Source organism: Nesoenas mayeri (assembly GCF_963082525.1).
Source record: "Nesoenas mayeri genome assembly, chromosome: 5".
Taxonomy (NCBI): Eukaryota; Metazoa; Chordata; class Aves; order Columbiformes; family Columbidae; genus Nesoenas; species Nesoenas mayeri.
Window position 1 is genome coordinate 45,684,448 of NC_137548.1, and position 144,179 is coordinate 45,828,626.

Here is a 144,179-nt window from a genome sequence, read left to right on the forward strand (position 1 = left end):
AAAATACAGTAATATAGGTAGACAGTCCACTCATTAAGATGGAGGGCTGGCCAAACAAATCTATTGCACGGAATTAAAGAAAATGTCAGTAGCAAAGGTGTGAGTTCATAGCTTACTCTACAACAGCATCACTAAATTGTTTTCTTTCTATCCATTTTGAGCTTTCTTCTATCTTCCATTTTCTAGTGAGCAGGAACTGTGTCACACATAATCAAGTTACATTTTGTGGCTGAGTGCCAAACATACTTTTTCTCCTAAAACTAGTGCAAAATAAGTTAAGTCTTAAATATAATTATATTAATATAAAAGCTTTTCATTCTCTTTAAGGTTTACTCCTCATTTTTCACATGTCACAACAATTGATTTGTATCTTGTTCATCTGAAATAATTAATCTGTGATTGAAAAGAATAATAAAAAATAGTAGCATAAACAATATATTCTTTAACAGGTTTACTATTACAAGATATTTGTCTCAATGGGCTTCAATGTATTATTGATTTTCTATCATTGCATTTTCTAAAAATACAATTATTATTTCTTTCATTTTTATCGTCATCTTATGTCTAAAAGTGAGAGTGCATTATACTGTGGATCTCTACAATTTCTTATATTGCTGTGCTACCATACAGCTTTCCTCTGCAGCTCGGACTCCTAACTTGTCTTTTACTGAGCTGTATAAAATTGTTACATGGGTTGGCAGAGCCAAGTGGAAGATCCAGATCAGCTAGGTGGAGATTGACAGAAGCTAAGATGGAATAACAAAAAATAGGTGGTGGGAGATGACAAATATAAAGACTGAAGAAACATAACATCACCATGTACTAGTGACAGCTAGGGATTCAGAGTCCTGCAATTTCTTATTCTACCATTGATTTGCTGTGTGAATTTGTCAAATTCCAACTGAGTGCTGGCGGAAAACATTCCCAGATTTTTGGTTTGCACATCTCCCTTTCAGTTCAGACTGGGGTGGGGGATGGGGGACTGAAGGGAGATGACAAAAATCCATGACCCAAGTAATGGGTATGTTAGCATAGCTTTGCCTGTCTTGCAATTTATTTTGAAGAAAGATCCAAATTAAACTTGATATCCAAGAAGGTTGAAAACATTAATTCCTCAAATGGTGTTGAATATATTGGTCCTACTTTAGTAATTAAGCACAATCGGTCACTACATCATCTGTACTTAATAGATAGTTTCTAGTAATAAAATTGTAGAAAACATTTACATCTAATGACACCTACAGAAGTTTTCTTAGATACCATAAGCCAAGTTGCACATAATTATTTCTTTTTTTTTTTTCATTCTATGCATGTAAGTCTTCTTTGACTTTTCACCATCGTCTTAGCTTTTTAGATTTATCTCCAAATGAGATCCTACTGTCATGCAAACTCAGTCAGTAATCTGGAAAAAGCCTCAAATGAGATTTATAATTGTCACAATCAACCTTCTAAATAAACATCTGATAGGGAGAAGGTTAGCCAAAAGAAGACTCGAAAGTGAGGAATGAAAAAGTTCCTGTTCAGGCAGCGGATGGACACATTAATCAGTCCCTTTGTGTACTTTTCCTGAGGTCTAATGCATATCACCATCTAGTGGCTCTGAATATAATGTAGAAAATGACACCTAACTTTAATATAATTTGTTTTGATGTTTGAAACTGAAAATCCTCAAATAAACCTTTATAGAAACCATTATCAGTAATGTAACTTTTCCTGCAGTGTTACAATCCATCACTATTACGTGTGAGACTGCAAACCATCTTAGCCTTGACTAATATAGAAGTGCCCTGCCAGAATACAAGGCAATGGTGGCAGAAGAGAAATACTCTTTAATCCAGTTCTTCTCTCTTCTTGGCACAGAGAAACACTGAAACAGAATATATAATACCAAACTACAGAGGTGGAGAAGGTCTGCCTTTAATAAATAGGATTGCAAACACATTTGAAATTAGCTCTAATATTGTGTGAGTTGTGTAGTCAATTAGAAAAAAAATGACTTTGCATCTACCTCAGAAGAATCCTTTTTTTATAAGCATTCCTGTGATATCTAATAGCAGATCTTTCTGCTGTAGTATAAGGCAGTAGGTGAAATCAGTTATAATCAGTGGGGTCTGCAATCAGGGACCTCAAGACCTGAGGCAAATGGCAATTCTTTGGAGCCAGGTTCACTGAAAATGCGTAACTGAGCATTATTTAAAGTGTATGAGCTGTGTAGATCCTGAAATTCTTCCATGATCAGTACCATTTTACATAGCAGTAATAGAAGTTTCCCTATTTAGAGGCTCTTATTCAACGTCTGATCTTGAATTCAACAATGCAAAAATAATCCTGTTAGACCAGATGCTGAATTGTACATATGGAAGTCATGGGATAGAAGATGGTGACAATGAAAGACTCAGAGACTAGGTGCTCCATTTTTGTTCTACCAGTCAAGTGACAAATTATAATTTCTTGTTAGGTCAGCCTATATTGGATACCAGGAAAGTCTCATTCAAGAGACCTGGCTAGAAGAATAATAGGAGGCATTGTTCCACCATTCAGTTAAACTTTCCTTGCAGTTCAGAGACAGGAGTTGGTTTGGCAGGTGAAATTCTCAAACGTATTGATAGATAACCCCTGACCATGAAGGTGGGTACAACTCTTGTACTGATTTAGCCCTGGACAGCAACTAGGACCACATAATCACTTGCTCCATCCTTCCACCCCCCACCCTGGTGGGATCAGGAGGAGAATCAGGAAAAAAAAGGTAAAACTTGTGGGCTGGGATAAAAGCAGAAAAACTATGCCAAGTCCAGTCCCAAGCAGTGATTGTGAACCCCAATTTCATACAACCAGTCCCAGAAGATCAGAGACCCAGATCACAGAGCTGGTCCCAGAAAAAATGGAGACCCACACAGCAGCAATTCCCCAGGTAATGAGTCCCTCCCCTAGCCATCTACCCCAATTTTATACTGAGCATGATGTCATATGGTATCAAATATCCCTTTGGCTAGCTTGAGTTGGCTGTCCTGTCTGTGTCCCCTCTCAGTCTCCTGTGAAATTAACTGTCTCAGTTGAACTGGCACAACTCTGAACAACAACTAGGGAGCAGAAGCAATGAAAAAGGAAGATATGAGGAAAATAAAATAAAATAAAATGAAGGTGAGATGGCCTCTGTCCCATCTATGTGCATATATGTCAACCAACTACTAGGTTGTTCATAAAGCTTCCAAAAAGCTCAGGCTCTTTTCCGTAGTACAGTGAAGTTACACAAGCTTATTCTGAGACAGATTTGTTAATGAATTTGCTCAAACAAATGAAAAAAAAAAAAAAAAAAACCAAAAAAAAACCACAACGCCCTCTCCTAGCAGTCTGTATATATTTTGTTTTGTGGATGCTATCAACAACTCTTACCTACAACTGCTTGCCTGTGGGAATCATAAGCAGTGGCTGGATATACCAGCCTTCATTTCCATTAGTAGCCAATACTCCCTGTGATGATAATGGAATGAAAAAAAAAAAAAAAGCAGTCAGATGCTCGTGTATGCTTTATTGGTCAGCTTTTCAGAAAGCCATTTTGGAGACAATATTCCTATCAGCATCACATGTAGATTTGTGAAACCAGGATATTTTCCAGCAAAACCGCTGTTCTGCATAACATTTATCTCATTTTTTGCAGCTTCCAGAGTAGAAACTTCAAAAAGATGTTTTGAGCAGTGCCAGATCTCCTGCTGGTTACTCATAAAAAGCACAGTTAAGGAAAAGTGTTATTATGGCATTTTAGCTAATGTTCTCTCTCTCTCTCTCAAGTTATTTTTGATCATTTTCAGCTCACTCAAAAGACTTTAATATATGATGGAGTTTGTGACAATAGGTTTAGTACCCAAAACTGTTTATATTAGTAGTGTCCGAAATGAGCAATTTGTACTTGCTTGAACTATTGGAAGTTTCTTATTGTAAGCCTATTGCACAAAAGGAAAATATAAACTGTGGATATGTAAGAAAAATTAATTACTAGAAAAAAAAGATTTATTTTACTACTGTGCTTGTCACTCATTAAAGTAATATTAAATATACTTTTTAATTGTTTGTTTGTTTGTTTGTTTTATTTGTTTTTTAAGAGAGACAAAGTTGGGAAGAGTGAGGAAAGTACAGAACTTGAAGACTGAATAGAATATGTAGAAAGTAGAAGAGCTCATTAGTTTATCTAATTAGGGAAAAAAATGACAGGTGATTTATGAAGAATCTCCATCCCCTGACGGATACGGAGGGAAACATAGTAACAGAAGATGAGGGAAAGGCTGAGGTAATTATGCCTTCTTTGCTTCAGTCTTTAATATTCAGAACAGTTGTGCTCCAGGTATCCAGCCCCCTGAGCCAGAAGACAGGGACTGGGGAGCAGAATGAAGCCCCAATAATCCAAGGGGAAATGTTTAGCAACCTGCTACACCACTTGGACACCCACAAGTCTATGAGGCCAGATGGGATACACCCAAGGATGCTGAAGGAGCTGGCTGAGGTGATCACCGGGCCACTTTCCATTATCTGCCAGCAATCTTGGCTAACTGGGGAGGTCCCAGTTGACTGGAAGTTGGCAGACGTGACACCATTGTAGAAGAAGGTCCAGAAGGAGGATCTGGGGAACTACAGACCTGTCAGTCTAACCTTGTTGCCAGGCAAGGTCATGGAGCAGGTGATCTTGGGTAACAGCACTTACAAGAGAACCATATACGACAACCTTGAAGCGCTCTCTCCGTCCTTGGCAGAACAGAGGGCTACGTTATATCTTAAACATCCAGTTTTTGTTACTTTGGGAGAAAAAGATAGATGACACCTCGTCTTACATTCCCAAGGTTTTATGGCCATGGAGGCAGACACCTTGTAAGATAAACGCAATTAACAGTGTTGCTGTGAAAGGTCTCATGGCCAAATTGAGATAATAGAGACGAACTGTCTGTCCGACAGCCAACTACCCGAAGAACCACGAACCAACAGCTACCCATGACAGGCAAAATAACTCACTTCTTGTCAGTATTGTGAACTTTCCCCTAGTTTGAAGACCCCAGACCCATATCCAGAAGAGTCTTCCTAATTACCATGAAGAGCCAAACAGAGGGAAGAGACGAACCGCTCTCTTCTATCTCGCATGTAAATGAACTGGGTTATAAAATGACCTCACATGTGATATGAGGTGGCAGCGTGTCAATCTTCAATGCATCCCCCTCTCCAGAGGACTGATGTACCTGTGAACTTGTGATATCTTACTATGTTTCTCTCTCTCTTTCTCTTTCTTGAACATATAAAAGTATTATCATTGTAGTTCTGCTGCTAAAGTCTTGTTAAGTTTTGCATTATAGTTACTAATTGTTGCCAATCCACCATTTTTAGGAGGGCTTTTGCTGTCAATGTATTGATAAGTTTTGTAATATTATAACATACTTTTGCCAAGTCACTAATCACTGTAATTTGTATTCCACCACGTGCTTTCAGTAAATTCATAATTGAATTGGACCCCCAGAGTGATTGTCTGTCATTCACTTCGCATAGCCACACAGAAATACCCAGAGTTAACTCACAGCTGATCTCACCTGTTGAGTCAGGGTGTGTGTCATGTTCAGAGTTAACTCATCCCTCAACCCATCTGTTGGGATGGGACACCATATGATAAGGCCCAGTCAACATGGGTTTATGAAAGTCATGCCCTGTTTGACCAACCTGATCTCCTACAACAAGGTGACCCACTTCATCGATGAGGGAAAGGCTGTGGATTTTGTGTACTTAGACTTCAGCAAGGTCATATTCCACAGCATTCTCCTGGAGAATCTGGCAGGTCATGGCCTGGATAGGTGTACTCTGCAATGAATGAAGAACTGGCTGGAGGGACAGGCCCAAAGAGTTATGGTGAACGGAGGCAAATCCAGTTGGCCACCCGTGACAAGTGGTGTTCCCCAGGCCTGAGTATTGGGTAATTGAGTAAAGTTTAATCTCTTTATCAATGATCTGGATGAGGGGATTGAGTGTACCCTTAGTAAGTTTGCAGATGACACCAAATCTGTTGGGAGTGTTGATCTGCTGGAGGGTAGGAAGGCCATACAGAGGGATCTGGACCATTTGGATCATTGAGCTGAGGCCAATTGTATGAGATTTAACAAGGTCCAGTGCAATGTCCTGCACCTGGGTCATAACAACCTCAGGCAGTGCTACAGGCTTGGGGAAGAGTGGCTGGAAAACTGCCTGACGGAAAAGGATCTGGGGGTGTTGATTGACAGCCAGCTGAACATGAGCCAGTGGTGTGCCCAGGTGGCCAAAAAGGCCAACAGCATCCTGGCTTATATTAGGAATAGTGTGGCCAGCAGGACTAGGAAAGTGATTGTGCCACTGTACTTAGCACTGGTGAGGCCCCTCCTTGAATACTGTGTTCAGTTTTGGGCCCCTCATCATAAGAAAGACATTGAGGTACTAGAGAGAGTGCAGACGAGGGCAACAAAGCTGGTGAGGGGCCTGGAGCACAATTCTTATGGCAAGCGGCTGAGGGAACTGGGGCTGCTTAGCCTGGAGAAAAGGAGGCTGAGGGGAGACTTTATTGCTGTCTACAACTACCTGAAAGGAGGTTGTAGCATGGAGAGTGTCGGTCTCTTCTCTCAAGTAGCAAGTGATAGGACAAGAGGAAATGGCCTCAAGTTGCACCAGGGGAGGTTTAGATTGGATAATAGGACAAAATTCTTCATGGAGAGGGTGGTGAAGCAGTGGAACAGGCTGCCCAGGGAAATGATAGTGTCACCATCCCTGGAGGTGTTCAAAAGGTATTTAGACGAGGTTACTAGGGACATGGTTTAGTGCTAGAGTTAGGTTATGGTTGGATTTGATGATCCTGAGGGTGTCTTCCAACTGAAATGATTCTATGATTCTATGATCATAAAGTATCTTCCCTGACAGGAAAATACTAGATATTGAAGAAGGTCTACAGTATAGTACAGATATATGCAAGAATAAATTATGTCTATAATTTTAAAAATTAAAATTGGAGATATGGCCTGTATCTTTAGATATGAGGTTAATCTAACATTCCAAAACATTACTTAGGAAAACTATCCGTTCTTCACCTCTTCAATGAAAGCACAAATGCAGTGGTCTATTAGACAAGAGGTCCAATTCAGATGATAAAATTATTTTTTATTAACCTTAATATCAATAAACTATTTGCATTTTTAAGCCTTAAGTATCATAAAGAAATCTAATCATGGAAATGTGGTTTGACTTGTGAATCTTCCTACTGAGAAAAAGTGTCAGAATAATGTAGTGCAAAAGGAACATTCCCTTCTGCTTCTTCTCTCCATATGGTCACAACTCTGGGGCTTGTCATCATAGCCATTTCTTCATTACATAGAACAGTTCTGAATTTGTCCTGAAAATAATTATTTACAGTCAAACCTAATGCACTGGAATTAAGTGCAGTGTTTCCAGTTACTAGATCCACAATTTGTGGGCATTATTTATTAGTTCACAGCTATACCCTGCAAGATGGGGGAGGGGTAAGACTAGGGGAGGGCTAAAGTGCTGAGTACTTCACGTGTGCAACCCTCGTATTTACTTCTGATAACAGTGCTTCAGTCTGCTTCATCCCATAAAGCATATGGAATTGTGGGTCATTTTCATGCCAGCAGCAAAGCAATTGCTGTCTGCTACTAACCCATGGACAGAGTACTGATCTATTAGGTAACTCTATTTACAATACAAAAGGACTCTGTATAAGTGGATATCAACTATCTCCTCCCCCTTCTTTTTGCATGGCTGCTTTAGCAACAGCATAACAAATTACACATGATGACACAAGCTGGGGGTGCTGCATATGGCTCCAAATGTATGATTGCTTCTCCTTAAGCCCCACAGAAATATATCTGTGATGCTCATAAATAGTTATAGGGGAGAAAAAGGCATTCCTAATTTCATTCCTCAGGAGAGGGGGAGACGACTTATAAAGATAATCTAATAGAGAAGGATCAGCCGATATTATTCAGCATGCTGAATAATAACACAGAGATTGACCAAAGATATTTAAACACTTCAACACACGCTGGAAAAGAAAATCCATTTTTCTGATAGCAGTTATTGAAGTTGAGCTATTGCAAAACATAGTTTACAGAATGAATGAGTGACTACAGCACAAGCATGAAAAATAACTTAGTATACAATCCATAATGGTCAGATGCCCTTTTGGGGCAGATCCTGTTACCCAGCAGTTCAATGGGTATTTGTAATACTAGTCTTAATCATGGAAGTCAAATCTGTTGCCAACCTATTTGTTGTGATAGCCAATTAGTTATTCTTCAGTGTCTTCTATTGTAAACTGTTTTGCTCTATTCTAGGCATGAAAAATGTTTGGTAAGATCACATTATTCACAGTCTGCTGTATGGGTGCTTCGTACAAATCTATATCTATTGTCTTTTATTCACATTAAGTAAATTCTTCTTGTTTAGACTTAGTTTACCACACCCAAATCAAATGAACTAGGTCAATTGAGGGAGCACTTTTTACTGTGTTTTGGGGATTTTTTTTTTGGTTTTTTTTTGGCTGGTTGGTTGGGGTTTTTTGGTTTTGTTTTTGTGTGTGTATGGGGGGGTGTGGTTTTTTTGGTTGGTTGGTTCGTTTTTGTTTGGTTGGTTGTTGTTTTTTGTTTGGTTGGTTTTTATTTATTTCCCCCCACCCCTAACCTCTGATAGTTACACTAACTCTGTGGAATAGACAAATGTGTCGGGAATTGATTATCCTTAAAAAAGCCCCACAGAAATGTTAGACATGAAATAACTTGAACCTCCCACTGACAGTTGCACTACTCTCTTAAGCATTCATCCACTTTAAAAACAAGATACACGGCTAGTTTTGAATTTGAGCAGTACCTTCCTTGCTTTTAGCCTCAAATACATCCCACAAAGTGAGTCAACCAACAAATTTAAATAAAGAAAATTTTACTCTAGCTGCAAAAAGTTGTTCTGGCAAATACGGTGGCAGTAAAAATATCTTTAGTCAGGGCAACGAGGCAACAATTACTTTGCAGCCACCAAAGACTAAATGTCCCTTGAGTTTAACAACTGATTTCTAGTTGTCAAGACTATAAGAATCTTGTCAGTTTATGTCTGCAATCGAGTCATTATGAATATCACAAAATATCCCTGAAATTCCTAGCTTTTGATAAGCTAAAACTCACCTCATGAATAGCCTATTTGATATAATACACTAGAATTATATGAATCATCCAGATACAGACCAGTTTTTCAATTGCACGAAATCCCTGGCTAATCATAAATGATCTATGTGTTTGAATTAAATTTTTTCCCTGCATTTATCAGCAGGTTTTGTCAATCCCCACATGGAAATGCCATCACAAGGACTGCCATTTAAGGCACACTTCTGTGTGAGCTATTGATGTTTAATTTGGGGAAAAGGAATAATGTCCTTGTGGCCATTTATAAATACCTTAGGATTGAAGAGAGATGTGGAGGCCCATCACCTCACTGTTTCTTGGTCTTGAGCCACACACAGTTACATGGGACAAGTTTTACATTGTTTTTCTGCTGCCTGCCTCTTTTTTCTCCTACTCATTTTCTTTGGTCTTGGCTCTGATTTTGCAAGGTCATTTTCAGTTAGTGGCAGTTAAGATTTTTTCAGCTTTCTAGACCTTTATTGACAAATTAATAGCTTTATGATGTCTTGGTACATTTTGGAATTTTACCACAGATATTTAAAGAGACCTCAAGTTAGTTTTATATAAAACATAATGATTCATACAGAGTATGAATCTGTATATAAAAAGCTGTGTGTATAAAAATCGGTGATTAAGTGATTAACAGAACTTTTGGAACAACATGGTTTTGTTAGTGTGATCTTTTGTTGTTCTGGTTCTTGTCTGTCTGGTTACATCTACAAGAACAAGAATAACCTGGCCTTGTCAGGAGTTTAATTGTTTTCTCATCCATACTTGGTTTTGAAGCTTACTGAAGCAAAGTATTGTGGGCAGTGCAGCTGTCACGGTTATTGCTGTAACTCTGAATACAGTATTCCTGATTCTCATTGTAATCCAATTAATCTTCTGCTTTGCACTAATGGATGAACAACCATATTTACTGCAGCATAAAATCCTAATTATTTCCTGAACAAATGCATTAAAAATACCCAAATTAATGTCAAATGACAAACGTGATAAATGTTGATAACATCTTTAAATACTAACATTCTACATTGCAGACATTTTTTCAATACTCACAGTTTCTAAACCTCTACAGGATGTGTTTTCCACATATAAGGAAGCTGTCTCACAGACAGATGTTTCAGGCACTGGTAGCTCCCCCTGAGGACACCCTGTTTGGAAGACATGACTGAGTTGTGCTGCATTCACCAAGGTTGCAGTCCCTGTTTCTCCAGTAAAGCATTTGGAGTTCTCCTTTCATCCCAGTGTCATTGCATTATAGTCATGCAGTATTTCCCATCAAAAACTCATGAGTGAGGTCTTCATCCTTCTCTCAATAAAGTGCCTTAAAAATTTGTATGTTACATACAAATAAAATACATTTGGGCTTGTTTAAAAAATTGTTTACAAAGTAAGATTGCTAGAAGACCATATGCAGTGGTCATACTACCAGTGTGAACTTTAATAATGTAGTACCTAATATTTGCCTAGAAAAATCATCTGCAAGGCTTTTAAAGACCATCGCTACATGACATACAATTCTGTCTCATTCAGAGCACAGGTATATTCCAGGATCTGGACACAGAGAAAATGTCTTATGGTTCTCCACATCCATCAAGGTCTGACTTGACAAAGCACCTCTTGTTTGTATGTCATGTAGGTTCTGAATTATTTTCAGGTCAAAAAAATCTATTTATTCACTACTTTATTTTAGCAAAACAGGCAAAAGTTGGTAATGAATGCATCTTGCAAGCTGTATCCGTTGAAAAAACAAGGGTAGTATCTGGTCTGTGCAGCTGTACTAATGTTCTCATAAAAATAATAATTTTTTTGTGAGACTAAAAGCTTTCATTTTTTTCATATTGTACCCATTCAGATTTCTTTTTGGTTATTCCCATCTTCTTTCAATCCATTTAAGGTAGCCTTTGAGATACCTGTAACCCCAGAACATCATATAGGTTTCATTTTTTTCCCAGTATGCATTAATTTTTTTCCTCACTCTCTTAACTCCCCTTATCCTCTTGCATTTCCATATCATCTTTGTCGTTTCCCAGTTCTTCTGTCTGGCCACATTACTGCTTCATCTTGCCAGCTGCTGTTATCAGCTCCTGACAACGCCTTTCTCAAGTGTGTATTAGATTTAGTTATCAGTATAATGATACAGCGGGGACTCCAAGAGTGCTGCAAATTAAATTTGAAGGAATTTATTAAAATGAGCTTGCTCTTTCTCTCCATACCAAGGGGGATACTGGGAGAAACTAGGACAACTAAATGTTTACCGCTCTCTGGAAATAAATGGTACAGGCAGCAGAACAAAAAAATATGAAGGAAAACAGTGTAGTGTACGAGTAGAATTAATTAAGATAAAAAACCCCTATGTTTCAATCAGAATATATTTAATTATCACAGAACCTTGTTAGAGGCATTCAGGCTGCTACCTGTTGGCATTTAACTTCTGCCCTTGTGTATGAAGGTTCATATACCAGTACATTTTTATCATGTCTAAGTTCTCATTATCCATGTAAATGTATAATTCCTTATTAATTTCATTTAAGCTCTTAACCTCAATTATATCCTGTGGCAGCAAGTTCCACGGGTTAATTATGTATCATGTTTAAAAAAATTTCTTCTTTCATCAACATTATATTTATCTCTTAACAATCCTTTCTGACCCTATTACAATTTACCTAATTTCCTAGAAATTGCCTTTCTTGTACTCCAGCTCTGAGTTTTTTTGTTGTTTTGGTTTGAGTTTTTTTAATATATATATTTTTTATCAAAAGCAGAGAAATTTGAGAGCTTATCTTTTTTATTATTTTAAACAAAGCAGATCTATAGTAATTAAAGTATGTGAGAACAATGTCAAAATTTTTCTTTGCCTTCAGAGTCACCTGTCAGAACAACTTCCAATGTTTTATTTGAGAAACAGAAGTAATCCAGAATTTTATCATGCAATAAAATGTGATTTCTGAAACAGGCACTTTGTGTAGAGGAAATACCTCTTCACTCAAACTATTGTGCTTGTTAGCAAACTTGAAATTGTGTCAATTTTTTTTTTTTCCTAGCTGAAATGCAAATAATGAGTAAAATAACAATAAAATCACCTTGTTTTTCAAAAGCCTAATCAAACAAAAAGACCATGAATGTTACTAGCAGAGAACTGGACTGCTACAAACATTTAGTCATTATTTCTCAGGTTATATTTTCCAAATTTAGCCACACTTAATAAACAAAGATAAAATCTGGGACAAAAGTCTTCATGGAAGTAGTGTCTTTTATAGCTTTTTAAATGTAGCCATATATATAACCTGCTGTTTTTTACAGAGCCGTTGATTGATATACTCAATCTATTGGAAATGTATGTTCTAGGTATGAGAAATCAATGTTAGCAAAATACAATTATCTTTTCAGTCCTCTGTTTCCTAATCCCCTTCTTCAGAAAAGCTTATCAAAGGAAATATTCTGACATATTTAATGATTTAATACACTTTTGCCTGATTTATGCATTCATTTTTTTTCCCCCAGTATTTCCATATTATTTCTTCTATGCTATAGATGCTGAAACATTGTGATGGAGCAAGCACAAGACTGGCAAAAAAAACGCCACATTGTCTACAACAGGGTTGTTCCTTGTGTTTCTTCACGCCGATATGTAATTCCAAGAGACACAAAGTTTTTAATATTTATTAGACATGGAGATCTAATACAGCTGTGCAAGAGATGTTAAGCTCTTCTTTGCATTGTTTATCCTGAGCAGAAAATGAAAGTTCCATTTTGTTTGACTGAGTTCCTTTCTAGAACAAAGCTTTCTAAAAAGGCTGGTGGGATTTCACTTCTCTAAGGAAAACAACCAGATTTGCGGAATGATTTGGAGTGTGTCATCAGTATAACACTTTTCTCTGTCAAGCCCACTAAGTGTCTTTAGGGTATACTGTAAACTTGGAGAGGTAAAGAGAGAGAAGCAAGGAGAGGTAGCTCTTGTGGCCTTCATCTTCTACATACATAAAGGAATAACTCTTCTTGACTTCTTAACTGGTCTGGAACTGTGGGAAGAGTCAGCCTGGAAGCTCACTGGCCCACCACTTCTATGACTGACACATCAAAGAAGAGTTGCAGTTCAGTTCTTCTGCCTTGTCAATTCTACTTTTACACGTAGAAAAGTAAATCCTAAAGAGACCTGAGACCCACATTTCATGAAACCATTTTTCTGGCACAAGTTCAATGGACTGAGTTTTATGAAAACTGCAAGAAGAATGAAAATGGATCGGAAGGCAGACTCAGTAGAATTTAAGGCTGGCATCTGTATAAAGTAAAAATATTTCTTAGAAGCAGAGTAATATCCATACGTCTGTGTTGCATTTGTAGAACTGTAGGCACAAGGAAGTCATCTGTCCTCCCTATAGTCAGGCTCAGAGATGATTACAGACCTGGGAACAGAGCCAAGTTTTCTCATGTGTGATCCCTGTAACAATATCGCCTGCTTTCCTTGCATGTTCTATAGTGTTCTCAGGCTTTTGGTGTTCAAGGAATGGTAGGTGAGACCTTTCAAACTGCAATTATACTTAGAAAACAGTGCTGAAAAAATGTGATATCATTATTTTCTCTCTTGGTAATCTGTCTGATTTTAATTAGTAAGTACAATTGTAATTAGCAATTTCAGTTACTAATTTTAAGGAACAATGCTGTACAGGAATAAAAATTTCAATTTGAAAGAAATTTGTCATGATAAAGTTTGTTTTCTTTTTACTTATATTAATAGAAGCTTTAAAATGATAGGTCATTTTCATATTAAAAAAAAAAAAGAAAAAAAAAAAAAGATAAATATCCTGTTCCAAAAAGATTAGAATGAAGTAATTTCCCTTATGAAGACTTTTTTACTTTTCCTTCAGAAAATGCCAGTCAGTTCAACATATTCATTTTAAAGGTTTTATTTTTTAACAAAAACGTATTTTCTGGAAGAAAACGAAAACAGTTTTGCCAGTTCTAATAAAGATTTTGTGTTTGAGACTTGGACAGAAAATTCAATAATTCATGAGGTCAAATAAGATCTAGTTAATTCTAGCTTAATGATTGTGCCCTTCATATCTATTGGGAGGAAACTTGTTCAGTCATGAAGTCAGAAAACAATTCAAAGGTACTCTGGCAAGTATGTACACATATAAGGAGCAGTTGCTTTGTACAGGTTTATTTTCTGACCATAAACATATTAATACTTCAAAAATACTCCCCAGTATACTGCAGTTATCAGTTACAGCACTCTTATCAGTTACAGCAGTCTTATCAGTTACAGCTGAACATGAAAGGTTGCTATAGAATGAAACTGTCAGAATAATCTCATTTCAGATGATTTTTACACAATTCTCAGATTGTGCTACATGACACTCCATAGCATGATAAAAAGGAAAAAATGTAAAGTATTCATTACTTGTTATAACTGAGTGGAAGTGACAAGTTACGGATAGACCATATTGTCACACACAAAATCTTAACTGTAAGTGATTATTTGCCATGGTCCATTATGGAACCACCTGCACCGAGGGACATCTGTGTATTGTGGCATAGTCATAGTGCTAGGCTTTTGGTCATCCACAGCAGGAGCTATTGGTCCTGGCTTAAGCATGGAATGACATTTTTTCTTGCCTAAATGCAAAATCCTTTCCTTTGGGAGTAGAGGAGGGCCTGTACTAGTGCCAGTGTGGATTTTGGACTTGGTGATTCTGCAGTGCAGCTTTGGGAGAACAGAAGGATGGGCAAGTGCAAAGTTCCATTGGTGTAGATATAGCCAAGCACCACACTGTCCTACTCCAGTACCTCATGGGTAACTTTATAGGCCTCAGGGTAATCAATACAGGAAAAAACCTTGTTCAGGGTCATTTTTGATGGCAGTCTTGCTTCAGGCAATTTTAGAACTTGTAAAATGTTACTGTGAATTACTCTTTTGGGAACCAGAAGGACTGCAACTAGTCCAAAAGCTGCAGAAGAAACCTAGCAGCTCGAATTTTCTCTCAGGCTGGTCAGCTGACCATCACTTTTCATGGCTCCTGGTGTCTGCCTTTTTCTAATAACTGTGAATATAAGAGAAGGATTTCATAACTGAAGACATCACTGAAAGAGAGAGGCTGTAAGACCAATAGTATCTTGTGAAACAAATCTTTCTCAGAGACAGATGGTAGAACTTTTATGTACTGGGTGTCCAATAGCAGTCTTAATTGTCTTTTGTTTTCATCTGCCCTATGATGACAGCTAAGAAAAGAAGTCATTCATGTAAAAAGATGAAGGCACTTGACAAGCAAAATCTGTAGCTCATTAATAATTAAAAAATATGTCCATGTTCTGTTACTGATGGAATATTTAATCATTTGTTCAGTCAATACCAATGTCTCATTTATTATTCATTAAAGATAAATACTCTGCAGTGCTTCTAGATTGAAATGTGTTACACCAAGATTATTAAGAGCACCCAGAGTTGATTTATTATTTAGAAATCGATTAAACTTTTGTACAGAATTTAATGACTTAAATAACCCTCCAGATTTGTAAAGTTAACAATAAGTTTTATTTAAAGACTGGTTATGTGAACACAAGCAGTTCTGGTGAAAAAAGAAGCTCTCAGATGCAAGTTTAACAATTAAACTCACATACTTTTAGAGAGAAACACATCACTAACATCAGGCCTGCCTCACACATCAGTACATGCTGTGCTGTCACCATAACCTTGCCACTGCTTAGCTCAGTCACCTCAGGAATCAACAGCACTGTGCTCCATTCCCTCAGTTTTTACCCCTTTCATATTGGTATTCTAGAGTTTTTTGAAGGCACTCATGTATGATTTACAGAGGTTGTGCTGTACCACTTCTTAGTCTGTATCTTGAATAAAGCCAAAGATCAGGAAAGGAGAGATTCATTTCTTCACATCCTGTCAGTGGTAACTTACCACCTGAGGAGTATAAGGAGACAAGATTCTTCTTTTTTCTCTGCAAGTGGACAGTCAACCTAGCAGCAAAAGGTCTGCCATTTCTCTCTTTCAAAGTGTTTCTAACTTGACTGGTAATGACTAACTACTAAGTGAAACCAGTATTGAAAATGAAAAGTCTTTGATTTTTATAGCTTCCTAATTGCAGGGGCAAACCTGAAGGCTGCAGCCCAGGTCACGGAATTTAATTTACTTGAGGAGACTAAGAAGAGAATAAACAATTACCTGAGTGGATCAGGCAACAACTGTGGTATCTATTGTTTATAATTTCAGATTAGAAATCTCTGGCTGGGATATATTATGAATTTTTTAAAGTATTAGTTTTTAATAAACAGACAAAAAAGAACTTGAGGTATTAAAAGAAAAAGTGAAGATTTTTCTGTACTGTTTCATTTTCAAGATTATTATACAAGGTTTGGAACCCTTTTCCCTTTCTTCAAAAAATGCAAGACATCTCAACCTCACTAAAAGAAATTTTTTTGGTCATTCTTTTCTCAAACATGGAAAAAAGCTTGGAAGAGTTCAACTATCCAAAAATACATATTGTGAGGACTTACAGGCTCTAAGGGTAATTCAAGTGAGTGTCATATGCTTTCATTCTGCCTCCCACAAATGGCAATTCCTGAAGTACCTTTGTTTACCCATACTTCTCAGTTAAGCACATGCAGATATTGGTATTGGACAAGACACCAGAGCTGAGAACCTTAATAGATCATAGATGTCCCCTTCACCCCCCTCAGAGGAAGTATAAGAGTGCAGAGGATAAAGTATTTATTAAAATTTAGAGATATTCTCTCCCCTTCTGGTTCATTCAGACTCAAGAGGAACAGGGAGCACCTATGCATCTCCTGGCTACATTTCCTCCTCCCAAAAGCAGACCTTCCTTTTTTTCCTTGAATACACATTGCTGAGATATGCATTTTCCATGCATGTACTTTTGGCAGAAGGGAAACATTAAACAACAATTTATTCCATGAGTAGTGCTTGTAAATGTCAAACTGGACAGTCATGCAAGGTTTTGGAGTAATCATCGAAAAAGGAGGCCCCAAGTTGTTTGTGAAACAATGCAAGGGGTCCCTTGTATCCAGTGCAGAGGTAGTTGTAGCAGAGCAGCAGGGCTGGCAGGAGTGATGGAGTCTACTTCATTAAGGACTTAGTGGAGAAGGGAGGCTTGAGGAAAAGGAAATTTTCTTTTAGAAAAAATATGTAGCCTTCAGCTGCATCCTAACAAACTAGACGATTAACAGTGGGTGCCCTGCCATGGGAAGGAGTAACACCTTCTCATCTGTCATACCAGAGACAAGCGAAAATAACTCTTACTCTGTAGGTGTCCACAAAGGCTTGTCACAGGCTTTACCCTGGGAGCATTTTCTCATTAAAAGTGAAGGGTAGAGACAGAGTGTAAATATCACCACTTTTCTGTAGTTCTACCTGATGTTGGCTTTATTAAATAAGAGCCTTGCTTTTCTTGAAATTCAGATCTCTGGAAAGGGAGGGTTTCTGGGCTGAGAAATGCTGCTTGGCACTGCTGAGAGGCAGTGTGGGACTAGATAGAGCAGGGTAAAATTCAGTAAGAAATGTGATTCAGTGGTGTGCAGAGGATGAAAGTGCTGGCCTGAGGAGGTCTTCAATGAAGATAAATTTGCAAATCGTCATAAATGCAAACTATCTATCAGCATATTTCTAAGCACATTGTAATGAAGATTACATCACATATGCCAATCTCTATAATTAATTTCTTAATGTTACACTTAGAGAAACTAGAAGAAAATTGAGTGATTATAGTATCATTAACGTAAGCAATCACATTAGAATGACACTCTTGAATTTTTCAGAGCCAAATCTTGGGTTTAAGTAACCATTTTTTGACTATTTTTAATTGCTAATAAAACCTTGAATTGTGTTAACTCCTTAATGACAAAATTATTTCTGTGTCTCAAAACAATCTGAAGTGTTCCCGATGTGCTGTTGGTACAGTATATCAGAAAGAAATAGTTACTAAAAAGACAGAATTTTGACATTTTAAAGCATGACTTTTAGGTAAGTTTAGGGAAAATGGTGTAACCAGTTGGGAAGAAGGTATAACCTGCTAGGAAAAAGAGGAAAAAAAAGAATTTAAAAAAAAAAAAAAAAAAATCTTTGGAAATGTGGAGTGGATTGTATGCTGTAGAAAATTCCAGTAACTTGAAAGCTTTGCACTTTCAGAGACCCACCTTAAAAATTAATCACATCAAGAGAAACACTTTCATCTGAAAATGACTTTGCTGGGTCTATTTATGATGACAGACTTCATGGATCAAAATCATTGAAAATATAGTTAAAGAGATTTTCAGTGGAACCCAGAGCCAGTATGGAATCTGAAACTTATTTGAAATATTTTACATGTTACAGTTGGAATAATTATTTCCATGTTGTTTTAAAGAGAAATGTGCTTTATATCAGTTTATAACTAATCAGACAACTATCAAGGAAACAGAGGTTAGGGTTTTGTATTATTTGGCATTTATTTTACCTTTACATATATTGTGAGCAGCATAATTCCATTAATAGCAAAAAAAGGATTTAAAAATGCATTTATTACATTCTTAGAAACAAGAAAATAAAGCAATGAAGACATCCTTCTCTTAATATGATGAACTGTTCAAATGCTGTTTTCAGTTTGTGAGTACAGCAGGACCTAACATATTATGGTTTGCATGTGTATCTCAAAGTTGTTCAGAATTCATGATGTGACTAATTGAGTATTGATTTCAGACATTTCTTGCAACTTCACCCAGACCTGTAAACTGCTAGTTCTGAGCACAGTGCTTACACTCCTCGCTTGGTCCTACTGTCTCTGGGAAATATTTTTGGTGGGTTGGAATCTTTATTTTATTTATTTGTCTGCAAAGTTAACAGTTTGTTAAAAATATTTTTTAATAATTTGCATTATCTCTTTAAATTTTACACTTTGTTACAGAATGCAGAAAATTGTTAAAACAGTTTAAAAACCATAGTATGGGAATGTATGTGATAAAAGAGAGTTTCATCCCTGTCTTTATTTTAGTTGTAGCAAGTATCTTCTATTAACTATGTGGGATTTCCAGTTGGGAGACTGATCATTTTTCTTGCTTCTAACTGTGTTGATCCCGTGCAGTTCAAAGTCCTAGTAATGATAGTTATAAATTCCATGAGGAACATGCTGGAGGCTGACAACAGTACTTCCCTCCTATGGAAGAAACATAGATGATCAGCAGGAAGTGCAAGATTTGAGCTCTCGAAATTTGCTGGGTTTCTTCTATCTGATTCTTTCCTGGCAAGGAAACTGCTACAGACAGAACTGTACAGTGAAGTAAAGGCTAAAGGAAACAGAGATTGTTCTTGGTCATTAGATGCTCTCTTTTTGACCTCTTAGGCAGGGACTTTTCTTTCCTATAGGATGGGGAGACAATGATTTTAGACAACCAGTTTAGTCAAACTTACCAAATGGTTTATACCTACGAATATTTTAAAGCACTGTCATCACATAAGTTATCATTTACATTGGCTGTGTAAGAGACCTTTAAAAATAGTCCGGAGGGAGTCATCTTTCTGACTGATTATGGACAAAATAGATCACAGTCCTGGATCTCCTTCCAGCTTTAATTGGTGGATATCTGTAAGAAGCCAAAAGACAAAGGAGCATGCAGATTTTCACAGGTCTGCCTAAGGTAAGCTTCTTATTGAAGTGCCATAATCCATCAGAAATTCTTGACCACAGTATGAAAGGGTCAGATAGTAATGTTTTGAAGGCAGGGGAATGAAGACCTTTCACAAATATATTAAAAAAATATGTTAGGTTGTTTTTTACTTTTCTAAATTTGACCACTCAACTGTAACCAAATAACTGGGAGATTATTCTTCACTGGGGAATAAACGGTTTCCAGATGTTTCTGTCTCTAAGATTAAGGAAAGGCTTAACTAGGTAAGAGATCATCCCACAGAGATATAAAAATACATATACATATACATATGCATATGCATATACATAAATGTAACATTTCTGACATCCAAACTGAATTTGCATTTTAACCTCTGAAGGCCTTATGTCACAGAATCACAGAATCACAGAATGTTAGGGATTGGAAGGGACCTCGAAAGATCATCTAGTCCAATCCCCCTGCCAGAGCAGGAATACCCAGATGAGGTTACACAGGAATGTGTCCAGGTGGGTTTTGAATGTCTCCAGAGAAGGAAACTCCACAATCCCCCTGGGCAGCCTGTTACAGTGTTCTGTCACCCTCACTGAGAAGAAGTTTCTTCTCAAATATAAGTGAAACCTCTTGTGTTCCAGCTTGACCCCATTACCCCTTGTCCTATCACTGGTTGTCACTGAGAAGAGCCTGGCTCCATCCTCATGACACTCACCCTTTATATATTTGTAAACATTAATGAGGTCACCCCTCAGTCTCCTCTTCTCCAAACTAGAGTGACACAGCTCCCTCAGCCTTACCTCATAAGGGTGATGTTCCACTCCCTTAATCATCTTTGTTGCCCTGCGCTGGACTCTCTCCAGCAGTTCCCTGTCTTTCTTGAACTGAGGGTCCTAGAATTGAACACAGTATTCTAGATGTGGTCTCACCAGGGCAGAGTAGAGAGGGAGGAGAACCTCTCTTGACCTACTAACCACCCCCCTTCTAATACACCCCAGGATACCATTGACCTTCTTGGCCACAAGGGCACAGTGCTGGCTCATGGTCATCCTGTTGTCCACCAGGACCTCCAGGTCCCGTTCCCCTACACTGCTCTCTAATAGGTCATTCCCCAACTTATACTGGAACCTGGAGCTGTTCCTACCCAGATGCAAGACTCTACACTTGCCCTTGTATTTCATTAAATTATTCCCTGACCAACTCTCCAGCCTGGATGGCAGCACAGCCTTCTGGCGTGCCAGCCACTCCTCCCAGCTTCGTGTCATCAGCAAACTTGCTGATAGTACACTCTATTCCCTCGTCCAAATCATTGATGAATGTATTGAATAATATAGGCCCCAGTACTGTCCCTTGAGGCACTCCACTAGATACAGGCCTCCAACTAGACTCCACCCCATTGACCATGACTCTCTGTCTTCTTCCCTTCAGCCAGTTTGCAGTCCACCTCACTAACCGATTATCCAGACCACATTCCCTCAGTTTAGCTCTAAGGATGCTGTGGGAGGCTATGTCAAATGCCTTACTCAAGTCAAGGTAGACCATGTCCACCGCTCTGCCATCATCCATCCATCTTGTTATGTCCTCATAAAAGTCAATGAGGTTGGTCAAGCACGACTTCCCCTTGGTGAAACCATGTTGATGACCCCTAATGACCTTCTTATCCCTGATATGCCTTGAGACGGCACCAAGGATAAGCCGTTCCATCAGTTTCCCAGGGATGGAGGTGAGGCTGACCGGTCTAGTTACCCGGGTCCTCCTTCTTGCCCTTTTTGAAGACTGGAGTAACATTTGCTTTTCTCCAGTCCTCAGGCACCTCTCCTTTCCCAAGACTTGGCAAAGATGACGGAGAGTGGTACAGCAATGACCTCAGCCAGCTCCCTCCGCACCTGCAGGTGCATCCCATCCAGACCCATGGATTTATGGATGTCCAGATTGCCTAATTGCTCCCTAACCCAGTCCTCATCAACCGAGGCAAACTCTTCCATTGTCCTGCCTTCCTCTGGGGCCTCAGCGGTACAGGGCTCCCCAGGACAGCCTCCAGCAGAGTAGACAGAGACAAAGGCGGTGTTCAGTAACTCTGCCTTCTCTGTACCTTCTGTCACCAGGGCACCCACCTCGTTCATCAGTGGGCCTACATTGCCTCTGGTGTTAGTTTTATCTGCCACATATTGGAAAAACCTCTTTCTGTTGTCCTTGGCCCCTCTTGCCAGGTTTAATTCTAAGGAGGCCTTAGCTTTCCTAGTTGCCTCCCTACACCCTCTGACAACAGCCTTATATTCTCCCCAAGTGGCCAGACCCTCCTTCCATAATCTATAAACTATCCTCTTCCACTTAAGCTTACCCAGCAGTTCCCTGTTTAACCACGCAGCTCTCCTGGCTCCCTTCCTTGACTTCCTACGTGTCAGGATGCTTTGATCTTGTGCCCGGTAGAAACAGTCCCTGAACACTAACCAACTATCTTGGGCCCCTTTACCTTCAAGCAGCCTTGCCCATGGGATTTCCCCTAGCAATTGCCTTAAAAGGCCAAAGTTTGCCCTGCTGAAGTCCAGGGTTGCAATTCTGCTTGCTATCTTGTTCCTGACACGAGATCCTGAACTCCACCATCTCATGGTCGCTGCAACCAAGGCAGCCCTCAACCTTTACCGCTTCAACCAGACCCTGCTTGTTAGTGAGGATGAGGTCCAGCAGTGCACCTCTCCTAGTCGGCTCCTCCACCCTTTGTATCAGAAAGTTATCGTCAAGGCACTGGAGGAACCTCCTGGACTGTGGCTGGCTGGCTGAGTAGTCCCTCCAACAAACATCAGGGAAGTTAAAAGCCCCCACCACAACCAGGGTCTGTGATTGTGAGGCTGCTCTCAGCTGCCTGTAGAAGGCCTCATCAACTTTCTCACCCTGATCTGGTGGCCTATAATAGACGCCCACAATAGTATCACCCTTGCCATCCTGCTCCTTAACTTTCACCCATAGACTCCCAACTCACTCCTCATCTGTGCCCGGACAATACTCAATACATTGTAGTTGTTCTCTCACATAAAGAGCAACTCCACCACCACACCTGGCTGGCCTGTCTTTCCTGAAAAGGACATAGCCATCCATGACCACATTCCAGTCATGTGTGCTGTCCCACCATGTCTCTGTAATTGCCACTACGTCATAATCTCCTGGCCGAACACAGGTTTCTAACTCCTCCTGCTTATTCTCCATGCTGCACGCATTGGTGTACAGGCATTTCAGAGAGTGAGCTGAGCATACTGATTTCACCCTAGGGCTATGGGAGGCCTCCCAGCCTTCATGAACTCTAGAGTGATGCCCTACTGATGCAAGCCCAGCTACAACCCCATCCCACTTCAAGTCTAATTTAAAGCTCTCCAAATGAGCCATGATAATTCCCATCCCAGCATCCTTTTGCCCCTGTGAGATAAACCTTTCCCATGTATAACTGTTTGGACTGGTGTTTTGTAAAACCAGCCGTTATCAAAGAACCCAAAGCCCTGCCTGTAGTCTTGTAGCCAATTGTTAACAGACTTAATTTTTCTATTCCATCCCATATGATCACCCAAAACTGGAAGGAGGGAAGAGAAAATCCCTTGAGCCCCAGACTCTTTTACCATCCATCCCAAGGCCTTGAAATCTTTTTTCATTCCCCTCAGACTGTGGGATGCAACTTCCTCCCCATCTCTCTGGAAGATCAGCAATGGGTAGTAGTCCGTTGAGTGCTCCCAGGTTGGGGAGCGTCCTGGTGACGTCCCTGATCCGAGCTCCAGGTAGACTGCACACTTCCCTACGATGAGGGTCAGCTCTGCAGATTGGGCCCTCCATCCCTCTCAGAAGGGAACTGCCTACTACAATTACCCTTCCTTCTTTCTTATCTGAGGCAGTCTTGAGGCGTTGGGTCAACTGCCTCTTTCTATGTCACCCACAACTTGATTGTGATGAGAAACAAGAGTTTTGCCTGCCTGCCTTTGCTATTGACTTGCTGTGTGACGATACATTTAATATGTAGGCCAGTATTTTCAAGTTTATTCCCCTATTGTTCTTACTCTGTATAAGTCTCTGCATGCCTTACTGGAGATATGCTTTAAATATTTATCAGCCTGTGGGCTTGATTCTTCCCTTTCCTATTTGATTGCGTAACACATAGGATATCATTAAATCAGTGTCTGACTCTTCTGCAACAATGGGCCAGTTCCAGTAGAAAACATACCTAATGAACAAGTCCAAATAAAATTTTCCCCTGCAGATTGCTACTGAAAGCATTCAGGTGTACAGGGCCATGACTCAGGGTCAAATATCAAAATTCTCAGTTTTGAAATAATGCCAAAGACTTTGTAGGGAATATCATGCCCCATCCAGTTCTAGAGAGTGCTGACAAAGGGAAAACTGACTGTCAGTATTTCAGTCACACCCATCTTCACACATGGAACCCATGGAATGAAAGCTCACTTTAAAGTGATAACTCTATTTTCCAAAGTTCTTCAATAAACACTGTGGTGTGAGTGATAATTCCATTCCAGGGATATCAGAAGTGCAACAGTTGGATGGAGAAACAGAGGCTTATCTTAATAGAAACTGTATTTCAGCAACAAACCTTAATGTTCCATTGCAGGCTTAAGGGTCAGCTCTGAGTATATCCACCTCAGTTATAATCCACCAGCGTTCAGGTGATCTTAGGCAATCCGACATTTCTTCTCTCTGCCTGAACGCTTTTCATGTCAGATTTTGTGGTAAAGTGTTGACAGTAGCCAGCCTTCCCAAATCCCCACAACAACTTCAGACTGTGCTAACCACTGTGGGGCTGTGGAAAGCTCATCTGTTCACTCAGTATTTTGACTGTGGCCAGATTAGCTAGGATGACGTTTTGTTTATAGTCTTCATAAGGTAATAGGTTTGACGTTACCTTTGTCTTTATGTTGTTACAGCAGGGGGTGGCAGTTATAAATTTAGGTTCACTTTCTGGGCAGGCAGTTGTTGGCAGTGTGATGTTAAATGGAATCTAATTGCAAAATAAATTCACTTAGAAGGACTTCTAATTTTTTTTTTTAAATAAATCAAAATATGTATTTAAAAATAAATATCTGTAAAAAGGATTTAGTTCATTGAACATCTGCTTACTGAATGTTGCACAAAGTTGAAAAGAAAAAGTTAGTTAACAGAAACACTTTGCAGAACTGTATCTGATTCAATTCTAGATCAGCAATGGACATTCTGATGTTGCCAGACACTTAATCTTTTGATTGTGAATTTAATTTTATTTCCTAGTGTCTAATCTGTTCTCAAAGTTTGACATTAGCAAAATTCAAGCAGACTTAAGAAGCTTACTTGTCAGTTCCAACAGCATGAAGAGAGAATTGGATCCTCACTGTCCAAAAAATGTACAACAGTCCTATCAAAATTATCTCTGAAGGGCTGTTTTGAATACTAGAGCAGAAAAATACACACCTCAGAAATTCTGCACTTATGAGAATCCCATGCCAATTTAACCAAGCTGCTGAGACTTTCAGGCAAATGTTGGGATACCTATCTAAACCAAGCTCTTGTAGATTATCTCATGTCTGTCCATTCATTGCTAATTCACCCTTGAATGTAAATGAACCTTATTCCAACCAGCTACTTCAGCTTTTGTTAAGAGTGGACTGAATAGCTGTTATTTTGCCATGCCCATTTTTCTCTAATAAAAGAATGGTAGTTAATTATTACAGTTGAAATGTGCCTTTTTTTTTTTTTTTCCTTTTTCTTCTTTCACTTTTTTAGCTTAGCACTTCTGATAAAATTTCAGATGACAGCCTCTATAATTTTGTGAATACTGCCAAAGCCCAGTGAATACATTGGCTAACTGCCAACAGCCATATTTCTTCCACTAGGTGCTACCTTTAACCCAGATTGGTGCTTCACACCTTTATGAGATGAAGCTCCAGACTATCTGTGTGAAAAAAAAGCTCATTCATCTCTTGCAACATCTTTCAGCCATGTCATCCAATTACATTTGCCTGGCATTGTCGGGTCTCACCCAGCTCCTGTTTAAAATATCTCTAATAGGTGCTTATCACATCATGGTCTAGATTATGACAAGGTGATTTCACTATCAACTTGGGAGCTTATTTCTTATTACTGCCCATCTGTACCTAGTCTTGTACTAAAGATCTTATTGAAAGCTTACATTTTGTGGATTGCACATTGCTGAATGAAATCAGAATACAATAGGCATGTTTTGCGTTTGTTTTTAACATGCTGCAGTCTACTGTTCTGATCTTCCATATGATGTTAATTTTTCTTCCTGTATTGAAAAAAACAAGAAGTTCCAAAGTTACGGAAGTATAGAGTTGTTGACAAACTCCAAATTTTTGTAATGTTTTGGGACATGAATGAGCAGAAATTACATAACTGCTTCTTCCAAGGTCTCTTGAACATTACTCCGAAACATGATGTTGCTTCACATTGGGGTCAGAGCTTTTGGCTTCCTGAGAAATAGATTCAATCCACTCATGTGGTTTCTGTGTTTCAGGCAAATTAACAGAAATGTTGCTGTTTCCTGCAATGAGAGCACAGGCAAATCAGATACTGAAACATCACAACTGTTTCATTCTTTGAAACAGTTCAGCTACACGAGTTTTTACCACAGAAGTACATCTTCAAGGAGTACTGGAAGAAACAGTTAGGTACACAAATTAATTTCACTAGGAATCCTAGTTAGGTCACATATTGTTTATTTACCAAGTACTTTGCACCTTAGACTATTAAACTCATTTGCAAAGAGCAAGTGAAAAGTAGACATAAAATACAGCTGTTCTACCACCAGCAAAATTTTATGCATTCTGTGTAGAGGCAGACTACAAATGCAAAACAGCAGATAATTTAGCTTACACACTTTACAAAACTGTGTTTCAAACTGACTATGAGATAGATGGTGTTTTCAAAAATCTAGACATAGCTCTAAAATCTCCTAAGCAAAACCATCAGATTTATAGGCAGGATTCAGAGAAGTGATAGTGAAGTACAAAATAAAACACCTCTTTGTCTAGCAAATCTTGACTGAATATCAATTCTATATTATCATCAGCGTGAATGCAGACTATTAGGTTTGTGCAGTGATAAATTTAAATCAATTTAAGACAGAATAGTTTACAGTAGTTCTGAAACTACTGCTTGTATCAATGAGAAATTGGTATTTCTAGTCATTTGCTATAAGCAATTTTAAATTCTGATCACTGTGTTGCTATTAATTAAACAATTTCCCAAGACATTCTAATGGCTGATTTCAAAAATAGAAATACAAATTAGTTTTACCCATATGCCATTAATTCCTCACCCTTTCCAGGCTGTCATTGAATCAGTCCCTGTCTACCTCAAACTGTCAGTCTGCATACTTCTTATGAAGCCAAGGAACAAGAGTATTAACAGTCTAGAGAAAAAGGAATATCCAAAGAGAAACATTTATCTTCTTGATTCTTCAATAATCTTTCATATCTGCCCTGTAGATTATTAGCCTGGGTGACTGTCAAGGCTGCCCAAGTCATTGCAAATATGGAGGATGCACGTAGGTATTAGTGACTGAATGAAACAGATGGGTTTTTATTCTGTCACTAATCAAAAAGTACTTCTACACTATCATCGAGTTATCTCTTCAGCTTTGTTTTGATAAGATAAACTGATGGGATTTTTAAAAAATTTCTCACTGTAAACAATTTCTGTAATTCCTTATGCCATTTCTGGTGTTTTTTTTTTCCTCCACCCTTTAAAAATTATTTTTAAGGCCTTCTAATTCTGTGTAAATAATTTTCTGTTTGTTTTTTGTTTTTTTTTTGTTTTTTTTTTTTTATCCTATTAATCTCATACAATCATGTTTTACTTGTGCTCAATACAAACGGCTCATCTCCGCACGGATTCTAATAGCCCATTTGACAAAACTGCATACTGGCAGCTCACCGACTGCTATGACCATTCGATGTTCATCTAATTTTTAAGATTAATTCAGATTAATTCCTCATTCTATTTATTTTGCTGGGTTTTTTTCTGTGTTTGTTTTTGGTTTTGTTTTTTGTTTGTCTTTTTTTTTCCTGATGTAATACATAATTTTAGTTTTGACTGAACTAATAGAACCTTTTTAGATAAAATGTTTAACTCAGTAATTCAAGCAAATTACTCACTCATTATTATTTAGCATTTCCTGCCTTTTTTTTTTTTTTTAACTTGCAATTTTCACAGTTGACTTCATGCTTTCCCTCATGTCTTTGACAAAAATGTTAATAGCAGGAGCACAGTAGATGCCTAGTGTCAATCCATGATTAAGTCAAGGAGAAAGTCCCTTCCTTAATATGAATATCATACTGAGAACTGGTTTTCAAGATCTTTTAGGCAGCCTTTATTCTAGATAACATATGTTTGTTGATAAGTTATAGCAGTATTTTTTAACTGAGTAGCCATGGTAAACATTTTTAATGTTTATTAGATGACTATAGATCTCGTATGAGTACCTACTGAGATCTCAATCCCAAGATACTGTAGTTTATGATCATGTGATACAAATTCCTCCCTCCTCTCCACAGAAAGCATCATCCTTCTCTGACTTCAGTTGTGCTTTTATGGTAATTTTCTTAAGCAGATACAGAGAATTGCATGAAAAATCCTTCCAAATACACAGCATCTTCAGCCTCTCCTAGCTACAGATTCTTTCCACTGTTGTCATTCACTGTTTCCTCCATATCAGTTACCTGTCCATAAAATGTGAGGAAAAAGCAATTTCTCATTGCTTCTAAGTGGTTATTATGCAAAACAAATGCTCTGTGACTAAGCTACGCATTGTTTTAAATTTTTTTTTGGCAGTAATATTAAATAACCAAGATTGGGTAGCTACTGAGAGAACTTGGGGAAAAAAAAAAGGAGTAAACATCTCAGAATAAAGCATCAGTGTACTCTGTTCAGTTTTGTGAGCAATTTAAGCTCTTGCCAATAGACCGTAGTTAAGTCTTCAAAAAGCTACTCAGAACTTTCTATTATAACTTCTGCATGGATTACTGTATTCACAGCGAGTAAAAAGAAAAATTGAAACATACAAATTAGAATGAAACACAACTTTTAATCTCTGCTTTCACTTGAGATACAGTTTTTCCTATGAATACAGAACAAAACAAAACAAAAAACCAACAAAACCAAACCAAACCAACAAAATACTTCTTTTTACATATTACATTTCCTTTTAAATGTTTGTGTGTATCAGCAAAAATTCCTCCAACCTTTAATTGTGTGGTCTTTCCACAGCATCACTCTCCAAGCCGCGTTGGCATGGCAGTGCCATCCTCCCATGTTTCCCATGGCCAGGAACTCCTGTTTTCTCTTTGCAGAGTTTGTTTTCTGTCAGTCTATTTCTATGAAACACCTTGCTCATGGTTAGACAGACAGCATCGCTGAAAAAAGAGAAGATGCATAACTGAATCCATGGGCTAGAGAAAGAAGATGTGAGACTCCCATTTGATTGAGAATAAGCTTAAACTACCATGATACCTAAAAGTCGGGATAAAAGGAAGAAAACTTAGGAAAGAGAACTAAATGAGTAAAAAAACCCCTTAACCTAAGTCATTAATCCTGTCTATAACTGTGCTATGTTTTCAAACAAGGAATAAATTTCCTACTAAGGCAGTGGAGGCCAAATTATTCACTCCTGTTCTGAGGCCAACATGCATGCTAAGCATCACAAAAGGCCTGAACTCTACCAAATCCCACATTTTATTACCAAGTATGAATTTTGTATAGGAATGGAGACTGGAATCCTTACCTTGTCTCTTTAGTGCAACCTGGAGGGGAAAGTGGCAGGAAAAGTGCAGGATTCATAGGAAAACCTACACATTCTCAGAAACTGTCTCCACCCATTGCCAGACCCTGACTCTCTGTATTTTGTGCAAGGCTGACATACCTTGAGAAACAAGTTCTTTGCAGTCACTTTTTCTATATCTGGTGCCTAACTTGGGATAAAAAATGACCTACAAAGAAACAATTAACAACTATTAGCCTAAGGTGAAAAAATGCCAAAATCCATAGGGTATTTGAGCACTAAAAAACTGACATAGTTTCAGAAATCAAGTTCTGTTAGGGGACTTTTTTTGGGGGGTTTTTTGGGTGGTGTTTTTTTTTTTTTTTTTCCAAATAGAAAAAGCAGCAAATTCTTATTTCAGGGAATTTATTACATTCTTCCTTTTCATCATTTTTATTGTTATTCCTAGCATTGCCAATAAGACACAGTGTTAATAATTTCTTGAAAGAGAGATTTGACAGCTAATATGCAGTACTCTGGTGGCAGAAATAGGAACTGAATACATAAAAAGTGATTAGAGGGAGTCCAGGAAAAAAAAAGAAAGGAAAGGAAAGGAAAAAAGAAAAAACCAATGTTTTATGAAATCTTGGTGAGGTAAAACTAGAAATGCTGGACAAAAACTAATAAACAAACAACACTCACACACAAAACCACCAAAAAAGGGACTAACCAAACAAAATCAGACCAAAACATAACAAACCAAATCACCACCACAAAAAAACTCAACCAAACAACAAACTTCAAGATATTTTTCTCTTGGAAAACATAATTAAAAGATTTTTCAAGTAAATTTTGACCACATTACTCATGCTGCATTACAGTCCTTCAAAATACTATGAAAAATATTGAACATGGTGCTACTTTATTATCAAGGATATATGTGTGTATATATATATATACACAAGTGTTTATATTTATTTCCAGGTGTTTGTGTATGTATGTATATATGTGTATATATATATATACATGCACATTCCTCATGCAGAATGATCTACTTAATTTTGCCACTTAGTTTTGAACTAGCTCCACTATAATGTCTATCCACCAGGATATCACATACTTTTTGAAATCTTTTTCTCTACAAACGGAAGCTTATTCTGTATTTGCATTATAATGCTATGATCTTACTTATTTTTGCATGTCATCTATATAAAAATGTCTTTTCATCTGAAAGTCAGGAATATCAGTTCCTCTTCTTTCACATTTTTATTCTTATATCTTCAGGAATATATCATTAGACCAAAAGTATATGTCTGAGAAGGTAATTCTATTCAATATTGTAAATTTATGCTTACTTTTACACAAATTTAATAGTAATACCACTAAAGTATCAATTATTCATAATAGGTTAATAATATCAAAATCATTACATATATTGTTTAGCAATGAGTTAGTCATATCAAACATGTCTTTTTCCCATCTCCCCCCACCCTCACTTTTTTGTCTTAATAGTGTTTTATTGTCTGACTCCTTATTTTTGATCGACTTTCCTTGATCAACTGTGTCCACGCTATTCCTGTCATTAGTCCATACAGCCAAGAAGCAGCTATTTGTATGTTCTTTGCTAATTCAAATACATGGCATGAATTCAGTTAAACTTTCAACTCTAATGTTGACACTTTCCATATTCGTGAAACTAGAGAGTCCATGGAACTTAAAGAAGAGTCAACAATTAGGAAAGAAAAGGGGGAAAGGACTTTGGAAAAAAGTGTGACACACATATGACATATAGTAAAGAATAATATATACAAATATAGGCTGAAAAGAAAAAAAAGCTATTTCATTTCAGTATGAAATAACAGATTTCAAATGGAAGATTTTCCCATACATTTCTCACTTGAGTTCCACTTTGTTAGTAGGACTTTTAAGTTTAAATTCTTGATCTTTTCTAACAAAATCTTCTAAGACATCTTTTTTTTTTTTTTTTTTCCCCAAAAGATCACCTGGTTATGCTGTCTTGGTTTATGTGGGCATATTACTGGTTTGATTTTCATTAAGGTTATCATCTTTATCTGTATGATGGAAGACTTCCTTTTGTGCCTAAAAATCATTACTTCAGCATTGAAGATACTGAGGAAATCAGTCATGTAAAACACTTTGTGTGTGCAGTAGAGAAGAAGATGTATAGACACTTGTGCAGGCTTTGATGGTTTCTCCTGATCTGGAGGTATTCACTGTCAGCTGCTCATATTTTTGCTCATATGGAGCCACTGACCAGTTCCTGTTTCTGAGAGCATAGAAGGATGAGCAGAAAAATTTGGCATCTTAAACTGTTGTGAACACTAGGCTTCATTGCTAGCTTTGGTAGGAAAACAGAAATTCTACCTGTCTGGACACTCTCACATTTTGAAAATAACTTTCATCTTCAACCAAGTAGAAAAGTTGACATTTCAAAATATTTCATAGACATTTTTTTGAAAGATAAAACATTAAATATTGAAGTACTTTGCTTCAGTAGTTTGGACATAAAAAATATAAACAAATGATAAGTTTGCATAAAATGAAAAAATACTGAATTCAATATTGCATTCTAACCTTGATTTTTTTTTAATAAAATAGTTTGCAATGTTGCCAGAATTTGCGCATTCTTGTGGAATAGTTTCTTTACATGAAATAGATTGTCCAAACAGAATACAGCTTATTGTAGCCTATTTATATAATTTTCCTTAAAACATCTGTAGAATAAAATTAATCTCATACCTAGATAATGATTGCCCATTTTCTTTTCATGGATTTTTTCAAGATATAGTGAAATGCCTAAATATGTTTATTTGAAGAAGTTTTTACATGTTTTTCATGCTGGAACATAATTTGCTCATCAATGTTCTCAAAATTGCAAATCATATTCATGAGACATTTTTGAAAAACAGGCAAATAATAATAGAAAATATAAATGAAAATTATAAACTGAACTAGAATGAATGATGGCTTATCTATTGTTAAGTGTAGCCAATTCAAAAATTCATATAGTTGTTTAATTATAACTACTTATATAAGACCTGTTATACCTCTTCTTGCTTGAATGAGTCAGACTGCCATCCAGCATAATGTAAGTGAACTGTTGCTATTATAATGAGCTTATGAAAATCTCATTTACATTTTCTTTCATGCAAAATGTAATTATTCAGGCTTCAAATGTATTTTTCATATTTGTGATAGCAAAGCATGAGGAATGGATGCACACAGAATATATATTTGAAGGAATTTCAAATGCAATCAAACTGAAATTTATACTAAGATAACAACAAAAATAATTGCAGAAAAATTCCTAGTTTTCAGCTTGAAGAATTTGCAGGTCAGTTTCTATTTGGATAATGAGTTGCTGACATTCAGTCTAGAGAATTTCTAAATGCATTTTATTTTAAAAGAAGTGGCCATTAGAACCAGATAATTGTTTTGTAGTTTCAGACTGAATTCTTGTATTCAGTTTTCCAGAAAAAAAACTTTTATCACCCTGGAGGGGTAAGAAAAAAGTGAATCCTTCTCTCTTTCTTTTCAGCATCTTCCTTATGAAGAAATTGCACTCTAAATTCATATATACAATGTGATATCTAGCAATGCTTTCAAGATGAGAGTCTGTGGCATAACATCACTCTGGTATAACATCACTGTCTGATAATTCCTTCTATAGCCATCATAATATGGTTATTTTACAGATTCATCAATTGAATCTCAGATTAGGACAAATATTTCCAGATGGAGGTATTTAAAGTTTTGGTGGCTAAACAGAGTTCTTTGTTTTCCCCATAGCTCCAAAGTCAGTGCTATGGATGAGTACCTATTTCCTTTAAAGTTTGGTAGCTTAGTTTTGACACTCTTTTGATGCATAATGATATTTAGTATTTGAATATGAACAGCTTGCACTTGTATAGTGAGTGCTCATCAAAGTAACAGATGAAATGAAATCCTACCTCTGACATTACTCATAGGAATTTATGCCATTGATTTTGAGAGAACCAATCTTGATACCCCTTTATTGATCTGTTGACCAAAAAAAATGACCTTCTGAGTACTAATCAGCTGCTGTTACGTATATTTCTATCATGTTCTTACAGCTTTTTAAAACAGAAAGCGAATCCTTTATTTTATTTTTCTATATTCAAAATGATGAGCATCAAATGGGTTCACAGAATCAGGCACTCCTTCAGGCTGGAAGGGACCTCCTGAGGTCTCAAGTCAAGCCTGTTGCTCAGAGGAGGATCAATCCTGAATGTAAACCAGATTGCTTTAGGTTTTGTCCATTCAGGTCTTGGAGACCCTCCAAGATGGAGACTGTATTATATCCTCATAGTGGTTTCTTTTACATCCAGTTGGAGTTTCCTCTGATTCAATTATTGACTCTTGTTCTCCCACCATGCACAAAAACATGGGACAGTCATAAAATTAAGAAATATCGAATATTCTGCTGAGGTGTAAAAGAACCTCAACACTGTGCTGCTCCTAATCTTTAACTTGATAGACTTTGGCTTGCTGATCTCAACTTATATCTGTGATGGTGACACAACAAGACAAACTTTTAGCAAAACGTGAATGCTGAGGACTCTGTTCATTTGTTAAAAATTCTCTATATTTTCATCAGCTCTAAATGTATTCCTCATGTAGGGAGAATAACATGGGGAAACTGATACGGTAGGTTGGAAAAAATAGTTTCATTATCATAGCATGATATGCTCATCCTGCAACTTTAAGGAAAAATCTGTAAACAAGTCCTACATGTGGCAGAGGTCTATATGTATATTGGAAACTGGAAAAGCCTACCTCAAGTAAAAGCAAATATGTTTATTTTTTACATTGTATTTGTACTGTTCCATGAAGTATCAATAATATTAGGACTTGTGCTATGAAAAGAGCAGTCTAAAAATGCACAAATTACCTAGCACGAAGTAATACATTGGCTAAATGATTAAGGCAATGTTCATATTTTGAGTTTGAGTAACAAATTTTGAAAGAGTTATCCACGGGACCATCTATTCTACTTGTTTGTCTGATGTGCTAAAGCTTTTCCTTCTCTTATACCCACACTATGTTGCTATTATAAGCCAAAATTTCCCAGCATAAAGTTGCTTTTAGAAGGAGCAGGATTTAGAACAGGCAATACCACATATTGAAGCTGGACTAGAATAACTGGTCAGACTTTGACAGTTTTGGTGAGACGAAGACTTTTAGTTCCACTTACTGACAGGGGAAATGAGATGAGGAAAAAAAAACCCTTGGACTTCAAGTCTTTATAAAACGTCTTGTAAGACTTCTTAGGGTTTTTAAAACTCTATCTGCTGAAGCTTATAGTATTTGTTAAACAAGGATGGTTGCTTTTTACTTTCAGTCACTACATGAAAATATTTGTAATTTTCAAATCCTGTCAGATCAAAAAATGGACACAATTTATTTGTCAAAATGAACACTGAGTATTTGGACCACTTTCCATGCATGGCCAATGAATGAAGCTGATCCTGTTTTCTGTCTAGCTCAGTAGCTTACCTGTCTTCAGGTAAGACAGCATGGAGGGTTAATTGGTGGTAGCAAGAGAACATAACCTTTCTTGTCTCTTAGAGTATAAAGCAAATATTACCTCAGAATTCCACTTGCTCTGTGTCAGATTCAGTATGAGATGCAAATTATATTTCTGAAATAACATGTAATAATGCCAGTGTAGGAGGTTCCTTGACATCTTTATCTGGTACCAAAATAATATTGCCTACAACATGTTGCAATTTATTATACAGAAAGTGTCATAAATTAACATAAAAGATGCTGGTTAAAATGGAACATTTTTGTCAGAAGATGTCAGGTTGTACCATATTGATTATTTTGCATGCCATATAAGACAATTTTCAGGTTGTTATACATTGCATGGATGTGAACTAGAACACTTCTGAATGAATATTCAATGAAGGTTATTTCTTTGTGTTTCACCTTCACAATTACTGATGCTTCATCATTTAAACTGCTTAGAGGATCACTGAAATAATCTTTTTATAACAGCCAATGGCTGAAATGTTCCTGTTCTCATATTTCTATTCTCATGTTGAAGATGCTAAAATTAGGAATATTTCAATCACTACTCAAATACTAGAGTATTTGAGGGTTTTGAGTGGTTGATGCATAGAGTTAACAAGAAGCCCTTTACAACTATAATTTTGGTTGTCACTGCCCTCCTGTCTTTCTTGTGATATATTTATGCATCACTCAGCCTAAAATGTGTCAGATTCAGACCTTAACTATGAGCTTGGGGTGTGTTACTGTACACACCTGTTACTGTCTCAGCCTGATTAGCCTTTATAGATATCCTAGTGATCTAATGGTGGCTCATAGTTTTCTGTTTGTGGAAATCCAGTCATCTTTACAATGTGTTTGAATCACAGTGGAATTACATTTTTATCTAAGGAAAGGTTCCCATTTCATTTTCTGTAATTCAAGTGAAAAAATATCTGGAGTTGCATGCAGGAATCAGCATCTTTAATGCCACCATGCAAAACAGGGGCCACATTTGTTTACAGAGCAAAGACTCAGTTAAATAAGGGAGAAGGATTTCAATTTTATCCTTATTTGATATGGATTTTTTTCTTTCTTTTTCTTAAAAGGCAACCAGTCTTCAAGGAGAAAATAAAAGGAAAAGTTCTGTCTATACTTGCATGTATATTCATAAGCAGATCTAAATAATTTAGCAAGAGCTTAATCCTTTTCATTTTTAAATACATTACATTAATCCATTTATACCAGATCATTATTTCTAGCTCTTCTGTGAGGCAAAGCCTCAATACCTACCATAGTCTGTTCAGTTAAAAAAAAAAAAAAATACAAACTTCCATGAGTATCAGGAAATACATGGTTTGTTCCTGTTACAGTTTGCATGCTGGTAGCTTTTACCCCAGCTCACAGATGATTAATACTAGTCCATCATCTCAGACAAGCTTGGTTTCAGTTTTCAAACATAACACTGCCAGCTCAGGTTCTGCTTCTCATGCTTTGCCCTCCGTTCAGTCCCAGACATCCTCTGCTCCCAGTGGCTCTTCCCTTCACCCAGACTGTCTGTTAAAGAAGCACCTAATTCCAATGCAGGAGCATACCTACATCATATAGCTCTCATTTCTGAAACTTCTTTGCAGATATCTAGGCCCAGATAAAAAGATGGAATTTCTCATCATAAAGAGCCCATCACAGTAAAATCATCCTAAGTCCTTTCCAAATGCCAGGCTAACTGTAAAGTCTCTTAGGAGCTAATTTTGCCCTCTACAGATCAGAATTTCTGTGTTCACACAATGCATAATTAAGCTGAAGCATCCATTGCAACAGGGTGCTGTGGATGCTTAAGCATTTACATAGTGTCAAAAAGCAGCTAGACAAATTAGAACTTAAAATAGAACCAGGGGGTTATTAACTACAGGAGTAACATTTTTTGGTTCAGGAAATCTCTATGCCACAAAACCCTGTAGTTGAGAAAGTACATCAGAGAGTTACCACTATGTGACCTCCAGGCAGGAATTGCTTCTGGCTGTCTCTCGTGGCAGTATACCAGGCTAGATGAACCTTTATGCTGATCTGCTACAGTCACCTCTCCAAACTGTGAGTACTGCAACATTTTGAATGGATGCCACAGATGCAAGCCAATAGAGCTCTACCTAACAGAAGGTTAGATCCGTTTTTTGTAATCAGTGACAGTTTTGCTAAAGTCAGTAAGCCACTGGGGACATTCTCTCTATGATGATTCCTGGTCTGAAAGTGGTGAAATTGTTTGAGTGTGACTAACCTATGAGAAAAGGGGTGAGTGTATAGTGGTGCTGATTTCTACAATATTCAATGTGTAAATAAAGACATATTGAAAATTAATTAAATCTAATTAATAAAAAAAACGGCCACAGTTGGTTGATGCTCATATAGCTCAATAAAACTGCTGGAAGATTGCAGATCATTCTTAAGAGCTTTACAAGAACAATTGATTCTCAACCATTTTTATTTTCTTTGTCAGTCACATAAAGAGAAAAGAAAGTTTGGTAACCGATAATATTTCTGGAATTTATCTTATCTCTTATAACAATGGCAAAATGTGAAAGGAGGCTGAGTGGGATATAGGAAAATACTGACCTGTTAAGATTTCTGTCTCATGGCAAAGGAATTAATTTATACTTAGATTCCCAGCATCAGCTCAATTTCTATAGCTCCTGTCATCCAAATGTGTATTCCCTAAGTGCCATTCAGATTTACTCAAGGGCTATATAAATGACATACAGAAAATACTGTTTTTTATTTATCAGTTCAAAGCAACTCGAATCTGCACGTCAGTAAGTGACTTGTTAGTATTCGTTGTTCACATGTAAATAACATCTCCACTGCACTGAATCAAGTGGTGTCTGTGCACATGCTCTTTGCAGTGAAATTTGGACTTGCATCAGCAGCCAGTTCTGTCCACAGTCCCAAAAGCAGCACAAAAGTGTGAGCTGATGAGAGGGTACAGGTATTGCTGATGTAAAATTTAATGAATGATTAGAAGATTCCCAAAAGACTGGGAAAACAATTACCAAGACCACCAGTCCACATGCTTAAGGGCATTTAAATTGCTAACAAATACCTCTGAAAATATTTATGTATGTTATGTTACAAGGCTACTCCAGTTGTATTTTCTGCTTTCCACTGAAGCATTGGATAAAGGACAAGTTGTCTGCCAAAATGGTCGCATAATTTATTCCAGAGAGACATTTGCTTATAGAATGCATTCATTATGTTTAAATAGGGTATTCTCACAGACTCATAGTGTCTAAGTAATTGTCTTTCTATATGTATACAAACATGATAAACTACTGTAAAAATACACAAAAATACAATCTGAAGTTCTTCCCAGTAGCTAGTTATGCTGCATATTTTACTAAATCTCTTTGTAAGTTGTTTCCAAAATTGGTGTAGCTACAGGTGTCATAAAAGGACACTGTAGGGCTGGTTATCCATGAAACAAGTGTCATGGCAGTATCTGCTATGAAAAAAAAGAAAGAAAAAACCCCCAGTTTTTACCCGCTTAACAAGGTAACTGCCACAGGGAAATTTAAGAACAAGAGGTAGACCATTAGTTAAAATTATGTAGCCGATTTCATCAACTCCACTGCTGTTAGCATGATCACAGTTGGTGGTCCTAAAATTAAGATTTTTCTGTGCATTTAATTTTAAAGGTTGAAAACATTCTATTTAATTCTACCAAAGAAAAACACATTCAAAAATGTAATGTTCTGTTATTAAACTCTTCCATTAAAAAAATCCTATTTCTTTAAAGCTTATTGTGAAGGATAATGTGTTTTATTGCAATTCTAAGCTAATACTATCTGGAACTGTTGTATGAAGACTGGCATAATGACATTTGTTTCGCTTGCAGGGTTTAGCTAGAGAAAAATGTTACATTTGCTAGACACTTTATAGCAAGAAATAGGTATTAACAATATTTGCATACTCTATTCCACTAATTGGTCTTAGGTTGGTAGCTGGTCCCATTTCCAGTAGGGATTATGTGCTGAAAGACAAGAAGCACTCATCCATTGCAAACATACTGCTTACACCCTGGACTGTTACAGTTTGTCTCATTATGTTTCTGTTAAACTGTTTTTCATATTTTTCTGAGGACTGAGATTAAAACCTCTAAAGAGAGTACAGATTATTGGCTTTTGGTGAACATCAGTCATCCTCTGCACCGGTGGACTTTAGGTGCCTCAAAAGCCATGTTAGGTTATTAAGAACATCTTTGAACTCAATGCAGCATGGTGTTGCCCTGTCTCTAAAGGTGAAAGACATCCTCAGCCTTGAAGGCCAGGGGCAGTGATACTCTGGGAAAAATACCTTTATTTCAGCAATTTGGGACAGTATTTAGTGTATTTGGTGGGTGGTTTTTGGAGTTTTTTTTTTGTTTGTTTTTTGTTTGTTTTTTAAGGGTTGAAATAATGTTACTTAATTGTAATAAACAGAAACACATTCCAAAATCTTAACTTTCATGCAATTAAAAACTGTAAAATAGCCTATTTCTTCAAAGATTATGTGAAGAGTAATGAGTTTTAGTGCAATTCTATATGCACGGTTTAAGTTAGAAGTACTGAGAGGGAAAAAACTACATCTTTTCAGTATTATTTCATCATCTCTTCCCAAACACAACCAGACAGGCCAGATGTCAATGAAAGTGAAAGCTGTCTGAATGTTTAAACCCCTAGAGGTTAAGTTTGCTTATTATCTTCATCAGATCCATTCAGTATATCCACTGAATCAACTTGGGTCACTCTATTTTTCTCCAGTTCTAGTCTTATCTAAATATTACTGAAGTGTAATAACGTTGAAAATACTCAGACATGGGAGGCTGAAGCTAAGCAGATAAATTTAGACAATATAGCTGCATGCATACTGTCTCTGTCAAGTCTTTCCAAATTCAGTTTACAGAGTATCATGTGTTCACACCATTTTGGCATGTCTCCACTGCACCTCAGAATAAATAAATTTGGGGAAACTATATGACTTGCTTTTTGAGCCCCGTTAAAAGGAGTTTCCTAGCATATACACACTGCCTTACCTCACCAGTCTCAAAAGAAACCTCAGCATTATAGGAAGAAATAGTTACTGGAGCACCCACGTGGGTGTTTATACACATGCTGCTTGGTGATGTTCCTGCTATGAGGTTGCAGAATATCTGCAACACAATCAGAAAGGTTCTTTGTGGCTTTCTGTGGTGAAGTCACAGCAGGAGGCAGAAAGCTACAGCCTTGTGGAGAGGAGATGCTATAGCTCCTGACTATAATATTTATTCTAAGACCCACGTGAAGGTGAATGGACCACTTAGTGTGTTGTTTTTACAGGATAGAGACAAAAGCTGCTGATGGAATTATATTTGTTCTGTGTACCTGGTATTCCTAATAATGGATACAGGCTTTAGGGAAGTGAAGTACAACTTTCACCTCTCTGCTGAGGCGTAACATTCTCCATTTACCTGTGATAGATTATGCATTCAGGCCTGCTCTATACCCTTCCCTATAAACAAGGACTTAGATTTCTATTTTCTCAAGTACTCAGCCTGATGAAAAAGAAGTTATCCAGGAAGAAGCTGGGACGATTTTATATGCCAAATGCTCAGTGAGCAGATTGGCATAGGGTATCTTAGCACTTAATTATAAGAGAATGTGGAGAGAGATGCAAACCTACAGAGATTTCTAGTGTGATACTGCAGGAGGCTAGGATTATCCTGCTATATCCATATTATGGAAATGAATAGTAAAATGAGTTACTTAGAAAGGACAGTGGCAGAATAATTTACCATTTGGATTCAAGCAGATTGCAGCAAGTAGAAGCCTTCCTGTTTGCTTGTTGTTTTAGATATTACCAGAAAATACATTGGTTCCTTATGATCTCTGCTCTACTCAGTGATCCAAACAACCAGAAGCTAATGGCGCCACCTGATGCAAACCACAGGCTCTGCCTAGAGGCAACAGAATACACACATATGCTTGTGGTTTTGTGTATTTGTGTTCTTAATAGTCACTCTGGGTAAGAACTCATATCTCATACCTTATAAACAGAATTCCATTTGCTGTGGTTATCTCCATCCCTCTTATAGGCAGCTCCTGTATGAGAGAAACACAGCTATATGTAATAACATTAAGAATACTGAGAGGCAGCAATTTTTATGAGCATTGTTGGGTTTGTGAGACTGCATCAGATATGGAAGGTACTGTATATTGGATCTTCTATGACTGTTTATTGACCTGGCATTTTGAGAGGCTATGGGAAGTCAGAATGGCCACAGCTACCTTCCAATCTGTCACTGATAGTTTGCTTTCCAAGTCTGGGAACATCTCTCAGTTGAAAGTTAAGGAGCCAAAAACCTTATAAAATTAGGTGAGATTATTACATACTGTCTGTAAAATGTGTTGACAAAGAGAAATTTTGCAGATAATGTCTAAAGAATTTGGGACTACTTGTATCCAAAGGATGGTACTCTTCACAGTCTAAACAGTCTATTGTAGTGGGTTTTATCTCTTTTGTTCTAAGCAAAAATATTTCACTTGGGGCAGGAACAATTCAGCCATTGATTACTATTGCATGGTACTGAAGGGAACAGGTTTGCAGGGCACAGACATAATCAGACCTGATGAGCTAGATAAGAACTGGTATCACAGGACTATTATTCAGCTACTTGCCTAAGAAAGGAAGAATCTTGTGATTAAATCACCAGATAAAAGTGCTAATTAGAAACTGAAAAACAGACTCCATCAAAAATTAGATGAAGTTTTGTTAGAGAGATTAGCGGGGAGACAAAGCTGTGTTTTATCTACTAACTGATCAGCATTTTTAAGAATAAACTGCTTCTGTCCCATATATTTTCATTCTTCTTCAACTTAGAAGAGAGTATATGTTTTGTTCCCTTCCTCTCATTCTGTTTTAGATCCTTACTTCACTTACTTAGTATCCTCATCTGGATGTTGGGGAAGATAATAGGTGTTACCATATGTGACAATTGCCTTTTATCAGTATGAAGTCTTGAACTTGCTTGAAGAATAGCAGGAGTGCTGGAAAGACATGGGGAGGCAATTTACCTTTCAGGGTCCCTGGAGTGAACCCTGCTGAAAGCATTAAGAGTGGCTGACTTTTCAGGCTGAGCAGTGTCATCCATGTATATGTATTTAAGGTTTTACAGAAGACTAGATACAGCAACAAGAATTTCTTTAGGTGTTCAGATGGGTATTACCTGGCTATCAAAAATGAAAAAAAAAAAAATTCTATAGTTTAGATGATACAGGATGTCTTAATACCAAAGAAGCATTAAAAAGTGTGACTTCTTTTCTACTGTAGCCTTTTGATTTTAAGTCTTCAGGCCACACTGAATCTGAATATGATGTGTCTAATCTTGTCACAGGTCAGGATTTGAATAGAATGTCCTGAGTTGAAAGGGATGCACAAGCATCATCAAGTCCAACGCCTGTCCTTGCATATGACAACTCCGCAGTTCACATCATGTGTCTGAGAGCATTGTCCAGTCTCTTCTTGAACACTGTCAAGCTTGGAGCCACAGTGTGCCCTGGCAGCCAAGAGGGCCAGCTGCATCCTGGGGTGCATCAAGCACAGCATTGGCAGCTGGGCAAGGGAAGTGATTGTGTCCCACTCTGCTCTGCACTGGTGCAGCGTAACCTGGAGTACTGTGTGCAGCTCTGGGTACCAGAGTAGCAAAGGTATATAAAGCTCCTGGAGAATATTCAGAAGAGGACTATAAAGTTGGTGAAGGGTTTGGAAGGGAAGCCATATGAGTAGTGGCTAAATTCCCTGGGTTTGTTCAGCCTGGAGGAGACTGAGGGGAGACGTCATCGCAGCCTACATCTTTCCTCACAAGGGGAGGAGGAGGGGCAGGTGTTAAACTCTTCTCTTTAGTGACCAACAATAGAACCCGAGGGAATAGCAGGAAGATGTGCTAGGGAAGGTTTAGGTTGGACATCAGGAAAAGGTTCTTCACTCAGAGGGTGGTGGAGCACTGGAACAGGCTCTCCGGAGAGGTGTCACGGCCCCAAGTCATATGCAAGAACAGGAGTTGGATTTGATGATCCTTGTGGGTCCCTTCCACCTCAGGACATTCTATGATTCTATGATTCATTCTATAATGGATTTGAAGAGAAGAAAATATGAAATCAATGGATATTATAATTTGATTGGGGTAAGGAAAGACTGTAGTCTAAGACTAAGAATTTAATATATGTCGTGCAAGAGAATTTTAATTTGAAAAGGAACAAAGAAAAAAATTTGGAGGCGTACTGACAGGGTAAAATGTGTACATGGCTAAAGTACTCGTGCACAACTCAGAAAAGCTAGGTGACCGTTCAGCACTCACAAGAAATTACTTTCTGACAACAGCTTTAAAATGCTTATTTCACGTTCATATTGCATATATATGCCAGGTCCTCAGTTCTGCGCATACTTGACCAAAGTTATTGTATTTTCCTTTCAGCTAAGCCAAATTATATATGAAAAAATGCTAATGCAGGAATTTTATGCTCCTGGCCTGAATTTTTATTCTAACCACCACCTTCCTCCCCCTTTAAGGCACAGTGCATTAGATTTTCCATGCAAATGCCTTGCCATGGTGTAGCTTATTTCCCCCTCTGGTGGGAATGTGCAGAATCACAGATGATACAAAATTTATTTTGTAGCAGCTACTTGTCAGCTCAACAGTCCTGGATACATATATTTTTTTCCTCTTCTGACCCCCGTCTCAATCATTTTGTTCTGTACTAGCTGTGCTTATTCTCTGTTTCCAGTGTTAAAAAAGTGATTTGAAAAATAATGACACCAAATTAAAAAATGCCTATGGTATATAACAAGGATAGAAAAATAGTGCTTCTATGAAGTTATTTTAATGATCTATAGAAGACAGTAAATAATTCTTTCTCTTCTAATTCCTAAATTCAATGGAAAGTGTTACTGACTTTTTTATTCTAACAAAACAAGTCAGCAGCAAGGTCAAGCTCAGAAAATGGCAGAGGCAGGAGGTAGGAGGATGCTGTCCTCCTATTTGTTTCTTTCACCCTTCATAAGCAGGTTCCTCTTGAGAACAGTCCACAGGATATTCACCTAATTTTAAGACAAACCTTAGGTTAAGCAGCAATCATTTACCAAGATAACTCGTTTCCAACAACTGTCCTGAGGAAGAACTTCAGAAGAGGCTCTTACCACACTCATACTCCTCAAATCCTTGCATTTAGCCCCAAATCCTAATGTTGAGCCAGAAGGTCAGCTCCTCCTGTAACACTTGGGCACCTGTCAATATCGGCAAAACAACAGAAAGGTACAGGTTATGGTAGCTGCCTCAGGTGGCTGTAGATACTTCAGACATACATGAATTAGATATCTTATGATCTCACAAGTCACAGTAACATGCAAGAATGAACACTCCTAGATTGTTTTAATATGAGTCCTCTTTATCACCTTGAATTACAACATGATACCCCTGATCTTCACCTTTAAAAAATTCTGGTAGAGATGTATATATTTGACTGTAATTAAATGCAAATATGGCAAATGATTTCCCATTTCAAAACTACAGCATTTTTTTCCCTTTGCAAGTTTTCACAAAGAGATGCAATAATAGAAACATGATAAGGGCCAACTAAAGGTTGCAAATAATTTGTTTCCAAAAAAAGAGCAAGGATCTGTTCTTACTTTCAGACAATCAAGATTTTAATGAGTTACAGTGTAGACTGAATATCAGAAGCACTTGTTCAGCTAGAAATAATACAAAATAATACTACAGTAACAGCACTTTGTTTTGTATATCATCTTTTACATGATTTGTATTCTTTAACAGCTGAAAATGATAAGTAATACAAGAGAAATATTTACAGACAAAGTGAATTTTCAGTTAGTGTATTAGGTAGAGGTTATGCTGCAATTGATTTTTAGCTCACTCTTGAATTTCCAAAGTACTTTAGATTGTCTGTGTCTAGAAGTAAACATTTTTATCTCACGTGAAACTAAAATAAAATTTCATTCCCTTTTTTTTTTTAATGAACCACAGCTCTAATCCAGAGTTTTTTACAATGAAGAACGCTCCAATGGATGCCATAATCACATTGTATACTTGTGAAAATCAGTGACAGGATCAGACTTATGAAAAAAAAAACCACACCTCCGCAAATTAAAACTTAACATCTTTTCTACTAATTTGTCTTTTCAATGTTCCAAACCCACAACATCACTTTGAGAAAATTTTCAGACTACTGTTAAATCTCCAAACCATTTCTGTCTGCCTTTTCCTATCTCTGTAGCACTCTGCAATCTTGTCTGGTCCTATAGTTATTTAAAACTGATGTCAAAAATATCAGGAGTCGTTAAAAAAAAAAAAAAGAATGGGAAAAATAACAGCTGTTTTTCAAAGGAGAATGGACTACTAGCAAAATCTTCAAATGGGTTCAGCTCCATGGCTAGAGAAAACTTACTGAACTTATATTAACACTGTATGTACAGGGAACAGACAGCGGAATATTATTTTGTCAGGAGGGCAAAAGCCAGGCATACTTCAAAGGAGATTATCAAGCAGCAACAGGTGTTAGAGGTAAAAAAAGTTAAGTGATGTTAAGAGAATGTTAAAAAGAAATGCAATTATTATAAGGCTAATATTGAATAATAAGTCATAACACATTTTGTAAAAGTAATCTAATGTCAGAGACACTGATTAACAAGAAAAGCTACTTAAGGCAAGTAAATTATAAACTGCAAGAAGTAAATAGAAATTCTACTTGATAGAGTTAAGTAACAGTGAAAACTTAATTCCTCCTTCAGTGTTTAGTTTTTTGGAACACGCTCAGATTTATCACAGAGTCAACAGCCTACACAAGAACTGGAAAATTTTAAGAGCTACAAGAACACTTGCCTTCTAGGTAGAATTAATGAACAACAGATTGAGTTGGACACAGGTTTAGCACTCTTTAAAACCGAAAGCCCAAGAACTTTGTGGCATTTTCATGTGTACATAGACAAAAAGATTATATAAGAGTATCAAGAATATCTGCACATAAAAGGAGAGTTTCGTATCTATTGGTGATGTTGTGAGTACTAGTCATTGTGTGATGCAATGAGAAAATGCAGCAAAAAGACACAGAGAGATTAAGAGAAAGGATGGTAATCTCGCCCAGAAAGGGTCAAATGAGAAAAGTAAAAGAATTACCCCTGAATGCTCCTGCTTTGAAAGAGAGAGCAAATAAATTGCCTCCTGCTGTTCCCTTCTATGGTCAGGTTTATAGTTTCTGCAAATAAACAGGACTGTATATACAGTGCTAAATAAGTGTCTTCTCCAAAGGAAAAAAAAAAAAATCACAAAATCTGAATTTTAACTGTTTTGTCTGTCAAACAATAATGATATTTTTGTCAGTATAGAACAGAATTCCCATAGATTCTTTTGTTTGTTTGTTTGTTTTAATGCAACTGTCATGTCAAAAATTCTGCTCTCGGAAAAAGTATTCACCACTGAGAATATAGCCAGAAAGAAGTCTGAGGGCAATTAGAAAGCTGTGCACCATGCAAGAATGTTGCCCTAATCCAAATGCAAAGAGATGGGCATGGCTCTGCAGTTGTACAGCTATTTCTACTTCAAGCACTATCTGAATGCATTTGCACTGCAATTGCAGAGGCAGAGACAAGAAAGGAGAGGAGCTATAGACTTCTCAATTATATTCTGAATAGCTGTGACACCTTACAGCTATGAGCTCTAAATGTATGTTCAGCACTCATCCACAATGGGTCACGGACTTAATTTTTTAGGACAGACAAGGAGAAGGTGGCCTGGCAATTACCAAGAAGCCCCAAAACATTAAGGAATGAGGGATAATCTGAGCAAACAAAATAAACAATAAGAACTACTTTGTAGTCTTGGATTAATATAGAATCACAAAGTATTGCATACTCATGGGAATGCTGTTCAGCACTGATAACCCTACATAAGGATTGAGCACACTTGCCTTAGTACTGATGGCCACTTAAGCTGTGAAAGCTGGGAAATCAGGGCTTCCTATAAAATTATCCAAACTGAGGTAATGTTTGGGCTCTTAACCCAAGGTCAGCTGCATGCTGCTAGGCCTGCTCTGCTTGCAGAAGCCAGCTTACATGAATTATTTACAATCCTTAGCAGATTTTGTCTCCTTATTCCGTTTTTATAACTAGCTTTAGAGTGGCTCAGAAATGCCTACACAACTCATAAGCACAGTTGTGCATATATGGAAAATACATGCCATCTCAAAAGCTAATTTTTTTCCTGTTGTTGGAATAATCCCACCACCTCTTTCACATGGGATGGATTGAAGACTATGATTCTTGCCACTCCGATGAGCATGCTGAGTGCCAGGGCTCTGAGGGCATTCATAGGCTTTGATTGCCCTGACCACCTCACCTGCGATTTCCACTTTCCACCAACAGGCTTGGGACCTCTCGGGTCCCTCACACTAGGCTGCATGCTTGTGACAATATTATGAAAAACTAACCTCATATATAGAAACTGGCTTGGTGAGCACTTCTGCAAGCTCCCTCAGAACCTTTGGGTGGGTCCCATCCAGCTCCATAGACTTGTGTGTGTCTAAGTGGTATAACAGGTCACTAACCATTACCCCTTGGATTATGGGGGCTTCATTCTGCTTCGCATTCCTGTCTTCTGGCTCTGGGGGCTGTGCACCTGAAGCACAACTGGTCTTAGTTTAAAGACTGAAGCAAAGAAGGCATTTAGTACCTCAGCCTTTCTCTTGTCCTCCATCACTGTGTTTCCCTACACACAATACAGGGTGGAGATTCTCTTTAGCCCTCCTTTAGTTGCTCATGTATTTATAAAAATATTCTGTATTGTATTTTATGGCAGTAGCCAGACTAAGTTTAGGTGGGCTTTGGCCCTTCTAATTTCCTTCCTGCCTAACATAATGACATACTTGTAGTTCTCCTGAGTTGCCTGCCCCTTCTTCCAAAGTTGACAAACTCTCCTTTTTTACCTGAGTTCCAGCCAAAGCTCTCTGTTCAGCCTGACCAGCCTTCTTCCCCATCGGCTCATCTTTTGCTCCTGTGCCTCTAAGATTTCCTTCTTGAAGAGTGACCAGCCCTCCTGGACTCTTTTGCCCTTCAGAGCTGCCTCCCAAGAGACTCTGCCATCCAGCCTCCTAAACAGAGCGAAGTCTGCCCTCTGGAAGTTCAAAGTGGCAGTTTTGCTGGCTCCCCTCTTTACTTCTCTGAGAATGGAAAGCTCTATCATTTAATGATTCCTATGCCCAAGGCAGCCTCCAACCATCATGTCACCCACAAGTCCCTCTCTGTCCACAAACAAGTAGTCCACCTTCCCTTGTTGGCTCACTCAGCAGCTGTGTCAGTATGTTATTTTCCACGTACTCCAGGAACCACCTGGACTGTTTCCTCTCTACAGTACTGAGAGGTCCCCCTAATGAAGTCCCAAGAAGAATGATTGTTCGGGGAATCATGCATCCCAGACTACTTCTTACCATGTAAGACAGTATGCTTTTCCCCAAATATTTTCCCACTGTTTTCTTATTTGACATAACAAAAGTTATTCTGACATAGCTAAATATTTACTTAATATTTAAGTAAATATTAGAATAGTTCATGGATAATGCAAAGCAAACTGTGATGCTATCAAAATGTTTGGTGTGTAAAAAACCAGAATCTATCCTTTGCTAACATACTTGCGATATTTCCTCTGTGTTTTAATGCTGACGTATCTAGAAAAAGCAATAGGTCATATTCTTGGGCTTGCTTTAAAAAAAAAAAAAATATTTTCCTTTGTTATATGAGTTCATTCTTTGATATATAACATGAAACATCAATAACAAAGGGAAAACAAATAAATTTATAACAGTTGCTGTTTACATGTCACCTGTCAACTAAAGGATCACAAAGCACTTTAAAAAAAATATGAAGTGTCTACTGAATATACCCTGAAGTTGATGGGCATCTTTCCAAAAACACCCCTGTGTTGTGGATCAGGGTTTAAAGAATTCACTCTATTAGCAACTCCATGGAGTAAAATATGTTTGGGAAAAGTTAAAAGTAGAAGAGATACCTTTAGAAGTTATATACACTGAATTAATAATATTGGGCATAAAACATAACAATATTTTCAGTCCTGAATCATGTACCTCAGACACATTTTGCAAGTCATTAATAGCATTAAGTCATTTTAAGACTTAAAAGTACTATGCAGAAATCAGTACATACTTCTGATATTGGAAGAGTACTGAAAGTATTCAGTACTACAGCTGCTAAATGCAGCAAGATAGAACAAAGTTAACGTATCTGTCTTCTGGTCGATCCTTCATGTATGTATTCATGCATGTGTAAGAGTAAGCAAGAAAGAAAAATAAAAAGAGGAATACAAGAGAAATAGCAAAGACTCTACCTCTTCCACTACATGAGACTCTTAACTTTTTATTGACCAACTTGAAGAAGACAAGTCACTGTTCCTCTTGAACAAACTACATTTGATAATTTAAAATAATAAATCTCAAAATATCTGTCAAACTTTAAGGACAGACTGAAAAATAAAGCTTTCTACTCAGCATTCTGTCAGAGTTATCTGATTCAGTGGTCAAAAAGGTTTAAAATAATGGCCTTCAGAGACATTTTATTTGATTTACAGTAATTTCCTTCTCTTTTCAACTCTTTAACAAACAATAATGTATCGGTATAGTTTAATGTCTCATGGTTAAGAACAGTTCCAGCCATTCCATGAAACATTCCTAATCTGTAAAATATGGTCTTTCTACAAATCATTACATCCATGAGTAACTTTATGTACATGAGTTATTCCAGTCTCCTGTACCTCTCCTTCCTTAATCATTTGTAGAATGTGTACATTAAAGGCAGATAGGTAACTGCACCTGTCACTGAAAGGCAAATGCTTGAGTCTGAATACTGTATCAAATTAACAGGCTAATGGTGGCAGAAGAGTGTAAACAGAGTGTTTCAACTCCATCTGTAGTTTTAATAAAGTCAATGTGACTTTTTAAAATCAAATCCACATTACTGGTACCAGGACATGACAGAATTTGTGCAGCAAGTAGAGATCCACACTCAAGATGAAGAAACATACATTGAAGTTATCAAGATTTGTTAAATGGCATGTGTGATATTTGATACCAATTGTATGAGGAGTGTAACACCTTCAGAAATCAATCATGTAGTACCAGGACTATGAAGAGTGAAGAGAACAGATGGAGGTGGCACAAAGGAGTTGCTTAGAAAGAAAGGCTTATTTAGTAATGCACTTGGCTGTGAGAGGCAGTTCCCCCAGTCAGTGCCATAAGCTGTTTGGAGGGTAGACAGCTGATGGAGCAATGCTGAACTGTGACAGTGACTGGGAGTGATAGATGTGGCAGCTCTTAGCATCATTGAAAGATAATTAGGGGAACTGACAGGGCTAAAGGGAAGAACACTGAAATCTATTGTGAGCATAAAGAAGATGAAAACCTGTTGTTGGGAGGAATACAAGGACTTCTATGTCCTGTAGGTATGGAGGGAACAGAAAGCTCTCTAATAAAGGTAAGATCTTAGTGTCAGAATCACACAATCACAGAACTGACTGGGTTGGAAAAGACCTCAGAGATCATCGAGTCCAACCCTTGGTCCAACTCCAGTCCATTTACTAGATCATGGCACTAAGTGCCACGTCCAATCTCAGTTTAAAAACCTCCAGGGATGGTAAGTCCACCACCTCCCTGGGCAGGCCATTCCAATGCTTGATCACTCTCTCCGTAAAGAATTTCTTTCTAATATCCAGCCTAAATTTCCCCTGGCAGAGTTTAAGCCCATGCCCCCTTGTCCTATTGCTGACTGCCTGGGAGAAGAGACCAATCCCCACCTGGCTATAACTTCCCTTCAGGTAGTTATAGAGAGTGATGAGGTCACCTCTAAGCCTCCTCTTCTCCAGACTAAACAACCCCAGCTCCCTCAGCCTCTCCCCATAGGTCTTGTGCTCAAGTCCCTTCACCAGTCTTGTTGCTCTTCTCTGGACCCGCTCCAGCACTTCAATGTCTTTCCTGAACTGAGCGGCTCAGAACTGAACACAATACTCCAGGTGTGGCCTCACCAATGCAGAGTGCAGGGGAAGGATCACTTCTCTTGTCCTGCTGACCACGCTATTTTGGATACAGGACAGGATAGCATTGGCCTTCTCGCTCACCTGGGCACACTGTTGGCTCATGTTGAGCTTCCTGTCAATTAGTACCCCCAGGTCCCTTTCTGCCTGACGGCTCTCCAGCCACTCCGTGCCCAGCCTGTAGTGCTGCAGGGGGTTGTTGTGGCCAAAGAGCAGGACCTGGCACTTGGCCTTGTTGAACTTCATCCCATTGGAATCAGCCCATTTTTTCAGTCTATCCAGATCCCTCTGCAGAGCCCTCCTGCCTTCCAGCAGGTCGACACTCCCTCCCAACTTGGTGTCATCAGCAAATTTGCTGATGATGGTCTCAATCCCCTCATCTAAATCATCAATAAAGATGTTAAACAGGACTGGACCCAACACTGACCCCTGGGGGACACCACTGGTGACTGGCCGCCAGCTGGATGCAGCCCCATTCACCAGCACTCTCTGGGTCCGGCCCTCCAGCCAGTTCTTAACCCAGCGTAGAGTGCACTTGTCCAAGCCACGGGCTACCAGCTTTTGCAGGAGTATATTATGGGAGACAGTGTCAAAGGCCTTGCTGAAGTCTAGATAGACCACATCCACGGCTTTCCCCTCATCCACCAGGTGAGTCACCTGATCATAAAAGGAGATGAGGTTGGTCAGACAGGACCTGCCCCTCCTAAACCCATGCTGGCTGGGTCTGATCCCTTGTCCATCCTGAAGGGGCTGTGTGATTGCATTCAGGATGATCTGCTCCATAACCCTGCCAGGCACCGAGGTCAGGCTGACAGACCTGTAGTTGCCAGGGTCAGCTTTGCAGCCCTTTTTGTGGATTGGGGTAACATTCGCCAATTTCCAATCGTATGGGACCTCCCGAGTGAGCCAGGACTGTTGGAAGATGATGGAGAATGGCTTGGCGAGCTCTTCTACTAGCTCGCTCATCACCCTAGGATGGATCCCGTCTGGTCCCATAGACTTGTGAGGATCCAGATGGCTCAGTAAGTCACCAACTATTTCCTCCTGGAATACAAGGGGGCTATTTGGCTTCCTATCTCTGTCAACCACCTCCAGAGGCCAGTTGTCCTAAGGGCCACCTGTCTTACTGGTAAAAACTGAGGCAAAGTAGGTATTAAGTACCTCAGCTTTCTCCTCATCTTTGTTAACTATATTTCCCTCAAAGTCCAATAGAGAATGGAGGTTTTCCTTGCCCTTCCTTTTGTTATTAACGTATTTAAAGAAGGACTTATTATTATCCCTGACAGAATTGGGCAAATTAACTTCAAATTGCACTTTTGTTTCCGTGATTTTTTTTTCTGCATGATCTAGCTAGGTATTTTCATAAATTCTTCATAAGTAGCTAGCCCTTTTTTCCACAGTCGGTAAAGAAGGTGGGGAATAACCTGAAGGTGGGGGATAACCTGAAGGATGACAAATTGCCAAACTTGAGCCTGCTGCCTTGTAGAGGCAAATGACAAACTTTCAACATGGGAGTAATATAGAGACAAAAATATCATCTAGTGTCTGGAAAGGTGGACGTTACAGATATTCATGGAAAACCTTGGCAAAAAATGCAGTGCAAGGCTGAATCCTGTGATCTTTTTCAAGATGACTTGGAACTTAATCTAAGTTAACCACAAACTTCAGTGTTAGCTGTGATAATAATGAAAAACAAGACAATGTACCTTAGAGTGATTCAACTTCTTCTGGAACTCTTGTGCCCTAGATATCTGTCACTGCTGTAGTCTGCATTAAGCAAACTCTCCTTTGAAACCTAGGTCATTTCTCACTAATGTATGGAGCCTCAAGTGGATAGGAATTCCCATGTAGATTTCTGTATGAAATACTGAAAGAAAACACAAAACCCAAGAAGAGCTGTCCTTAGTCAGACAAAAGGATCCTTCTAATCCAGTATTGTGCCTTTGATGAGTGAAGGTAAGGACAAGGTAGCCAGCAAGCACTGGAGAGCCTACAGTACAGGTATTTAACACACGGCTCATGGGCCAGATCCAGCACTTTATTGCCACCCAGCAGCGGTGCAGAGCTCCTTGCCCTGAGGCTCCTGCCAGCGCAGTCACACATACAGTGGTAGCAGAATGGCGGGAGCTGTGGTCATAGCTACAGGAGAGCAGTGAGACTGAAGGGGGACACTAGTAACTGCCTTAGGGCATTGAAAAACAAGACAGACAGGAGCAATAGCAGGGGGGTGGATCTGGCTCTTAAAGGGGTACTCTCAATTGGGCAAACTTTTCATTTAATTTTTTAATAAATTAGCCAGATACATGAACTTTAGCAATTACATGTTATTTTTAAAAAGTACCTGTAAAAAGATATTTTGTAACCAGCAGCCAGGGTCCCACTCATGACTTCTACATTGTTTTCCATGGATATGGCCAGCTGTGCTGTACGGGGAAGGGGGTTTGAAGGAAAGGTGAGACTGTGTGAGAGGGCTTGAGTATTATTTAACCCAGTCCTAAAGGACACCTTGGTTTTTTACTCAGGTGGTGCACCATACCATCTTTGGTGGAACAATTTGAATCTCAAACTGTCCAGTAAGAGAAAGATTGATGCAGAAGGAAGGTAATTTAATGATAGATGGAAAAGCAAATACCTGTTCATGTTTCAAGGAGAAAAAACAGTATGTTTTTTGTGTTATGAGACAGTGCTGGTGATAAAGGAGTACAATGCACATAACCGAGTGGCAAATGCAAGGCCCATGTGCCAAATCCTAAAATTACATTCAGCCCTTTGAAGGCAACTGTGAGGTTGATGTGGCCCCGGTGAAAATAAGTTTGACACCCCTGGCCCAGAGGTAGCTGGTTTTGTTTTCAACCGTAGATTAAAGAAGAAAGTCTTTATAACTATGGCCAGGCTTTACTGCTGCCCGTGTGCATTTTCTTCACTCACATAAATAATGTGTACTTAAAGGACTTACACTTCGCAAGGCCACATATTTCTTACCTGAGCATTCATCATCTGATAGATAACTATAATGACTGTTCTTGGATTCTTTAGGGAGTAGACTGTAGGTAAAGTACACACATACCTGAAAACATTTAATAAAGCAAGACTTTTTCTTTCCAAACAAATGCTATGCTGCTGATAACATTGCCATGAAGTGAAGCTACAATGTGGATAGTTTTGTACATAAGCGAGGAACTGGACCTCAGAAAATCCAAGCTTTATTCTTGAATGCCCTACAAAGTACTCTGTGACTTGGTTAAGTTATTAAAGCTCACCAGGTCCCATTTCTTCACTAGCCATTTTCAGTTAACGACATCTGTCTCTTTTCAAGACACGTTAAGGGTAATATTTTAAGGATGTTTGCAGAAACATAGGACCAGATAATTACAAATTAATTCAGAAGTAAAAAAAATGGATGCAGACAACATGGTATTTTATACATTTTTAGTTGATTTCTATAGAACATACATATGCATTCTTCTTGACTAGGTAGGGAACAAAATACTTTTGTGGGGTAATGTACAGTAAAGATCAATTATCGTGACTACCTAAATGTCTTTGTCTCTTTCAGTAATACAAATCCCTCTATATTCTATTCTAGTAATCCACACGTCCAGACTAAAAATAAGTCTCTCTGGAATTTTGTCTGTTATTTCTGGCTCAGATAGCAGAGAGAAATGTATTTTAAGGGAGAGTTTGGTTCTTCGGGGGTGATTAAATGTGTAAGTCTGCCAAAAGACACTTGATCTAAACAGTAATCCCCCAGGAAGCCTGCAAGACTTTGAATTTTATTACTGAAGTGAGTCTACAGCTAAAATGGTTTCCTTGCCTCTTACTGGTTATTTTCTGACAGCTATATTAGAGAGCAGAACCTGATTTTGTAATAAAATTTACTTAGTATGCAAAATTCCAGATGTAGAATCAATGAAGATGCTCAAACAGAATTTAATGCTGATGATAAGTGACACATGAGAAATCAGCTCCCTCTTTTAAACCTGGAATAGCTCAATGAGGCCATTGAATTGTAGGTGTTCACTAATTTCAGAAATGCCAGTAATTGTGAATTAAAACAGGATCAAGGATGAGTTTGTTTAGGGAAAATACACCTTCCTAAATAGTCAGCACTAAGAAAAATAAATAGTCTTTTAGAAAGTAATTTAAATAGCAAGCTTAAAAAATGCAATGCACAAGCTTTTTGGGAAAGAACTACCTCAGTGTTTCTTTTTCAAAGAATATATTGTCTATGATTGATGTAGTTGATACGTAGTGTGAGCTGTAGTTCTGGTGGCCAATTCACAGCAAGATGCAGATGAGTTGGTATGGATTGGTAATGAGGTAGATACAGTGTTACGGGTTCTGTCATGAGCAAAACAGAATCTACTTGAATAATTTCTACTGTATCATATTGCAAACTAGCACAAGCTTCTAATTGCTGATATGAGTATTCAGAAAGAAGGAAAACATGTACAATGAAACAAAACCTGAGGAAAAGACCTTTCCCCCACCTTCTCCAGGCTCAGCTTAAGTCAAATGATTATAATTCCCACTTCCTAGGCTCAGCTTCACTTGGTGTTTGCTGCCTGTTACGCCCACTCTACCCCAGTTCCTTTGGGGAGGTGATGGGTGGTGAAGGGGTCCAGGGTCAGTGCAGAACTGTTTCTGTCTGCTGCTTCTCAGGTCACCCACAGTTGCAGTCACTCAGGGGTGTCCCTACCCCAGTGTGAGTCAGCCACCGTTGAGGTTTTGGAGATTGCTGATCTGCTCACACCAGTACCGGAGCCATCTGGAGCTGTTTGTGACTGGCCTGGGTCAGTTCATGTCCTGCTCCCACACTGGGCACTGCTGCAACTCCTGCTACTGAAACCATTTCAGGCCCAATACACACTTCTGAACTTAAACAGGAACTGACAATTTTTTCATAGTTTATTTTTTTATGGTCATCTGGTAGAATTTCAGAAAATGTAATCAGGAAATTAAATCCCTACTACAAAATATCACAGGGTAGCTAAACAACAGCATATAAAAACATTAAAAGGATAATGCTATGTCCTAAAAGCTGACTCTATTATATCTGAAATAGGAGGGTCAGTGGCTTTGAATTAATGTGAGCACTCTTCACACAACATGTAGATACAACGGCAAAAAAGATTCAGTGACTTGCTCATAGTGAGACTCTGCAGTAGTGCTTGGAAAGGCATTTAGGACAGGTGTGTGGTGGGTGGTCCCACCTCTTTGGTGGATACAAGTTGTGACAATAAGATAATATGTTGTTATGGATCTCTTTTTTTTTTTTTTTTTCTTTTTGAGAGTGAGAATGGTGAGACAGAAGGCACTGTTTATTGTGAAATAATATACATCTGAAAATTTGTGTTCCCTTTAGTTATTCCTCACTTCTTTTCTAAAACCACTACTTGGTCTGCATTGTCCATTGCAAAAGTAAATTCAGACATAAAACCTGAAATCCTAAAGACGACAAAGTGATACAGCACAATTATATCACTGTAGTCAGTTTAGGTAGATTAGAGGATCTGTGGGGAGGAAGCAGATTTTGTTTAGCTAACTATGGAGTAGAGTCTACATCATGTACAATTCCAACAAGTACACTGCATCTGTGAATATATGGGAGTTTGTTGGAGTTTCATTTGTTTGTTTGCTTTACCAGCTAAGATATAGTCATTTTTGAGCTTGGTTGAACAATAGCAGCTTTTCTCTTTTGAGGACTGCATCTTTTTTTTTTATTTTTTTATTTTTTTTTATTATTTTTTAATATATATATACTGGGGAAAATAATCTGTCACCTAACTCTCATTTAGAGTTCAGACTGTTGATTACTCATACAGAGGCTGGAGATGTTAGGATCAAGGTCAGTATGTGTGGGGCAACAGCTTGCTGAAATGGCTTTTTAAAATGCCTGAGGTTAAACATATATAACCAGTATTTTTCGTCTGTGAAATGACAAGCATGTTTCTCTTATTCATGAGAAATACAATCTTTCTGAACTTGAATTTTATCAGCTGAATGTCGTGTCCCCCCTCCCCAGTTATCCTACTTTTAGGGAATGATGCAAAGATTTTGTTTTCATTTTGCAACATGTGATAACGAATAAACACCCTTCCTTGGGTTACAGACCATCAAAAGAAATGCTAATACCATTGCATTTGGGGTTATTTGGGTTCACTCAAATGAAGTGCCATGTTCCCTCCCTCACTATCTGTATAAAACCTTCTAACAACCCTAAGTTTTTCTAAATTACACTGATTTCTGCAGTGACATTTTGATTACAAAACCTTTTTCTGAAGAGAATTCTTGAAGATACATCTTTTCAAAGATAACTTGCACTCAGTGTTGTGCAGGCAGCTGAGATACAGGACTCAGGTATACACAGCTGTATTGTGGCTTAGCAGACAGATGTAAACAGACGTAAAATGTAGCTTAACTCTCAGTAGAAGAGATTTCAGCTGTGGTATTTTACCTTTAATTTGCAAGCGGTTAAAATATTTCTGCTCAGCTGTACTCAGTAACTCATGAAGACATGGTAAACCCCCCACAAGTCTAATCTTTCACTGACTTGCTGCTCTAACCACCTCAGTCCAGGTAGGTGTTTATATTTATAGAATAATGATCAAGCCATTGTAGTCAAAGACTTAATATTATGTGGTTCTGTGGGAATGAAGGTGCTCATATGTAAGTTCACAGGAGTAGCTACTAATGGAAATTTTACATCAGTAAGCATTAGAGGCCAAAATAAAAGCTTATATCACCTTGGCATTACAGCTTCCTTACAGCAGCATATGCCACATAAAAGAAAACATTGCAGGTTTGTGTGTAAACAGATAGCAGAGGTTTCATAAGGAAACCCCTTAAGGTCAGTAGTAAGAACATTATTCAGACATCAGTTTCTTAAAAGAACAGAAATACAGTAAGTCCTAAGAATGTCTCACTAGGAACAGGTAACATTAGTTATTAATACATGTGAATAACTGAAGCACAAAAAAGTCTAGAAAGCTTCTTATGGTCACATAATGGGTGGAAGCAGCAGGCCTGGAAAGGGTGCCCATTAGACCACAAGCAGAGTAATCCTGAGTAGCTCTAACACCCCAGAGATGCCAACACACTTACAGATTTCCTTGTGGCCTAGCTGGAGCTGTAGAAATAATGTTTCTGTATTTCTATTCTGGTAACTTCATTACTTGCACTTATTTAATGTACTGTTAAACTTGTGTTTTTGCTGTGCCTGACCTTGTGCCTTACTTACTGCAAGTGCTTCAAGAACTTTCCAGGGAACAGAATTATTAAGCAATAGGCTTTTCCATGGGGTTTATCCTTAGATCATCTGAGAGCTTCATGAATATCCTACTGTTATTTTCCTATGTTCTTCTTTGATAAGGTGGTAATAAGATCTCCACTTTATATATGGAAAAGAAGTTCAGAACATCTCAAATTAAAAAATTAGATACACGATGCCAGGAGGCCAGGATTTTGGGTTTCATGCTCTTTGGCAGTTTTTTAGATGTGGTTTGGGAAGACAGGAGTGTTAGGAGCTTGTGGTGATCAGATGGTTTCAGGGTAATGGAGAGGAGGGTTTTTGTTTGTATGTTTTTTTCTTCCCTACTTTTTTTGTGGATCTGTGTCTTAGGCATTATAACAGGGTTGTGTGCTTCCTTGGGGTTTGAGGGAAAGGTTTCTGAATCCGGGGAAGATACTTTTTGGTAAAACTGCTTAGATGTGCGTGAGGAGTCTGAACGTGGGACTGCTGAGGAATGCATGTGTGATGTATTAAAGTTGCTTTTAGCTAGCTAATGCGAGATACTGGTTATGGGATGAAATATGGAAAACAGGTGTATAAAATCTGTCCTCTTTCTTAAAAGGAGTCTGAAGCTTCTAAACTTGGGGAACTTCTATGTGGTTTGGAACTCTCTTCTGAGGGTAAATATTCTGTGTTCAAAGACTGTATACACTTGATGTAATGTGGTATCCAAAATTAACTGTAAGGAAATACCAGGTGGAAAAATGTGCTCTTTATGTATGAGGACACTGGCTGGGTTAAACACATGGGGAGTTTTTGTCTGCTACATCTAATTCTTAAAAGAGTACCCTAGTCCCCTGAATTTTTGTGACATTCACCCTCTCTTTCCCTCCTAGTATTTGAGTGCAAACTCAGTTTTATTTTCCTGCAATTTTCTGCCCTCCACCCCACCTCCTTTACCCTTCCCCTTATTTCAGTCTGTACATTCTTCCTAGCTAGTCTGACCTATAGTCTTTCATAGCCCAGCTGCCAACTCATAGGAACCCTTTGTTGAGTGGCTGTAAACTTGAGTATACTTAGGTTTTGTGTGTTTATTTTACAAGTTCACAATGCTTTCAAAATACATGTGACAGAAATGTTCCGATGCTGGGGAGAGCTGCCTACCAAATTAAAAATCTTATTTCGAAGTCCAAGTATGTTAGAAGGATGCAGTGGCTTTACCTGTAACACTGTCCTTAGCAAATCAAAGTATTTTTACTGTGATTTTTGCTTTCTGAAGTTTCTGAATTAATTTTCTTGAAACAGCCTGAAGGAGGTACTTGACAGGAGATGTGTAATCCAAAAGTGCTATAGTTTTGTAAAATTCTACACTGTCAGTGAGAAAGCATTTTTAGGGTTTTTTGGTTTTGCTTAGAGTGATAGGTGTAATCAAGCAACCTTGATTATGCATGGTATAACCAATACCTTCCTAACACTGCTACATGCTTGGCATGTAGTCCTTCTGAAAATACAAATAGAAATGAAAATCACTTTGTCAGAGTATTTCTAATATGCCATGTGGCAACACAATCCTTGTTTTCCTACTGTATTCTTGTCTTTATGAAGAATGCCATCAGCTGTTCAGGTTTTCTCTGTTGGATCATGGAAGCTTCCAATGGAAAATACCTCCTTCATAGGTTACGTAATGCCCCTCACCCTCAATAAAAGATTATTCACTATTGTTTATTGTTTTGGCAGTCTCATTTAAAGTGAGACCTACGCAAGGGTTTACACTATTTCCTCTGACTGGTATTTCCAAAACTGAAAATGATCTAATTATCATACATCTTGTGCTTTACAATCTAAACCTTTATTTACCTTAATTTTGTCTGACAATTCTTAGTGATAATTTCTTCATGTTGTAGAACAACTTTCAGCTCCTCATTAGAAATTATTCTGTGGTTATTTTTTTTCCATTGTACCTACGTCTCCAAGAGCTAAGTTTTCTGACAGTCTTCTGTGTCCATCTCATGGACCTAAATCAAGTTTAAATTAAAGAAGGTTTCTTCCTGAATTACTTGAGATAACTTAGCAAATAATCTTTCTCCCACACAAATTATTTGCAGTTCAAGTTAAATTTTGAGTAGCCTGTATTTACTTCTTCTTGAGCCAAAGTTCTTTAACAAATTCTCATTGATAGCAGCAGGGCAACCAGTGAACCCCAGTGAGTCTTAGAATGGATGCAACTTGTTTTTGATGAACTATATAATATGGAGAACTGTGCTATGGAAGGAGACAAGTTTTCATTGCATTGTTTTGAATTATTTTAAACAAGGATTTATTCCTGAAAGCTTTCTCTAAGATGTTTACTTCTTCTCTTGCACTGTACCTTCCAAAGTCTTTAAATGTACTTTGTCTCTTGCTTAATCCTTCTGCCTTCATTTCACCTGTAACCTGGATTTGGTTTTCTTGAGGTTTCACTTTTAGTCCGAAGTTTTTAAACTGGCTGATTTGCGGCGTGTTTCCACATATCTTCCTCCTCCCCATTTTCCCCTTTGACTTTTCTGCCCTACTGTCACGGAAGGACCCCAAAGTTAGTTTTAGGTGGACAACCAGGTCCAAAACAGGCTTTTATTCTATTTTGGAAAGTCTGGGAAAACGACCAATTAGAAACGGGGTTTATACAATCGGTTACTCCGGTAACATAAAATACATATTCGGATATCAACTTTGAGGAAATTATTGGGGTACTGCAAATAAGAATAATGGAGATCCACAGTGTGCATACACGTGGCTCACCAAAAGCAATGTCAGAGCCATCCCTGACTCAAGGAAAAATACACCCACGTGTTTAGTGAGAAATTATATTAAGGATATACACTTGCCTGAATCTGGCAAGGAATTATTAAAGAAAATACAGATGCTTATATTTAAGCACAGAATGCACTCACATGTCTAGTGAGGAAAACACCTGCCCAAGTGGCGAGGAACTATTTAATACACTCGCTTATCTGGTGAGGAAATAATTAAGTTATCACTCACCCACACGTGGAGATGAGGCAGTCCTATTTTTCTTTTGGGAGGTTACCTTCGACGGTGTCCCAGTCCCAGGAGGACTCTCGGCAGCAGCCTTTGGCCCGCGCTCCGAGAGGACCACACAAAAGGCAGCCTCGGCGGACCCCGTTTATAGTCATGTCAGATCTGGCTGTGGGCAGTCTAGAAGCTTCTCTGCTCCCCCCACTCTTGCTGTGGGTGCCCAGAAACTTCTCGGCATCCCCCACTTTGGCTGTGGGCACCCAGAAACTTCCCGACTCTCTGGCGCCTCTTCCCCTCTCCTAGCTAACCGACAGATGGTTAAAGAAAAGGAGCTGTTAACTTGCCCCATGGCAGGATAGGGGGGAGGTGTTGGGGAAGAGGGTGGGGGTGTGCATGCATCTTCCACACTGAGAGAGGGGGATGTGCAAATGCCACACCCACCCTACCACTCCAATCGATACTTTGCTGTATTTCATATTCATCCAAAGATATCCTTACTTTTCTTTCCCAGAATCTGTGAAGTTTTTCTGTAACAGCCTCATCCTTCCTACCCCTGCTCTCTCTTCTTTCTCTCACCTGTGACAGAAAGAACAAGCTTACCACAATGGCAGCTAATAGAAGTAACTCATAACCAATTTAGTCAGTTTTCATTACATCTCCAAAATATATTTGGTGAACCTCTTGAGGTTCTCGTCACTGTACTTTCAGTAATTGCAGTAGACTCCAGGGCACACAGGTGACACAGGGCACACAGGTGAGGCAGAAATGGAATGTGAGTCTGTGTATTGATCACAGTGTAGGGAAACCTTTATCTCCAGACCATCCAGGCCAAGTAAGCATAGACCAAAAATTGTTAAGCAGTGGAAGACATCATGTTCCCACTCTAGGACTGACAATGGAGTTAGCATTAAAAAAAACGGGCAATCAACTGTTTTAAACATTATTCTCTAGGGTTAAATTTTAAAGAAATATTCTTTTCTCATAGTTGGCACCAACAATCATTGGACCTCTTGGTCTGTAGAGGGAGCTTATCTACTTGCAACACAATGTTTATGGCAGAATACTTGCTGTAGAGTGATTGCAGGCTAACTCCTGTTAGCGATCTGCTAACATCAAACACAAGCACCTGCATGAAAGGTATTTATGTCTGAGCTGGTCACTTAAGTACTTGTGAGCCTTGGAGAATCTGGTCCCCTTCTCCCAAATGTAGATAGCTAAAATGGAACAATTGAACAGTGCTGTGATGTGTCAACTCTCTTTAACAGTGACTATAAAACAAGCCTGAAAGAACGAGCTCGTGTATAGATATATGACCACAAGTGAAAGGACTGCTGTCTTTAAGGACAGTTAAATTCTATGTATTGTAAGACAAATAAGAAAGATACATCTGTAGGTATAATAATGTATATAAAACGTGTATTAGAATGTGCTGTACAGGTTTGAGTGAGCAGGAAAAAAACCCCACCCGCCTTAACTTGAAGTCTGAAAAAATCTGCTCTTTTCTATGATCTGTAGGCATAAAATATAACACAAGAAAAGCTAAAAGCTTTTTGCTGTCTGTTGCCCATGGTGATATGTAGGTGTTAGTAAGAAGAGTAAAGGAAATTCTTTCATAGAAAATGCTTCATTGCACGTGAGGAACAGGGATGTGATGGCTGCCAAAATCCTTTTAACAAGAAAGTAAGTAATCTAAGCCTGTAACAGCCTCTATCAGCATATGCATTTTTGAGATAATAGAACTCAGTCCTCCTGCAGTGGCTCTTTACAGCATTAACTTCGAGATCTATTAGGCTGTGGAACACTCCCACGAAAGGTAAAGGACACCCTGTTGCTCAGACTTACAAAATTAGACTGCAGGCTGGTGAACATACATTAGAGAGCAGTAACTGAGAGGTGAACTTGTTTGAGAGAGATGGACATAACAGATCTCTTCCATTTCTGAATTTCACAAGGTATCTGCAAATGTAACAATCGAATCTAATTACCTAATCAGCCTAAACATGTCACTAGATTTTCTTCTTTAGGTTTCCTACATTCATGTGCCATCTTCCCTCTTCAAGGAGCACGCTAACCCTTAAAGTCTTGCAAGTGCAGTTGTGTACAAGGTTGATTAATTCTATCCCAATAGACATGTTAGCATAGGCATGGCTCTCTTTTGAGGCTAAAGTAGCTTTTATTTTGCAACTTCTGCAGTAGTTGCAGATTTCTTAGGCTCTTGCAAGCCTTTGTCCCCATTGAGAAGCAGAATGCCCTATTTCAGGCCTAGGTGGGTTAAGCTAGAAAGTATTAAAATACCATATTTCAACATGACTTTGATAAGTGAAGGAACAGGTTTGCTGTCACAGAACTCTTCTGAATATAGGTAAAACTCAGGCTCAGGCCTCTTGGTCCTTTTTGTGATCCCTGAAATTAGAGGGTTTTTAATTTTTTCCCCTTGTTTTGATTCATTATAGGTTAGTTTTGCATGCAAGGAAATGTTATTTATTGGTGTGTCTGCTTGTGACTTTGTAAATATTCTAAGACAACTTTCCAAAATACTGCATAGTCATAAACATATGAGAAGATATTTTGACTTCTCCTAATGATCTTGGTTGTATAGCTAGAGTCAGCCTGTAGCATTCAGATAAACATAGAAAGCACACCTTCAAAAAAAAAGATAATTTTCCCCTCATGCTGATATTCTTCCTTTAGCAATGCCTGTCCCACAACTGAGTGTCAAGCTGGTTGTTTGCTGAATTCCTGTGAACAGAAGTGAGACTTGAAAGAGAATGTGGAGTTGAGGCTGGAAGGAAAATGGAAGTCTCTCAAGAGCAGGAATATTGATGAAACTATCTCTCAGGCATTTTTAATTGCAGTCAGTAAAACCTGAGTCAGTGTAAATAATAAGCTGCTGATAGGCACAAGGAGTACAGAGAGGACAGTCAAAGCAGCTGAGACTTGAAACAGTGGTTTAAAATACATGTAGTAATTGCAGCTTCTGATTTTTCTATTTTCTTATATTTTTTTACCTGAATGTATGTTAAGTTAAAGGTCATTAAGAGATTTATGACCAACTAAAAAAAGTCCAATTAAAATCTCCTCGCTGCTTAGAAAAGAAAAATCTTCTAGGGAACTGAAATGTAATAATGTAATACTGCCTTTTTTTTTTTTTTTCTCTCTTTTTTTTTTTCTCTCAGTGCTTCTTCAGTATAGGATAAATCAATCCAAGGCACTTATTTTTAGTTTACTAACTTTCATTTGGTTTCTTAAATGGTGATGTAGTATTTAAGTCATACTTCAACAATCCAGTTGTTTTTTGTAAGTGCTCAATGCTGTGTGAGTAAAATCCAGACAAGCCATTTGACTAATTGTTATTGATAAGAGATGTACCACACCCTTTAATTATTGTAACTCATCTCTCTGCAGAGGGGAAGAGAGATTAGAGGCACTGAATTAGAGTAAATTTTTAGGCAAAATGCTGGAATCTGATGCTAAGTCTGTGTTGGAACTAAAAATAAATGAGATTGAAAACTACTCAATTTGCCAAAGAAGTTAGTTAAAACAAAAAAGAGGCTGCCACTGTATGACATTCCTATCATTATTTTATGGCAGTTAATAACTAAATATAACACTTAGTGTACTTTTCAATCTCTGAGCTTGTGTTGCTCCCTAGACTATGACTTAGTTTTAAGATATAAAGAACATGAAGTATCTGTTTGCTGTATTTACGCTGTTGTACTTTCTCTTTGGAGAAGAGAGGTTCATGGCAAAATAATTACTACTGCTATTGATATGCCTCTTTTACTAGGAATGAATAGACACTGACCCTATACTTTCTACAAATGCTCAGCACAGTAAATGTCTGTTTACTGTTTGTCTCAAATATGAACTTTGCAAACATTTTGAGAGTTTGCCAATAATTAATTCCACCACTCTTCACTCTGATAATATGTTCTCTTCCTTGTCTTCTTTCCCACTTTCTTTTCTTGATTGTCTTCTGAAAATCTTTGTGGTTATGAGTAGGCTTCACAACTCCCAGAATAAAGGTTCATTGGAAGTGACCATAGTGCTCTTAGTATTTATTATACAGTTCAGCTCTTAATGTGTCTCAGTCAAACAGTGGCAGTGCATGTTGGTCTTCCACAGGAAAAGCTGCCACTGCCCTCTAACAGAGGCACAAGAAACCAGCATGCTCTGCTTCACAGTCCCTGCAGTTCGTAGGCCAGTGTATAAATTTACACCACCCATTGACTGATGGCTTTAAGTTAAGATTGGGCTGAGGGAAGTGGTGGCTGAGAAACTGCTATGTATTTTCTTCTGATGATTGCTACTAGGGTGTTCATTGGAGTAGTGTAGACATCTGGCAGGAGTAACTCCTCAAACTTCATCAGCCACAGGTGCCTGTTTGTACCTGACAACATCCTTAGACTGTCTGTATGAGCCTCTCAGATCATCTTTTACTCCTGCTATGGTCTTGCTAATAGCTTTCCCTGTGTGGAAATTGTAGCCTTAACATGACTTTTCCTTAATAAAGTTGCTGAAAATTAAGATGACAAAATGTATGGATTTGGGGTTCACAAAATCAAAATAGGTTAACATAACATAAACTAAGTGAAACACTACAAAAGTCCTTGAGGGACTTTGGAGGTTTTGTGTGTTTGCATGTGTGCTGGGTCAGTATATTTTTTGCTATATTGCTGAACAATAAGCTCGTGTGCTTAACTTGTGCTGAATTTCAGAAATTGTTGTCAGAGTTATGATATTAACTGACAGGCCATCAAGTTCAGCTGAGTTAGGTGAGGGGCAGGGTGAGATGCAGTTGAAGCAATGTTTGGGTTTTTGTTTTGTTTTAGGGTTTTTTTAGTACTGTTTTAACAACTGCCTTTCTTTTAAGCGTCATGTGGGGATATGAACAAAGATGCTTGTAAGACTATAGTAGTCAGGGGAGTGATGGTAAGTTTTGTCGAAAGTGGGGGTGGAGGGTGGAAACAAAATTACCCCCAAAAAACTAGCAACTCTTGGAAGTGTAAAGGACTTTTTTCCTTTTGATTAACATGAAAATAATTAGCAGGTGGTATGCTTTTAACACAGAGGTAAGGACAAATGAGGTAGGACAGAGGTCCTTGACTGCACTTTTGGAATTACAGTGCATTTGGAAGATGCCATTAGCAATAACTGATTCTTACACAACACTTCATCTATTTTTATTTTTTTTAATTTTTTTATTCCCTTTTTCTTTAACCCATAATCTGTGTCATGGAAATGAGAATGCAAGTCAGTTTAATTCTTTTTGTCATTGTTCCAGTCCCATGGATTGTAAATGTTAGTTGTGTGAGTTAGTTGAACTGCTATATCTTCCGTATAACCTTTATTTATGTACTCAAGAGGTTCTGACTGCACTAAGGAAAACAACTTTGAAGTAGTGGAAAAGGCCGTCCACAGTAGACTTTGGTCTAGACATGAGGTCTTACGAAAGCTTAGATGGCTAGTTAGGAATATAAATGTTATGTCACTGATAAAGTTAATATTCTGAGAGTAGCTAAATTACTCATGCCACAGTCCTAGAAAGTAGAATGTGAGCCGTCAGCTTCATTAGTACATATTCTGTGATGATGTGTTCTCAAAACAAAGTGTCAATGTCACGCTATAAGCTTGTGGTATGCCTGTGACATTTTGGACACAAGATGAGGTGGAAAAGGTTTGTGACAAGAGTGTTCCTGTGAATAGAGCAAAGTCAATATGAAGGACAGTTAAACACATTGGGGCTTCTCAGCATGAAGAAATTAGTCCAGACAGGGTGTGACAGAAGACTACCAAGCTATGAATGGTGTACCCAAATGTGCAGAGCATTCCTGTCTCTGACCTTGCAACTCTTTATCAAACAGACAATTAAAGGATAAAATAGTGTACTTGGGAAAGAACACTATTTTTTTTCCCCTCAGCCTTATGCTTGTCTGTGACAGTGACCAACAAATGCAAAAGTTTGGCTAGATGGACCTCCAGTCGAAGCTACTATGGCTGGCCATGTTCTATGTGCATAGGCTTGGTTATGTTTGTAGATGAATGAGAATGATGTTTTCTTGTCATATGGAGCTTGAATAGAAACACTATAGGTGTCATGCAGTGTTGGGAATAGGGCAGGTTGTAGACAAGAGAAATAATTGCAGCAAGTAAGAAAAACAAAACCACACAGTTACAATTTATAATGTCTCCTATTAGTTCTGTGGACTTTCATATAAATAAATCATTTGAGATTTAAATTATAATGCAAGTTAAGCTGAAAAAGTGAACAAAAGCCCAAGTGGCTACATGTAATTAGTGGAACAGGGCTGGTCTTACATCTTCTGAAACAGTTCCCTGCAGTGCCCTATATTTTTCTTTCTAGATACGATGGACATCCAGCCTTTCTGTGCTGTGTGGTTTTGCTAAGTTCACTGGTTGTCAGGACTGCAGGGTTTGCTTGCCAGTAGAAGGTTTTTACTTGGTGTTAGTATTAAATGTTGTGGCAACGTTGCTTATGGATGGTGCCGTATGAGATTGCAGTCCTCTGTAATAAAATAACAGTAATAGTGCCATGGTCAGCGTATTCAGGCTTCTTTGCCACATAACTTCAACAATACATAGAAAATCTGTTTTGTCTGTTGGACTGAGAACTCTAAACTCATTTCACAAGTGAAAGACTTCAGCAGAACAATTCTCAGTACAGGAATTTGAAACACCTTCAAAAATGCAGTGCTGGATGTCTGCCTTAGTCGACTTTCTAAATTTTTCTTTTCCTGCCAGAAATCCTTTTTCTAAAAATATTTACTTGACTCTGCACATTGCTGTCTAATCTAGAGATGGATAATATAGTGCTGATTTTAAAATCCTGACTGGTACAGCCTATAAGAATGGCTTCTAAAATAGTGCTAAAATAAGTAGCTTTGTAACAAATTTACTAACCTAAGGTACTCTTCCATGTATAGTGATTCCTGCCACCCCCTCCTCCTCTAGCCTCCCCCTGTAACCACTACTGGTGTCCTAATCTTCTACACCATTTAGTACCCTCCTCTTATCCTAAGTAAAATACAGTTGCTGGCTCCGATATTCATTAAGCGATAATCCAGATTAATTCAGTCTGTGATGTAGAAACAGGTCCTATTTCAGCTGCAAAGAAATCAAAATCGCCCCACGGAAAATGCACATACACGCACGTACACACATGCACACACAGTATGTAGAACGCCTTAAAGAAACTGTAGCTAACCACCTTATTAGTATTCCTCCCTCCTCTGTGTTTCACTTGCAGCAACAGAGGGCTGAGCAAAATGCAGTAGAACAGGGACAGAGACAGAGCTGGCAATCATCTCCGTGCAGGCTGCTGAATGTAGGGGGTGGGGGGGATGCAGCAAAGCGAGATTAATAACCTTGCCATAATCCTGTGCACCCTGGAAGGAGATACCTCTGGTGACTGAGCTGTTCTTGTCTTGATTAATTGGACTGAGTGAATGAGTGGCTGGCAATCCACCTGGTTTGGAGGCGACCCCCTGGTTTTGCTGCTCTCTGAATCCTCTACCCATCAGGGAAGGTAACAGTGAGACATACCATCTGCAGCACACACAGCAGCTATTGGAGGCTACTACTGACAGTTTGCACTACAGGTTTGGTTGTTTTTTTTTTTTTTTTTTGTGAGCAAGAAGCCAGGTATATTGTACAGTAGGATATTTCTGTGCTAAGCTACTGAATTTCACAATCTGGTCCTTCAGCAACCCCCTGTGCTCCCTTTTCCAATTGCCTTTGAGTTCTGGGCTTACTTTTGGCACAGTCTCCTGGACGCATTTTGCTGGGGATGAAAGAGCAGTAAATGGAACCTCTGAAAACTAATTGTTTTGCTTCTGTGTGACTTGAGAAAGAGAAAAGCTAAAAGAATCAAATACAGCTGGAGGAATTCAAATTTATTTCTGAGAAGTTCATAGAGGGACCGTAAAAAAGGTAAGTCAGGGGCTTGTCTGCCTCTTCTGTTTCCTTGTTTCCTGCTTCCTTGTTTGAGCTGGGGAAAAAGCTAAAACATGAGCACGGGGTGCATATGGAGTGTGGTGTTTTAAAGTCTGAGCTTGTAATTTCTATCCCCTTTTAACTTCCTTTCCTGTTTGGTGTTTTGTGGTGGTGTGTGTTGTGCTTGTGGGATTTTTGTGTGTGTGTGTGTATGTTTTTTTTTTATTTTAATTTTTATTATTTTTATTCTCCCCCTGCCATATGCACTATAAAAATGCTTGCAAAACAATGATCTATAGTGCTGCAAAATGTTAGTTAAATAGCACTGGAAAGCTCCTTTCATTTCAAAGGTATTAGAATTTCTAGGGAGAGAATTCCTTTTAGTAAAACAGGTAAGATATTTACAAAGTGTATAGAATGGGCAAGAAATATAGCACATACAGGATCTTCAATAGAAGTCTCCATATTTTCATAAATATTGTCTAGTTCTTTTTCTCTGTGTTTCTGTCAGCTCTGAAGTGATGAGTATGTAAATAAAAAGATGCTTCTGCTGCTGTTAGCAGTAGAAGGTAACAGAATGGAAATTGATTATTTGTGCATCACTTATGTGAAGTTCATCTGTTTACTTCTCATTAACCTTTCGAATGCTGCTGCTTTCTCTTTTTTCCGGCTACAGAATTTAAGAAATATGTGGGGCCAAACAGTAGGAACTCATATGGAACAGAATGCCAATCACAAATGAGTTCTAGTGGGCCCTTAATTTTTGGGTTGGGGTGGTATCAAGTTCTGAGATCACCAAAGTAAATGTCTCATCCAGCATGGTTCATGGCACTCCAGTATTTCTGGAGATTTATCACTTACAGGGCTGTGGTGTTACTCAGTGTATAAACCAGGCACTTATCCTTCCTCCTGCACCTCCCCCCCAATGCAGTTTCTGCAGGAACAGTATGACTGTTGTAGCCTTTCCCATCTTTCCATTAAGTAATAGGAATAAAATACCATTGCATTGCAATAGAATCAGAGCTCCTGTAGTTGAGCTTTTTTTTTTTTATTTTTTTATTGCTGCACTGATAGTACTTAGCATTCCCAAGGAGGTGAGAAAACCATCTGTAAATACATTTCAAAGATGCTTGGTTCTCCAAATGGAATTGCTAGGTACTCACTCCTTCTCAATTATATGAATATGAATGACTAATGTTGAAGGATATGGTATCTATTTGAAAGACTGCATAGCTGGTTATTTAGTGTAAAAAGACATGGATTAAAATACAGTTCTACTGAATAATCAGATGTTGAGGGGCTTATATTTGTATGTAGATATGTAATGTAGGTAAAGGGCACTTACATAAGATTTATAAATACAAGGACATATCAAATAGGATTGACCTTTGATCCATTTGGTACAAAGAAGTGTAATGACTATTCTTGTAATAGATCCTGTGTTGTAAAGCTAAAAACCTAATGAAAAGGCTCTGCTTCAGAGTAATTGAATCACTTTATGTTATTGCATCCTGTCAGTCAGTCCCTCTATTCCCCACTGGTTTTGGATAATAGTTTTAAAGAGGGATTAAGGAAGAAAGAAAAACTGGTTATAGGTGTGTTTCCCCTAATTTTCTGCAAGTGGTGCTCTATGTTGCATGTGCCTTTTTATGATTATGACAAACAAATATCTTTCTGGGTAGGAAGCAGTTTGCTGTAGTTTGCCTCATTGTACTTTCATCAAACCCCATCACATGTAGCACACGCATCTATTTCACCAGGTAATGAGCTATGCTCTCTTTCAACTATGGGCAATAGTCTGTGTGAAAAAAAAAAAAAAAAAAAAAAAAAGGGTAAAAAAATAAAATAAAATAAAAACCAAAACAAACAACAAAAAACCAGGGGTGTCTGGGGAGAAATGACAGCTCATGAATTTTGGAGCTTTACCCTGATTTTAGAATTGAAGTATATAACAAGACCATCAAAGCAGAGACACTGAATGGATGAAAGCAGGGGGGAAATGTTCTGCCTGGAGATGAAGACTTTAATGTCCTGGGAAAAAATACAACATGTTTGCTCCACAAGTATTTCTCTGTATTCTGATATGTAGGATATAATTTTGTAGTATTGCATGCCCTAAACTGACTGGGAGGGTAGTCACTTGTGTGCTGGAAAAGATGTTACTGCTCTCTTGGTATCCAGATGTTATTAATCATCTGTCTGTTGATCATCAGCCCTACAGAAGTGAAACTTGTGTGGAGATATATATATAGGTATAGATAGATATATATAATATATATATATTTTTTTTTTTTTTTAATGCAGTATTGCCTCCCTATGTACTGAAGTCTAAAGCAAATGGTGGTTATTTTACATTTCAACAGATTCACTGAAGGTAAAACCTTGTGGTTCTTCCCCCCCAACCCAACTGAACTATATTTGTCATTTTATTAGATTTTGATATGAGCTTTTACTGGATTTCAATTTGGACTTCCTAATTGTACTATCATATTTGCCATTTTTTTTGTTTTGATTCTATGTCTTATACACAATATTGTATATAGCATAACATATCATGTTATCAGTTTTGGTTTCTAATGCCATTCCTCTTCTTGTGGCAAGAATGGTAATGGATAATGCTCAGTGCTAGCAGATTTTATGTGGGAACAGGCATTAGCACCAGTTGGACCGTGTGTGTGTGTTGGTTTTTTTTTTTTTTTTTGCTAATATTCAGTGAGAAAAAACCGTGAAAAGAATTACAAGTGTTTCATTTTAGTGACCCTTCCATGTTAATTGCATTTCATAGTATAATGCCCCATATGCATTCAGGCTAACTGAATGTGGAAAATGCTGTCTTCTCTACTGTTTGGGTGCTTGTATGAGCTCAATCCGCTATGCATTGTACATCTTGCTGACATCCGAAGGGAGAGCCTGCAAGGGTCTTGCAGTGAATGTATCATAAATAAAATCTCGCAGCAGGAACATGGGTACAATGAGATTCTCATGAGCTGAATTATCTAAATGTTGTTTTAAGGATAAGGGGAAGATAAAGAAAACTGAAATTTCTTTTTCACTTAGTTCCAGTTACTTGAGCAGCTTCCTTTTCTCATTGCTGAAGTCAGCCAACCAGTCACTAAGCTTCTCCAGCACGTTTCTAAGACTTAGGGTACTTTACACATTAATTCCTCCTTCCTTCTGAAACAAGCTGGGCTGACAACCAGTAAGTCAATCTTTGAGCTCTGCAGCAGCATGCAAGCAAGGGGAGGATGGGAGGGAGATGCACCAGCAATTCCAGGACTTGAACCAAATGCAAAAGCTCTGTGGGATGGTAGAACATGTCGCTTTGATTGCTGACTCATCGTGTTGGTCTGCAATATCATCTTGCACTAATGTGATGACACTGGGCCAAGCTTTGAAATAAGAAGCCAGAAAAAAGTAGTTTATCAATAAACACACACTGTTTATGAATGTGTACTTCTCTAATGACAAATGCTACTGTTGCTGGAAATACCTACAAGTAGAATTAGTGTTCTTAAATCTCTTACTTTAAAATAATTAATAGTAAATAAAATTTACTGCTTTTAGCCAATTGCGGGGAAAAAAAAAGTTACAAATATGTTCTTTCAGTTTAGATAAAACTCTTAAATAGATGATTAAAGCAAATGAATTTTCTGCTTTCAGTATTCCTAGTTGAGTTGGAAGTGTGAAAATGAAGTTTGTTTGGGAGACTGTGTAATTTCTTAGCTTTTCAAAAGGACACTTATTGAGGCTGTTTAGGGAAGACAACGGTTGTGGTGCTACCTTTTCTGTGGCCTTCCACAGACTGAGGTAGGCAAGAAAGCATCCTGTAGTAGTAAGAGTTCCTTATGTTTTTATGAAATTAATGTAAAAGATAATGTATTTTGGTTGAGCTGTATAACAAAAATAATGAGAAAATATTGGCTTAGATACTGTAGATTTCAGGATTGTCTAAAACCGTAGTGTTGAGAGCATGGTATGCATACACAGGTATTTGCTTCTAGAGGCTGTTACTATTCAGGTTGGTAAGATGGTGATGGTGATGTTCTCAAAGTTGAGATTCAAATGCCCAAGTTGTTATAAATGAAGACAAGTCTTTGAGCCAATTAATTAATTTTATTGAGCAAGCGAATTTAAAGCAAGCAGTAATTAGGCAAAACAGCGCTGGGTGACCGGGAGAAGCTCAGTTCCACCACGGCACCAAACTCAACTTTTCGTATGTGCTTATATATGTTATACGCTTGTTCACGCGCTGGGACACCCTGACGAGTTAGCTCCTGGTTGGCTAGTCGACAGTGAAAGATGTTGCTGGGTGTCACTTGTTGTTTCTGGCTTTGGAGTTCTGTTATCTGTTACACCATCTGGCCACTCTGTTATCTGTTGCACCATCCGGCCATTGGCTTGGTTGGGGTCCGGCATCCGGCCGTTGGCTTGGTTGGTGCCCGGCATCCGGCCATTGGCTTAACTACTATTTTTTACAAAATATAATGAAACTTGCACAAACGCAATTACTTCTTACAACGATATGCATAATATGATTGAACCCTACTCGATTTGTTCAACAACCTTGACCATTATTTATTACACAAGTGGTATGCTGAATTTTTTACAGCTAATTCATATTGCTGAGGAGGAAACTTAGTGTTTCTGGATTCTCAAAATCTGCAAGACTTTGCTGTGTGAGAGCTCTTGCTGCCAAACTTAGAGTGGTTACGTAAGTTAGAAGGGTGGTACGGTGGTGGGCAGAGATTTCTTCAGAAACTGGAAACTTTATTTTTCATATACCACATATACCACAGAGACAGAGTTGTAACAAGGAATCTAGGTCTCTTCCTGATGTATACTGAAGACACTTTTTGTAATGACAACAATTATATTGTAATTTGCCGAAGTTTCTTTACTGAACTGGTCATCAATGGTAGGTATTTTGTTTGTACATTGTGCATTCCATAGGCTAGCAGAATCATCAGTGTAAAACAAAAATATGCTAAAATGAGGCTCATAACTGCAAATATAAAGGGCCTCTTTTTTGATGTAGCTTTGAGCTTGCAACCCATGGCAGGAGGATCTTCCATGAGGCCCATTATTTTAACCTTTTTGATAATAATTTAAGATGTTGTTTTGGTAGTTTAAACTTATGTCAAGTGCTCATGAAATCCAGCACGTACTGGTAATTAGAGAATGTCAGTTCCACTCCTGTTGTTCATCCTGTTTATAAGGGTAAGAACAGGTTTATATCCTTCCCTGTTTAATTCTTCTGAAGTAGCTGAATTGGTATGAGGTAAAGATACAGACAAGTGAGGTGGAAGGCCAGTAATATTTTTTTTTTTTTTTTCCAAATATTTACCTAATTTGATTTAACTCCCTGTGGGAGCAGGACAGTCCTCTCCATTCTATTGTTTAGTCATAGGAGAAAATCTTACCAGTACATGGGGTTATCAAGCAGTGGGCATATTTTTCCATATAATCTTGGGTTTCTTTTTCTAATTTGTCTACTAGTAAATAATCTTTGCTGTCTTTTCTGCTGTCCCAGAAAGAAATTTGCAAATGAGAAAGAAAAGCAACACTTAACAGTACATATCTTATCAAGCAAATAAAGACATCATTTGGCTAATATTAAGTACAGCTAGGGATGGCACTTCTTGGTGATTTCTTCCCCTCCCCTTTACTGTTCATCTGTTAAGCATTGTTGAAAGCATCATGGAGCTATTCTAGTTGAAGGAACAAAGAGAAGGTGAATGTTCTGAGATAAGGATTTCTACAGATGCTCTCACATTTATGCTGCATTTGTTTCAACCTATTTTTATTTATAGGTTTTTTTCTGGAGCTGCTCACTATAATAACTGTGCTTTTCATGTAAGCCTATAAATCTTCACTGTACCCTCAGTTATTTCAGGAAGAAAACGAGGCGCTTTGAAGCTGAATGACCTGCCTACAATTTACTTAAAACCTGCAAAAGTTGCCATCTTGTGGAGAGCAGAAGATTCAATAGTGAAAACTGGAGAGAAGAGTGGAATGGGTGCACTCAAAGTAGGAAGGAAAAATAGTGCAGAGATTACCCCCAAGGCAGAAGTAGTTTCATATTCTTGTAAGGATACAAGCAGGGATTGTGTTGTGTAGACTGCATATGGAAGAAAAATTTACTCTTGCATGCAGTGAAAGTGTGTTCTAGAAGTTTGGGTGATGGAAAATGGGTTGTAGAATGTTCTTTTATGCATCTCAAGCGTATGCTTCAGAAATTCCACTTAGGTCTCAAGTCTGTTTTCTTTATTTTGAACAAGGGTAGACAGAACAAGTCTAATAACAGGAGTGGCATTATCAAAATTCCATAAGGGATTTGAATCTGTCTTAAAAAGCTTTGAAAACTTAAGCCTTGGACTTTGATAGGAAATTTGAGCTACAGTTCCTTAAGTAAAGGAATATATATTGAGTAAGAATAAATATCAAGTAAGAACATATCTTCCTGGGAATACCGCCTCACCAAAGACTCTTCAATTATTGTATTGCAATGGGCTCGTAAATATTAAAGTCATGTTTTCTTATCTGTTTGGCTATGCAATCATTCCTCTCGGGTGGAAGGGGAACCTAGTTCTGAGAACAAATGAGATGAGAGACATAGTTTAGACCACCTTTGGGCAAAACAAGTGTGTGAACTGGAGAAGGATGCAGGCCCTGGAAAACAAGATGCTTTGTGGGGTTAGAAGTTTATACGGATATGTGCTAAACTTGAATTTATATAGCAAAGTTAGGAGAATTATGGGAGTGGTGGATTCATGATAGTTAACATTTGGATCAGCTGAATTCAGGAAGACTGAAGGAAACTGAGGCATTGTAGAAGATTTAATTTAATATGTAGGTATGCAACACCCTAAGTATCCAGAGATGACATTCAAATAAAATTACCAATGCATTGAAAATTTTTATCATAAAGGAAGTATGAAGTAGCTTAGCTGAATGTGTAGGTATTTTAATTAATTTCTGGAAAACCAAGTATTATGATTTGTGGAGTTTGCGAGCTAAACCTTTGGATATTTGACTGTGTTTCAATTCTTATGTAATCGCCCACATGACTTCCAGCTTTGAAGATTTTTAGTGACCAAAAAAAAATTGTGACTGGCTTTATATTATTGGCTCTAGAATATGCAAAGGAATTGGTCTGAGTTAATGTATGGCTGGAATAATGTAACCTGCTTGTCAGGCAGTAAATACTATGCATTTTCTTTCTCTGCTTCATGTTTCATGTCACACCTGATCCACATGGGTGTTTTGCCTCTGAAATCTCAGTGGATGCTTGCAGTGGAGTGGGCTGTGTAGCAGCACTGTTCAGAGGCACTTCTTGTTTTCCTGTGACCTGCAGTAGAGTGTCTGTACTATTTCCTGGAGAACAAAGTGGCCTCAGGGGAGCAAGGAATTCCCCTAGTCCTTCTTGACTGTGTCCTGCCCTGCTACTACCGTGTGATTTTGCTAAGTAGTAAGAGAGAGACAGCGTAGCCTGACTTGTTAGCTTTCCTTTTCCTGCTCTGTCATTGATATTCAAGGCTTGCTGCCATAACCTGATGCCCTCCTTTTACAGAAGTCACAACCCGTTCAAACCACAAAAGATCCCTTCAAACTGGGATTCCCTTGACAATCAGCTTTATAGTTTAAGCAGCTTTAGGCAATACTGAAAACAGTGACACTTGAGAGAGGTAACTAGGAGACTTCTTTTATTATAAATACTTGGCTTGGGAATGTGTGCTTAAGGGTCTTAAGCTGCCTAAAAGAGTCTCTTAATCTGCCTTAGTTCTTATTATATTCTTTTTCTGAAGTAGGCGGAGCAGCAAGATCTTTCTTTTCACTTAGATGAATAGAGAAGTTCCACACCTGTCTCCAGATATTTCAACACTGTTCTGTAGTATGTAGGATTGGGATACCACTTTCTAATAAATTAATTGTCAAAAGTTGGGGACTACTTCTTTAGATTTGTCCTATTTTGAGACAGATGCATCTCAGCATTTCTAGCTACATCTAAATATTTTTCCTCTCAAGGGCAATATTTGCAACCAGGCCAGTGTGTTAATTGTGCTGTTTTCCTGAAAGGGAAGTGTTAGATTAGAAGTTTAGAAAGAGAGGCTGGAACTTCCTTGATCCCTTAAGTTCCTTTTCGTGAAGAGTTGTGCGAAACCTTTCAAGAGTATTAGCTTTAAGTCTATTTATGAAGCACCTCATTTAACATAAGGAATGTGCATGTTCTACTAGGCATGTTTGCAGAAAGTAGAAAGAGAGGGGGAACTTAGTAAAAGCTCTGTCCAAAATATTTATTTTTTAAATCAAAGCTTTGCCATGAATCATGAGTGTTTCAATTATTATTCCATCTGGAACATAATGGAAGCTTTTGAGATCTAGAAGTGGAAAAACCTAATTTATTTAATCATCTCTGATCTGTCTGTGACATAAACCTGTCTCATTGTCTCTAGCTAGGGATGAGCCAGTTCAAAACCTTCCTGGTGTTGTCAGCAGGAAATATACTTCCTCACCACCACCTTTCTCTTTATGCTGCTGGATATGGGGAGGGAAACTTTAGGAGCAAAATGTTATCAAGTGATGATCATGAGGATGCAAAAGAAACAGAAATGGATAAAGCTACTACACTGACATTTGCAAACATCTACTTTGCCAGTGGGAGTGAGTTTCATATTATATTGAGAGGAGAATGTGCATTTTGGAAAGTGATGATTTCTATAAACCTATGAATATTTGAAAAAAATACCACATATTTCTAAATGTAACATAAGTAATTATTTCATAAGCTAATTTTGTCTCAGTTAAATGTCTGTTGTACAATGAGAGTGCCCTCCTTTTTATCAGAAACCATGCCTGAGCTTTTAACACTTAAATTATTTTACTTCTGAATGTTGCTGATAGTTGTCTCTTTCCATGCCGTTTAACTGTAATTGGTGTATTAGAAGGCTGCTTTCATGATCTTGTCCAGGCCCTCAGGCAATGGAAATGAGTAGGTAGTTCCAATAAGGATGTCAGTTTATGAGAATAAGCATTTGGCCTCCAGTTGTTGTTCTACAAATTATTGTCTAAATAGTACTTTTCAAATGTAGGTGCACTTCTGCAATCACTTCAGGCTTAGGCATGTTTAATTATTTAAGTCTAGCATAAGCACTACAAGAAGCAGTGGAGGAAAGGTCACTAGAGGAAGAAGAGCATGTCTTCCACAAAAGGCCCTGATGTTGCATTTGATTTTAATAGGATAACACAGACATTAGAAAGCATTAAGAATTTAAAATTACAAGAGGTTTTATACCTTTGTTAGTAAGGGGACTGGAAATGGCCCTCTGTTAGTGTAATACTCTGCTTGAATTTTTAGTATTAAAGAGAAAGGAAATGCTTTAATTGTTTCGGTTTCCAAACCAAAAATAAATAAGCTCCTACTTTTTAAGGAAACTGTCTTGTTAGGAGGTAATACCTCTTAAACAGCTAATGCATTTGAAAAAAACCAAAAAGGTATCAATAGTTACACTAAAAATGTTTTGTGCAAGACTAGTAGTGTAAAACTATGATGCTTTTTTAAAAAAAATCCCATCTTAAGGTCTTCTACTTGATTTCTGTTTTACTTATTTACTTATTTACAGGCATGGTTTCTGATAAAAAGGAGGGCACTCTCATTGTACAACAGACGTTTAACTGAGACAAAATTAGCTTATGAAATAATTACTTATGTTACATTTACTTATTTACTTAAGAGTACTTAATTTGACTTTTATGACTTGAGGTTAATATTGAGAAGGAGTTGATGTGGGGGTGATATGAAAGTAATGTTTTTTGCCCTTGCTTTTGCCCCATACTGGAAGTCTTTGTTGAATTCCATTGTTTATAGAATCATAGAGTAGTTTTGGTTAGAAGGGACCTTAAAGATCATCTGGTTCCAACCTCTCTGTCATGGGCCAGGACACCTTCCACTACACCAGGTTGCTCAAAGCCCCATCCAGTCTGGCCTTGAATACTTCCAGGGATAGGCCATCCACAGCTTCTCTGAGCAAACAGTTCCAGCGTCTCATCACCCTCATGGCGAAGAATTTCTGCCTTGCCTTAAGTCTGCCTTCTTTCAGTTTAAAACCATTATCCCTCATCTTATCCTTACATGCTCTTGTAAAAAGTCTGTTTCCAGCCTTCTTGTAGGTCCCCTTTGGGTAGTGAATGGCTGCTATAAGGTTTCTTCAGTGTCTTCTCCAGGCTGAACAACGCCAACTCTCTCAGCCTGTCCTCACAGGAGAGGTGCTTCAGGCCTCTGATCATCTTTTTGGCCTTCCTCTGGACTTGCTCCAGCAGTTCCATGTACTTTTTATGTTGGGAGCCCCAGAGCTGAATGCAGTACTCCAGGTGGGGTCTCATGAGAGCAGAGTAGAGGGGGAGAATTACCTCCCTCAACCTGCTGGTCAAGCTGCTTCTGATGCAGTCCAGGATATGGTTGGCTTCTTTGCTGCAAGCACACATTGCTGGCTCATGTTGAACTTCTCATCCACCAACACTCTCAAGTCCTTCTCTTCAGGGCTGCTTTCAATCCATTGTCTTCCTGCCTGTATTTGTGCTTGGGATTGTCCCAAGCCATGTGCAGGACCTTGCATTTGGCTATGTTGAACTTCATGAGGTTCGCAAAGGCCCACCTCTCAAGCCTGTCAAGGCTTTTGACACTGTCTCTCACATCCTCATAGGTAAACTCAGGAAGTGTGTGTTGGATGAGTGCATGGTGAGATGGATGGAGAACTGGCTGAATGGCAGAGCTCAGGGGGTTGTGATCAATGGTGTTTAGTCTAGTGGAGGTCTGTAGTTAGTGGTATTCCCCAGGTGTCAGTAGTGGGTCTAGTCTTGTTCAGCCTGTTCATCAATGATCTCGATGAAGAGACTGAATGTACCCTCAGCAAATTTACTGATCATACAGAACTGGGAGGAATGGTTGACATACCAGAAGGCTGTGCTGCCATTCAGCGAGATAATAATAACCTAATGAAATTTAACAAGGGAAAGCGTGGAGTCCTGCATATGGGCAGGAACAACCCCAGGTTCCAGTATAGATTGGGAAATTACATATTAGAGAGCAGTGTAGGGGAAAGGGACCTGGGGGTCCTGGTGGACAACAGGATGACCATGAGCCAGCACTGTGCCCTTGTGGCCAGGAAGGCCAATGGCATCCTGGGGTGTATTAGAAGGGGGGTGGTTAGTAGATCAAGAGAGGTCCTCCTTCCCCTCTACTCTGCCCTGGTGAGACCACATCTGGAATATTGTGTCCAGTTCTGGGCCGCTCAGTTCAAGAAGGACAAGGAACTGCTGGAGAGGGTCCAGCGTAGGGCAACCAAGATGATTAAGGGAGTGGAGCACCTCCCTTATGAAGAAAGGCTGAGGGAGCTGAGTCTCTTTAGTTTGGAGAAGAGGAGACTGAGGGGTGACCTTATTAATGTGTATAAATATATAAAGGGTGAGTGCCACGAGGATGGAGCCAGGCTCTTCTCGGTGGCAAACAATGATAGGACAAGGGGTAATGGGATCAAGCTGGAACACAAGAGGTTCCACTTAAATTTGAGAAAAGACTTCTTCTCAGTAAGGGTGACAGAGCACTGGAACAGGCTGCCCAGGGAGGTTGTGGAGTCTCCTTCTCTGGAGACATTCAAAACCCGCCTGGACATGTTCCTGTGGGACCTCACCTAAGCATTCCTGCTCCAGCAGGAGGATTGGACTAGATGATCTTTTGACATCCCTTCCAATCCCAAACATACTGTGATACTGTGAGATCTGGACAGGCTGGAGGACTGGGCAGAGAAGATGATGATGAAATTAAAAAAAGGCAAGTGGAGTGTCCTGCACCTGGGTAGGAATAACCTCATGCACAAGTACAGGTTAGGGGTGAAACTCCTGGAAAGCAGCATTGCAGAGAAGGATGTGGGAGTCCTGGTGGACAACAGGTTGACCATGAGCCAGCAATGTGCCCTTGTGGCCAAGAAGGCCAATGGTATTCTGGGGTGCATTAGGAAAAGTGTGACCAGCAGGTCAAGGGAGGATATTCTCCCTCTCCACTCTGTCCTGGTGAGACCACATCTGGAGTACTGTGTCCAGTTCTGGGCTCCCCAGTTTAAAAAGGACAAGGAATTACTGGAGGGGGTCCACCGGAGTGTTATGAAGATCTTTAGGGGTCTGGAGCATCTTATGAGGAAAGACTGAGACAGCTGGGTCTATTCAGCCTGGAGAAGAGAAGGCTGAGAGGGGATCTTATCAATACTTATAAATATCTCAAGGGTAGATGTCAAGAGGATGGGACCAGACTCTTTTCAGTGGTGCCCAACGATAGGATGAGGGGTAATAGGCACAGACTGAAGCATAGGAGGTTCCATCTAAACATGAGGAGAAACTTCTTTACTTTGAGGGGGACAGAGCACTGGAACAGGCTGCCCAGAGAGGTTGTGGAGTCTCCTTCTCTGGAGACATTCAAAACCTGGCTGGACATATTCCTGTGTGATCTCTAGGTGAACCTGCTTTAACATGTGAGTTGGACTAGATGATCTTCAGAGGTCCCTTCCAGCCCCAACAACTTTACGATTCTGTGATTCTTGTACAGTAGAAGGTTCTTAATTTGTCTCCCAAGAAAAGAAAATAATACATCTAATCAATAATCTTGTTGCCTTACTCATTAGACATGCTAATCCCCAATAGAATAGACAATATATATTGCCTTTAAATCTAGGTTGGTGCTCCTGCCCTTTGTTGGGGAGCAGGTTCTTTTTCTGTGTCTGTTGACATTATGGAAGTTCAGGTAGTTGTGGCTGGAAGAACAGTTGTATATGATCTACTATAGCCATATGCAGATACTCTTATGATCTGTATTACTTGCTTTTGCTTTCTTTATGACTTGTTTTCCTGTCAGGTAAAGAATGTATAGATTTCTATACTGTATAGTCTACTTAAACTGTTATTGAGCTATTGCATTAAGCTAGTAAACTGCTCCTCCAGTGCATGGCTACTACCCCTCAGGACAGAAATGAGAAGCTTCCCTGCCACCACCTTGTGCACTAATGACACCTGTGCTATTTCTGATTAACTTGCTTTCTCTGTATTGTAGTAACAAATAACTTTACCTTTATTACTGGTATTTAATTATATATGCAATGCCCTGAGTTTCATAAGATGAAGAAATGCTTTTACTTGCTTGGGCTCTCAATCTCTACTTGCAGGCACTCAGCAAGCAGTAATTTTTTCTTTTTTTTTAATTTATTATTGAATGGCTGTTAAAATTCAGTCATTTCATAAGACAAAGCAATACCTCCCTTCTGAGATCACATTATTTAACTTGTTGGAACTGGAACAAAACAGGATGCACAATCAATGCAATCCAGTAAGGTTCAAGGCTGTGGTTCAGATCTTTTTGATCTTTTACTATCTGTGACCTCTAAAGCCAAAATTATTCTATAAAGCTGCTCCTTCACCGGCAGGAGTGAGGATCAAAACACTGATGTTGCCTTGCTGCTGCCTTCTGCATTATTTTCAGTGGCCAAATAGGTTTAAAATTATACTGCAGTAACCCAGGACTGAGATTGGATTACTCTGGAGATGCCTACATCTGAACTACCTGCACTGAGTCCTGAATGGAACTGATGCAACTGTCATTCATGTTGGATGAAAGGACAATAAATGTGGGTCAGTTTTAGTTGTGTGGGTTTTTTTGGTTGTTTGTTGTTTGTTTGTTTTTGTGTGTGTGTGTGCTTTGGTTTAGTTTGCTGGTAAGGTTGTAGATGTAATATGCAAACACCTTCTGACTCATTCTCTTCCACACCAGCTCTTGCATTAAGCAAGAATTGAGTCACTAAATCAGCCATGAAGTTCTGGCTTGCTGTATTGGTGGTGATGTCTTGCTTTCCATTGTTTTGTATAGCCTCTGATTTGCAGTGGGTGTGAAGCTCCAGCCATAATCTGTATTGCAGTTTATGCCAATACATCATGTTACGAATCATGCTCTGGAATTGCAAAGTTGATTGTGTTTCCCTCAAGGGTAGAAACAACAAAAGCAGAACCGTGGGATCAGTTTGAAAAATAGGGATGAATATTACAAACCCCATGCAGGTGGTGTGCTGCTTTAATTGCTTTGTAGCTGCACAGGGAAACCAGAGGACTGACGCAGCTCTCTGTGGATGCTGGCAGGAAAACATGGAATAGTCGGATCTTACAGCAGCACTGGGGCTAAGAGACCTTACAACAGTCCAGCCAGCTGATCACAGCAAAGGATCTATTTGGAGTATTTGGTAAAATAACCACTGTAGCAAGAGTTTTAAAAAAGGTAAGGCTATGGTGCATCAGTCTACAGTCACAAATTTAGAGGAACCTCTGCCCTCTGAAGAAGATCCATATCGTATTTAATGGATGTGAAGATTATAGACTTTCATTGAAAAGTAATAGGACAGAATAGTGATTACTTTTAAATGTATATATTTCTGGGATATAATAGAATATAAAATAATAAAACATCAGTATAGCATTTTTTGTGTAGGACTTGTTGAACTATCCCATAGCATGTAATGTCGAACTTGATAGGAGGATCCAAAACCAGAACACTGATTAAGATGTAGATATCCCCTCTCCCCGACCCCTTGGTGTATATTCCTTACAGAGCAAACATATTTAAATTTAGGATTTGATCTAGCATTGAAACACAGAAGAACAGTAAAGTTTTTTACCCCATCACTTCTATTGTGGTACAGAGGATACATTTAAAATGTTAAGTAAACTTGCTTTTAACATTACTTCTGTATTTAAGGCGTCATCTACATTAGGCAAAATGAATATCACAACGGTGTAATCAGGAGAGGTGGTGAGTGTGTGAAATGGGGAAGAAAGTTTCATAAAGATGCTGGCTTTGATTTCTGTTTTTGGAATTAATGCACTAAGAACTTACAATGGGGTAAGAGATGAGGAAACTATGGGAAAGGCTTAAAATTTTCAACTTTCAGACATGATAAAGGCAAAACTGAAACAAAGTGTATACATTCTGTAGTATATATAGTCTTCTTCTAGAAAGTTAAAAAAAAATAAATCCAAATCAGAATAAGATGAAGAAGCACTGAATCATTCAAGATAGCCCCTACTGTACTTCACATAAATCTAACTACTGCTTAAATAATACAATTAATAACACTTTAGTCTTGTTATGATGTTCTTTTACCATCAGAACAAGGTTGTTTCTGTATCAAAATACTTCGGGCTATTTTGCTTCATAAAATAACTTGAGTTGACTTCACATTTTGATCTTAAATCTTCATAAATACAGATAACAGCTCTTGTCTCTGCTTTCGACGTTTTTCTCTTAATACTGCACAAAACTAACTTTTACAGACTTGGGTCAGGGAGTTACACAATATTTGTTTAGAAATGCATTCCTGTTTTCACGTCTACAGTTCGAAATAATACAGGCATGCGTATGTATATACGTGCTTATCCATTTCTTCAGAAGGTTCAAGTGCTTCTGTCATACTTCTGCAACAACAGAAGCAGATTTTCTTGTTCAAAACATTAAACTTCTTGTACTTCTGAGGGGAACAACTATCAGAATGCTTTTTAGGTAACTGTTTCTATTTTCTTGTTCTCGTTGTCTGTGGAAAGAAGGTCAAGTTTTAATTGAAGAGCTGGAACCAGTGTTTCTCCTTTTTCTTCTTCCCTCCTGCCTTGTCTCCAAAAATTAGTAGCAGGTTTTGCTTACCATAGCCTTTAGCCTCCTCTCCTATAGGAGCAGATCTGAGTGGTATTTTCTCTGGCCAGTCTTTTTGAAAGATTGCATCTGGAGACAAGCACTAAAATATAGCATTTCAATGTACGCTATCTCTACCTTAAGTCTTTCAAGCTTTTCCCTTTTCTGTGTGTGTGTTGTTGTGGTGTGTTTTGTTTTGGTTTGTTTTTTTTTTCTGGACTCCTCATTGAGTTTTATAATGATTGAAAATAGGCAGTTTAAAAATCTGTTTTCTTGGTGATCTGGAACTGCTTAACTGCTTTATGCATAGCTCTTAAAGAAGTATGATTTCTAAATTCAGTTTATCATGGTGCTGTGCTTGCTGCCAGGGACAGGGGGCTGCTATGGGGCAGTGTTTCCCACCACCAGGCAGGGCTTGGCTATTGCCAAGATACTCCAAACTCTGCCACGCTTACCTCATGAAATCAGAGTTCCTCAAAGCAAATGTAAGGTAATGGTTCTGACAGCTAATTATTTAATTAGCTACATTGATGTGGCTTAATATACTTATGGGCAAGTACATCAATCCAATAAAAATCAGGTAAAATGTTTTCATTTCCTCTCCCAATTCCTCCCCCACCCCCCTTTTCTCATAACAATAATTCCTCTAATATAGAAATTTTATTTTGTTGTTGCCCACTTTTGGCCCAAAATCTAGCAAAAGTTCAGGCTCTTAAATACTCCATTAGGAAGAGAGGTTGATGAAAGTACCTTGACTACTGAATCTGTTCACTGGATAGGGGAGGAATTAAGCAGCAGAACAATAATTCAAGCTTATTTCAGATATTGATCAGTCAAAAAAGGCCTTAATCTTTAGAGAAAGTGTCAGGAGGTCTTTGGTTTTGGTGTATGAGTTGTGATCACTCTCTCATCTTTTTTGTGCATGTTAATGGACTGACAAATGTGAACAGTCAGTAAGCCACCTCTGCCCTCATCTTTTGCTAGGTGTGCAGAGATCACTGTTTTGACCTATTATACTTGGTTCTATGAAGAGGACTAAAACAACTATAATGAATAATAGTTATGCACACCTCAGAACAATGAAAGTATTTTAAAATTGTAAAAAAGTAATTTTTTCTTGATGGAAGAACACAGATGCTCCACACACCCCTTCCCCTTCCTCCTTTATTTTTTGCTCTAGTTTTTTTCTGCACTGTTTGGTCCACCACAGGGTTCTTTTGCTAGGATGGATTTGGTTAGTGTTGAGTGTCATAAAGTAAATGGTAGTAGTTTAGATCTACAAAGTGCTTTTCAAATCAGTGTCTGTTTAGTTTCTAGGTTGAAAATGAATATTTCCCCATGAGAGAGAGACTAGCTGGCTGCTTATGGTTATCTTCATGAATTGGAGTAAAATCCCATTGAGAAAAATATCACATGTTCAAAACTTTTGTTTCATGTTTCATTAAGATTTTGGTGTGTATAATCACCTCACTTTTATCTGGGTCATATTTTTAAGGTGGTTCTTAAGTCATAAGGTCTTAAAGTTGGAAGACCTGAAATCTTCAGTTCTATACTAAATGAAAGCTCTTCACTCTAGTGCTATGGTAAAGGGCTAAACTTTGTGCAGATTTCACTGCTGTAAAATATTGAAACTGTCTTTAATTATCTCTATTTAAAACTGGCTCAAATACAAGTTATGACTATAAAAATGAAACGTAAGTCTTTATCAGGAATACAGTCATGTCCACCCTCTAATGATTTGGAAAGTGATGACATATCTATAGTGTACCTCACTAGCAATATAGCAGAGTACATGACTGAATTTGAATAACAGTGATCTTCATTTTTGTGTTAATCAACCTGATTCGTGAAGTATGATGTCTTAGTATTCTTGTCTGCCATATAGAACTACTCTTGCAGTATAAAATTTAGTGGCTTGATTTATGGACTAATTGATGTCATAAGTGATTAATAGTTATTAATCCAATAGTATGAAGCCCTCCCTACTGTTCTACTTATTCTAGTGTAAGCATGATTAATTTTAGACTCAACCTGGAAATACAATGTGTTCTCTCTCTTTTCCCCCCATTAAAAACAACACAAAAAATCTGTACTGGTGAAGTGGAAGTTTCCCTGAAGTTTTGTAAGCTTGGAGAGAGAGAGAATAGTCCTTGAAGTCTTTCAGCAATATATTATTGAAATGGGACTGTTTTTCTTCTGGATTTCTCTTGGTTATCAACATTTCTTTGAGAACCACCAGCCTTTGCTTTTCTGAAAATGCATTACTCCTTGTGGCAGCTGCTTAAATTGCAGCTGATGCCAGAACTTTGTATGTATATGAAAGGCCTTGGCACAAATCAAAACCATAGAGGACCATAATACATCTGTTACTGATAACAAGATGCATTAACATGATTAAAATGGTCCTAATTCTAATATATGCATGGGAAAGGGGGAAGATGTGTCCTCATGGTAAGGCATGCTAGAGATTTACGTCTTTAAAGCACTTTATAACCTTTCAAAAATCTCTCCTTCAGCATTCTCATGATAAAAAACAGTAAATGTTCACTTTCCAGGCAGAAAATAATACTGAGATACTGGCAATTCTGGTGTGTTTGTGTAGATCTTAGTAGCTCTTTGCTACTAAGCTAATGTTCACCCATTCGTTACATTTTCATAAGGATAAGCATGTTGGACGTATGGGGTGTTCTATGAGCTAGAAGTCCAGGGCAACACTGGACTATTTAATTATCTGAATATTATAAATGCCCCTTCAGAAAAATCCTTCTGCATATTTAAATTGTGCAGTAAACTTGTAATGAAATTTCTATGGTTTACATCGTTGCCAGGAGTTGTTTGTTTGTTTGTTTGTTTGTTTTTAATGTTTGAGAATGAAGAAAGAATTTATTACATGGCAATCTACTTACATATTAGTCTTTAATGGACTATAACAGACGTGAATTAGAAAAAATAAGAACAACATCTTCTCATTTTTTTCTTTGTCTGTAAAGAGAGTAATATTGGTGTCCAAAAGATGCAGTTTGCAGGACTGTAGTCAGTGCTTTTTCCTGCTTAGAACTGAGCCTCCACTAATGGTTTGTGAAGTGGGCAGTAATTTTAGAGGTTATTTGCCTCCCCTTCTGTCTCACTTAATTTTCTTGCTTGCATAAACTTTGTACTTTTCTGGGAAGAAAGACATTTTTCTTTCCCTCTAGAAATCTCACTTGACATTTAGCAAGGGACGTTTATAAGCATGTCAAATTGATGAGAGCTGTTTGCTGAAGTCTCACCATGTTCATTCAACTGAACAGTATCTGTTGTTAACAACTGTAATTATTATGAACAGGTTTAAAAGGACAAGCTTATTGCTGTACTTTGGCAACATGCTTTCAATCTGCTGGTTACACAGTAGTAATACTTGGCACATTACATTGCTTTTTGTCTTCAAAGTGCTTACAGATATTGACTAATAGAATGCATTAGAGGCTATCTGTAGGCCCCTTGGTTGGGCGGCAGTAAATAACTGTTTTTTCATTTATATTGTACGATTTTGAGTATTTAGGTTCATAATAACAAGCAACAGATAGAGATGTTACCCTTGTGGTTGAAATATGACTCTAAAGTTTTGCTGAAGACTTTGAAACTTGATTTCACTTTACCATATACCCTGTGAGAATTCAGTAACTATAAAGCCCTTCTTTGGTAAGAAAAAAGAGCACAGGTGTGGCTATGCAAACAAGATGAAGCAACAGGATCACCTTACAGAAGGTGCTGGAAGTTGCTAAGAATGAGGAGTTTCAGGAGCCTTGGGACAATCAAATACATTGAGTTTTGGAGTTACAAATGTGCAGTATTTACAATACAGACAACCTGATTTTTTTCAGCAGGTGAGTCTCTAGCGATGTCTATAATGGTTCTTAGTTAGCCCAGCATGGGATGTTTCAGAAACAAGAGATTACTGTGCTAGGTTGAGTATCTTTTATTTTATTATGCAGACAGCTCTGGACAGATATGTAATCCAATAAGTACTTGAGCCCAGGTTCTAGTAACTATTTGTGCTAATTGATAAAAAGGTTGCTGCATAGTAGCCTAAGTGATAATTGGGCCCTACGTAGGGAAAAAAGCATACATTTGTCCATCTGACTCTCAGTATTGAATGTACTTGACAGAGAACGGGACAACATGTTTTTACCAATGTATTTCTTGCATATGATAGCACTAAAGCTAGAAATCATGATGTAACTAAATAGCTACTGCAAATGCAAAGCACTCTTCCTTATGTTTTTGAGAGAACATTGCATTTGTGGAAGTATCTTTCTGTTAGTCAACCTTTTAGTTTGTGGCAGAGACAGAAATAATCTACTTTCCTTAAATTTCTCTAAGTTTGGAAGAAAGTGATTGGAAATGAGTTTCAATACATGAATTTAGAAGCATCATAAACTGTGTAACTTGCTGTTTGGGCATTTATCTACATTATTGCCAAGAAATATGAAATAATGTTTAGCTAATTAATATTCCTACTTAACTGAAGTATCCTCAGAACAGCTGTACTGAGCTTGAAACTGTGTGACACATTTGAGCCTTTTAGACTTGAGAGCAATTATCATGAGATCTCAAAGATGGATTTTCTTAGACCTTGTGTGCCCTGTTTGCGTAAGCAAGCAGAAGTCACTTTGAAATATTCTGTACACTTATTAGTTCTTATTCTGGCATTAATAGCTATATTTGTTTCAAAAGGCTTGCATGCATAGTAGTTGACTCTTCATAATCTGACCTTTATTTGGATACATGAATTGGAATTGAGCTCTTAAAAATTCAGGCCTTTTTTCCCCCTCTGGCATAATGTAGATTCAGTTATGATATTTTAGTTTACACCCTCCCCTTCCCTGCTTTATATATCTGCAGTTTTGGACAAAGTATTTCATGTGATCATAAGACACTCTGGTTGCTCATTGACATAGCTGGGAAATCATAGTCTTTGTCTCTCTGGGTTGAGTTTTTAGCCAGACAAGTGTTGCTTTTCTTTCAAGTCCTGAGGTCCTGATAAATAATTAATGAGAAGATCATCCACCTTTCTGTTTCCTGCAAGCTTCCTGTGAGTCTTAGTGCCCACTTTGTGGCTTCTCTTGTAGAGAAATTGTCTTAACTGACCCTGAATAGCGTTGTTGGCTGTCTCTGAATTAAAAATACTGATTTGGGAGGAGAAGGGGGGGTGATTCACAAACCTTAAATACACAAAGCTTGAGGGTGTGCTTCTTTTGATTTCTGTCTACTTACCTATTTAGTGATGTATCATGTTATATCAGGGATTATATTCATTTCAGAATTATTTATGGTGAAATGGAGCTAATAGAGGAAGAGGCCAACCCACTTTGAGGCCAAAATGTAGGCAGATCAAAGGACAGCCTCATATAGCTGTGGGTTTGGATGTCAGAATGGTGTCTGTCCACAGAAGGATCAGCTATATTAATGTAATTTTTGGCAGATGTCTAATTTCTTTTTAAAGACCTCCAATGATGAAGATTACACAGACTCCCTAAGCAAATTCATCCTTTACATGAAGCTATTGAGCTGTCATTGCAAACATGCCTATAGAGCTTGAATATTATAAATACAACTGCTAATACTAATGCTGTCAGTGCCATCATCAATACACCAACACACTCATCTTTATTCCCATCAGCATGTGTTTGATGATTTCACAGATTATGGTCCTTTAAATAGAGCATGTCAAATTCTGCCAGAGATTGAGGTTCCCAGGCCCAGTGCAGTTTTGCGTATTCTGCCAGAATATTGCTGGGAAACCTGGGAGTTTGGTTTCACTTGGGGAGATGGGGAGGCATTTCTTCTGGAACCTGGCTGAGAAAAGAGACAGCTGCTGATGACAGTTATGAGAAGAACTTTTGTTTGGTGTTTAATTCCTTCCTAGTATCTTGTGGTTTGCTATTTGAAGTAATTTTCCTTATAACCAAGTGGTCTTCCCTCCAGCAACTATGTTTTTGTAAACAGCACAGAATGGATTTGATGATATTTTATGTGAATAGGGATAAGTTTCTGTACCCATGAGGTAGGGGTAACAGATGAGTGATCAGAGCTGGTGGCACTGTCATTATTGAAGGAAAACCGCTAAAGAAGTTGGTTGAGAGGGAGAAATTAATCAAAGAATGATGTGCATAAGCATGCTCTAAACTATCTTTGCATACTTAACATTTTAGATTCAGCTCATTCCTTCTTACACTACTTAGCTCTGCTTTCAGCCACAGGTGTGTCCTCCTACTGCAGCCCTTGCTTCTTTGCTCTGTAGACAAAGAACCATAGCAGAGCTGTTGACCTAGGAAGTGACTGGGCAGGAGAACATAGGACAGAAATGTTCTCCCATGACTGGAATCGGAGTCTCAGAGTCCTGAGTGAGCAAGTAGATGAAAAGAGATACAACAAGGTGGGAATCATGCCAGTTCTTGAAAACCTTAAGCCTTGCACAAGCATCTGAAGATAAGCAATCTCCTTGTTTATTTCTCCAAGTACTCTGTCTGGTTTGATCTGCTATATGGGTTTAGTTGCTTGCAGCACTTACTTGCCTAGATTTATGAAGTCTCCATAATGCAGCTGCACCATGATCATCCTCCCTTCCTAAGCAGTTACACCAGCTAGATGCTCTATAAGATGAATCAAGTCAGTATTGAAACTCTGAGCATTTTATCTAGGCTACAGGGAGAAATGCAGTCCAATGGTCTTGGCTTGGGGCTAGAAACTGAAATTTCTGTGTGTTACTCCCTGACTTGTGAATAGGTTTTTGTCGCAACCCCTCCCCCCAACAACAAAAAACCCCTCAAACCTAAAGCAACTTTCTTTAGAGCTGGGTCTGGAAAGATAGTGTTCATCAATCTCTGGCTGTCTGGAGAACTGTTTGCTGGTTGTAAAGTACGTAGAGACCTTAGTACACAACTATAGTAAAAAATATTTTGTCATAGTGTCTACTTTGCATGTCATTCTTATAATTTTTTTAACTTTATTTCTGATTATTATCCAGCTGTGGATTGTTTTTAGATGCAAATCCTGTCTTTTAGAAATATTTCCCTCAGACACTTTGGTTTGGATTTTTAAAATATAGTTGAAAGTGTTCCTTTTTCCTCTCCTGAAACCTTACTTTTGTACTGTTGCTGTTTCAACAGGCACAATACAATGTCTGTTTTATGTATCATATGTTACTGTTTTTCTTATTATTTACTTATTATTATGCTAGTTCTTAGGCTCTCAAAAACGTAATCCTATTGTGCTATATGCTTGTGCAAATGTAGAAGAAATGATTTGTCACTGCAAGATCCTCTGCTTTCATGTGTGAGATGGGGGCCAAAGATTGTTCAGACGCACAGATAAGAAAATACAGTATGTGAAGGGTGCTTAGTGTATTAAACATGATATAGGAAAAAAGTAATCTATTTTAGGAGCTGGATTCTCTATTTATAGTCCTTTGCACACCTTTCCAAGCGACACATTAAAACTGCATCACCTGATGTGATCTAGCAATCAGCTCCCTGAGAAAGTGCTCTTTGAATGCAAAGGGATGAAGAGTCTATGAAAGAGCAAGTTCCTCAGTGGCTGCTTATTGTGCTAATTAACTGAGACAAAACCCTTTTCCGCCTTCTGTTGTGCTTGCCAAAGCAGCACGGCGCTGCCTGCCTTTCGGGTGCTGCTGGCGGCTGCCGCTGAAGGGGGTGCCCCGCGGCAGCGCTTCCCCCGCCGCAGCTCTGCCGTTCCGCTCGGCGACGGGCCCTCTCTGCTGGGCTGGAAAGCGTCAAGATGCTGCCGGCAGCCTGAGAAGAGCTCTGGAGTCTCTAGTGGTGACAGCGGGGGAAACAAACAGCTCTTCCCTCGTTATCCCCAGACAAAGAATGAGACAGACACAGCAGCTCCAGCAACTGCACCACGGTGAATGGTAACTGGAGGCTGGTAGTCTTGATACTATTTGCTGACTTTTTTGTTGTTGTTGTTGTTTTTGTTGTTGTTGTTGTTGTTTGACATACTGATTTCACCACTTTAGACTTGTGGCTGCTGTTTTGTGTCACACTTGCAGTAAGTCCTCAGCAGGGCTTCTCCCTTCCCTCCTTCTCTCACTTGTACAACTGTAAAGAAATTACTTCATCTTGAGGGAACTGGTGCAACTGAAGAACAGTTGGTGTAAATAAGTTGCTTCTCATGGCATGTTTATTTTCGTTCTATCTTTGGGTCAAGTTCGTAGTACTGCAAAACTGGAAAGTTTTCCTCTATATTCTGACAGAATCTGTAAGCACTCACTTTTTATGCTAATTTTTGTTATATTGGTGCGACCCATGGTGAAACTTCTGACTGCTCTTAATCTGGGTACCTTCTGGGTAAAATGCTTGTGAAATGTTGTGGCTGTGCCAGACTGTTCACAGTAAAGATGCGGATGTGCATCACTACCACCAGCAGTACTGTGGTATGTTACCAGCTATCGCATCTCCATGGTTTCCTCTCACTTCAACTGACGTGCTTTGTCTCTTACCCACTTCTTGCTTTAAGCTGATGCTTTTATGGAATCTTTTGCAATTCTGTAGGTGTTTGACCATCATTTTGGTTTGAAATAGATTCTGCTACTTCAGTACCCACCACCTCCATCTCCTTGTTGGTGACTTTATGTTATGCAGAGCAAAGAACAATTTTGCAATCTGGTGTAGGCCAGTGGTACAAACAGCTCCAGTGACAATTAGTGACTTGATTTATGTTGGATATTGAACAGGCAGGGTACGAGTGTGTGTGTTTTACCAAGCCTGAAGTAGGACATGATAGATCAGCAGAGTCTGCAGTGAAGGACAAATGTAACCATAACCTTAAGTGGGATTTGTATCCATATATCCAGGTTGCTTTCTAACATCCTGTAACCATTGGCTGAGAAGTCACGTGTCCCTTTCCATGGTGTTGATGCTGTAGGTGGAGTTGCCTCACTACAGGTATAATTAAACTATTCTTTCTTCAATCGTAGAAGAGTGAAGAGCACTGTCTCTGTATGTTGTCATCCTGTATGTACTGCAAGAGACTTTTCTGTTGTAGCTATACCCACATGTATTTCCTTCCTTTTGCATAATTCATTGTTGAAAAATTTGCATTTCCCTGAAGTTGAAAGTTCCAAGAGTTCATTGTAATGATGAGAGAAATGGTGGCAGAAGGAGCTGACTGGGTTTGGTTTTTTTTGACCTAGCACTTTTGCAAGTTTGTTTATTGTACAAAAACCCCTTAAGTAGGAGGCAGTTGAACCAGTGCCAACGGAATATTTCAGACTTTAAAAGTGACACGACCCATTTATATTTTTGCTTGAAAAAGCATTTTCTGAGCTGCCTCAGCACAAGGTGACCATCTGTCCTTGTCCCCTGCTGAACTAACAGTGCAGGGAAGCTAAGCCTTTGACTGTCCCTATATACAGACACCCCAGACCCTTTTTTCCCCAAGTCAGTAGTTTACTGTGTCTTTGATGTGGGGAAATGTCATGAACAAATGGGGAGTTCCCATGAGCAAATATATAACAATGAGATTTTTGGTGTGGTACCACGTATTGAGCTGTTGTCACAGGTAATAATATGAGTAGCATATACTGAGAATCAGTTTTCAGTAGATGTGGATCTGATAAAATGTATAAAGCATACATTGAGATAACTGCAGTCATTTGAAAGTAGAATGACACTATTCTTGCATAGCACTGTAAAGGGTGAACATGTATGCTAAAGCAAGTTTTTTTCACAAATCAGCATGTGAATATCTTTCATGTGGGAATCTTTCCTTTGAAGCAAATGAGCAAAGGAACACTTCAAAAAAAGCTCTGTTGACTACCTCTTTTTAGTAACTCAGTTTATTTTTTTAATGGATGTTAACGCAGCATACAGAAACAAGGCTTTAAAGCACTTAATAAAAGGAACTTGGTGGGAGAGCAGTTGGATCTCATTGATGCCCTCTTTATGTTATGCCACATCACTGGGTCGTGGGAGTACCAACTATTGTGTTAGTTGCCCCAGTACCATCACTTCCTTTCCAGGGTGTCACTCTAAAGCATGGGTGCCAAATTCACTTTCACCAGGGCCACATTAGACTTGCATTTGCCTTCAAAGGGCGAATGTAACTTTAGGACTGTATAAATGTAACTGCTCCTAGGATTAGTGGTGTAGGAGCAGTTACATTTATACAGTCCTAAAATTACATTTGGCCCTTTGAAGGCATCCATGAGGCTGATGTGGCCCCCTGTGAAAAGGAGTTTGACACCCCTGTTTTCAAGGCTTCAACCTCTTTTGTGGTGTAGGACCACAGAATGTGGAGAGGAGGCTGCACAAGGTTGGGATGTGGCTCATTGCAATATCAATAACATTCTTGGTGCCACATGTGCTGCTGCTCCCTGGAATCATGCAAACCTAAAAGACAAGGTAATCAATTGTAGCTGTAAAGTACTTGGCTGGGAGAAAGGGCATGCTGAAAGGCTGGTATGCCCTTTCCAGATCATCAGTCTATTTAGTATAATTAATGAAAAGCTCCCTGCTGGACTGAAATGGTCTAGGTGCTTTCCTTTGGGGGAAGGGAGCTTACAGAAAGATGAAGATATGGCTTTATAGCTTTTGAAGAGCCCAGAGGACAAAATCTTGTGAAAGTAGGAAGATCATAAAGAATTAGGCAGCTCAGGTATGCACTGTTTCAATGTCAGATTATTGAAATTAACATCAGTGTCACTGTTTACGTCACTGCAACATGTCTTCTGTCACCTCTGGCAATTTTTCTCTTGACTGAGATTTATTTTTCATCTTCATGTTGCACTAGGAAACTTTTATCACTGCTACAGAAGTGCTGCATGTATATTCATAGCTTGACTTTGAAGGAGAGGTTTTTACAATAGGTTAAGCGCTCAGGCAACCTTAATTTCACTTTTGGCAATGCTCTGATTCTCTTTTACAGATCAAATAAATACACTGGATGTCAAGGCAAGCAATGAGTGTAACAAACCCAAACACTGACTGATATAGCCTAAAAGCCCCCCATGCTAGTTAAATCTTGTATTCACACAATGCTGCTGCTGGTTGCCTGTTTAAAAACAAAAATGTCTTGAATTTTCTGCCATGAAGCAAAGCTGTCCCATTTGTATTTAATCAGTTATTTGTCACTGTCAGACATATTTTGCATGAGTGGTTATTGTACATTTGTCTTTTTTTTTCCCTCCCATGTTTTACTGGAGCAACAATAGCATGAAGACATTTGCCTTGCAGAAAAAGAATCTCAGTGAATCATTCAAACCTGTTTCTTTGGCTTTGTCATAATAGATTGTGTGTTTGTGTGGGAAGTAAAATAGACTGGTCACTTGCTCTATATTCCTCTTCTGCTTCTTCCCAATGGCTAGTTACAATCTTGTGTTACTTCCTCTGAGAACCAGAAACAGTTGTGTGATATTTAGTCCTTTAGCAACCAGAAACAATTGGAGTGAATGTAAAATTGATGTAAAATAGCCTCTGTTTAAAATATTCTGCTACTGCTGTTGCATTGTGAATAAATTATTCTTTTTAAGGCACAATGGATTTTAAATTTTGTTTTGGGTTTGGTGTTTGTGTGTTGTGGTGTTTTCTTTTTGTTTGGTGTGGGGTTTTTTGGTGTGTTTTCTTTGTGTTGTTTTTGTTTGTTTGTTTTTGAGACCGCAAAGCTTGTAGAATTCTCTGGATATAAAGGTTTATTCTTAAAACTCCATCTAGTACACTGGGCACTGTACAGTTACTACAGTTACTATAAGGCCAGAAAACTCAGTAGAGCAAAATGGTTATGAAGTGAATTTCTCATCTCAGCAGAGAAAACTGCTTTCCAGTCATCTGTGGCTGCAGTCAACACATCAATTTCTCCTCACTTCAAGAATACGGTTTCCGTAGTTAAATACTCAGAACAGCTGTTGGCATGTCTTCATCTACACACAGCAGAGAGAGGGTGTTCTGGCAGTAGTTGCTTTTAAATCTTGACTTACATTTATTATGAATTGTGTTGTTAATGCAGGGCTTCCTATGTACCTACTGCAGTGTGATTTTCTAGAAAATGGAGTAGTATTAAAAATGGCTCACTTCATTGCTTCTAAAATTTGCAGCCACCTTCACATCTTATGATAGAGACAGATCTGGATTTACACTGCTGAAGAACAGTCAGTTTCCCACAAGCTATGTCATATCATTGTCCTAGTAAAAAGGCACCACAGCATTTAGAAAGTTTGCAAGGCAGCAGGTAGAGAGCTCAAAGTGTTTTGTTTTAAGAAAATGCTAGTCTACTTTAAGCAAAATAAGCAATTTGTGAATGGCTGGCTCTTTCCAAACACTCCCAAAAGCATCGGTCAGAGACCAGTATTTTTGTTTTGTTTTTTGATAGCTACGGATATGAAAGTTAATGACATTTTGTGCAGAAGAAGAATCTTGTTTTGTTCTGAATGTTTATTCTTCTATACAAAGGGGCAGGACTGAAGCCACTGTGATGTTTTAATGATGATTTAGAAAGACATAGTGATAGCTATTGGTAATATCCCTCCTCCAAAAGTTATCTTTCATAATACTTTAAATCTTAACCTCCACTACTTAAGTGGTTTTGCACAATTCATGAAGGCTGATGTAAATGCAATGGTGCAAATTCTGTGGCTAATGTGAACCCCATAGCATTCTGCAGGCCTTTAATTGTGCAAAGAACTGGAGGAAAACCATCATTCCTTAATCTGAGAATAGAGACTTGCCTTGTTTTGGGCAAGATGTGAGGCCTACGTTAGGCTTTCTGCCTGTAAGGATATCAACACATCTAAACATGTGAGTTTTTCAAGGAAGAGGAGGTATTGTCTGTCTCCACCAGTTATTTGCCTGTGTTCTTCTGTTTGGCCCAGTTCAGAGATGGAAATGTATTTGACAATACATACTTCCAAGCTCAGCCTTCATAGCTAGTGGTGTAGACGACATAACTTTTGGGATGCCAATACAGAGCTTGTCTCTGATCCTACGCTCTGTCCAGTGGGATGCTTTAAAAAGACCATTGTTCTTCTGCATAGTTTGTGTCAAAAAGTGAAGGTTTGCTTGATGTAAAAAATATTTACTATATGTCAGCCATCTGTTCTTCCAGTCTTTAAATGCTGTATCTGTTCAGTAGAGCCCCTCAATTTTTTGAGTGAAAAAACCTTTAGTGAGGAAAATGGCATTAAAATTTGTATGTCACTTTCTTTTGGCTCAATAAATAATAGTGAAGTATACAAAGGATTAATAGATCCTTCCTGCAGGGCCTTAGCTATATTATCTAGAGAAATTTTGTCTGCTAAAATATGAGCCTTACAGTACTGCTGCAGGCATAAATTATTTGGCTTTTCTTCTTGAAGGATAGCCTGTCACCCTAAAGGCAATTTTTCTTTTTCATTTACAGTGTACTATAATTTTTGTGTGCTTGTTCCAGTACACGCCCCCATATGCAGCATGTTACTTCCCTACATATTTTAATGTTGGTACCTTAACAAAGAATGAAATCTATGGTTTTTTGTAGCTAACCAAATGCTGGTATTGCATAGAGCTGACCAACAGGAAATCTAAGACATGGCAATTGAGAACAAAAGCAAATCTTACCATGAAATGTTTGTGCCTTTCTCTTGTTCTCCATGTGGGATTAGGGTAGTGCTATAGAGTGTGGGAGCTTTAGATTCGGGTCCCTGTTTTGCTTCCTGCAGAGTGATTTGGCAGATGAAAGCTGCTAGCCTCAATTAGACAAAACAAGGACCTTAACCTGAACATTGTGCCACGAACCTCACAGGTGGCCTCTTGCTGAGATGGCTGTATTGATGTGTTTACCTTTCTCCAACAATCAGAATTGCTTATCAAAGTTTATCTAACATCTATCAAATGTAATCGTATCTGAAATTGAAGGAGGTCAGAGTGCATATTGAAATTTTCTTTTCCTGCTTCTAGGCATCACAAGATTAATATAAAAAGCTTTACTTCTGCTGGTTTTTTTCTGACATTTTGATAATTAAATTTTCTTTTGTATATAGTCAATTTAATCACACTTGAGTGCTGTGAGTGTGTGTATGTATGAGCACGTTTGCAACAGCTGTCTTCTGATCAAGACTTAAGTGAGCCTAATGTAGGCTTGATGCTGGCTTGCTCCATAGGGTTCTGTTTCATTGCATTGAAAATTCGAAGTCCAGAAGTGCACAGAAGTTTCAATCAAGCTAGATAAAACTACATGAACCTCTAAATAGCGTATGTGTTTGTGGCATTGAATATCCTACTGAGATGTTCACAGTATCACAGTATGTTTGGGATTGGAAGAGACCTCAAAAGATCATCTAGTCCAATCCCCCTGCTGGAGCAGGAATGCCTAGGTGAGGTCGCATAGGAACATGTCCAGGTGGGTTTTGAATGTCTCCAGAGAAGGAAACTCCACAACCCCCTGGGCAGCCTGTTCCAGTGCTCTGTCACCCCTTACTGAGAAGAAGTCTTTTCTCAAATTTAAGTGGAACCTCTTGTGTTCCAGCTTGATCCCATTACCCCTTGTCCTATCATTGTTTGCCACCGAGAAGAGCCTGGCTCCATCCTCATGGCACTCACCCTTTATATATTTATAAACATTAATAAGGTCACCCCTCAGTCTCCTCTTCTCCAAACTAAAGAGACCCAGCTCCCTCAGCCTTTCCTCATAAGGGAGGTGCTCCACTCCCTTAATCATCTTTGTTGCCCTTTGTTGCAAAGGTATTGCTTTATCAGACCACTGTCTGTTCCTTCAGTACACTGAAGAATTTGTAGCTGGTTGCTCAAACCAAATCTCAGAGCAAGAACTGCTGTGGCATCAGTCTTGTCTATCATACACCAGCTCACTGTTTTTGTTAGGTATTTGTATTACCTGTGTTAGCACATCTATTTTGCTTTAGTCCCTGAGTTTATATAACCTTTGGAGGTGTTAGTGTTGGAAATATTGGCTAAAGCTTCTATAGACCATTTCAGACCATCTTCTTTTCTTAACTTTGTGAAGATTTCACAGTTTTTACTGTTTTCTGTCTCTTAATATTTTTTTTGTCGGTTTGATTCCTTAACTATAAATATTAAAAAATGACTCCTCTGTACAGTTGAATTTGTGTCAGCAAAGTTTGTCGGAGTTTCCTTTAGTAAAACAGAAAAACAAAGCACAATTTCTCTGTTGCTCATAGGACGCTGTTACATCTGCTGAGCACCATCACCTTTTACAAACCTTTGGGGAATGTAAAGAAGCTGTTGCATTGATTCAACATGAACCAAAACAACCAGTGTTGTTTGTGTCAAGAAAAATATTTTAGCAGGCCCCTTATGTTTCTGTCAGAATCAATACATTAAAGAAAACAGAACTGATAGTTATACTTTGGACTAAACTTCTTTCTAATATGCTTTCTATAGTGGCTTGTTAGGGGAAGTGAATTTCTGGCATATTGAAGGATAAGACTGTTGCTTGGAAGCTGGTTGAGAGACAGGATAATGTTTGGAATGGATCAGTTTTTCAGAAACAAAAAAAAAGCCTGCTGGCAGCATCTTGTCTCAGAGTTGTATAATGTGATGAGGCATGCTATTGAACATGCTTATTAAGAGTTGTTATTTCTAACTATTTTTCTCACTTCTAAATATTTGAGTATATGAAAAAAAATATGAAAATTTCATTTTCAGTAAAAAAAACCACAAAAACCCAGAAAGCAAAATCAAATTCTTCACCTGTTATTTCATTAAGATCATTCTGAACAAGGAAAATGGAAGAAAGGGCAAAAGTGACAAAAGGCATCTGAAGTGGCAAAGATTTGAATAACAAAATTGTTAGGTTTGAGGATCTTTAGAAAGAACTGTTTGAAATGCTCAGACCCATTGATGGATTCTAAATTAATGCTGCTATTTGCTCACACAGAGTCTTGGACTTTGTTGTTATTGGCTTGCTGAAAATATCTGCTTAGTGCTCAGCTGTGGTCAAAATTATTTTAAAAATGCCACTTAGTAATAGCCTTTTAATAAGAAAGGAATTGAGAATATAGGAATACGCTGTTGCTGTTTCAGCTGAGGATATATATAATATTTGTTTGGGTTTCTTTGGTTGTTGTTTGTGGGTTTTTGTTTGTCTTATTTTTCTTCAGAAATGAAAGAACAGAGAGGGGGCTAGGGAGCAAAAGTTGGAAAGGAAAAAAAAAGTGCTGATCATTTCTCTAGTCTTAGTGGAAAAGCTTCCATTGACTTCAGGGCTACATCATCAAGGCCTTCATGGGGTTATTGTGATGAGCCTATCAAATAGGGAAAATAAAGAAAACAAGAACGCTGAGCTCATAAAGGATCTTAAGATATTACAAGATGAAGAAAAGTAAAACAAATAATATATACTATGTCATCTGAATGTCCTGGTTTCTGCCTTTGGACAGGTATGGTTAGCCTGCTTATTTAATGAGTGGAAAATATAGCATTTTCAAGCAACACTTATGGATAAATTAATTTTATTTCCTGTTGAAACATAAAGCTTGAGAATCTCGTGTTTTTTCTCCCTGACCCTTTTCCTAGGAACAACAAAAAGAAAATGAATAGGAAAGGAGTACGTTGTTCTCTCTCACACCCCTCCCTCCAAATGGAATAAATAAGAGTAAGCCAATTTCTCTTAAAAATAGACAACTAGGGAAAATAAAGATATTTATACGTTTTTGTTTGTTTGTTTTTCCATTCTGTGTGTGGTGCCTCTGTTTGTTTTTGTGGGCTTTTAAGGCAGTCTATAAGAGAGCTGCAAGAGGATGGAACAGCTTTGATACTAAAACACAAGACACAGTGACAGAATTTGATTGAAGTACATTTCCTTAAAGCAAAATTTTATCTCCAAGTGCACTGAATCTATAATGCCAATGGGACTATGAGCAAGCTGTGGTATACCAGTTTCTGTGCTTTCAAATATATGTCAGCTGCTGACCAATGGACTTCGGAAAATATTTTCTTCACAGAGCCTGTATGACTTAGTTATTGTTAAAATTCCTTAGAGAGGAAATGTATGTGAAGGAAGAAAGGTTATAATTTCCTTACAAAGACAGGAAAGCATGGCATTGGCCTTTTATCTGAAAATTTTGCACAGATGTCACTGAAAGAGTGATGCACTTCACTCACAAGGTAGAAGCAGCAATGTATTTTTTTTAATATAACAAAGTTCAATGGTAAATGCCACAATGATTTAACAAGAATTGATAGCAAGCTGCACTTGTTTATTTACTGTATAGAGAACAGGGTAAGTCAGATTCATTGGGGAGACCCTCCCATTGACTCATGCACTTCAGACAGGACTCTAAACTTCTCAGAGAGGAATCTAGGTGTGGTTGAATCCAGACTTAGTCCTAGACTTGGTAAGTCGGTTATGTCTAAAGGATTATATATACACAATCAATCCTTTATATACACTTAGCTAAGATTACAAACTCTCGGTGCATTTATTCCCAGTTCACTTACTGAGTATCTGATGCAATAAGGATTCTCTCAACCTTGAGGAGTAACCTCGAGAGGTGTCCCACATCAAGAGAAGATCCTGGCATGCAGCCTGCTCCCATGCAGGAGAGCTCAACAAACCCTGGGCTGTCCACTATTTGTGGATTAAGATGATTGATACTTAGTCGTATTTGTATACCAGCAAGATGTCTGGGTCAATACTCCAGACAGCCCTTGGTTGCCATGTTTCAATTGATCTCCCCAAAGTCCAACTTAAGCTGGCTGCAGTCATCATGACCCTCACCGCTGGTTATTGCTCAAGATGGGAGGGGATGTGGAGGTGGAGAGCACACTGCTTCAGCAGGGTGCAATTTTTGGCAAGACATGTGACACCACTGCCTTATTTTAATTGTTTAGTCATGGGTCACCTTCAGCTCTGCAGCTCACCTCTGCTTTAATCTAAAGGCCTTGTTGCTCTTGGACTCGGTGAAGCCCGTGTCAGCAATCACATCTTGTGCATCAGTAGTTCTGGTGATGATTGCCTATATTACATAGAAAGTTGTTTGGCTGATCTATATCTTTTTAGCTGTTGTGTCATGACCTCACAAAAATGACCACCTTGTACATAATAATACTGAAGAAAACATGGAAAACATACTAGGGAACACACTGGGATATTTTAGAACTGCAGTGCTATAAAGAGAAAAGAAATGCTCCTGAAGTGCGTTACCTTCACACTCTTAAAATATGCATAAATTATGGTTTCAATTCTGTTTCAGGCATTGGTGACACAGCTCCTGTGGTTTATGATATGAGCGGCCCAAGGTAACAGAATTAAAGCAATATTGTGCTCCATTATTCTCTATAATTAATTTAGCACACAAGAGAAGTGTGTACTAGTGTTTTCTAGGACTGCAGTCTTCAGGGTACTGTGCACTGAGGAATTCTCTGAATTTCAGCTGTGTGTGTTATAGGTGTTGAAATGACTGAAAATGGACTGTGTCAGCAGCATAAATCCGTGATAACATTTTCTTGAATGTGAAATGTGGGAATATTTATTTGCTTTCCAGTGTTAGCAGCATGCTTTCAGACAGTTATTTAATATTGTGAGGTTTTTTTTGCCGGTGGCAGAGGTGATTTCATTTATGGGTAGGATGGCTGTTGCATCTATTTGCATGAATCTGTGTCTTTGGAATTTTTTATAGAAAGCGTTCACATTTGTCTCTTGGGATTTTTTCCTCCTTTGTCTTTAGAGAAAATTTAGTTGTGCTGAAAATGTTGTAAATCTCAAATCTTGAATTATTCACTCTTTTTGCAGAATTTGATCTGCAAAAGCAATAGTAGCTCAAGCTTCTGAATTCACTCATTTTATCTACAAAGTGTCCTGGAAAGATTCTCTGGGACTGAGTTAATTAGTTCAGTGTCAGGATGGAAAAAATAGGGTAGACTTCTCCATAAAGACTGCTGGTTGAGATAGTAGATCTTTGAATAGGAACAGGTTTTGTTTAGTCTTACTTGTTTTTTTAGCAGTGGACACAAAGTACACAGAGGAAAAACACCATGAAATTTTAAGAAAAAGTCAACGGAATGGATTATATTTGTGAGAAGACTATAACTTTCTTTAGAATAACTGATGTCTTCAATTCTCCCCTCTCTCCTAATTATTTTTCTCTGCTTGTGGGAGAATTTTCCTTGCACAAAGAAATATTTTAAATACAATGTCATAATCTTAGTAGAGATGTGCTAATTGTTAGACTAATTGTTAGACTCCTCTGAAATATTTTGGTAACTTGTACTTTGCTTTTTTAAAACTTTGTCAAACGTTGTAGTGGCAAATTACGGTTTGTTCCCAGATGTCACATTTTGATACCCATGGGTGCTGTGGTTTTTGTTTGTTTGTTTTGTTTTGTTTTTGTTTTTGTTTTTCCTGTCTGATGATCAACAATAAATGCATGACAAATAAAGGATGGCAGTTTGTCTTTGGTGCTTTTATACATAGATACTGCCAGGCTTAGTACTTCAGTACTATGGAAATAAGTTTAAATTGCATATATGCCAACCAAAGAAAACCCCTAAATTGGGAAGGTACATGAATGTACAGTGAAAAAGAAAACTGCCTTAGATGTAGAGGACTTCTATGCAGGATTACTATAACATTTTCTCATTTTTTACCTGCCATATTACTTTTTCTGCTGTAATTGTAAAGTGTTTTCTATTACCCATGACTGTTTAGAAGGGATTTTCTGTTTATTTTACTCATAGCTGGGCAGGATGAAGAAATTCAGAGCACACACAAAAGATCAGAGTACTAAAGGAGGTCTGATGGAATAGGAAGATGAGATTTTTCTACGTTACTTTGTTTTCTGTGAAGAAAATTGTTGTTAGGCAAGTTATGTGTACAGCTTTGAGGAATCTAAAAATGGAAATTCTGCATAGCTCCCTAATAACATGTATAGAAAATGCAGTTTCAAAATACTTCAGTACTTCAGTACTTCAGCACATAAAAAAGCAAGCGAGCTTCACTGTTTATTATTGCCGCATGTTTGTGTAACTCAGTTGTACATGAGCCTGAGTTGATATGTTTCTAGTTATGAACATAATATAACATGACAGTTATGTATGCTAGTTATTAAAATATATTTTAGCTTACTAAAGTATTCATGATGGTGGTTAGCACAATTAGAGATGTTCACAAAAACACTGAGTTTTAACTTTTGTACTGTGGTGAATTAGTGTTTGCAATTAATTATCCCTTTGATGACAGCACATGTCTGATCAGACTTCAACACCCTGAACAGTATTACTTCAACATGAGTAATTGTTAGGGAAAAGTAACTAATTAAAAGTTCCAGTGTGTGTTTGTGTGTTGTTTCACTGTTGTTACCCTGCTCCAGTTATCTGTCACTAAATTTTAATGCATTTTTATTTTTCCTGCTAATTATTTTACTTTGTAAAATAAAACTTTTTACCTATATCTAGATCTCTTCTGTAGAAACACAACTACAGGATTGTGTTCTGAAACTTGTTTGCCTTGTCTGTCAATAAGCAAATGCTCTGTATTGATTATTATGAAAGATACAGTAATATATACAAGTCATTTGAGATTTTAGAATATTTTTTCTCATTGAGTATATTCTGTATATGATTCTATGAATAAAATATAGATTAGAAATTAACACAAATGGAAAAAGGAAAGTGCAAGTGTGTATGCAAGTACATACACAAGAGTAGTTAGGATGAAATCACAATTTCTCCGTTTACCTGGCCAGAAAAAAATTCTTAGTGAAATCTATGTACAGTGTTTGTGTCAGGATGATGTTGTATTTGTAAAAAGTACTGAGAAGTAGCTTTCCTGCCTATTTGGTCTTCAGTTGGGAAACCATGTTATGGGAAATTAGTTTGCAAGAAAAAGCTCCATGGACAACCAGCTGTGAGCAACTCATGCCAGGGGAGCTGCAGTTACTCACTCCTGCTTATATGAAGAGGATATGTTTACTACCTTACCTCTTGAAATGTGATCACTGCTTTATAGGAATTAAAAACTGCCTGCTTTTTGAAAGGTCCCTAAGAAGATAAACACCTGCGTGGGCCTTTGCAGTAGCCTGGAAGCTGAAAGCAATACCTTCTGAAATACTTAGACCACTTAAATAATTGTATCAAATCGAATTACAAATTGATCCATAATAGTTGTTATTGTCTTGAACAAACTGTTACAATGGGCAAGCATGAGAGTCTGCATGATCCATCATATTTTGTATTTACCTGCTCATGATAGTATATATTGTTGAATGTTCCTTATGCTTTCTAGTTCTTTTGGCAGAACCAGGTGAAACTGTAGAGCTAAATGATAAGTCATGTATTTATTAGTAGTAGATGTAGGGACTATATTCTGGATTTATTATGTCACGGAATATTACCCCGAGGGACAACAGGGTCCAAAGCAGCCTTTATTAAACTGGTGAAACAGGGTTTTAATATTCCAAAAGTGACTTAAATACAGGTTCGAATATCAGCTGGAAACTTATTTAGGGGCGGCAACCACTACAGCAGGCGGTCCACAGAGTGCATGCACGTGGCTTCACTCAAAACAATGCCGGAGTCGCCCCTGAGTCCCGGAGAAGCACACACTTGCCCAAGCCTATCTGTAATTATTTTAAAGAGATAATTTAAAGTATGTGTGCAAACGTGCACAGAAAGTATAAATATACTCGCAATCCTGCGAGAAGTTTTACTCACGGCCGTGGCGGTGAGGCAAGCGGAGACTCCGTTCCGGGGAGCTGGGGGGGGGCCGTGGCTCCTGGCGGCAGTGGCTAAGCTCGTTCTCCGAGAAAACTCCAGGGCCAAAAGGAAGTTTTCGACGAGAGTCCCGTTTTTTAAGAGCTTGACCTGACTGCAGTCATTCCTCCTATTCCTGGAAGCCCCCCAAAAACATCCCCCACCCTGGGCATGGGCGCCCAGCGGCTTTTGCCACTAACGACTCTGGTATGGGTGCTCTGGGGCCAGACAAAGAAGCTGTTAGGCCCACGGCAGCCAGGAGAGAGGGGGATGTGCCCACTCCTCCATATTGAAGGAGGGAGGGCGAGAGTGGGGGCAGAAGAGGGGGAGAGAGGCGAGGGGGGGTTGCATTCTGCCACAATCCCACCCTGTGACTACAGTCATGGTCAAGTCATAACTCTAGAGTGGTGTGACAGCCACCTCTTGCCTCCAAAGTAAAAGGGGACATTCCTGCCAGTGAGCCTTAATGTCCACTGTGGATCGCCATATCTCATGTGTTGACTTACCCCTGCCAAACAGTTATTAATAACAATATACAATAGAATCGAAGTAATTGCAACAATTGACAATTGCCCAAGGTAATTAATGAGTCCCAGCATCAGTCACAGTTCATTAATGTTTCCATTCCTGTGACTGCCTTCCTTCTGAATGGCTTGCTGGTTTTAGCTGGATCCTTTTCCACCCCGTCATTGTTTGCTGGGGTTAGCTGGATCCTTTTCCACCCCGTCATTGTTGGTGGTGTTTTCAAGGCATCGGGATGCTTTTCCATCCCTTGCTGGTGTTAGCTGGATCTTCTTCCACAACAGGAACAGAGATTTTGTAGAAAGAAAACCTACAGCAACACTCATCAGCTGTTTTAACCTGAGCATTTGGCTTACGCAAGAGTAGCAGCTTTATTCTGCATTCCCCATCAGGCACTCGTGCACACACACATTAAATCACACACGCCCAGACACCCATAGGCCATGTGGGGTCCCCGGCTGCTGCAGCAATGGGGAGCTGGTGTAGCTAAAACTTTACACCAAACACACACAAGCAAACACCTTAAGGCAACTACTGCAATGGGAGTTTAAGTTAAAAGGTTAAGCTTCTGCTGTAACAAAACGGGCTTTATACAGCAAAATACACGTGCCTCTTTAACCCTCCAAAGCAATGGCTTATTATTATTATTATTATTTTGTGCAAATTTTAAAATCTTCAAATATGCATAAAAGCAATATCAACAACAAAAGTAGTTAAGTCTGCTAATACTGAAACTTCCGTAATGCAAAGGCACATGTCCAGGCCGAAGCAAAGGCTAGTGCCATGGTTCTGCTTGCTGCTGGTCAGAATCCTCTATTAGTCTCTTAATATGAGACAGCTTGTTGTGGAGATTGATCGTATGCTTTGTCGCGAAAAGTCCTGTATTAGACCGTCAAACTGTTTGCTCTGCCACGAGAGGTTTTGCTTTAAAAAGTCCAACTCTTTGCCTTGCCGCGAAAGGTCCTGTTTTAAAAGGTCAAACTGTTCGCTCTGCTGCGAAAAGTCCTGATTTAAGGAGTTAAACTGTTCGCTCTGCTGCGAAAAGTCCTGCTTTAAGGAGTCAAACTTTTCGCTTTGCTGCGAAAGGTTTTGCTTTAAAGAATCAAATTGTTTGGTTTGCCACAAAAAGTCCTGCTTTAAGGAGTCAAACTTTTCCCTTTGCTGCGAGAAGTTTTCCTCCATTCGGTGCTTAAGTTTACACAGATCCTGTGCTATCTTTAAGCAAACACACAAACTGAAGCACATCGCGCACCACATAATGAAAAACCACGCCGTAAAATGCCAGGTTTCTGCAGAAATGTTACTCAACCCTCTGAAAAGTACCTCCATCTCTGATATCCTGCCAACTACGCCAAATTGTCAGGGAATATTACCCCGAGGGACAACAGGGTCCAAAGCAGCCTTTATTAAACTGGTGAAACAGGGTTTTAATATTCCAAAAGTGACTTAAATACAGGTTCGAATATCAGCTGGAAACTTATTTAGGGGCGGCAACCACTACAGCAGGCGGTCCACAGAGTGCATGCACGTGGCTTCACTCAAAACAATGCCGGAGTCGCCCCTGAGTCCCGGAGAAGCACACACTTGCCCAAGCCTATCTGTAATTATTTTAAAGAGATAATTTAAAGTATGTGTGCAAACGTGCACAGAAAGTATAAATATACTCGCAATCCTGCGAGAAGTTTTACTCACGGCCGTGGCGGTGAGGCAAGCGGAGACTCCGTTCCGGGGAGCTGGGGGGGGGCCGTGGCTCCTGGCGGCAGTGGCTAAGCTCGTTCTCCGAGAAAACTCCAGGGCCAAAAGGAAGTTTTCGACGAGAGTCCCGTTTTTTAAGAGCTTGACCTGACTGCAGTCATTCCTCCTATTCCTGGAAGCCCCCCAAAAACATCCCCCACCCTGGGCATGGGCGCCCAGCGGCTTTTGCCACTAACGACTCTGGTATGGGTGCTCTGGGGCCAGACAAAGAAGCTGTTAGGCCCACGGCAGCCAGGAGAGAGGGGGATGTGCCCACTCCTCCATACTGAAGGAGGGAGGGCGAGAGTGGGGGCAGAAGAGGGGGAGAGAGGCGAGGGGGGTTGCATTCTGCCACATATTAAAAAAAAAAATGCATTTAACTGCAATTATTTATATTAATGGAGAACTTCAGAGAATGAAATTAATAAAAATTGAAAAGCATGCAAGTCTAGCTGAGGTGCTCATCTCAGGACATCTAGCCCTTTCTATCTTTAAAGCTTCTATAGTGTTTTTTGTTTTGTTTTTTTTTTCTTTCCTCGCTTTGTACCCAAAGGTATCCTCCTGTTCAGTGACCCAGTGAACAAGAAAGAGAAAGGAAAGGTGACTTCTGTCTTCACACTGCTGGAATGAAGGAAGCCCAGCTGCTTTTAGACAGCAAGACTGAGGAGAGAACCAGATTACACACTGAGAATAATTAGAGCAACATAGGTTTAATATCATTATTGCCAGGCGTTATTCTCATCATTGCATTGCAACTCCTGTGTTCCTGGTTTAAATAAATAACACTAGCTTCAGGGCAACCAGAGAAAACAAATTCAGCTCTGGTTACCTAATTTATTGCTCATGTTTTTCTCCACCTTTTCTGTTGTCTTTTCAAGTTAGGTACCCTTTTTCTTTGACCTAGATAACTTTCCATTTGCTTCTTTCAACATAATAATCAACAACTGAAAGATTGAGAATTTTCTCCCTTCTTTTTGGATGGCTTTGAAGATCCTTTAATCAATCTTCCCTCCTTACACTTCTCATTTGAATTTCAACAGCCTTTTAATGTGTAATTCTGAAAGAGGAAGAATAAGCAAAGGAAGAAGCATGGGGAGAAGTGTAGAAGAAAAACAAACTTAATGCTTATAAAATCAGAGGTGATGTTAGTGGTCCTAGTAACTCCAAAGGCCCGCTCTGTATAAATGTGTAAAACTCCAGTTTTTGTGAGTTGTGATGACAAATGAAAAATTTGGAAGACTAATCTGTGGCATTCACTGATATCCATAGGACTATGTGTACAGAGTAGTGCAGGTACCTTCTGGAAAATGGTATAATGGACTATAAGGTGTGTAATGAAGAAGTCCAGAATAGAAAAATGGAAAATAGCTTTCCAGAAAAAAAAAAAAAAAAATAGCTAGTAAAAAGATTCTTGGTCATATTGTTGACTTGATGAGGTTTTCCATGGGGGGAAAAAAAAAGGGTGGCAAACTGACCTCATAAAGGCAGTTTCACAATTGAAATGGTTGCTACACATATCAGCACTGCTGAGTCAGGATGATTTATTCATTTATTCCTAAAGCAGAGCATACCTCTGTAATTTGATATTCTACAGTGGATGAGGAATGAGAGATACTTCCAGGAACTTGCATATGCAAGCCAGTGGCTCTTTTTGTGTCTGTTTCGTGATGTTCTGACTTCTAGCGCTGCACAAGCTGGCTATGTGTCAGTCAAAACCTGTGTATATGCCTTCTGCAAGGGATGTATTCACACTAGTGACCTGATTTACATCAGGAATGCACTTTTGATATTGATGTTGCAATCATTATCATCTGCCTTACTTTGTCTTATCTCATAGATTGGTCATGGAGCACAAAACCTGACTTTTAGATGAGCCTACCCAAGGCAAGTGTGTCTCCTGTGTTCCAGCCCTGAATGAGTGGTCAGTTCATGGGATCAGACTGGTGCTAGTCAGAAATAAATCTTCAGCACATGTACCACCTGAATGCTGAGTTGCTTTTACTGGGCTGTAGCTCCTATTTGGCAGTGCAGGGGTAGCTTTTGGCACCAAACCTGTAGGTTACTGACTCCTGTAGCAATAAATATAATGATCACTAGGAGTGAGTTAGATTTGAACAGACAGCCTTAATAGTGTCTCTGTCTGACTTAGAGTGCTTGTCCTAATGATCACTTCACATCTGTTTTTGTCATGTGTGGGTAGGTGTTTTTCTCCAAGCTGTGTAATGCTTTGGATTTTTTTTTTTTATTTTTTTTTTTGTTTAAGTGGCACTGATCTGATTTTTCACTTCTGTTTTCTTTATACTGTAAATTCCTGATTGTCGAATTGCAATGTATGCTGCTTTTTGTCCCACAACATCTTTCCTGTTGTTTTTCAGCGTTTGTTTTCTGCAATTTTAGTCAGCTACTTCCCTCTGAGATATCTCTAAGATATACAACTGTAACTTTGAGGGAAAAGTCCTGGCAAATATTTTCTCTCCCCAAATATATATTTTTAATCATTTTAGCATGGATACAGTGCTGTTAAACTGTAGTGGAGAACCTTAATATGAGCCTAGCTTACATAGGTGAATTTAACATAGCATTGTTTGCTGGTTATACTCTCTAATACTCTGGTCAATTAGTAGAATAATCCCTCAAGCCCATCTGTTTCTAATCTTTGAGTGAAAATAGAGCTGGGTTACATAGTTTGCAGGTGGATAATCCCTGATGGTTGCTGTATTCTATTAGGGTATCAGCACCAGAAAAAGTCATAGAATGAGCTGAGCTAGCAGGGTTAAGGAAGGAGCTATTCTGCATCTATGTAGTAATCCCATGGAAGTGGGCTGCTTGGGAATCAAAAATATTTAGGGTGAGGGAATGAAATTGAATAATCTTTTTTAAAATAATACTTTGACTTCAGCAGCCATGGTATTGTGTACTATTTCCATAAACTCTTGAAAGCTAAGCAGGAATTAGTAAAGTTAGTGTAAAATACTGTGTACGGTATTTTTCATACAAGTCTTGTTTCCTAGTATGCTTCAGAGGATTGAGCAATGTGGTGTTACTCTGGCACTGAACTTCATTAAACTGATGGGAACAAAGGAAGCAGAAGACAATATGCAGCCGGCAGGGGGCTTGCAGATGAGTGTGGTGGTTTGTTTGTTTGTTTTTCTTTCGCTTCTAATGAGAAGGAGAATTTATGAATCAAAGAGATACTGGGAAATTCGTATGGACAGGAGGTGGCAGGATGCTAAGATTACTCTTCTGTGCATGTGAAAGGTTGGTAATAGATAAAAAGGGAAAATGGGGAAGTAAAGAGGATATTGTGCTGGTGGACAAAGCTGGATGCAGTGCAAGCAGAGACTGCAAAAGCCTGTTCTGACTTGAAGTAGAATATTGAATGAATTGTTTTATTTACAGGGAATCTCTGTTATGAATGTAATGGTACTAAAGCATTTCTCTTTCTGAACTAGAAGTGGACCAACATCTTCAAAGTAGATTAAGTGCATGTGCTTTCTTCTTTAGAAAGTAGAGCAAACATGACAAAAAGATGTACTGCTGTTGAACATCCCATTTTAGTACATAAAGGTTTCTGCTGGTTATGTTAAACAATTACTTAAAAAAAACCAGACAAAACAGACAACCAACGCTCCTCTCCCCCTCAAAAAAAAAGCCCAAACTAAACCTTTCACATCATCTTATTTCAGTGGGTTTTCTTTCACATTAAACATCCTGATTTTTTTTATTTTTAAACCTTCCTCAGAAACACTGGAACATCTTAAACTTCTTAAAGCTTAAATTATGTTTAATTTCATATTGAGGAAAAAATTAATTTGATCTAAAACTCTTTGCTTTTTTTAATTACTAAAAAGAGTTCTTTATTATATGTAATACCCCTTTTTTACTTTAGAAAGTCAATGTATGATTGAATTGTGATCTTGAATAATTTCATTCTTTCACTTTGAATTTTTCCATATAGTACCTAAGTATGATTTTTTTTTTTTTTTAAAAATATTGTATTCTTGAGTACTTGTGTGCTGTAAATATCTTAAAGTTTTCTTCTTGGAAGTGATCATATTTAGTGCATGGGTAAAATCTGTTTGTGTTCTAGTTTAAATATTTTGCCAAGTTTGTGGATTTTCTGACTGAAAATGACTATGCTAATAGTGTTTTCCTTAGCAAGGGATTCAGGATACCATGAAATAATAAAATTCCTCCAGACACAGTTCTTGTTATTCTGGAACTGCTTTTGGATAGTTTAAAGCACCAACTGGTGTATCTTAAAATAAAGAACACAGCTGCAGCACTATTTTCAACCCCATTGAAACAAATGACTTATGCCTTGGGGCATCTCTAGTTACATGTATTTTAAACCTTCCAGTAAGGATATGCATGCTTATGTAAAGTAGTATTAACTTCCTCTGACACTTTTTTTTTTTTTTGTACAAAAGTGAAATCATACCAGTTCTTGTAGATTTCTGTACCTATTGAGTTGAGAAACTTAGTACAGCCTATGATAATGTATTGTAAACAGTATGGTTTAAGCTTGTCTCATAGGATGTTTGAAAAGCCATACATGCTCACAGTTCCACTATATTTTTATATGCTTTTCTACCCTCATAAATATTTACACCCATCCATGCTTGAGCAGCTGAGATAAGTCTTTCCAAACAAGCCTTTTGGACTTATCAGTGCAACCTGGTGGAATTTCCCTTCGGCAGTGTTAAAGGCAGAGAAAACTCCTGGAGCACTGACTGCAGAGGTCTGAGTCTCAACCACCGGCATCAGCAGCAAATTCACTTTCCTCTGACATGAGAAGTGAGAGTGGGTCAACATTTGCAATGGTCTGAATGAACTAAGTGCTCACAGTACAAAAATATTCTCTGATCTGTGTCCTGCCATTGATTGATTGTTGAATCTTTAAGGATTTAAAACTGTAAAGATGTACCAGTATCACATATTGGAATAGCAGACCTTCATCTGTGGAATACTATCTTCTACTTCTTTCCTATGTTATACTGCTAGTAAGAAAATATGGAGGTGCTTACGGAAACTCCAATACGAAAAAAAAAAAGAGAAAAATCTCATTTTCTTTTCTGAGGAACAGAGTGAATAGCTGGGAACTCTAACAGTGAGAAAGCAGCGTAAATTGCCGTAAGGAAAACTAAGGAGGGGAACTTAGTTTTGGATGGCACACAGTACTTGCAGGATTGTGTTTGAATGATTTCTAGCCTTTTTTAGGGTTTCAAGGGTATCTGATTTTTGTAGGCTCTGAAAATAATAGTAAAGGTGGTATAAGCTCCCAAGGATGCTTACTTCAAGGAAATGAGACCGTGGGAGAACACAGGTAGAGGACTCCTGTATCTCCTAGGTCTTGCTCCTTTTCCATTTCATAAAGACTCAACGTCTTGTGGAACTCAATGAGTTTTGAACGCCTTTCTATTTGCAGTACCTTGAATTGAGTTTTATCTGATTAAATGAATTGTTCAGATGTGGTAGATGCCCTCTGGGTGCCTGAGCACTGGCAAGAGGAGTAGAAGTATGAGCAGCTGGAGACATTAGGCTTAGCTGCAGGTTTTGCAGATGTGGGAAAAGAAACTGAATTGTAGTGAGCAAGTAAGCACCCTCCCCTCTGGCAAGCTGTCAGGATCTGTTTGGCAAACTGACTCTCAGCTTGAGAGAGGGCTGAGCCTGCCCTGGAGAATCTGGCTGAGGCAGGTGTTTGTGTGCTGGCAGCAGTTTATGCTCCGGGCTTTGTCCTGGGAAGGAGGGATCTGCTGGAAGCTGATAAATTGCTATGACAGAGAGGTTCTTGTTCCTGGTTATGATGTTATGTAGTAACTACACTGTAAAGAACTGATTTAGGTGTGCATTCTGCATAGCTGGTACTGCATCACAAGAGTTTTTCTCAAGTATTTATGGGAGAGAACATGTTAATGCCTCTCACTGTTTTTCTTAATGCAGTCAGGAATAAATCTTAGAAATAAGTGTCAGCTACTTAAGCTGTTTACTCCAGTTAGGTTCAGTTCAAACTTGCTATACCTTGGGTATATGACTGAACTACTTTAACACTGCAGAGATGTATAATATCATGCAGGTATAACATGGTGCTTGTGATACAGAACACCTGAAGATGGAAGCTCCTAATCTATACTGAAATTATTACTGTATGAGGCATGATTTATGCTGTCTAAATGTGTCTGGCTCGGAGTTTAGCATCTGGCCTAAGCTGTAGTGCCATCCCTCTTTCTATTGCTATGGAGTCATCGTAGGGAAAACATCCCTTCTTGTCAAATGATTCATATTATCTTGACTATTTACGCACCTAATTTTGAGGCACGGTGAATCATATTTTTAGTAGGAGATATTTCCAGAAACCAATTACTTCAAGTACCTTTGAAAACTTAGTTGTGTATCCTTATGAACGTTAAATGAGTTGGTTTAAAGAATCATAGAGTCATTTAGGTTGGAAAAGACCCTTAAGACCATTCAGTCCAACAATAACCTAACTCTGGCACTAAACCATGTCCACAAGGACCTCATCTTTACGCCTTTTAAACACCTCCAGGATGGGGATTCCACCACTTCCCTGGGCAGCCTGTTCCAGTGTTTGACAACACTTTCCATGAAGAAATATTTCCTAATATCCAGTCTGAACCTTCCCTGGTACAACTTGAGGCCATTTCCTCTCATCCTATTATTTGCTGCTTGGGAGAAGAGGCCAATAACCTCCATGCTACAACCTTCTTCCAGGCAGTTATAGAGTGATATGGTATCCCCTCAGCCTCTTGTCTTCAGGCCAAACAGCCCCAGTTCCCTCAGCCATTCCTCGTAAGACTTGTTCTCCAGACCCCTTATCAGCTTAGTTGCCCTTCTCTGGACTCTCTCCAGCACTTCAACATCTTTCTTGTAGTGAGGGGCCCAAAACTGAACACAGTATTCAAGGAGGGGCATCGCCAGCGCTGAGTACAGTGGCACAATCACTTCCCTAGTCCTGCTGGTCACACTATTCCTGATACAACCCAGGATGGTGCTGGCCTTTTGGGCACACTACTGGCTCATATTCAGCCAGCTGTCAATCAACACCCCAAGGTCCTTTTCTGCCAGGCAGCTTTCCAGCCATTCTTCCCTGAGCCTGTAGCACTGCGTGGGGTTGTTGTGACTTAAGTGCAGGACCCACCACTTGGGTTTCTTGAACCTCATACTACTGGCCTTAGCCCATCAATTGAGCTGGTCTAGACCCCCCCTGTAGAGCCTTCCTACCCTCCAGCAGATCAACATGCCCTTCCAAATTGGTGTCATTTGCAAACTTACTAAGGATGCACTCAATTTCCTCATCTAGATAATTGATAAAGAAATTAAACAAAACTGACCCCAGTACTGAGCCCTGGGGAACACCATTCCTGACTTGTCACCAACTGGATTTATATGCAGATTTATATGCAGTCTTGCAACTGCTGTCTTAAATATGTAAACATAAATGTCCAGGATGGCACCCATTAACTTTTTGGTGTTAACCACTCCCACTTTTATTTGTAAAGTATAGCACAAAAATAATTTTTAGATTAATTTACTAATTTTCACTGGGAGATTTCAGAAGCCAAAACAAGTCAGAAAAGTTGAAAAAAGATAAAAAGAATTCCAATCTGTAATTGTATTTATTCATAATTGTGGCCTAGACAACTGTGGAAAAATAAGGAAAAAATTTTAATCTTGGTAATCATAGAATCATAAAATAATTTGGGTTGGAAGGAACCTTCAAACATCATCTAGTCCAACCCCCCTGCAATGAGCAGGGACATCTTCAACTAGATCAGGTTGCTCAGAGCCCAGTCGAGCCTGGCCTTGAATGTTTCCAGGGATGGGGTATCTACCACCTCCCTGGACAACCTGTGCCAGTGTTTTACTGCTGACATTGTAAAAATATTCTTTGTCATGTCTAGCTTGAATCTCCCCTCCATTAATTTAAAACCATTACCCCTTTTTTGTCGTAACAAGCCCTACTAAAAAGCCGGTCCCCCATCTTTCTTATAGGCTCTTTTTAAGTACTGAAAAGCCACAATAAGGTCTCCCAGGAGCCTTCTCTTGTCCAGGCTGAGCAATCCCAACTCTCTCAGCCTGTCCCCATAGCAGAGGTGTTCCATCCCTCTGATCATTTTGGTGGCCTCCTCTGGCCCCTTTCCAACAAGTCCATGTCTTTCCTGTACTCAGAGCTTCAGAGCTGGATGCAATACTCCAGGTGGGGTCTCACCAGAGTAGAGTATAGAGGCAGAATCACCTCTCTTAACCTGCTGGCCATGGTCCTTTTGATGCAGCCCAAGATACAACTGGCCTTCTGGGCTGCAAATGCACTTTAGCATCTCATGTCCAATCTTTCATCCACCAGAACCCCTCAGTCCTTCTTTGCATGGCTGCTCTCAACCTCTTCATCCCCCAACCTGTATTGATTCCAGGTGTTACCCTGACTCAGGTGCAGGACCTTGCCCTTGGCCTTGTTGAACCTTATGAGGTTCACATGGGCCCAGATCTTGAGCTTGTCCAGGTCCTTCTGGGTGACATCCCATCCCTCAGGCATGTCAGCTGCACTGCTCAGCTTGGTGTCATCCACAAACTTGCTGAGGGTGCACTTGATCCCACTGTCTATCTCATTGATGAAGATTTTAAACAGTACTGGTCCCAATATGTACCCCTAAGGGACACCACTTTTCACTGTTGTCCATCCAGATGTTGTGCCATTGACCACTACTCTCTGGGTGTGACTATCCAGCCAGTTCCTCTTCCACCGAACAGTCCACCCATCAAATCCATACCTCTCCAATTTAGAGAGAAGGAAGTTGTGGGGAACCATGTCAAAGACTTTACAGAAGTCCAGGTAGACAACATATATAGCTTTTCCTTAGTCTACTAATGTAGTTACTCCATTGTAGAAGTGGTCAGGCAGGATTTGCTCTTGGTGAAACTGTGCTGGCTGTCCCAAATCAACTCCCTGTCCACATGTGCCTTAGCATCACTTCTAGGAGGATCTGTTCCATGATCTTCCCAGTCACAGAGGTGAGGTTGACAGGTTGGTAGTTTCTGGGGTCCTCCTCTCTACTCTTTTTAGAAATGAGTGCTATGTTTCACATTTGCAGTCACCAGGGACTTCACTTGACTGCTGTGACTTTTCAAAGATCATGGAGAGTGTCTTTGCAACTATATCAGCCAGTCCTTCATGACTTTGGGATTCATCTCTTCAGGTCCCATGGACTCATGTATGTTCAGGTTCCTTGTCCTTGTCTTGCAGTTCATCCACTTGAGAGATGGAGGAAGAAAGCTTGCCAATAAAGACTGAGGCAAAGAAGTTTTTGAGTACCTCAGCCTTCTCCTCATCCATTGTTACCAGTTTACTTGTCTTGCTCATCAGCAGGGGCCATGCTTCCTTTGACCTTCCTTTTCTGGCTGATATACCTGTAGAAGCCCTTCTTGTTATTTTTTGCATCTCTTGCCAAGTTCAGTTCCAGCTGCACTTTGGCCTTAAATATTGCTTCCCTCATGTACTTAAATATTACTGAAAAGTTAACCTTATGTTTAAAAGCAAAACATAAAGAAAAACAAAGCAGTAAAATAAGGGTCTGTGAGCTATGAATGTTTTCCATTTGGAAATGAGTTACATTTTATTAAAATTATCATTAAATAATGTTAGCTACAGAACATTTTTCATATTTAAAAAAAATAATTTGCAATATCTTTTGGCATCTGACCAGACAAAATAATGAAACTTCCATTTGAAGTAAAATTTCTCTTAGACAACGCTTGTTTGCATAAATTCTGCTTTGGGTTTAGCCAATTGAGTGATGTGGCTGTAATAATTTTGCTTGCTTAAGCATGTGTGGTGTAAAAATAGTGATTGTAATGTACTTGTCATGTTGATGCAAAAAGGATGTGCTAGCTCAGGGTGTCCATTGCTGCCATCTGTGGAGAAGACTGTGTGGTTTCTCAGCTGTATGTGTTGAAGGTTATATTGTTAGTTAAGATTTTTCCAACAGATTTAATGTTTAGAACCTTTATCAATGTTCAGGAAGGTCTGAACTCTGTCCCTGTCATTTTGATGTTCCAAATGGCCAGGAGCCATTAGCTTTGTACATTTAAACAGCATGCAGGAATGGAAAGCTTATGAGTCAACTAATATAATAGCATGACAAAGGGATTAGTGTTGATCACTCTGCTCAGGAGAGAGGCTTGATTGAGGGAGATGCTTGATAGTATTACATGATGTTTCTGTGCAATCCACTCTGTAACAGCTGCTGTCAGGTTTGACTTTGGACATTAATCACAGTTTGCCCTCCACCTGTACTCAGTCGAGTTAGCCTTGTGCCATTAGCCTTCCCTGTGTAGCTATCTGTGATCCAATATCAAATCCTAGTCACAGTTTTTCCTCCTCCATATCAGCAATCAGTCTACATCAAACTGTCTTCAGTCACAGCTAAGTGTGGAGCTGGAGAGGACCTCTATTCCATACCCATTTTCAAACACTTGTCTAACTCTAAACCTTGACCTAGATATGTCTAGTTCTCCCAACCATATATTGTTCATCCAGGAACAACATCTTATAGAGAAACATTCAATGTGTATGCATACCTACTTCAAATGAATGGGAAATAAGGCCCTCACTCTGAAGGGTTATTTTCCTATATATTAACTTGCTGTTAATCAATTATAATCTGAGAATTTGACATAGCAATACCGTGTTGTTGTTTTTTGTTTGTTTGTTTGTTTGTTTTTTTTAACAGGAAACCAATTTATTTCTAAAAGAGTTCCTTGTAACTAATTCTAATAATCAAACCTAATCAGATCAAATAACTACATCTGATACCTCTTCTACCAAGTCCAACGTATCTTCATCACAACTTTGGAGTCACACAAAGATAGCTCCCCAGGATTTAAGTTAGTTACTTTGTGTCTTAGTATGCAAGGCTGTCTGAGGAGCTGGGTGCACCCACCAGCTCTTTCCCCTTCCAAAAAATTATTAGTCTGAAGGAAAGATAATTATGAGGTTGAAGATGAATGACCTAATCCACAGTCTTAATTTTTCTAATTTTCCTGCATTATTCATATTTTTTGTCTGGATGTGGGAAAAACAAGCTAGGGGGCATGGGCTTAAACTCTGCCAGGGGAAATTTAGGCTGGATATTAGAAAGAAATTCTTTACAGAGAGAGTGATCAGGCATTGGAACGGCCTGCCCAGGGAGGTGGTGGACTCGCCATCCCTGGAGGTTTTTAAAGTGAGGTTGGACATGGCACTTAGTGCCATGATCTAGTAAACTGACTAGAGTTGGACCAAGGGTTGGACTTGATGATTTCTGAGGTCTTTTCCAACCCAGTCGATTCTGTGATTCTGTGACTGTGCTGCCTTCTGTCTGTCCACTGCCATTCTTTTCTTTCAAGGGAATATTTTCAGTGAGCACCTGTTCTGCAGTTTATGATTTAGGCAAGTCACAGGTTTGAATCTTTGGTATTTTCTAATTGTCTGCATACCACGTGCTTTTTAAAGTCTGTACAGCAGAAAGGTTTCCTGACTGGGAATGAATGCAGGCAGCTCTATTGCCTGGGGTCTGTAAACCACAGGGAACCTGGGTAGTTTAATCTCCCCCACCTAGGAAGGAGCTGGTTTTGTCTGCCACCTCTTGCCTGTTTATGCTAATTTGTTTCTGCTTGGCAAATTTTTTTTCAATTTTTATTTATTTATTATTATTATTATTTTTTTAAAATTTACTTTGCTCTTTATCAGTTCCTCTGGTCAAAGAATCACTCTTTCACTTCTGGGCCTTGGGTAAAAAAGGACAGGTCCAACTGAGAGACTGTTTCATATTAACAGCGGCTGGAGTAAAGGGCCCTTATGGCCTCTAAGTTGATAATAAATACTGACGTTCAATGCAAGGCCACAGTAATATGACAATCTAAAGCCAGCAGTTTGGGGACCTGATAAAGTTGTCTCTGTTAGTTCCTCAGTGATGAGAGTTGACTTTTGCTCCTGACTCAACCAAATAGTTTTTGTAAATCTAAAACTGAATTACTTAAGTGATGTCACAACCTTTGTTTTGTTATGTATGTTTTTTTTTTCTTTCAAAAGTAATTATTTTCAAAAGGAAAACACCCTTCTGTAATGTGAATGAAAAAACACAACATACTGTTTTGGGATTTATTCTGTTATTTTTATTGAATAGAAGTCAGAGTTTAAATCTATTTGTGAGAGGAAATTCCTCCTGGAAGAATACTTCAAGTACAAAATAGCATAAGGGTGCTCTGGGACATTCGGTACAAAGGTTAATGGAACAACTGTCTTAATGGTTAAGTTAGCTTAGTTTTATTGGTTAAGTTAACTTAGTTTTATTGTATGATCGGGAAAATGTATGACAAAAAAGACAAGGGCTTACATTGCTTAAATTGTAGTGAGCTGTGTGTATTCAGTTTGTAGATATCTTTGTTAGTGTCACTGGCAGCTATATCAGCTGTGAAAACTTCCTAACAATTTGGTAAACTACATCATAGAGAAGATACTAATAAGACAGAAACATGATATGAATTCTTATCTATGCCATGCTAGAAAGTATTATCGCTTAAGAAATAAATTAATTGCCATTTAGACTGCCTGAATTTAGAATGTCTTCTGCCATTCCCAGTCTAACTCTTTGAGGTCTCTCCAGTCCCCTGAGGAAACACGGCTGGGTTTGTGAAGGCTTTCAAACAGAGGAAGTTTCCAAGACAGACTAAAATAGGTGATATTCATTGCAGAATGAAACCTCAGTCTTTCCAGCCATACACCTACTCTCCTGGGGAGAATTTTCCACCTGTAGAAGGTGTCAGAGAGGGAGAGGAGGATTTCCAGCAGTCAGATAAAGACCTACAGCTCCAATCTCATCCTTTTAACAGAGACGTACAAAGTAGATGGGAAGAGATAAGAAACTGTGGATGAAAACTGGCAGTGGTATCTCAAAAGTAATTTGAATTAACTATGGAAACATTCATTGGGAGATTGAATTAACTATCAAATCAGCATGCCTGAGTCTGTCTGTCCAGGGTCCAGCAGTCAGAATGATGAAGTTATTTAAAATACCAGTGCAGGAATAATGGAATAGAGGCAAAGGCACAGAGTTTTTCTATGAGAAGGGTGGTTGTCCAGGAGCTGATGGTCAGTAGTCCTTGATCAGTGCTCAGAGGCTACGTTGCAGCTGTAGTAGCAATCTGAAAATGCAACTATATTTGCATGACTATCACTTTATTTAAGTATTGGAGGAATAGTAGTTTGGGATTTCCTCACTGGCTGCAATGAGCAGGAAGGGTACAAAATGCTGATTTAAGCAAGTGAATGACTGTATCTGCTTTCAGTCTTGAAAATAAATCTAGACCAGTGTGAGTATCCTTATCTGTCATCCCCTTAGCACTGATTGTGCTGTTTCTACCATCCTACTTGAATCACTAGAAAAATGTCACAAATTTATGCTGTTTATGTGCTGTAAAGGTTCTGCCTGCTGCTGGACACTTGTTTTCCCCTGCATTTTAATTCCATCCTCTTGTAGTGGCAGTTTGAAGCTTTTCTTGTGCCAATGGAAGTTTCAGAGTTGTTATGTTCACTGAGATGTTTACACTCGCCAACCACAGATTATTTTGGGTTTTCTCCATAAGATACTTTTTCTCTATGTATGGGCAGTTTCAAATTCTGCTCTGCTTCTGTAGTAAGTTAATTTCTTTGTGCTGTCTGTTGGCTCCTGGACCAATTTTAGATGCTTATTTCTACATGATACTGGGTGGTTATTCTTGTTATTGTTGTAGTTTCATGTTTGTTTTGTTTTGTGTTTGTTTTTGTTGTTGTTGTTTTGCTTTGTTTTGTTTCGTTTTTTGGTAGCTTTGGTTTGGTTTTACTTTAGCCACCTGGAATGTTTGTCTGTTTGGATTCAGTTTACTTAATAAAAAGGATTTTGTGGGGCAAAGATCTGAATGATCCTTCCCATCCCTGCCCTGCCTCTTCGCTGTGAGGAGCACTGCTGTTAGTAGTCCATTAAATATTAATGGCTCTAGTTGCAATTTCTCTCTAATGTGCTTTATTTTGGTACCAGTCCAAGCTGTGGAAATTAAAACCCCTCGGGACCTTATGTAGAATGTAATTTGCTCTGCAGTTTTGGCTGTAAACATGATAATAAATTAGAGGATGTAATGAATATTCATTGAAGCGCACAAGGTTTCTTTCTTCACTCATGTCTGCTTATCAGTTTCTTTCCAAATTGTGTCTGGTAAGAGATGTGCATGAATGTTGGCAGCTCCAGTGGCTTGATATGGTCACTGTTAGTGATGTTTTTGCCTTGGAAAAATATTTACTAAAAAGCGGCCAAAAGTGTCTTGTCCTTGCAAGATTCACAGGAGGAAAACAAAACAAAACAAACCCAGAACAAAACAACAAAAACCTGCAAGAAAATTAAAAAACCACAAAAATCCCTTGGTCTTCCAGTCTTTTTAATGTGGATCAGTAAGTTTAAGGTCACAGCTTGTCCTTGTGTGTGGATGCAGCTCCACTGCCCAAGTTATCCTTGTAGTGGGATTCAGGTCAGCTCCTTCACTGCAGTGAGGGGCACTTTAGAAATCTGCTTGGGCTGTTCTTTCAAGTCCTACTGCTCAGCAGGATTAGGCCAGGTCAGTTCATAAAATTAAGTTCATAGCAGAAAAGTTTTCAATATCAAGACTACATTTCAGTGCAGTTTCATCCTTTACAAGAAAACTTGCTCTACTTTTAGTAGTATAATAAATCTCACTATTCCTTTACAATACTGATTCTCTTTTGGATTATTACTTGGAAACTCATTGTATGTAGGAAGGGTGAGAAAGGGTTGTAACATTTGAGTTAATTTGTGCAGTTGTCATGAGAGATTCTTAAATTCAAACTACTTATAAATTAAAAAAAAAAAAAAAGTTGAGAAAAGTGGCCACTTAATTCTCTCTTGGTATACAACTATTTATTGAATATACACTATGTATCAAGTATGCTCAATATGCTGCACAGGCTTTGGATGAGGAAAACTTAAGTTGAGGAAAACTCATCCTGTAACTGGTCTGAAGCTTTTTCCCTCTACCCAACAGCACTGAGAAACCATTATGAATCAGTTACCACCTGCTTTAGTGAATGGTATCTAATGCTTTCATTTAGAAATTGTATGAACTTTACCTATAAACCTTTTCAGTTAAGTAAAAAGTTTTAATGGAGACCTATTGTTTTTACTTTCGTCTTTGTCAGTAGCTTTGAGAGGAATGCAAAGGCTTCATTTTCATCATCTATTGGGTGGCTTATTGTTTTGGGATTTCTGAGAGAATCCAAGCAATCTGTGCTCTGATTGAGACAAAGCGGCACTTTCAGTCTCAATCTGTCACTGCATGACTATGGACTTCAACATCTGTCATGAGATAGAGTGTGTATGTTTCCATTCCGCTGAAACATTTTAGAGCACAAATAAAGATGAATGTTTTTCTGTCCAGAATAAGTTAATTCTTGACTCATTTTGCTCACCTGATTATTTTTCGTTGAGTTTGATTCCTTTTGTTGCTGTTTGTGTTTCTTCATCAAGAAGTCCAAAACTTTATCAGGAATTAATATTTCTGCTTTAAAACAGTTCTAGTGCAGAGAATATACGTGTCAGGGAATCACAGTACTGCGGGGGAATGGTTAGGAAAACCAACAGATTAGTTTCATCCTGGGAAATGACGCTTCCTTTACTTGACTGATGTTCATTAACAATACATGTTGCCAATGACTACCTCTTAATTGTCATCACTACACAGTCATGCCATCAGTCCATAACAATCTATCCTAATTCAGCTGTGAGCATATAGTCCAGTAGAGGTGCTGCCACTTTGTTGACACTAATAGCTGCAAGCCCTTGATGGTCATATTTAAGTTGGAGGTGATCTTGCTTAGGTGCTCTTTTGAAGGAGGACAGGTCGAATGGAAGCCGCTGTCACATTGTCTTTCATCTCAACCTGTTACCATTTACTGCAGGTTGACAATAAGCTGTGGCAGGTACTTTCTGTTAACCCCCCGCCCTCCTCACTAAGGAAAGGTAATAGGAGAAAAAGGGAGAGAGACTTGCAAATTGGAAAGTTAAAAATGCTTTACTAATGCTACTAGTAAATAGAGAAAATAATACAAAATATACAAAACCAATCATGAATTTCCTGGGGTAGCACAAGGTTACCTGCAGCGGAGCTGGCATCACTCTAGCATCTGCAGGTCAGGCACCCGGAAGTCCTGGGCTGGACTGCAGTAAACTGGAACTGGATTCAGGGGTGCAGGGTCTGGAACCAGGCCTCGGATCACAGACACAACAGGCAGGGTCCTCTTCAGATGCCAGCCATGGTCAAAGAGAACAAGACCCTTGTGATCTCCCACTTTTATAGGGTGTATTACATGGATAGGATGAAATACCTAGCTGGTCAATTTTGATCACCTATTATGTCTGCCCCTCCTTGCAAATATGCCCCTCTTGCTTATGGGATGTGCAAATTTATCAGTAACTTTGGCTGCCATAGCAATAAGGTTAAACCTGGGCCTCTTCTGCAGAACACTGCTACTGTTATCAGCTCCAGAGTGATAAAAAACTGCAGTTTCTTAGAAGAACTTAGCTGAAAGGAAAAATTCACAAAAAGATAAACTGGTCTTGTTTTAAACAAAACCAGGACACAACCTTTCTTGTTTGTTATTGGTATCTTCTCTTTCTCTTCCCAAATTAAGAGTGTAGTCTCATTTGCTAGTTTCACTAAGCATCTTTCCTGTTTGTATGGTGAATCCAAAATAGTCCAGCAGAATGTCTTTCCTATCTGTTTGACATCCTTTGTTACCTTGCAGATTTTACTGCTTGCACGTGTCTTACTCTACCTCATTTGTGCAACTCCATCATAATTCTCTAAAACTCCTTTGTAATTCGTGCTATTTATGTTCAGCTGTGTTAGAAATACTTGTTGCTGGTTATGCAATTAGTGGTGTAACAATGTCACACAGTACTTATCTGCTCTTGCTGATTCTGCTGGTTTAGTGTGCTTATGCCTGTGCTTAAGGCACGTGAATATTAATTATGTCTTGTGGAGTATGGTTTTACTTTGAGTGCAACATGTCTCTACCTCAGAGGTACCAATGGATCTCTGCTGGTGCTGTGGAAAACAGTCTTCTGAAGAGCTTACATTTATTTATCATATGGCTGTCAAAGTTGCTCATTTATTCTTTGATCTCACTTGGTGCTGTAAACAGTTCTGGCAGAATATTGTGGGTTTCCTCATTTGGTATGTTGACTTGTGTTTAGGACTTGCCTGTCAGAAATGCTCAAGATGCCTTCATTGGGGGAATACTGGCACCTTCTTAAAAAAAAAGAAGTAGCTTATATGAGTGGTTACTGCTGCTGCCATATGGGTAACTGACCTGTTAACACCCAAAATTATTTGGGATATGAAAAATATCATCCCATAGTTTCTGAAATGGAGATTCCACAACAGTAATGGAATAGCATGTCTGGGTAAAACTTGACTCTCAAGAGTCAAACTCCCCCCTTGAAATTGTTTCATCCTCACCTTCTCAGTTACTTTGTTCATTTGATTGCGTATTAATAAACTTCACTATGCTGGATTCAAACTGAGTGCCAGTGTGTTTTGGCTATTGTAATGTCACTATCTGAGAAGGAATCTGACCTCACCCTGACGATGTCATGTCTGGAGGATGTCATGGCTGGTGCTTCTGACGGACCCTGTTCTGGCAGTACGTTTGATTAATGCTTCCCTCATTCTCAGCACACATCTCATGAAATGTGCTCACACAATAGTCCTGTGTGCTCTGCCACTGACAATGCTCAGGTCTCTTCTCAAATGCAGAATCATCCTGTACTTCTAGCTAAGCCAGATTCCCATGCTTCAGCTGTTGGACACCTCAACCTGTTTGTTTCTTGGATGCTGCACAGCCCTTACAGAGGGCAGGGATGCAAGTAGTGCTCTTCCAAGAGCTCTGTGTACCTGGACTATTCTTGATGCCAGTGAGTCTATATGAGAAGCAAGTTTTCAGAGCTTAAACTGTATCAGTACATGGCTAAATTATCTTCAAAGCAGATATAAATACAAGTCTTTGTAGTCGCTATAATCTAGTTCGATCATCTTCTGTTATTTCTGTAGCTAATCTACTACTAAGATTTTCCAGTATGTACATCTCTCACCCTACTGCCTGTACTGTGGTATGCTTTTTAATATTCACTGTAATAGTATACGATTTGTTTAAAACAAGTAGGTTTGTTTGACATTGCATTCAATTAATAAAAAGTTGCCACAAATATTCATAGTTTAAATAAACAAACAAAAAATATATTTTTCTAATATCCTAACTTGTAGAGGATGACGACCCTGGAATAAAACTATGGCAGAAAAATAGTCAAACAGAAAGGAGTGACTTCTACAGAGACAGGACTGAAGCAAGGTAAATTGGCCCATGTACAAACAGCTCAATTGTAAATGTAAGAACATTTCTAGTGCCTCTGGTTATTTCTTATCAAGTAAACCATAACATGTAACTTACTATTTGAAGTATTAGAGTGGCTACTCTGTCTCATTAGTCTGCATCAAACAGTAGGAATTTGTTAAGACTAAAGAGGGATATGTTGTCTTCAGAGAAAATGATGTGTAATGGCAATAATAAGAATGAAGCCCAAAATCTATAAACTCCAGAATATGAACTGAAGATTCCTGATTCAGTTCATATTATTTGTATGAAGATACATCACGTCATGACTAATCTAGAACTTTTCAAAAAGAAATTATATGTACATTTGAAGGTAGTATTTGCACTTGGGTTTATGTCAGTCATAAGGTGTAGATTTTATATTAAATTTTTTCCATATCTTAATGAGAGTCCATGTCACTTGAAACTGACTGCAAAAAGGTGATAAGGAATGTGTTACTATATTGGCTGGTCTTTCAGATCAGTCAGATTTGTGTATTGTCATTAATCTGTGGTTAATTAGCAGATGACTTTAATGTCTATGTATAGCCTAGGATATTAAAGGATTATGCTCTTAATATGTTAAGTGAATGATTTTGAAATATTAAGTCCTTTTATTAACACAAATTATATTTGAAGTTCAGCTAGTATTCTGGAGGGAAATAAGGAAAAAAAAATAAAGCAACCTAGCCCTTATCAAAATGATTTTCAATATCCATTGATTTTTTTGATTTGATATTTATCTGTATTTGAGAAAGGATGATAAGTCTAGTTTAGCAAGATGTGTCAAGAGGTATGCAAATGTAAGATCTCTGCAGTTCTTTCTAGATTAATATGTCTTCACAACAATTCTGCTTTAGTGTACATACTTTCATCCTGAAGATGGCAGAACTCAAACTAAAAGAAGTGAAACTTTTACTTGTGTAAAACATAATCAGCAACAGCATTGGAAGGATCAAAATTTATGAATTTCTCTTACCAGTGTTTTTTATACTGTTGCAACTGATTATTAAAAATAAAATTCTTCCATAGATGACTTTAGTTAACAATCTCCTTGAGGAGATATGGACTTTAGAACTAGCTTTGGGTTAAATGTTGTGGTGAATGTCTTCTAGTTTTTAAAAATATTGATAATTCTAGAAACTTGAACTCTGGAGTTTTTCATCATTTGCTTTTCCCATGCAGTGTTGAAAATAAAAGCACATCAAAGACTGTGGTTATCTTGATAAAACTGATTTAAAAAATATAAGGTATATTTGGCGATTTACCACTTCTTATCACCTCCCTCTTTCTCCTTCTGAGGTATGGATATAATTGGGCTAACTTCTTATTACATAATATAATGTGCACATTTAGCCACCAATTATTTTTCTACTGTTTTCTGGTTAAGAAATTCAGGAATTAAAATTAAAAAGTCAGCAAATGTCATGATATTTTGTGATACGTTGGTAGTTTTAATATTATCTTTCACTTATTTGAAAAAAAAAAAATAGACGTTTTTCTCCAGAAATATTTTTATGGTTTATTTGTGATTACAAATGGACAATGAAAGTTTCCATTAGAATTTAAAACTAGTTTCCGATACTGGCTCCAGGAATGTAACTGAATGCTGATTTGTAAAAACAAATTACGGTGCAAACGTACATGAATTGTTACCTTTTTATTTCTGGTGAATTGAGAACTAGGAACTTTTCATAGCATTTTGGAATGGTTTTCATTAAATCTTCAATTATCAGCATAACAGCTACTGTATATATAAACAAGGGCCAACTCTGCTGCCAAAAGAAATATCTGGGAAAGAGAATGGAAGTTATATAGCAATGTTAGGGAATAATTCCATATCACAGAATGATCGTGTTGAATGACCTAGCAGTACATATTTGCTTTGAAAAGTGATAGTAAAAGTAGGTATTTTTCTTTATCATATATACCAGTAAAAACATTTCTACAAGTCAATGACCCTCTGTCTTCTGCAAGATTACAACCACTGGAGGAATTTTATTCTATAAATGAAACTTAATTAGATATGAAACTGTATGAGTCAGAACAGAGTCCAGCTGGCTCACTTGACTACAAAACTAACAGCAGTGAAACCAATAGAAGCTTTTGTCAACAAGTTCATTAGTCTAGACCAGGGTATAAATGTAATTTTTATACAGTCCTAAAACTACATTTGGCCCTTTGAAGGCAACTGCGAGGCTGATGTGGCCCCTGGTGAAAATGAGTTTGACAGCCCTGGTCTAGACTGTGATGGCTAAGAACTTTTTTTTTTTTTTTTTTTTTTTTTTAATTAAAACCTTATCTTGGTCTTAGTTAGTGGGAAGAATGGATTATAATGATAATGCTTGATGTGGTATGCTTAAAGTATATTGTGAACCCTAGGAGCTTGCTTGTTGACTTCTCATCATTTGTATTCCTCCAGAGAGGACAGAATGATGCTCTGATTGCTGTGATGAATCATATGATTCCTTTCATACGTAGCACAGGACAAAACACAGCTGTTGACACTGCTTCCAGGTCACCCTTTGACTGTCTTCTCTCATTTATCTCAGCAGTTAGATGAATAGGATCCAAGGTCTGGTTTCCCTAGCTGAAGTACAAAAAAGATACCCAGCAGAAGTCTGGGTAGGGAAAGAAAAGCTCCTGTAAACAGCAGTCAAACGAGGAGAGGACTTTGGTGTTTACTATTCAGATCTATATTTTTAGATGAATCTCAAAGGTAGATGGTATCTTTAGTGTTTTAACCCTACTTCATACTACAAAGTAATTAATATTATTGAGAGTGTTCAGTTGTATCAAAGCATTTTTGTTTCTGTGTATCTCACTTTTTTTTTTTCTATTGCTGACATATTTGGAAGACTGATTAGTTATGATGGCAGTTCTTAGGCCGATAAAGTGATTGGAACAGGTCATTTAAAAATCTGGTTTTTCTCTTTTTTTTAGATGGCTAATACAAAACAGAAACCCACGGCTGTATCAGTCTCTAGTACAGACCTTAAAATAAAAGAGGCCAAACCAATAGCTTGAATGTGTAGGAAGGGGAGAAAAGGGAAGTGAACTACCCTGTAGAGAAGTTTGTGTGAGGGAACCTCTGTAGAATGGATTTCCTCTGAATGTATTTATTGGGATGGTGAACAATGTTGAGGAAAAACAAAACAAAACAAAAATTTACAAGAAGGATGAAAACATACAGTCCAGAAAGAAAATTTGCTGCTTTGATGAGAAAGAGTACGACCTTGTTCCTGTGATGCATTGTTTACTTGTTGCAAATTATTTTCAGCACCCTTCTCACTTTTTCTTAGAATCAAGGACAAATCTGCATGCTCCTGGAGATGATACCAAGTGTTACACACAAGATGAGTTTTAATTTAATAGGCTGTTGTTTTAATTTTCCCTCCCACCCTTTCGTTGGGAAAATGTGAAATAATTTCTGAATAAAGGGAGAGGAAGTGGTACACGTCACTCACTCTTCATCTGGATCCTTACTGACATTTACTTGGAGCTGCTACTAGAAGTAGAGCACAATGAACTTAAATAGGGATGGGCTATATGCTGCATTTTGCCGTTAATAGAATTTGTCTGTTTGCTGGAGTTGGGATGGACAGGACTTGCTGGATCTACTATTAAGATGGACCAAAAATTCAGACAATGGGAGTATGAGGAAGGGGAAACTATATGGACAGAAACCAGGACTATGCATGGCAATAAAATATCATGTCTAGCCAAGGTTGGAATAGCAGATTTTTTTCCAAATCGCATGTGTTAAAAGAATTGTGAAGATGTTAAGATTATATTATATGGTTTTTGCCTGTGTTATTGTTCATTCTTAGCTGAATCTATGTTCATATCCCCATTTTTATGACCAAAAATTTAACTGTGGAAGAAGATAAGCTGAAAAACAAAAAAATAGTCATGTTCCAGCTGTGAAGACAAGAGAATCTCTGAATTTCATTATGAAAGTCTCGATGTATCATGCTGTTGTTGTTACAGTGTAGACATTGAATTTGCAATAATAGGAGACTATCTTCTACAATCTGCACGTTATATAGCAATGGAGTGCATCTGCCCATCACTTCTGAGCATACTGGGTGCCTTTCATCCAGGAAGTGGCAGACAGGAATATATGAGGGGTGTAGGGTGTGCTCTGGTAGGATTTTTGTTTTGCTTTGAGACATGCTGGAGAAAGCTATCTTCTGTAATGTAATTGCTGCTTTATTTGAAAAATTTGTAAATATTAGCCTAACTTTTCAAAAATAAAGTACGTTTGGTGAATATACCATGAAGTGAACATACTGTATTGTTCCAGAATATGCTTTCATCAAAAAGAATAAGCAAGGAGCAGGGAGAGGAAAAGGTGGTTGTGTGTGTGTAATTTGATAGTGTCTGTTGCTTTTGACCTGATTAAATATTCAGTCTACTTTATCTCCTTCTGCTTTTGGCCTCTGCAGTCATAATTAGTCCTTGGCATCTGCACACTGACAGGGCTGCTATATGCAATGGATTTCTTGCCCTTGGTAAGTATTATGATTGACAATGTAATCTGTGAGTATGTTATGATGTCATACTGCTGGTATGTGTGTCAACATGTATGAAATTTGAGTAGAGGCTACTGATTATTGATACACAAAATTATAAGCAGACTGGTCAGAGTTTCATGTTACCTTTTCCAAGTCTTGAATCTTATGTCTATGAGAATTTAAGCATGACTTAGTCAATAACTTGAACAGTAAATATAAATGGAAAGTTTTTGTGATATTTTTAGCAGCATTTAAAGCCCATATTTACAAATCCTTGTGCAGTTATAGTTATAATATACAAGTGACACTGGCGAAGTCTTGACTTCTGCCATTAAGAAACTGAAGTCTCTGCCCTGGAAAGTAAAGTAAAGTTTGCTTATACCAGAGCTGGAATTTGCTGTGTGCTTTTCATGGACCAGCTTTTGCAGGGCAAAATCTGAATGGCAAATTACTTTCCTCTCCCAGTGTCAAGCACTTCAAGATGGCAAATGTTCCAAACCTAGATTAATATCCTCTTTCAAAGGCTTTGTTATTTTGTGCTTCCTACCTCAATAACCCCCTTTACTCTTCTGTGCAGAGAGTTTAGTGCTCTTCAGTATTCCAGTGCCTGTCCCATCCAACTTGAGAAGGTGGGTAAGTCACACTTGTATTGAAAGCTTTTAAGGAATTTGTGTGTGTGTCAGGCTGTGTTCTGTGTTTACACTATGTTTCTGAGACACAGTAACTGGTTAGATATGGGAAGCTTTTTTTGGTAGATACACGGGCGGGATTAATAAAAAAGTTTTTAAAAAATGGCTTTTAAATCAACAATTGATTTCTTAAAGTCAGCAGTAACTTCAGCCTCTACCAAGTCAGTTCTGCAAGTCCTGATACACTACTTTTTCATTTTGATTCATCTTTCTTTCTCAGCCATGATGGTGGATCTGAATTTTTGACAATGCCATTGTAACTTTATCATTTAATCCTTCTGTGATCTGTTTCTCCATTTATAAAAAAGTACAAGACCATTCCTTTAAGAGTGTGCTTTAGATTGTGGTAAGGTAGGATGGTTGTGTGTGTGTGTTGTGGTTTTGGTAGGGTTTTTTTGGTTTTTTTTGGAAGTACTATTAGCTGACTTTTAAAATGGTCATACTAGAGGTAATCTTCTATTGCTGCATTGGGCAAACAATGGCTTTGACTTAGTTGGACTCACTGCAGTTTGCATCAGTTGAGAATCAAGCTGAGGCTGGAAGCAGCAGTCCCAGTGATTGCTTTGCTTTCCTGCTTGTTTCCGTTCATACACACAAGCTTGTGTGTAGTCTTTTTTCTGAAATCTATTCTGCTTACATTGTGCAAGGTAGATCTTCCTGAATGATGATAGGAGCCACGCTGTTTGCTAAGTTAAGAACAAAGAATGTCATTTATTTACAGTTCATCAAAATTGATATTTCCCTCAGATGAAAGCTTGTGTCTCCTGGCACTAATGAAAGGCACCTGCATGTGTCTAACAACATAATGTAGTCATTGGTAATATGCTGCAGAATAGGAAAGGAACAGGAATTGCTCTACTCCAGATGGAATAAAACCAGAAAAACAGTAGTGCTAATGAAACAGATGACCCTGTATGATGAAATTACCTTCTCTTCCACTCAAGGAAATGGTGCAATGTAGTCATTTCTAAGGTCCTTCTGTATTTTGCCTCTTCTGCTTAATCAACAGTAAATACTGCAGAGGATCAAATCAAAGTGTTAAAATATTCTAATCTACATCTCTTTTCTTACAACAGAGACTTACTCTTCTAAATATAGTAATTTAAGCAGAAAAATAGTTCGAGCATAATGCTGATGTTTTTATATTTCAGAATGAGTCACAAATAGCTCAACTTAAGCTGCAAGTTTAAATATAAAAAACTTGAAAAAAACTAAACAGGTCAGAAACTGCTGACTGCTTTTCCATCTTTTAGTACATGCAAATAAGTCTCAGTGTTACTATTCTTTGTGAGTTTCAGTAAAGCGGCCATTTCCATTAGCAAGAAACTCAACACTTCTAACAAAACGGTTTAATGTTGCAGATAACTTATTTCTCAAAAAAAAATGCTATGACAGATGTTAAAGAAATGTTCTTGACCCTAGGTTTTCCATAGTGTAGTCTCAGACATTTAAGCTTAAAAAAATAATTTAAAGATAAAAAATAAGTTGAAAGGTACAGCAAAGAAACAGCCTGAACTGGGTGCCTCTCAAAGGGAGGGATCCTAAGACAAAAGAGGCTTGGGGTTTTAAACCCTCACAATCTATCCACCGACTCTTCAAGTGTCCTTCATGTGCTGTCTATACACCTTTTAGTCCAATGGTAATTCTAGGTCTGGGGACTTGCTTCTTATTGGATTCTTTCTGTGTCCTCCAGTCAGCTTTTTTTTTACCATTCTGATCTAGATGTTTTGCAGCCTCTGCTGACAGTTTCCTCTTCATCTGCTGGTATTGGTCTTCAAGGCCCCCCATCACCAAGCAGCCAGGTTAAGATCAGTTCGTGATATTTTAGTGAGCCTGATCACTCGTGCAGAGTTTGGCTACTCATGCTGAAATACGTTATTCAAATGAAAGAATACAGCTAGAAGAATATAATACAACGAAAAAGTTAGTTTGATTTAACTTCTGCAACAACAGACTTTGCAAACGATTGGTTCCAGTTGTGTCAAGTGGTGTACTTGCAGTACTGAAGTTAAATGTTGTGTTGAAGAACTTAAGAGGATGAACTGCATTAAGTTGCTGGCAAATAAGAATCAAAACAAAGTTCAGAGCAAATAGCTCATATTCAAAAGAGGTTATTTTTTTCAGTTATTAGTATGGCTGTTAAAATGTTTTGAAGTTTGTGAGTTTGTCAGTCAGGTATAAAGAGATGTATTTACTTAGGAATGTGGATCTTTAGTTCAGAATTAAATACAAACTAAAGAGCTGGTTAATTTTTTTTTCTGAAGTCTAACTCAATAATGATGACAAAAGGTCTTGAGAATTTGGCTTAGTCAGTGCTTTTATGCATAATACTAGTGGCTAGCTCTATTTTCACCCTCTGAACTGGCTTGCTATTTTGCTTGGAGTGATCCTTATCTTGCTTTGTATACTGACAAGGACAAATTCTGAAACAGGGTTTAAGACAAATGAAAAAAAATATGCTAGAAAAATTTTATATAAGTGACTGATGTTTTTCAGTTTTTAAAGTAGCCTTCTATTCTCCTGAATAACAATAGGCTTTGCTAACAAAAGTAACGATAGATTCTGTATATATAGTGGAAATGTAACGAAGGTTAATTACAGGAGGTCATGGGAACTATAACAAACCACGGTGTTTTAACACTAAAAACATCCCTTTCAAAAGACAAATATAATCCTTGAATGTTGTATAAATGTTTAGGAAAGAAGGTCATGAAAGAAGAGTTGTTGGTTTTGTGTCTGTAGGGGTTTTTTTTTAAATTATTATTACAGAGTATTTATCCTTCATAGTCATAAATATGGCAAAACCAATGTAGTGACTCTCCACGGAAATTACCTGAATGCCCTGATGCTGGAGCTTTTCAGTGCTCTCTTGAGGTTTCAGTTTTCTGTGTTCACATAGTAAAGAAGAAGGAAAGAAGAATCAGTGAGTGGAAAATGATCTATCCTGGTCAGCCCCTCTGCCAGCAAGTAAGGGGCAAGTTCTGCTTGTTGAATGAAATTAGGGAACACACATGGCAAGTAAAACAGTTTGTTTTGCCTAGTTAACTTTCAGATGGATTTTCTCCAGAGTCTGAAAGATGTACAGGAATTGGTAGGGCAGAAGTACATGGTGATAGGTTGATTGCTACTTGACAGGTTTTATGCCAGTTTAAAGCAACAAACTACAGCGGTGGCAGACTTGTTAAGAGTGATATGCAGCTAAAGAGTGGGCTTTCCTTTTTTTCCAACTTCTCTAGCTGTTTCTGCTATTGCTTTTGTCTAAGTTATGAGATGTGTGTGTGGGTTTTATTTTTAATTTATGTGACTGCACAAATAGTCAAACTAATTTGCTAATCCAGCAGCAGACTAATCTGTTGAACAACTTGTAGCAAACTGAAATTCCATGTCTCTGTATTGTCAGTGTTTAGCCTGCAGCAAAGTACTGACCTAGGAAACCTACTGTTTAGCTGGCCTAAGGTAATCATGGACCCATTTTTAAAGACATCTTGCATTCCACTCCTGTATTTCTTTTGAGATGCAGCAGTCTTTGGCTTCATAGGTGATAACTGCACTTAGGTGTGGGTGATGGCTTTTGGCCAGTAGGCAGACCAGGAGCTGTTGTTCAGCTGCTGCTTGGCTATGCTCACCTAGTAGCAGATACTCATTTTGGTGAATGACTGATACCACCAGTATAATGAGGGCTTGGTGTATCATTAACATACAATCCAATAAATTTCTGATTTAAATATCTTCTCTACTTTTTATGATTATGATATATGATGCTGTAAAAACAGATGGCAGATTTGGTAACAAAGCCCTTTCTATTTTCTGTCACCTACAGTCAAGTTTACAGGTTCCTGGGTGTCGCTTCCCTTTACACATTAACTCTTCTTGAAGAGGAGCTCCGCACTCTTGATCCTGCTGAATCTTTACAGTTTAGTTTAGCTGCTTGTTAATCTGATAGAGAGCTCAACATTTGATTTAGTAATTCGATCTGTTTTTTTCTAAGCTGCTGCCTTTGATTCTGAGGCGGGAAGCATACTTTAAAGAGCTTATGATATGCATGTAAAGATTTTAAGGTTGTTTTTTTTTTTTACATTCTGGATTATGCATACTAAGGAAACAAAACTTTTCATTTAAGCTGTAGTATAAAACAAATAATTTGGACTGAATTACTGACAGTAGATGTTACAGATAAAGGGTGTGTGTGTGTACCTGAGCAAGTGGAGCATAATACAATACATGAGTCATGTCTATCTGAAATAGAAAATATTTCAATTGCAAGCAAAATAGGACTATTTATGAGCTTGGAACTGAAGAGCTTAGAAGTTCTGATGTGTTTTCATGGAATTTAGGTTTATGTTTTTTCCAGTGAATTTGCATCATAGATGTTGATTTGGATATTAAAATACTCCATCTGTTTATTCATTCTTTGAAGCTGGACCTTGCTGAAGACTTACTGGCCTAACAGAGAACAAATCAGGACCGTTTGCATCTTGGTGCCAGCAGTGTTGGCTGAAACTAGGTCTACTGCAGTGGTTGTTTTGAACAGTTAAAAAAAAGTTATGACACTGTGGAGGAGGGCTGAGTACAAAGCTTAACAACCAAGCAGCTTTTGGATGAATGAAGCTGGCCAACAAGATTTCCTAGGAAAAGGTTGAAGTTTGTTTAGAGGAGAAGTTTGAGAGGTTTGTTTAGATACAGGTCTGTTTGATATAGTTGTAGGTTAAATAAATATAATGACTTCTGATTTGCAATTTTTGCCATATTTCTTGTTTTATATTTTTGTGGGGGATTGGGTTAGTGGTGCCACGTTGTGTGGTGTGGTGGTTTTTTTTTTTTTTTTTTTTGGAATAAATTTATGATAATTGATGTGCTTTATAATAGTATTGTATACAGTCTTACAATTTCATACATATTATACCAGTATATATGCCCAGAAGACAGATAACTTTCACTTGAAATTTTATATTCAGGTAAATAAAAGAAATATTTTTGATATACAGCAGGAGAAATTGTTGTTTGATGGATATGAAACACCATTTGCTCAAAGAAGAGAGACTCCCTAGGACTCGTAGGTGAGATTTAATGGATGGTGATACAAAAAGCAGAAAAAAAAAAAAAGGTAAAAAAGTTGCAGGAGAAATGGATCACTTCAGAGTAAATGGGAGAAAATTGTCAGAAATATTCTGGATCTCTCTCCTGTTCAACAAACAGAGGATGATACTTAATGTGAGTCAGTGACTAAGCAAACGCACAGAGGGTGCTAATGTATTTTGGCTCATCCTCAGTGGAAGGACAGTGCTGTACAACTTGTGATTTTTGCTCAGCATAGAGGGAACTTGTTTTCAGAGAATGAGTCTTCTAGATAAATCAGATTCTATTTAAATTCATGATTGAAGTACTGAGGAGGTACGGAATGGGGTAGATACATGTTTTATTTAGCACAGAGTCAAAACAGAGAAAGGTAATGATCAGCGTATCAGAATGTGAAAAGAAATCATGTAATAGCCAAACTCAGGGTTAGGAGCTTAATTATTCTTATTATTTTTAAGATTAATTAAAATTGCTCATTTCCAAAGTTAATGAAGTGTTAACTAAAATATAGCTATTTCAGTCTCTGGAATTGAAATGTTAAAATAAATATTTATGACCTTATTAAGAATGACTAAGTGAGTGAAAAGCAAAATTAAGTTGCACTTGTGTAAAATGTTATGTATTTCCAAATTCTTGGTAACTGGGAGCAAATGTTCTAGAATACTTGTGTGTTCATGATGTAAAATGTAAATGTAGTATTTATTATTCTTCTATTGATTGCCAAATCACACAAGAAAATGAAATATTCAATTATTTGCCATCTATGAAATGATGGGGAAAAAATGCTTTACCATATATAGTTTCAGCTTGAATCGCATTTGCTGGAGATGTAATGCTGCCAGTGGTGTGTGGTGTCCCCTGTCCCTCCTAACAAAAAGAACTTTATCACTTCTATAGGCTACAAATTCCATGTTCTAAAGCCTTACATACAATGTAAGGAGATTTGTATTGGGCACAAATATGACAGAAGAAACCATGACAGAACTAAAAAGTATATGATATAATAGGATTATGGCTTACATGCAAAAAGAAAACTCCAAACCCATATAAATTATATCAGGTTTTTAATGCAGCTTAGCTACGATTGAGAACAGATGAGATTCTTGAACAAGGATAGGGTATTTTGAGAGAAGACTAACAGCTGCTTGGGAACTGTATTCAGAACATTGTATAATTGTGATCATAAAAAGAGCGCTCCATGGGTCAAAACAAATAGTTTGTAGAGGAAGCGAAACTTAAAAAGAAAGAAAGAAAAAAATATCCTAAGTATTCGTATGTATGTACGTATTTATTTATTTATCTATTTATTTATTTATTAGGAACTACAGATGATAATATAAAATGACACAAGGAGTTATCTCAGGGTAATAAACAAAAGGTTGATATATAGAAATTGTGTTTAAAATTCTGTATTATAAAATAAATTACATATTTTTATAAATAATTATCTCAGGAACAAAAAGAAAGACAAGAAGATACAAATGTAACAACATGGAACCAGTGGTATTACCAATAATTCAGAAAGACGAATATTCATATTTTTGTTTTGAAAAAGTGCTGACTTATATAGTTAATTGACAATGAATTATTTTCAAGTTTTCTATTGGATAGTGTATTTGTTGAAGCAAAATATTTTTAGCCTTCAAGTTCCAACAAGATTTGAATTCTAGCAATTTGAGATCAAACAAATTCCAGTGAGGACCTGCTTGACCAACCTGATCTCCTTCTGTGACAAGGTGACCTGCTTAGTGGATGAAGAAAAGGCCATGGGTGTTGTGTACTTAGACCTCAGTAATGCCTTTGACACCATTTCCCACAGCATTCTCCTGGAGAAACTGACAGCTCATGACTTCAACAGGTGTACTCTTCACTGGGTAGAGAAGTAGTTCGATGGCTGGGCCCAAAGAGTTATTGTGAATGGAGTCAAATCCAGTTGATGGCTGGTCATGAGTGGTGTTCCTCAGGGCTTAGTATTGGGGCCAGTTGTGATTAATCTCTTTATCAATGATCTGGATTACGAGATTGAGTGCATCCTTGGTAAGTGTGCAGATGACACCAAGTTGGGGGAGGGTACATTGATCAGTTTGAGGGTAGGAAGGCTCTACAGAGGGGTTTGGACTGGCTGGATTGATGGGCTGAGGCCAGGTATAGGAGGTTCAACAAGGCCAAATGATGGGTCCTGCACTTGGGTCACAACACCAGGCAACATTACAGGCCTGGGGAAGAGTGGCTGGAAAGCTGCCTGTCAGAAAAGGATCTGGGGGTGTTGATCAGCAGCCATCTGAACATGAGCCAGCAGTGTCCCCAGGTGGCCAAAAAGGCCAATAGTTTGGCCAGCAGGACTAGGGAAGTGATTGTCCTGTTATACATTGCTCTGGTGAGTCTCAACCTTGAATACTGTGTTAAGTTTTGGGCCCCTCACTACAGGAAAGACACTGAGGTACTGGAGAGAGTTCAGAGAAGGGCAATGAAACTGGCGAGGGGTCTGGAGAACAAGTTTTATGAGGAGTGGCTGAGGGAAGTGGGGCTGTTTGGCCTGGAGAAAAGTAGGCTGAGTGGAGACCTGATCACTCTACAGCTGCCTGGAAGAAAAATGTAGCATGGAGGGTATTGGTCTTATCTCAAGATGCAAGTAACAGGATGAGAGGAAATGGCCTCAAGTTGCACCAGGGGATGTTTAGATTGCACATTAGAAAAAATTTCTTCACAGGCAGTGTTGTCAAGCACTGGAACAGGCTGCCCAGGAAAGTGATTGACACAGTCCCTGAAGGTGTTTAAAAGATGTATAGATGAGGTTCTTGTTGACACGGTTTAGTGCCAGAGTTAGGTTATGGTTGGACTTGATGATCTTGACAGTCTTTTCCAACCAAAATGACTCTATGATTCTAAGATATTTGGATTGAACTTCTTTCAACTGTTTTAAAACTTATCTGGACAAGTAATCTGTAACATTGGTATATCATAAATTTTGGAGGATTAGGGAAATTCCAGACAGTTAATAGTGTTGTATTAGTATTTTAAAAAAATGAAAAGTGCATGAATGTCGAACTTAATATTGATATGTCAGGTGTAAAAAATAACAGAATTATTTCTCATCAGTAAAGTAATAATAATAAAAAACCATTGTCAAGCTAACTAGCTTTATATTTTTCATTAATTTACAAATGTATCTGATAGTACTTTAAACTTTTTTGGTTCAAAATCTCATTCTCACTTGCTAGTCCCAGATGAGACCTGCATGATAATCAGAAGCATATGAGATTCATAATTAACACAAAGTTAAGAGGCATGCAAGGTATGGGGAGGTTATGTCTGGATGCTGGCTCTTTAGACACCCAAAGTGGGTGAGGTGGACTCACAGGCTATGCTCCCTTCCTGACTTCAGTTTTGGCTTTGACCTTTGATTTCAAAAACTAGTTGGTTCTTCTAGTGGAAGTAAAAGATTTGTTAAGTGTTCAAGCTCTCCTCGCATGGCTTGTTGTCTCACTGTGCTGATGCAGTGATGATGGTACTTTCTTTGCTAAGATTGCAGTGGCTCAGGTGACTTGGCATTACATGAACTGCATAGCAGAAACCTGTCCTTAGACTTTCATAAGGCATTATAGGATGCTGCTGTTATTACATTTTACATAGGATAATAAAAAAAATAACACTGTTCATGTTGACTTTGTTAGGAAGGCACAGTCATCTCAAAAGGTTATTGCAGATGTGTTTCTACTACAGCCTATCAGTTCCTGATCCCACACTGTTTAATTTTATTAACCCGGAGAAAAGCTATGAAGTAGTTAAGATCTCTGGTGACATGGGGTTTGAGACATAAAATAAACATTTTTTAAGAATCAAGTAAAGATAACAATATTATTAGGAAAGGGAGGTACAGTTTCCAAGTTGAAAATTAGTAGAATTGAGGATTTTCATTGCAAATAGTAACACATAGAGGCTGGCAAAATTAAATAGTGGGAGACCCTAATAGCAGATGATACAGAAACTATAGTGCAAAAATACTGCCTAAGCTTGTTCCATTGCTAAACAAAAGTAGGAGGAAGAAAACAGGATGGCAAAGATTTTTTTTATTTTTTTTCAAATGAGCCTTGGGGAAGGGAGGAAAATGTGAATAAAAGCCACCACCAGACAACAGGAAAGAAAACTGATGAACTAGCTATGAAGAATATGGCAGAAGACTATCTGAGATTATTTACAGAGAAAAAGATTGTTACAGGGAGAGAATAGTTTTCATGCAGTGTCACTGAAGCATCTGTTGCTTCTGGTTTTGTTCTTGTTTAAACTTTTGACACTAGGTCACATTGTAGCATCCTACTTTAGAGAAGATAAAATGAAGATTAATGTGTAATTCCTTAGTCAGAGGACTGGAGTTAAAGTACTAGGTTTTGAGTCTTGCATGCTATTGGTATCTTATGCCTCAGTTTCCTCATCTGAATGAAAAGCCATGAGAATATTTCTGTAAGAGATAGAGTTGAGTTTTGAAATACTTGAATGCTTTGTTATACTTGAAGGAAGAATCTTTCTAGATCTTAATGAGTAGTATAATCATGAAAGAGAAGCATATATAGTCTTTGAGATGTTTCACCACTGCATTTTTTTTTATGTTATTAATTTTTAAAGAGGAGAATCAGGGGAAAGTCCATCTTTTATTGGGTAAACTTCATTAAAGATGTTCACATAGTCCATCAATAATGAGATTCTCCATCTCCGATCCATCTTTTATTGGGTAAACTTCATTAAAAACATGCACATAGTCCATCAATTATGAGATTCTCCATCTCCGTGAGCTTCCTTGTCCATTCATTTTTCTTTCCCACCTGCACTCACAATGGTAGCTGTTTGCTCCCACATAGATGCAACAATGCATCATTTGTAAGCTGGCCCTCATTCATTTCATTCCTATTTGAAAGGCCTGACAGAAAGCCCTGTGAAAAGCCTTTCAATGCAAATGCCAGTTTAATGACTTGGTTCATTCAGCAGAGGGGAATCTGAGATAACTTGACTTCTTCTCGCTGCAAATACAAGAAAATGTTTTCATAAAGCCTTGGACGTGTCATGCTTTTTAAACAAGATGCTTTCCATTTGCAAACAGAATTTGATGGCTTTAATTTCTAGTTAAATAAAATCTCAAGATTCTTCTGCAACATCAGCCTCCCACACCTCTCCCTGAGCACAAAGAGGTGGGAGGGTTTGAGCTGCCCTTGCTCTGCAGCCTCAAAAATGGATTTGCCTTTGAAAGCTTTGATTTACTTCATTTCCTCAGCAAAGCAGTTCTCCTTGAGGATAAACCCTTCTTTGATTGGATCTTTCTGAACATGTTTAAATATCAAATTATTGGGAAATTACAAGTGTAGTTACTCTTGTTAAAGCCAAAGGACAAACACATTTAGTCTGTTTTGACAGCCTGCATTGCAGTTTGTTCTTGAGACACGTGTTCTTCTTAAATTAATTCTCTTTCATTTCTGAATCATTTGTTCAGTGGATTTTCTCACAAACTTATGATAATAAATTAACACAACTATCTAGGCAGCCTTTGGGTATTTGGTATGGAATTTAAAGACAGTGGTTGTAGAATTGACATAAAAGAAATGAATGAGTTCATTTTTTGTGGAAGTTCACAAACCCACATCAGAGTTATTGGAAATACATTACTGTTTTTGTGAGGAACTAACCAGGGATAGAACCAACAGGATTTACACAGGCTATGATAAAGTTCTATCAAAATCAATCTTGACAGAGAAATTAAGAGAGTGACTTCCTTTTCAGTGAACTGTCTGGCCAGGATTTTGAATGTAGCTGTGGGATGAATTTTATGAGACAGTCTTCTATGAAGTAAGAACATATATGTCTCTTCTTAAGTTTAACCACCAATTTTAGTGTTGCACAAATGATTCCACTATAATATTCAGTTCAGTTGCACATCCACTTGCACATTAGCTTTCCACAAAGAGTATTAAAACAACCAACCTCTCCCAACTGCAACAGCTTCAAAACAAACCCCTTGAAGATGTTCAGGTTTGTGTCTCTCTTATAGAAGACTCAAATATGAACCTCTTAAACAAGCTATTCACTGATTCTAAATTCCTTTTAAAATTAGTACACGATGACATATTAGCTCAATTACTCTAACCTTGTTAATTCTATTCTGTGCTGCAGTAATTTTATTAGGATAAGTTACAGAGCATGTACCACCATAAACACTCATGGATCATATTGTGCTTTTGTGTGTTGTATTTGGTTGTCCTTGACACACGCACAAGCAAATGAAAAATGAAACGGTGTATAGCATCTACTATCAAAAAAGGTAGAAGAGAGGTATGTTAGGTGGTAACATCCATATTACATATTCATTTTACAA